The 144,179-nt window shown below is 45.5% G+C and overlaps 3 long non-coding RNA genes, 1 other non-coding gene and 1 gene segment (V, D, J or C); 2 read left to right on the top strand and 3 right to left on the bottom strand.

Moving 5' to 3' along the window:
• Window positions 1-13,184: 13,184 nt before the first annotated feature.
• Window positions 13,185-33,916, bottom strand: LOC148134981 (Ig heavy chain C region-like). The segment is given in 7 exon segments: window positions 13,185-13,611; window positions 14,065-14,373; window positions 15,700-16,011; window positions 19,091-19,396; window positions 32,067-32,107; window positions 33,337-33,637; window positions 33,766-33,916. Coding segments are annotated over 7 exon segments (1,710 nt in total).
• Window positions 33,917-40,865: 6,949 nt separating this feature from the next.
• On the bottom strand, window positions 40,866-71,214 carry LOC148134980 (uncharacterized). The gene is made up of 3 exons (XR_015755446.1): window positions 70,552-71,214; window positions 61,500-61,731; window positions 40,866-41,891 (listed from the first exon to the last, which is right to left on the bottom strand). It is a non-coding gene; the product is annotated as an uncharacterized LOC148134980 (long non-coding RNA).
• A 1,484-nt stretch (window positions 71,215-72,698) lies between these two features.
• LOC148134979 (uncharacterized) lies at window positions 72,699-108,195 on the top strand. Its single transcript, XR_015755461.1, has 3 exons — window positions 72,699-73,078; window positions 106,251-106,337; window positions 108,022-108,195. It is a non-coding gene; the product is annotated as an uncharacterized LOC148134979 (long non-coding RNA).
• Window positions 108,196-113,139: 4,944 nt separating this feature from the next.
• LOC148134978 (uncharacterized) lies at window positions 113,140-113,683 on the top strand. The gene is made up of 2 exons (XR_015755462.1): window positions 113,140-113,272; window positions 113,544-113,683. It is a non-coding gene; the product is annotated as an uncharacterized LOC148134978 (long non-coding RNA).
• Window positions 113,684-122,706: 9,023 nt separating this feature from the next.
• On the bottom strand, window positions 122,707-122,897 carry LOC148134977 (U2 spliceosomal RNA). Its single transcript, XR_015755583.1, has one exon. It is a non-coding gene; the product is annotated as a U2 spliceosomal RNA (small nuclear RNA).
• Window positions 122,898-144,179: the final 21,282 nt, after the last annotated feature.

The following is a 144,179-nucleotide window of genomic DNA, read 5'->3' as shown; positions in this document are numbered from 1 at the left end:
CAGAGCATTGTGTGCTGCTCAGGTGCCACTGAGTATAATGCTGATCTTTGAGTCGGAGGATTCAAGATCTACCCTCGGAGTTAGAGTACACTAATTGATACTGCCACGGCAGTGCAGTCCTGAAATAATCCTGCACATCAGACATGTATAAGGTATTAAACCAAAGCCACACTGCCCTCTAAAGGGACCCTTATCACTTTGAATTAAAGTGAGATTATATCTGGAGTCCCGGCCAATATTTATCGCTCAATCCCGATGAGCAGATGATCTGGTCATCATCTCCTTCCTGCTTTTCTCGCGGTACACAAATTAGATATCACATTTCTGACATGTGACTACATGATCAAAACTACTTCGGTTGTTGTGTAGAGCATCTCTGATTGCAAATTGGCTTTGTCAGAACCTGCATGTATTATTACTCAACTTGGCCGTTCATTTTTCACTCTCTTGACCCTCTGTTGTAAGAAAGCACTCCTTTCCAACTTCCACCAAAGGAGAATGAGACAAAGCTCAGTGCTGTAATATTTCACTTTATACTAACATCTGGATCAAACTGAAATACCATTCAATGCAAATATAAAACGAACTGAACCAGTTTTAAAGGATTAAAACAAATTATATTTTTCACCAAAGGAGTGTATTGAAATATTTCAATAGTTCTCATTGTGTCAAGTACAAGCAAACAGTGGAGTCTGTTGCAATCTATTTTATCTTGTCTAAAGAATAGGCTGAGGAAAAGCATTGCAGGCTCTTTAAATTCGAGAATGAGGAAAGGAGTATAGTGTGGAACAGTGACTAACAGCAGGAAAATTATTCTTCAGATTAGAATAGATGTGTAGTGGAATATACTAAAATGATAGAATGAGTGAAGCTAAAGTGGGATATTGTCAGTGGAATGTTTTATAAGCTTGTTAATATCGGGTCAGTCAGGATCTTATTGAATGGTGGAACAGGGTCGAAGGGCCAAGTGACATATTCTCATTTACTGTTCATACCTCGAAAACATTTTGCTAGTTACTCGAGCGGAGGTATTAAACACATTTTAAACTGTTACTTGGGCACATGCTGATATTTCCGTCTATGATTTCCTGGGTTTGATAGTATGTAGTTGACAGTGGCCCCAGGGGTTCTGCACTTGTTTCAGAGATCTGGAAAGAGATGTTTAGGATACTCTGAGGTGGCATTAAGATGTTATATAAATGGGCAACTTTTCTACTTTGCTAGGGTAGAGAGGATTTTGTTCTCTATCAAACGTGTGCATCATTTGACTTCAATCTGCTTTTCTTTGTTGCATTATTGTATGGCGTTTATTCTCTTAAGTCAATAGCCTGGGCTTTGCCCAAAGTTTAAGAGGTTTTTACTCACATTGGTGAGTTTCTGTATCCCATGAGGTAGATTCATTGCAGTCAGTAATGGGAAATATAGCAGATCAAATATAATGTTGTTAATTGTTATTACATCTTTTAACATGGATAACTATGTGCTGTTCTATGAACCTCAAGATTTAAAAGCCTTTTCAGTGGAGCCACTGCTGATTTAACCAATGCGCTATACTGGTGAACTCATTGATACTGAAACCTCTATATTCTGGGACAATGATGAAATAGAAACTGACTGGAACTGCAAGTTATCAAGAAAACTAGTGATCAGAGAGAGGTTGGGGCCGAAGCTCAGAATACAGAGGCACTGCAAACCCAAACACCCATTGACACAGCTTCTGGAGATGAATTATGATGTGGTTCTGCACTATTCGGTTCTGATCTCTGTGGTTTGTGGAAAAAAATGATGTCTGCTAGAAGACAACTACAAAGCTCTCTTGCGATAATGTGACACAGAATCAAGTGAAATTTGGAGTTCTCCTTATGGGGCTTCTTTCATCCTTTCAAGTGGCAGCTGAATTTGGTGATCAGGTATCGGTTACTATCAAATTGGATGAAATCTTGATAGTGATTCCTTTATTTACATTTCCCTGTCTCTGAGGTTTGCCCCATTTCTTTATTAAAGGGCCAATGTGTGTGCGATCTCTTTAGTGCTGTCCATAGGATAGCCGTGCTCCTGCCACTGTGCAACTTCATATTGATATCTGTCTTTAAAAACAATCTGAATCTATGGTCAAATACTGGTGTCGGAACTAACCGGGATTCATAATAGAATGACTAATTCTTCAACTGCTGCAAACCAATATGGGCTAGATTTTCAAACTGTCATTATCACAAAGGTGCTTTTGGTGCCACATTCAGTATTCAGAATGACAATGAGGTTTTCTGTTAGTGCAGAATTTCTCTCTATTACATTAAATAGAGCTGTGTGTATGTGTATGTGGTTTGTTTCTATTTATTTCTGTTCCTCAATGGCTTTGAAATTGTTGTTGTATAGGATCAAAGGCAAAGTAATGTCTCCACAAGGACATTGTTGCTGGTTTTCCTCTGAGACCAGTGCAGAACTTTACCAGTTCATTGTAGGCCTGATACATTATAGTTAAGTTTCACCTCTGCCAGCTGGTACAACATGGAAATTTGAGTATTGATGAAAATAAAGTTTTTTTATTTAAGTCTTTAATATTGTACTTGGCAGGACACTCTCAAAAATTCCACTGGAAAGGGAGAAAGCATTTAATCTGTCTGGGTAATGAGTGCTGATTGGTAAAGGCATGGAGAGTGGACCAGGTGATGGTTGACAGTTAACTGCCAATGCTTGTTGTGATTCGACTAAATTGGTGATGGCCATTCTCTGCCTCATTTGGCATGACAATACCTTGACCACTCAGGTAACCTGCCAATTGAAAGCAGAACAAAGTTCAATTGTCAACTGTCCATCACCATCTGACCAATCCATTTTTCCATTGGGAACATCTCGATCAATGATTGTGCACTTTCCAAAGCAACAGAACTCTTTTCTTGTTAGTACAAAATGTTGTTTCCCTTTATGTCAAAATATTTCTGTATTTGCAAACAATCATTTGAATTTGGGAACCTTTTGTTAATGGAGTATCCAACATCCAGCTGATATGATTAAAATGGAATCTAGTTTTCGAATTTGAAATGATTTAACCCCCTGACAAGCCCACTTTGTTCATGAAGATCCTCTTTGAATATTGTATCAGTCTGGCTGTTGAAAGACAGCTTTGGAAAGTTGTTTACTTTGGTCAATTTCTATTTAATGAATTGCTGAAACGGTGCAAAATGCATTCTATTGCATTTACAAAACTAAGATATCTTGTGAAATCAAGGGATGTGCACAGTGCAAATAAAAATCCCATTTACTGCTGGCCTGGACAAGACTGGTAAACTTAAACTTGTGCTTATAGAGAAAGGACTGAGATCTTAACAGGCTCATTATCATCTAATGTATTGAGTTTAAACTTATGTCTATCTCTAAATTCTTCAAAGCCTTGATCCACGCTGTCTCTTGTACCCCTTATATACACACTCTGTTCTTTGGTTCTCTGATTGCTTTATATCTTTTTGTCCATGAGTATGGCCAAGCCCCCTTAATTAGTTGTACTTTACTGATAAACTTCCTCAGATGCCCTCTGGTACTCATTCTCTCTTTGAAAGCTTGCTTAAAAACCGCTTTCATGTTTTTGGTACTGGGCTGAACTCTTCTGATACATGCCAATAAACTTCTCCTGTTTGGCATTTGGTGCATCCTTTTCTAGTTTGGAAGGTCGGACTCGAATAAATATAGGGTTAAAGACAGGATTCTTGGCAGTGTGGAGGAACAGAGGGATCTGGGTGTGCAGTACATAGATCCCTCAAAGTTACCACCCAAATGGATAGGGTTGTTAAGAAAGCAGTTGGTGTTTTGGCTTTCATTAACAGGGGGATCGAGTTTGAGAGCCGCGAGGTTTTGCGACAGCTCTACAAGTCCCTGGTGACACCACACTTGGAATATTGTGTCCAGTTCTGGTCGCCCTACTGTAAGAAAGATGTAGAGGCTTTGGAGAGCATTCAAAGAAGGTTTACCAGGATTCTGCCTGGACTGGAGGGCTTGCCTTATGAAGATAGGTTGAATAAGCTCAGACGTTTCTCTCTGGAGAGAAGGAGGAAAAGAGGAGACCTGATTGAGGTATACAAGATAATGAGAGAAATAGATAAAGTCAATAGCTAGACACTTTTCCCCAGGGCAGGATTGACTGGTACAAGGGGTCATATTTTTAAGATATTAGTAGAAAGGTATAGAGGAGACGTCAGAGGTAGGTTCTTTACGTGGAGAGTTGTGAATGCATGGAATGCATCGCCAGTGGTGGTGGTGGAAGCAGAGTCATTAGGGACTTATAAGTGACTGCTGGACATGCACATGTTTAGCAGTGAGTTGAGGGGTGTGTAGGTTGTTATTATATTTTACATTAGGATTAAACCTCGGCACACCATCGTGGGCCAAAGGGCCTGTTCTGTGCTGTACTTTTCTATGTTCTATGTTAAAGCATCTCATAGATGTGAGTATTTAATGTCCACTTTGGCAGATTTAATTGATTCTAATTGGAATGTATCTGCCAAAGCTTTAGCAAAACTGAATCAGCAAACAGCTTCAAACTGTGCACACATCCATCATATAACATTGCTGCTCCACATTAACTTTTCAAATGCACTGCTCCATTCCAAATAGCGGACCACCCGTTCCCATTCATAGAAATTTGTTTCTGATGGATGGAAGTGGTTGTTTCGGTACTTCTGCCATTTTTATTGAACTCATCTCAAGTTACACTTTAGAATTTAACACTCAGGACAAGACTGTTTGTGTTAAGCTTTATCAGTTTTGACCAGTCTGCCAGCTCTTCATGTTCTTGAATATTGGAATGGGACTGGGTTCTGTCAGCCCTCTAGGGACAGGCTGCAGGTCATTAGGTGGATAATAATAAGGGAAGGAAGGAGTTTCAGTGGATCTCATATTTCCACCTCCGTAGTATTTTATTGATCCCAAATTAGGGAAAGGATGGCCATTCAGGTGGTCAATGTAGAGTCTGTTCCCGCCAATGCTGGCAGTTTGTTAGCAGTAGGTGGGCCCTCCATTGTGTGGGAGACCTCCTCCTGCATCCTAGAGACACGCCTACAGGATGTCCCTCCTAATGAAGTACCTTATGGCTCATAACAGGGCATCCCATCTGCATACTGGAACAGTCTCCTGTCCATGGTGGCGATCATTACGGGAACTGGAAATCAGAGTAAGTGAGTGAAAGAAGCCGTGAGGGCTGGAGTGTTCACAACATTCCCAGGACCAGGTTGGCAGGTCCTACTGAGACCATTAATAAGTCATTAAGACACCCCAATTGGTGCATGGACACTGGGTTACTCCTACTCCTAGTAAGAGTACTGTGATTACTGCTGTTTCAGTGCTAGCAAGCAAATAGTGAAGTGTGGCCATGTGATAAAATCATTTACATTCAGTGCTGAATACTTGAGACTTTTTTGTGAGAAATTTTATAATTCTTCTCGATGTTCTTAATACACTATTTGTTTCATACAATGGCGATTTTCTACATAGGATTACAGAGGAAAAACAGACCATTTGGCACAATCAGTTCATGCCAGCGCTTATGTTCCACTCAAGATGTTTCACATCTTTCCTCATCTAAATGGCCCATTGTAATTCTCTATTCCCATCCCTTCCAAGTGCTCGCCTTGAAATACATCTAAACAATTGATTTCTACTATTCCGACTGGTCACATATTCCCCGTTCTCATCATTCTTTCAGTGAAGAGGTTTCTTCTGAATTCCCTTTTGGATTTCTTGAGGTACTGTCTTATATTGACAGTCTCTAGTTACGTTCTACCCCGGAGTGAAATGTTTTCTCTGTACCTTCTCTTTTCAAAACCTTTCATAATTTTAGAAGTGTCAGCCTTCTTTTCAAGAGAGAAGTGAACAGCGCAACAATTCTTCCTTGATATACACAGCCAGAAACTTGTGTAGCATTCTTATAAATCTTCTCTTCACTCTCTCTCATACATTCTATAATATGTCAACTCGAACTGCAGGCAATGCTCTTAATTATAGTCAACCAAATTTCTATAGTGACCCTACTTTCAAATCTATCCCTTTAGAGATAAAGCTTAGAGCCGTGTTTGCATTTTTATGGCCTTTGGAACCTGTGGTGAAATTGTTAGTGACTGATGTCATTGTCTGAGATCCCTTTGTTTCTCTCCCTCACTTAGACGTGCATCTTTGAATAAATGACCTGCACATTATTCCTACCAAGATGTAACACCTTACGTTTATCTGTGTGGATCTTCATTTGCTAATTATTTGAACATGCCGTAAATTAATTAATGATCTCTTGCAACTTCTTGTAGTCCTCCGAATTGGCTGCATTTCAACATTCCTTTCCAATTTGGTGTCATTGAATTGCTACTTTTTTTCTCGTAATTAGATACAATATTAATTTGCAGTTTTACTTTATTTTGTTTTGAATTTTTAGAGAGGTGCAGTAATCCACACGGTAACTATAACAACTAAATGTCGAATGACAGATAGATGAAAATTATTACACACACAGGACTAATTAATAGACTCTATTAACTTCAAGGTCAAAACAGGGAATTATTTTTTACACGAATGACATGGTGAGATTATCCGTAGTGCAATCACTTTTTGTCCATTTCTTTTTGTTGCAGTTTATTCCCCAGGTCTTTCTGTGCTACTGGTATGAAATTGAAAAGGCACCCAACCTCCATTTTAAACTAAATGATAATAAAAAAAACAGCGTTTATATAAAATGTAACATGATTTATGAAACCATCCCTCTAGGCTTATACATATTCACAGCCATGTAGAGTTATATAGGGAGAGGCTGAATGATCTGGGGCTGATTTCCCTGGAGCGTTGGAGGCTGAGGGGTGACTTTATAAAGGTTTATAAAATCATCAGAGGCATTGATACAGTGAATAGACAAGGTCTTTTTCCCTGGGATGGGTGGAGTCTCACTAAACCTCGTGAGTATAGGTTTAGAGTGAGAGGGGAAAAAGTTGAAAGTACCTAAGGAGTAACTTTTTCATGCAGGGGATGGTGTGTATGGAATGAACTGCCACAGGAAGCAGTGGAGGCTGGTGCAATTTCAACATTTAAAAGGCATCTGAGTGTGCAGACGAATAGGAGGGTTTCGAGGGATATGGGCCAAGTACTGGCAAATGAGACTAGATTGGTTTAGGATATCTGGTCAGCATGGGCAAGTGAGACTGAAAGATCTCTTTCCAAGTTGTACATCTCTATGACACTATGATCTACCCCTTTGCTCTTAATGTACTAGTCGAATCTCTTTGGATTATCTTTAACATTATCTCCCAAGGTTATCTCATTTTCCTTTCTTGCCCTCCTCATTTCCCTCTTTACAATGTCCCTGCACCTCTTGTACTCTTCGGGATTCACTTGATCTCATTTCTCTATATCTAATATACGATTCATTCTTAATCTGAACCAGAGCCTCAATATCTTTATTCCTCCAGTGTTCCCTCCTCTTCCCAGCCTTATCTTCACAGTAACAGGAACATCACGCCGCCGAACTCTCGTTATCTCACTTCTGAAAGCCTCACTCTTGCCGGCCGTCCCATGAGCTGCAAACTGTCTACTCCAATCAACCCTTGAAAGTTTTTGTCTCATACTATCAAAATTTCCCTTCGTCCAATTAAGAACTTTAACTTATATATAATGCCAATCCTTTCCATGAATATTTTACAACTAATCGAATTATGACCCCGGCCCCAAAAAGCTCCCCTACTAATAATTCAGTCACTTGCCCTGCCTTTATCACAAGAGTAGGTCAGGTTTGCTCCTTCTGTGATAGTTACATTTGGATATTAATGAAGAAAATTGACTTTAGCACTTACCAAATTCCTCACCATCCAAGCTCTTAAGACCATGGCTGTCCCACTTTATGTTTGGAAGGTTAAAATTTGCTATTATTCCAATCCTATTATTCTCACGTATAAATAAGATCTTTCTACATATTTTCTACACAATTTCACTCTGACTACTGGGGGGACTATTACAATCGCATCAAAATAATCATGCTTTTCTTATTTCTGAGTTCCATCCACATAGCTTCACTAGACCATCCCTCAGAAATCCCTTGTGTTAGAACAGTAGTAACGTTTCACCACAAGAAAAATTGACTCCAATCTCCTTCTAGCTCTTCCTACTTCTGCCGTACCTTTGATGATGGGAGGGACTTTGAACATAAATTATTCAATTTACTGGTGTTGGTTAGTAGCTGAAAATAAAGATACTATGGGTGACTTGGGTGATGGGAAATAAAAGGTTACATTGTATGGAAGGAAAATTCTGGATAGAAACAAGAATTTTAAAAAACGAACTCCATTCAGTGTTTGGAGTCCTTGTTGGTTCAACCTGTGCTTTGGTCTATAATACAAAATTACAGAAAAATATTAATAGCAATTTAAAATAAAATGTTAGGATATTGGAAGAACAGCTAAGAGCTTCAAAGCTTGACAGACGGCTTGTGGGAAAGGACATGGAAAGCAGCAGGGTTTCCAGAACTTCTCATCTCTGCCTTCTCTGATCGAAATCAATCTGTGATTTATAATTGTTGAGGATTGTTATTCATTAATATCGGTGTGTCAGATAGATCTCAGTCTCAGGGAGGTGTGACGTGCTTCTTTGTTTTGCGATGAACTCAGGGGAACATATAATAGTAAGGGGGTAAACCCAAAGGGGTGCAGGAGCAGAGGATCCCCCGTGTGTAAGTGCACAACTCAGGGAATGTACCATGACACGTGGACAGAACAGCAAATAAACCCTACTTCATCACCCTACGCTGTAGAGAACAAACACACAGCAATTATGTTAAACTGAAATAAAACAGTCTCTTGTCTCACCTGGAATGTTGCATCTAGTTCAGGTGCCACGTTTTTGAAAAAAATGCAAAGTTATGAGATTGGGTGCGTGACTGATTCACAACACTATTCCCGGGATGATACACCTCACCAACTCTGAGAAATTGGGACTGTTCTCCTCTGCTGATAGTTTCCAGACTCTGTGACCAGTTGCTGTGATTGGTTCCCAATTCCGTCTTGCGTCATATAGATCTTAATGGCTGAATATTTCAGGTACTCATGAGCTGTGCCTTGCCTGATCACAGCGACCTCTGATTTATTATTTTTGAGGGTTGATGTTCAGTAATATCCCTGTATCAGACAGATCTCAGTCTCATTCCCTGGGATTTGACAGGTGTGGTGTGTCAAGTAGATCCCAGGAATTGTGCTCCATGAGATTTATGTGTGAGAAAAACTCCAGTTCTGAGAATCCGCCCTTGGATTGTGCACGTGTTGTGTCTGAATACCTGACTGAACGTTGACATTTTTGGCTGATGAATGTTTCGTTGGGCGCTTTAGTTGTCGATTTCTGCATTACTAACCCAGGCTGCCCTGACATTGGGAGTACTTTTAGTTTAGACAGTGTAGAGTAAACTTTCAAACTCCGTTGTCTGCCTTTTTTCGGCTTCTGGTGGAGCCAATAAAATTATCATGAGGTGACCCGAGGCCGTGACCCTTGGTGCATAAGCGGAAATGTTCTCTAATCATTCTGCCTCTGGAGTGTTCCATCAGGCATATCGTGAGAAAGATGTATTTACATTAGTGGGCTGCATGGTAGCGCAGCATTAAACTAAATGACTGGATAAAATACAATCAAACAGAACAAGTGAAAGTATTTGGCTGGGAAAGGAGTAGGATGTGGGAAAGTGTATTATTACTGACTGGCCTTGAAGAAAGAATGAAGCAAACTCAAGATTAGTGCATATTCATTCGAGATTTATTAACCATTTCAGAACGCATTTTTATCCAAAAGGTTGATGTAAAAGCTAACAGAAGTGAATATAATGGCTGGATGCCACATTGAGACGAGAACACATGCGCTGTGAGCTGGGAATTTTCTGTACATCAGTAACAGTCACAAGAAAGGCAATACAAAGGCTCATCAGAAAGGGTAGGCAACCATTCTGAGTAAGGAACAAATAAAAACAAAACAAACGGGCTTCAAACAACTGGGAAGCTACAAATTCTTCCAACCACAACCATCTCAAAGATATCAAAGTAAGAAGGAAAATCCATCAATAATTGTCTCAGTTACACGCTGATAAACTGAAGTAATCTCACTGTTAGAGTCAGCAACAGGACAGATTGGAGGTTGGGAATTCAGAGACCTTGATAAGCAGATCAGGAAAATCAAAGCGGTCCACAACTCATTCACTTAACCTGGAAAAGAGAGAAAGCAATGACGCAGATATTTATGATCAGGGACTTTCAGATTTAATGTTTATTCAATGGCACACTTAGAGATTTCACAAAACATATTGGGCTGCTTGGCGTGAGAAAGATGTGATTATTCTCACCTTCACCAGAGTGACGGCAGCGCTGTAGAAAATACTCAGGAAGAACAAGGTGATGAACGTGGAAGCAGTTGTCCAGATGTTGCTGTTATCATCCTCATAGTCTTCAATCCAAGTGCGATCTATTGAATCTATGAATATAAAGCCGAGAGAACGCATTTAGATTGTTTATTGATCCAGATCGATCTATCTGCATCCAAGTCATGTAACTGGAGACCATTACATCTTCATAAAGCAGTCAGGTATTTCTCAAGTGTGACTCTTATCTGGTTCTATTAGTGCATTATTGACTCAGCAAGAAATTACAAATACTAACTGCACATGTTCTTTCTTCATTGTCCATGTCAGAACGTTTTAAATTATTGTTCTTTTCATCTATTATTTAAGGATATTATTATTTGAGGAATGCTTATTACGAATGATGATTTTAATTATATCATTATATTATAAATATAGGCTGTGACAGCACTTTAGTTGAAAATTGTAGCCATCTCTGAATAAAAGTTCAAATGTGATTCTCATCTTTTATATTGGTGACCAATTGCTTGGCAAATCATGAATATAAGTGACATCACAGTCAGGACATTGCTTCATATTTTAGTTTGTAGGATCTGTACATTTAGGAATAAGTTTTTGTACGTGTGTCCCTTAATTTATTTGATCTACTGCTTGGTGTGTTTGGTTTCCCTTTAATGTTTGTGTATGTGGTTATGGGAGTCTCTTACTTCACTCTTGCCCATGTTGGAGTCTGTGCATGAATAAACATATTCCTGTTCCTTTACTGCTGGTGTGCTCATGTGTTTGTGCACCTAAAGTTTGGTATTTTCCCAGTGTGTAAGCATCATCATGCTAATATGCCACTTCGTTGCTGCCTATGCTTATCTTGTAATGTCTTTGTGAGTGTTCACTTTTCATTAGTGCTATCTAAAACGTGTGCTTATGTGTCTGTTTCAGATCCTACCTACACTGGGTTATTTTCATGTTTATGCTTAATAAATGTTAGCATGCAATGTTATGTTTTGATGGATGTTTATATTTATATGATGATGTTTGCTTGTGTGGCAATCTTTCCCAAACCATCTCCTGATCAGCTTGTTTGTGCTATTGTTTGTGGATGCTTGCTGATCCTTGTGCCCATTATCCTTATTTAATAAACGCCCCTCTATTTGTTCATCTATGCACTTGTGTGCCTGCATGTGAGACTCTGAATTTGTGTGTGCGTGTGATATTGTATACATGCTGATCAATGTGGTTTAAAAATAACTAATTAAGCTGCCTCTGTCATCGTATGTTTGTGATTCTGAAAATGGGAAAATAATGATATTAATGTTTATCTCTGTGCACTTACGTGCCTGTGTGAGTTGACATGTGGGAGGACATTTTTCGGAATTTGTATCTGTGTGTTCATGTGTGTATGTCTGTACGCATTGTGCTGTATGAATGTATATGTATTCATGCCCATTTGTGTGTTACCGTGTGTCGATGTTTCTCATGGTTATGTGTGAGTACTCCTGTTCATTTGTGCAAATGATTTTCTTTCGGTGTATGTGAGTTTTTGTATGAGCTTAGCTGAGTGTTCAAGTACCACTTGCATGTGTGGCTCTGTGTGAGTATGCATGTGTGACATCTTATCTATATGCACATTTGAGTGTGCACATAAATATGTGTCTTTAGGTGAGAGCCCGTATATTTGTCATTACGTGTGTATTTGCGATCATCTCTCTGCATCTGTTCTTATACCAGACTGCAATTTTCATTATTCTAATTTATTGTTCTAATTTTAATGCATTCCCCATAATTAGATTTGACCTTGGTGTTACAGGAAACATTTCCCATCGTCGTGCAGAGATAAGCGTTTTATGAGCAACTCTTCTGTTGCAGTGATAGAACTTCTGTCTCTGAGAGAAAAGGCGTGAGTTCAAATCCCCACTGCCCCAGAGATAACATTTCTGAATATGTTTATTAGAAAATGTCTACTTGTGTTCCGTATGTGAAACAAAATGATATCAGGTATTCCAATACCAGAATTGATCCCATGTGCTCCAGAAAACTGAGACAAAACTATGGAATTCAAACTGGGACGATGCAAGCACCAGTTTTGGATTATGGGAATCAATGTTAATCATTTGTGAACAGAGCCAAGCGTGTCTAACATGCTTCAAAGATATTGTTTTGCATGGGAATGTTAAATCTTTGGACAGTAAGCAAGAAGCTGACTGTCCCTGTTAGCAACTGGGTTACATTACAGAGGACATCGACCATGAAAACTCTGCACAGGGAGCAAGAGGACAGACCATTCATCGTTCCCCTCCCCTCTGCTCCACAACAACTTATCTGTTGATTCTCTTTGGTGTGAAAGTGAAGATACATTCTGTCAACTCATGCGCTGGCGGAAGATCCCTGGCAGTTCCCCAGAAACAAAGGTTACATTCAAACTGTTCTGCACTCTTTACGATTGGTATGTTCCAATCAAATTTAATTTTAAAGTGTCTTAAATTTACATTTCCAATTGGTGCAATTTGGCAGTTTAAAACTGACATGAATTTTGTAAGAATGTCCAATTGGGGGAATCAAAAACACCAAGTTCAAAACTCGTGCCCTACGTGGACATTGTCAGATTTTGTCACAGAGAGATTTAGGATGAATGGTGGAATCCTGCAATGAGTGAGCTTTACTCTGTCTCTGACCCAGGGTGTATCTGAGCAGAGAACATTAACTGCACAAGACACTCATCCTAGACCTGCTAATAATCCAATTTAACGACACAGATGGAATGTAAGTCAGAGTGAGAAACAACTAATTCAGTATTTAACTCACAACTGGAGGAAAAGAAACACTTCATTACTTCTGTTGAATTATTAAATGCAACTTTGAGATTTTTTATTGACATGAATTAACAGTGTCCATCAGTGCAAGTGAAATGTTTACAAAACTCGGTTTACCGCTGGATTTATCGACTGTTCTGTTGATGATCGTCAATGGAATCGCTTCATGTCCCACCACACAGGAGTAAGAAGCACCGCTGGCCCACTCCTCCGCTGTAATGGATAACAGGCTGTAGATGAAGAAGGAAGTGTTGTCACTCTCCGCCATCACCTCGGTGTTCTTGTAGTTACTGGGATTCACTGGCTTGTCATTGTTTGTCCACTTGACGAAGATCTCTCGGGGGGAGAAACCTCTCACTAAACAGGTGAGGGAGAGAAACCTCTGAGCGGAGATTTCTTCTGTTGGTGGCAGGAGGACCGACACTGATGGCTCCAGCGGATTAATCACTGCAGAATATTTGAGACAAATATAAATCAACCAAAAAAATCCTGAACCAATATCACAATTTCACTAAATATTAAAATACGCCTGTTTAATTGGGATTTATTCACTTTCGATTTCTAACGGAGCAGAATGGTACGCATACAGTTCAGTAAAAAAAGGAAAGTTTAATGTGAAAGTTGTCTCCAAGTTTCCAGCCCACAACGAGGGCATTCTGTCCATTTGTCATTGCTGATGGTGACGTCACAACCCAGGCTTCTTCCCACCTTATCTGACTTAATCAGAATACAATATCCTTTGGTCCATCTTCTTCTGAATCAGCTACTTAGCTATCCTGCCTCCAGATGCATCATTAATGCCCCCAACGGTGTTGGTTCATTACCAATCAAAGCCTGTCATTGATGTAACTGGATCTGGATTACACATGGGATCCTTTGTGCTTTAATCTCACCGCTCACCTTTCTCCTTGTGGATGGAGTCTCTCAGCGGAGTCGGTAGATTCTGATGGTACACCACACATTCAAATGTAACACCACTCAGCCAGGCTTCAGTAGAAATGTCTAATTTGCTGATCACGCTGTCGGGATTCTGTCCAGGCTGCTCAGCAATCTCTGATTTCAGAGGCTTCTTTTCTTGTTTCCAGGTCACATTGACTCCAGAAGGAAGATTGGACACAACGCAGGTTAACGTCACCGTCGCCTCCAGTAAGACTTGTTCTACTGGCGGTGGGAGGATTTTAACGGTGTTAGGGTGGCACTCGGTATCTTCTATGAAACAAAAATCAAAGTCAATGAAAAATGCCCCTTTCTGATACAAACAGCCAATCTTCAGATTACTCCTTCACAGGGTGAAGACACCACCTTCAAAATGGCAACTCCAACTATTGCTGAAACGTTGCTTACTATTGTTGATGTGTTTTGATCTGTGAAACATTTGTGATTACCTATAACATACCCTGTGTAATTATTCCTAAAGAGCACTGGCTTTGTAACACGCGAAACATCATCACCCCAAACCAGGCTAAATCAGCCTGTCTCGAGTTCCTAGTTCATTCATCCCTATATCCCTATTATAGCATTCCCACCAGAATTTATTCTCCTGCCTCATCCACTAATTACAGAGAGCATCTTAAAGCAGCTCAGTGAGATCACATTTATCCCAGTTCATCAAATGTGATACCCACTTGGTCTGTGGTCTGATCCCATAAATGAAGTTAAAGAGCTCAGTACCAGATAAAAATCGATGTCGTACAATGTCCAACCAACAGGTCATTCCTGAGCAGGGAATGAAGCATTGAACGCATTTTGATTTATTTTCAAGTTAGGGTCTCTGCATATGTTAACCACGTCAATTTGATAGAGGATCAGAATAAGGCTGTTCGGCCAATCCAGAGTTTAGATCAGAATGATGCTGGAAAAGCACAGCAGGTCAGGCAGCATCCGACGAGCAGGAAAATCGACGTTTCGGGCTAAAGCCATTCTCCTGCCTCCTCCCCGTACTAAACAAGAGCCGATCTATCTCTGACTTGAATACACACAATGGCCTGGCCTCCACAGCCCTCTGCAGCAACATGTTCCACAGACTCATTACCCTCTGGCTGAAGAAATTCCTCCCCATCTCAGTTCTAAACGGTGCCCCTTTGACCCTGAGACTGTGCCCTTGGGTCCTAGTCTCGCCTAACAGTCAAAGCATCTATTCCACATTCACTCGACCTCAGTCTCTCAGTACATTCTATGTTTCAATCAGATATCTCTCCAATATCCCCCCTCCACCCCAAACCTATCTTTGAAGCGGCTACCAGGCAAGCATTCAGCACTCTGAATGCCTCTCCCAGCATGGTCAGGCAACAAACTATTTAACAAAGCTCACTGTCTCTCTATCTATCTTCAACAGAGAGGAAACCTGCTTTTCTGACTTGCCAAAAGGTTGAATTATGAGCAATGCTAATGTAACACTCAAACTGAAATGAGACACGTGGCATGTTGGGAAAGGAGAAGCTGTACCGTGCTGTTTACTACGCCTGATAAATTCGTGTGTTTGATTCACATCAGAGTTCAGAGAGATTTGTAGCTCTCTCAGTCTGTGTCTCTTACCCTGGAGTGCGGTGATGTTTTTACTTTGAGTGTTCTCTCCATGAGTGACCTGGCAGGTATAGACCGCACTGTTGTACCATTCACCATAAGGGACCATCAGCCGACTCGTCACCGAGAAGTTCCCGTTCGCCTCACACACGGGAGACGTGAAGAAGCCAGAATCCAAGCGTCGGCCATTTTTCAACCAACTCACGGAGATTGACTTCGGACGGAACTCGATGATTGAACAGACGACGGTTGCAAACTTGCTGCTTGCAATTTCTTCACTGGAGCTCACAGTTAGGAGAAGAGTTGGTGGGAGAGGACCTGTACCTTTAGGAAACACATCACATACATTATCCGATGAATTTCATAACAAATACAATCAGTTCTCATTTGTCAAGGTTTCTTGTGGTTAATGGACACAGGAATCATAATTGTGCAGAGTGCTGGAGAAGCTGGGATCCACACAGAAAGATCAGCAGGACAATGTGAAAGGCTAAACTTAGAGGACACAGCAAGGGAGTCAAGGAGGCAGAGAAACTATAGGCCGGTAACATCAGAAGGGAGATAGCAACGTTGGATGGTATTCGTTTTAATGACAGAGTCGGATGAACAAGGCAGACGAATTACTGGCATAAATGAAGATATGATGCCGTTGCTATCACGGAGACATATTGAGAGCCGGGCAGGAGTGGCTATTCAATATTCCAGGATTTAGTGCCTTCAGGCGAGACAGGGAAAGATAGAAAATGATGGGGGCAGGGGTGTGCGGTACAGAATGTTGCTTCTGTCGCAATTCTGACAAGAGTATTTTAGGCTGTAAAGAGAAATGAAATCATGGATACCTCCTTGAACAAAGGCAAATGGACAGTACTTCAAAACCAAAACACAGCAAACATAACTACTTGGAGAGCACGATAGACCTTACTATTGGTCCAAAAGACCAAGTGCAAATACATGGGCAAATTTCAGAGACATGTAAATTAAATAGGGGAATGAGAAAAGAGGTTTTTAACTTCCTCAGCATAGGCTTGGATATTCATTTTGTCAAAAATTTACAGGGAGCACAATTCTGAAAATTCCCCCGGGAGAATATTTGAACAAAGTATGTGTTTAATACAGAGAATTTTAATCCAGACCTTGCAAGAGAGGGGTGAACCTGAACTTAACTTTAGAGAATGAAGTGGACCCAGTGGGTAAAACACCAATGGTGGAGCACTTTGCAGACAGTGATCGTAAATCAGTTGGATTTCAGATTGTACTGCAAAGGAATAGAAATTGGCCCAAAGTTCTGAAAAGGGAAGGACAATTTTAGTAAGATCAGGTAATGACTTGACCAGAGTGGACTGGAAGCTGACACTTATTGGTAAATCTGAGTCAGAGCAGTGTGACACATTTAAGAAAGAGATAGGAAAATCACAGGGAGGACATTTCCCAGGAAGCCACTGCGTGGTACCAAGAATGCAGCGGGCTCTGGACACCAAAGGGCATGGAGGAGGAGATAAAGAGAAACAAGGGAGGCTTCCGGTCTATACTGAAATCTCAAAACAATAGAAACTAATATGGAGTACAGAACGTGCAAGGGGAAGTTTGAAAGACAAAGGAATTAGAAGAGCAAAAGGGACCATGAGAAAATAATAGCAGCCAAAATAAAGGAAAATATTTTTAAAAGTTACAGACTCATTCATAATAAAAGAATTATTCGGGAAACAGTAATGCCCATTAAGTGTTATTATTGGAGTGGAGCTGGAGGATTTGGTTATGGTCAAAACGAATGTGTTGTGTCAGTGTTCACTAGGAAGAGGGACAGTGTGGGGACAGAAATCATGGAGGGGTGTTGTGATGTACTTTCAGAAATTAGGACACATGACGTGATGTTCTGTGTTGTCTTGCTGAAAGAAAAGTGGTTATATTTCCAGGGCAGGTGAAAAGTATACCAAGCGGTTGAGCGATGCAAAGGATGAAATAGTTGGGTCGCTGACAATAATTTAGAATTCCTGTCTGGCCACAGTAGTTGTGCCGAGTGAGTGTAGATCAGCCTGCACTGTTATGCAGGACGAAGGAAGGGATAAATAATGAAAACACAGATCTGTCAAGCTAGTCTCAGTGGTAAGGAAACTATTGAGAAGTGAAATTAGTCTTCATTTGGAAGATAAATCAACAATTTTCAGCACGGTTTTATTGAGAGGAAGTCACGTGTAACAATTTGATAGTAGTTTTCATAGAGATAACTCGATGTCCAGATGATAGCAATAATCAGAGCCAATGGGATCCGAGTTAATTTGACAGATTGGATCTAGAACTGGCTGAGTGATGGGAGCAGGGGTTAATAGTCATCGGGTGTCTGCGTGACTGGAAATCTATGTCTCCTGGTGTTCTGTAGGGATTGGTGTTGATTTCCGTGCTATTTCTCTTACATACCAATGATTGAGACTCAAATTTAGGAGGATTAACCAGTGAATTCACAGATGAAATGAAAACTGTCATGTTGGTAAATCATGAGCATATTGGCTTTAGATTGCAGGAGGATATAAAAGGGTTGGTTGTATGTGAAGAGAAAAGTTGCAAATGGAAATTATTCTGAATAAATGTAAGGTGATGTAATTCGGCAGAAGAATCTGTGAGGTATGACGTTTTGAATGATGGAACCCTGGAAAGGCCTGAGGATCTTTGGTGCATGTACCCACCGATCCCCTATAGTACTGTGTCGTCTGGATAAAGAGGCTAAGAAAGTGGGAGGATATTTGCTTTTATTAGCCTAGACATTGACAATGAAGAGTGGTGAGATGATACTGGAACTTAATAAAACACTGGTTAGGCCATACTGAAGCGTTGTGTGCATGTTATGGAAGGAATGTGATTACACTGAAGGCAGTATTGATGAGATTTGCCAGGGTCTTGCCTGGGTTGGAGGGTTTTAGTTATGAAACTAGTTTAGATAGACAGGGGTTTTCCTTGGAGCAGAGGAGAATTAGGGAGAAGATTATCATGATGTCTAGAATTATTTTAGGCATAGACAGGGTAAACTGGATGAAACCTTTCCCCTTGATGGAGAGATCAATGCCTCAGGGGCACAGGGTGAAGGTTAGGCCAGGAGGTTCCAAGTGGATCTCAGGGGAAAACAAAATCAAACAGAGGGTGGTGTTAGCCTGGAGCTCAGCACCTATAAGTCATGTAGAGACTGAGCCCCTCATTATAAGTATGAAGTATCCTTGCAAGGGCAAGTCACACAAGGCTGGCACATGAGACTGGAATAGTTAGGTGGCTGTTATTGATAGGCGTGAATTGGGTGGATCAAAGGGCCTTTTTCCTGTGCTGTATAAGGTGAGTCTGTGAAAACGGTTATAAATAATGCCTTATTCATGTTAATCACAGATGATCTGTTTATCTCAGTTCCTACAACACGTACCTGGACATGGCATTTCTTTGCTCTTGTGTGTCCCGCTGTGTTGAACCTCACAGGAGATTTTGCTGGGGCAATCTACCGCTGACCCGGGCAGGGTTAACTGGCTGCTCAGGGTATAGGTTCCCTTCTTGTTTCTCACTGATGGGTAAGTCTTCAATCCAGTCGTGATTAGCTCCCCTCCTTTCTTCCAGGTTACCTTGGTGACGTCAGGGGAATAGTCCATCGCCAAACAACCAAAGATCACAGAACCGGTGTTGTGCTCCTGACAGGAGGAGACCAGGCCATAAAGCGTGGGGGGAAACGGTGTCTCTACAATAGAATGACCAATTGAGCATGTTAGTTTCTGTTAATTTGACCTTATCAGTTACTCAAATGTATCCTCAGCTGTTTGCCAGTATGCTCCCGCTGAAGTCGACAGCATAACTGGGGTTTATTTTTGTTTCCTATCAGTTGCTGATCATGATCATTGGTTCCCTCTTTAGAAACATGCCCTCGACCTTGACCATTGCCATATAATTTTGGAAGAAGAACATCCTGATCCCACCCCAGTAACTGTTTGAAGATCTCACCAACTGACACTTTCACTGGATTGCTGTGAAGAGCAGAGACGTTTCACAAAATACAAACCAAGGAAATGCAGATTCATCGAAATTCTACAGTGTGTGCAAACAGGCCATTTGGCCCAACAAGTCCACACCCACCCTCTGAAAAGTAACGCATCCAGACCCATTCCCCTACCCGATTATGCTACAGTTAACCCTGACTAATGCACCTAAACTCCTAATCACTGAATACAACATTTGCAATTCCCCCAGCTTGCACATCTTTGGAGTGTGGGAGGAAACGCACACAGACATGGGGAGAAAGTGCCAACTCCACACAGACAGTCACCCGAGGCTGGAATGGAACCCGAGTCCCTAGCACTGTGAGGCAGCAGCACTAACCACGGAACCAGCGTGCTGCCCCACGAGGTGCCGTGCTGCTGGAAATACCCAACAGCTGGCAGTACCCCCGGAGAGAAGTCAGAGTGAATCATAGAACATAGAACATTACAGCGCAGTACAGGCCCTTCGGCCCTCGATGTTGCGCTGCCCTGTCATACTAATCTGAAGCCCATCCCACCTACACTATCCCATGTACGTCCATATGTTAGCTCAATGACGACTTAAATGTATTTAAACTTGGCGAATCTACTACCGTTGCAGGCAAAGCATTCCATACCCTTATTACTCAATGAGTAAAGAAACTACCTCTGACATCTGTCTTATACCTATCTCCCCTCACTTTAAAGTTGTGTCCCCCCGTGTTTGCCATCCCCATACTTGGAAATCAGGTCCAGTGAGCCTTCCTCACTTATCAATGCAAGGTAGAATGTTCTCTCTGGGAGGAAGGTCACTGCAGCAGCAGCACAGGCAGGAGCTGAGCACTGGGACGGGGAGGATGGCTGTCACGGCTGAACTCTGGAAGTTGAAACATCTCATTTACAATTATCTGAATTCTGGAGGCCTCTGAAAAATGGAGGACTATTAAGGTTCAGAGACTTTGGAGTGTTACAGCTGAGTATTTACGTAAATATGATTTGAGAAATGAACAAGTAATCTGTAACTTTAATAACTATCAAACTGACACGCAGTTCACCACCAAACCTCATGTCTCAGACTAACTACTGCACTTACTCTGTCTAGACCTAAATTCCCACTCACATTGACAAACCCTACCCTGCTATACACCCATTCATGCCCGGAACACACAACCCCTATCACACGAAACACATCCAAGGCAATCCATATTGGTAGTGTAGCTGAGCAGAGAGATCTCGGTGTCCATGTACATAGATCCCTAAAAGTTGCCAGCCAGTTTGATAGAGTTGTTAAGAAGGCATACTTTGTGTTGGCTTTCATCGATAGAGGGAATGAGTTTCAGAACCACGAGGTTAGGCTGCGGCTGTACAAAACTCTGGTGTGGCTGCACTTGGGAGTATTGTGTACTGTTCTGGTCACCACATTATAGGGAGAATGTTGAAGCTTTGGAAGAGTTCAGAGGAGGTTTACCAGGATGTTGCTTGGTACGGTGGGAAGGTTTAATTCGGAAAGGATGAAGGTATTTGAGAGAAGAAGGTTGAGAGGTTACTTAATTGAGACATAAAAGATAAACAGAGGGTGGACAGTGAAAGTCTTTTTCCTTGAATAGTGATGGCTAGCAGGAGAGGACATAGATGACAGATGTCAGAGGTTGTTTCTTTACTCAGAGAGTAGTAGGGCCATGGAACGCACTGCCTGCAACAATAGTACACTCGCCAACTTTAAGGGCATTTAAAAGGTCATTGGATAAACATATGGATGTAAATGGAATCGTGTAGGATAGATAGGCTTCAGATTGGTTCCACAGGTCAGCGCAACATTGAGGGCTGAAGGGCCTGTACTGCACTGTAATGTTCTATATTCCAGATGGACATATGATCTCAATTCCTTTCACTCCTTTACACTCCAGCCGCCCTGCACCTGGCCCATGGTGAATCTGGCCCTGACTGGACCTAGCACCATCATTTTCACAACCTCTGACAAAAGCCCACTACCCAAGACGTGACCTCAGTCCTTGATCACTGACCTCTCACCTTACCCAAGTCAACCTGTGCACATTGCATCCCAGCTCCTTTCGCATCTGTCCTTTACCACCCACCATTTTGCCAGACTCCGAGCTTTGCATTTTGACAACACGTCCCCCTGTCACTTCATTACAGTGACCTTCCACCCCCGAAACATCCTGGCACTCTGCCCATCTCTGCACTAACCAGCCTGGCACTCTGCCCATCTCTGCACTAACCTGCCTGGCACTCTGCCCACCTCTACACTAACCAGCCTGGCACTCTGCCCACCTCTACACTAACCAGCCTGGCACACTGCCCACCTCTACACTAACCAGCCTGACACTCTGCCCATCTCTACACTAACCAACCTGGCATCCTGCCCATCTCTGCACTAACCAGCCTGGCACACTGCCCACCTCTACACTAACCAGCCTGGCACACTGCCCACCTCTACACTAACCAGCCTGGCACTCTGCCCACCTCTGCACTAACCAGCCTGGCACACTGCCCACCTCTACACTAACCAGCCTGGCACACTGCCCATCTCTGCACTAACCAGCCTGGCACACTGCCCACCTCTACACTAACCTGCCTGGCACTCTGCCCACCTCTACACTAACCAGCCTGGCACACTGCCCATCTCTGCACTAACCAGCCTGGCACACTGCCCACCTCTACACTAACCAGCCTGACACTCTGCCCATCTCTACACTAACCAACCTGGCATCCTGCCCATCTCTGCACTAACCAGCCTGGCACACTGCCCACCTCTACACTAACCAGCCTGGCACACTGCCCACCTCTACACTAACCAGCCTGGCACTCTGCCCACCTCTGCACTAACCAGCCTGGCACACTGCCCACCTCTACACTAACCAGCCTAGCACACTGCCCACCTCTGCACTAACCAGCCTGGCACTCTGCCCACCTCTACACTAACCAGCCTGGCACACTGCCCACCTCTACACTAACCAGCCTGGCACACTGCCCACCTCTACACTAACCAGCCTGACACTCTGCCCACCTCTGCACTAACCAGCCTGGCACTCTGCCCACCTCTGCACTAACCAACCTGGCATCCTGCCCACCTCTGCACTAACCAGCCTGGCACTCTGCCCACCTCTACACTAACCAGCCTGGCACTCTGCCCACCTCTACACTAACCAGCCTGGCACTCTGCCCACCTCTGCACTAACCAGCCTGACACTCTGCCCACCTCTGCACTAACCAACCTGGCATCCTGCCCACCTCTGCACTAACCAGCCTGGCACTCTGCCCACCTCTGCACTAACCAGCCTGGCACACTGCCCACCTCTACACTAACCAGCCTGGCACTCTGCCCACCTCTGCACTAACCAGCCTGGCACACTGCCCACCTCTACACTAACCAGCCTAGCACACTGCCCACCTCTGCACTAACCAGCCTGGCACTCTGCCCACCTCTGCACTAACCAGCCTGGCACACTGCCCACCTCTACACTAACCAGCCTGGCACACTGCCCACCTCTACACTAACCAGCCTAGCACACTGCCCACCTCTGCACTAACCAGCCTGGCACTCTGCCCACCTCTACACTAACCAGCCTGGCACACTGCCCACCTCTACACTAACCAGCCTGGCACACTGCCCACCTCTACACTAACCAGCCTGACACTCTGCCCACCTCTGCACTAACCAGCCTGGCACTCTGCCCACCTCTGCACTAACCAACCTGGCATCCTGCCCACCTCTGCACTAACCAGCCTGGCACTCTGCCCACCTCTACACTAACCAGCCTGGCATCCTGCCCACCTCTGCACTAACCAGCCTGGCACTCTGCCCACCTCTGCACTAACCAGCCTGGCACTCTGCCCACCTCTGCACTAACCAGCCTGGCACTCTGCCCACCTCTACACTAACCAGCCTGGCACACTGCCCACCTCTACACTAACCAGCCTGGCACACTGCCCACCTCTACACTAACCAGCCTGACACTCTGCCCACCTCTGCACTAACCAGCCTGGCACTCTGCCCACCTCTGCACTAACCAACCTGGCATCCTGCCCACCTCTGCACTAACCAGCCTGGCACTCTGCCCACCTCTACACTAACCAGCCTGGCATCCTGCCCACCTCTGCACTAACCAGCCTGGCACTCTGCCCACCTCTGCACTAACCAGCCTGGCACTCTGCCCACCTCTACACTGACCAACCTGGCATCCTGCCCACCTCTGCACTAACCAGCCTGGCACTCTGCCCACCTCTGCACTAACCAGCCTGGCACACTGCCCACCTCTACACTAACCAGCCTGGCACTCTGCCCACCTCTGCACTAACCAGCCTGGCACACTGCCCACCTCTACACTAACCAGCCTAGCACACTGCCCACCTCTGCACTAACCAGCCTGGCACTCTGCCCACCTCTACACTAACCAGCCTGGCACACTGCCCACCTCTACACTAACCAGCCTGGCACACTGCCCACCTCTACACTAACCAGCCTGACACTCTGCCCACCTCTGCACTAACCAACCTGGCATCCTGCCCACCTCTGCACTAACCAGCCTGGCACACTGCCCACCTCTGCACTAACCAGCCTGGCACACTGCCCACCTCTGCACTAATCAGCCTGACACACTGCCCACCTCTGCACTAACCAACCTGGCACACTGCCCACCTCTACACTAACCAGCCTGGCATCCTGCCCACCTCTACACTAACCAGCCTGGCACACTGCCCACCTCTGCACTAACCAGCCTGGCATTCTGCTCACCTCTCCATAAACCAGCCTGGCAAAGACAGACCTCCTGCATTTCAGCTCAAACTACCCCTCACCTACCAAGCACAATTCGACCAAATTATCCTGTGACCATTACCATTTACCTTGATGCCACCTTGCCAGACAGAGTGCATGCAAGCTTACCCAGCAGCCAGCCAACACCTCACAGCCTACCAGCCCAAACTCTCCCACATGCCCAATCTAGCCCCTCACTTGCTCACCACCTTCCAACTTTGAGCCTACTCCACCATAAAGTCAGTGAGTCATAAAGTCATACAGCACAGAAACAGTTCCCTTGGTCCAGCTCATCCATGCTGACCAGAGTTCCCAAATTAAACTAATTCAACATGTCTGCCTTTGGCCCATATCCATCCAGACCTATCCAGTTCCTGGAGCTGTTCAAATGTCTTCTAAATGTTGGACCTATCTCTGCATTTACCACTTCCTCTGGCAGTTCATTCCAATGTTTTGGACAGTTACAACATGAAGCTCCAACTCCTGCACTCAGTGCTCTGACCAATGAAGGTACATGTGCCAAACGCCTTCAACACATTAGCTACTTGAGACAACGCTTTCAAGAATCTATGAGTCTGGACCCTCAGGGTCCTCAGTGTTCAACATCACTACCCAGTGCCTTACCATGAACTCTGTAAGACTCTATGAATCTGGACCCTCAGGGCCCTGTGTTCAACATCACTATCCAGTGCCCTACCATTAACTCTGTAAGTTGTGACCTGATTTGTCTTCTCAAAAAGCAACACGTCATATTCATTTAAATTACACTCAATCTGCCACTCCTCAGCCCATTGGCCCAGCTGATCAAGATCTCATTGTACGTTTAGATAACTTTCACTGCCAATTATACCACCAATGTTGGTGTTATGTGCAAACTTACAAACCATGTCCCAGTCAATGTTTTCATGGCTTCCAACCAATATTGTACCCTGTTTGCCTTTCTCCCACATAACCGGAGCATTTTTTTAAGGATTGAAGGAATCTATCTCCTTATTGAAATCATTTAATGTTTTGTCCTCAATCAATTTCTGTGGTGGAGAATTCCAAAGGTTCACCATTCTTTTGCTGGAGAGTAAACAATCAGGTTCAATGTTATCAGTGTGTTGGGAAGACTGGTGAGCAGCAAGATTAATGATGATCCCATGAATGGAATAGCCTTCTAGAGGGGCCGAGGGGCCTTCTTCAGCTTCCAGTTTGCATGCTGACATGTCCCTTCAGCAGCATGTTCCAAAGCTGTGATCCTTGAGGATAAGGGTGCACATGCATGTAAATGCTTCACCTGAAAGCTCTCCTCTCAACTATTTCTCTGCCGTTTCCTCTTCCTCAATCACAGCCATGGGACTCACTTCCTAACAGCGCTGTGAATGTGCTAATACCACACAAACTTCAGCAATTCAAATAGACTGATGATAACTGGTTTCTCAAGGCGATATAAAAAGTCTGACACTTCCACACCTGTCTAGAGATTCAAACAACCACTGGAAGAATTGAAAATTATTTGAGGCACTTGTGTGTCTCCACAAGATGACATGGTTTCCTTTTGTGTGATTTGACTGTGTTTTCACTGAATGAACAGAGCTATTTCTTAATTATATAATAGGAATGAAGCTTCCCTCATTTTTAGCAGGGCAATCACACATTATATTTCTTTATTCCAGGGAGGTACAGTGTTAAATTAATGAAATATGATGATTGGGATGTTTCAATTGGAAATTGTCAGAGATTTAAAGTTTACTTTCATGAGAAATTAATTCCAGCCTCATTGTGTCACAGTACTCACAGGAATGTCTTTCAGAAATGGTGTCTCCCTTTGTTACGGGCAGTCCAATCAGTAAATCTGGGATAGTTTTTGCTTGTTAATCAAAGGTGTTAAAGAGTTTTAGCCAAAGGGAGACCTGTGGATTTAGCTCACAGATGCTCCATGATCTAAGTAAGTGGTGGAACAGCTCGAGGGGCTGAGTGCCCTCCTCTTGCTCCGACCTTCCTATCATTGTGTCATTCATTAAGCTAGCACTGGCGGTGAACACTTTTTATTAAAATATTTCAACAAATTAATTGTTTCACACATGCTGTAAAAAAACCTTCTGTTGATTATTTGGAACGGGATCATTGACATTCTCTATTTGAGTGATCAAAATAACTTCCACCCAATTACAGCAGCCACTGCGCTCTGGAGTGTGTTGTTACTTCATAATAGTTTCTTGTGAAATTAGAGCTCGAGATCAGGGCGATCAAATTCAATGATTCTCTGATATTTAATATCTCTGAACATTCGCAATTTGTTCAAATGCATCTTTTCTCTGAAGAACGTATTTCATCGAACAGAACTTTTTTCAATGAAACAACAAACTTTAAATGCTAGAAAACCAAAATAAAGACAGAAATTTCTGAAGAAACTCAGCAGGTCTAGCAGCTCCTGGGGAGAGAAGGCAAGGTTAACCTTTCGCATCCAGAGACCCCCGCCCCCCTCTTCACCAAATTGTTTTCATGTTTTTGCCACAAGAGCTCACACCTGTTGAGATAAACAGTGATTACGTTGGCTTGACTCCTGTTGGAAAAAGAATTCTTAGCAGAGGTACTGGATGGTCTGAGATAGCAATTGAAGACCAACTGAAAAGCTATCACCATCTGCAGCAAGTGTTGGATTTAGCGCAACTCCCAGCGTACTGAACAATCAAATTCAGCTACAGCACTGGTTTAATATAAAGTAAACCAGCCTAAGCCTAATCTCATCAAATATGCTTCGAAAATGATTCATTCTGGATTAGTTATAAATGATATTGTTAGAACAGCAAATCAAAAGCTGGGATTTCTTTGAGCACTTACTCCATTAACCCCATCGAGCGATGCCCAAAAGCTTGTGAACAAATATTGATCTGGAAAAAGCTGCTAACCACCAAATTTCTGTTTAATATCTAAGAGACACAAGTCAGGACTGCGATTGAATAGATTTCATTGGCCTCTGTGAGTGGAATTCCAACAAACACCCAGACATGTCAATCTGCTTTCTTGCACTGAAGTAACCTGATAAGAGATTGTGTTACATACCTCTCTAACAGTTGTAAGTGAACACAGGCCACCTGGCACAGAATCAGGGATTCTATCACAACATCACAACAGACCTGAACACAATGAGCTTGACACTATCACGGAGAACACAGCCCACATGTTTTGACAATACATAAACCATGTTAGTTATTATCACCTTCCAACAACCAGGGATTGTTCCAGAATGTTTGTACAATGAAAGTAACATTTCAACATATATCCAAGAATGCTTTGACAGCAGCTCCAAATTGTTCAAACTCTATGGGAACTTCAGAGGAATAAATCTAGGAATTGCATTGCCATCAATTCACTGTCACTGGATTCCAACCTAGAACTCCCTTCCTCTTTCCCCTGTGAAAGTTGCTGCACCAGACGGTCGACTTAGTTTGGAAAAGATTAAAATGTTTTGAAGTGTAATATGACCGTTGCCAGTGACAATAAAAGCTGATAATAGGTTTTCAAATAATAAGATGCAAAAAAATTCTGATTCTACATTGTGCCACGGAATATGTCCTGCATAACTGAGGCACAAAGAAAATATGCAGCAAATATCTCTTGTTGCCAACAACCAATTTCAAAACTCTTGCTATCTGCCTTTTGTTCCTGAAACGTTCGTTCTGATTGGAACAACTTAGTCAGGGCTCTCAATTCTGGGGCACCTAATCGAATATTGTATTTCTGGCAGATAAAAGTGGTTTTGAAGCGCGAGATGAAATTGAACTGTCTGAGATTCAGGTATCCGAACTGGACAATTTACAAATGGTCAGGACCATTGACAAGTTAGTCAGACATAGCACTGAAACAAACTGCACAACAGACTTAATCCTAGAGGATACATTGCTCAACTCCTCACGTCAAATATATTCACTGTAATTGAACATTCATCAGAGGAACTAACCAGAGGATTAATGTGAATGAGAATGTGTTCACAATGAACATACATAACCACTGAGTTAATAAACTTAATAAGTCATTGTATTTAACAAAATTATTGAGGTGGGAAATATCGCCAATTAAAGCACAGATCCTGAGGAAATGGATTATTCTCTAAATTATTTTTACATATTCTTAAAACGTTCCTTGAACAGTGGAGATTTTGCATGCACTGCATAAAGTCAATACTGCATTCCAGTGTGGAAAGCATTTCTGTTGAAGGAATTAGGGCAAGGTCATTTTCTTGTTAACTGCTTTTAATGAACGAAAATGTTTAAAAAGGTATGAATTGAAAACATGCCTCTGTCTGGAGTTGCCCGCTTTAGCGGATGTCTAAGTAAATGTGGGCACTGCTGCCTCACAGATCCAGGTACCCAGGCTCGGTTCCAGCCTCGGGTGGCTGCCTATGTGGAGTTTACACAATCTCCCCTGTGTCTGTGTGGGTTTCCTCCCACAATCCAAAGATGTGCATGTCAGGTGAACTGGTCATGCTATATCGTCCATAGTGTTAGGTGCATTAGTCAAGAGTAAATATAGGGTAGGGGAATGGGTCTGGGTGGGTTACTCTTCAGAGGGTCGGTGTCGACTTGTTGGGCCAAAAAGCCCGATACATACTGCAGGAAATCTAATCTAAATGATTGTCACACTTAACTAATGTGAGCAGATTCCTTCCGATCGCTACATTGCAATAAATCGGTCAAGTATATTTATTAAAATAAATATTACTCTCTTTTCAGTGTCTGAATAAACAATGTGCTCTGTTATCCTCTAGTTCATGTCTTCTGCAAATTTGTGAACTCTGCATCCGTCTGAACACATCGATGTGAAATGTATTCTCTGCGTTTGCAGCAAGCACTCCCATGGTTTTAAAAGTAGGGTTCCTACAGTATAGAAACAGGCCATTTGGCCCAACAATTCCATACTGACCCTCTGAACAGTAAATAGCCCACCCAGACCCATTCCCCCTAATGTATATTTACCCCTGACTAATGCACCCGAACCTACACATCCCTGAACACTGTGTGCAATTTAGCAGAGCCAATCACCTGACCTGCACATCTTTTGGACTGTGGGAGGAAACCAGAGCGCCCGAAGGAAACCCACGCAGACACAGGGAGAATGTGCAAACTCCACACAGGCAGTCACCCGAGGGTGGGATCGAATTTGGGACCCTGGCACTGTGAGGCAGCAGTGCCAACCACTGAGACACCATGCTGCCCTGCGAGTTCATGAGTGGATTATTTTAATTAATTCGAAATTTGGCCTTGGTCACATAATTCACTATAGCAGTTGTTTCGAAATAATGACTCCTCAGTTGATATTTTGTTGGAAAATGTAACTATTTATTTAAAATGCACAGATTGGGAACACCTAAAGCACTGTGCAGATTAAATAATTCAGTTAATGTTTTATTTTATCCAGTAAATCCAGTTTAATCAGGGACATAACAATTAATTAACTCAAGTTACGTGTGAAACTGATCAAAGCAGTGAAACTGATCTGTTCTTCATAGAATTGAGCAGAATTTCCAAATGGTCTTTGCCAATGATCTTTTCCAACCAGTAAAATATGTATGTAGTGTACAGCGGAATTGAAAGGTGTTTCTTGATCAATTATAACACAGTCATGGCGTTTTTGCTCAAGAGCAAGAACTATTAGAATATTACACTTTTGAAATTCTATTTATATTTCTCTATGACTTGTAAACTGTTTAAAGACAGACCTTGTGATTGAACTAGATAGTGGGGTTCTGAATTTGGATTGTAAAGCATGGATTAGATTAATCCTTAATTATTACTTTTAAGTAAAAATGGCGCCCAAAGGTATCTGTTTTCCCTTCATTTCTAAAACCTTTGCGATTTGTCTTTCACTTAATAATAGGCTTTATGAAATTTCACCTCGCATGCTGATCGCATTGAATGAGGAACCTGGAGCGGTTCACTGTCACCAACCGTGTTAACATTGCAAAAACAATGTCGAAACCAGAAACGGTTTCCCAAATATAACATATTTAATGTTACCCAAGCACAGTCCCTCCTCAACAGATCAATGATCACCAGATCACAACACGGTGTGTTTGCAGCAGAACTAGCTCTGCAAACATTTTCAACAGAACCAAGAACATGATGTAACCTCACAAAAAAAAACAAATTGAAGTCTAACAAAGCTGCTCAGAATCCAGCAAACTAATGATTAAATTGAAGAGAAATAACAAGTCATAACAGCAGCCTTGTTTGTGAGGGGACTTAACACTTAAAGCTGTAACGTTTCTGGCAACAGTTCAATTTATTTCCAACCTGTACACCCTTCCTGATCATGACAATCTTGTGCAGCACACAGTAGAGCGGTTGAAGGCATATATTGATTAATCACTTCATGGTCAAAACAAAATTACTGAATGGACAAATATTACCACATTATAATTTTAAGTTAGTTTCAATTACATAATCTGACCAATTCTGCAGTTTCAGATTTTAGTCCCAAATTTTATTTTGAATGAGGCTACTCAAAATAAAATTCAGTTAGTTTACAATTAGAACTGAGTTTTTTTTTAAAGTCAATGCATTAAAAACTCGTTTTTTTTTTCATTTCTCACACTTCCGGGTTTCTGCCTTAAGTTGTTTTTCAGACCGTTACAAATGGATGTAATGTTTTCAATCAAGCAGAGAAAAATGTGTCATATTAGTTTAACAAATGCAGAAATGATTCATGAAAAACCAAAGAACTTCACAAATATTGGTAATGAAAAGTAATCCAGAGAGTCAATCTCCTCACCAGAAAGAAAACACCGATTACAGAAAGCATGAAAACGCTGATCAATTTCACAAACTGAATAAGAATCCAATCAACTCAATTCAACAGAATCAAGGAAAATAAAATCAGAATCCAATCAACTCAAAACAACAGATTTGAATGAAACATAATCAGAATCCAAACAATTCAATTCAACAGAATCAAGTAAAACAATTTCAAAAGCCAATCAACACAATTCAACAAAACCAAGTAAAAACAAAGTCAGAATCCAATCAACACAGTTCAAACCGAACCAACTAAAACAAAGCCAAAATCCAATCAACTCAATTCAACAGAATCAAGTAAAACAAACTCAGAATCTCATCAACAGAATGCAATATAGCACCGCAAGAAAATTTTATGACAGTTTCTAACCTGCTTGTCATCAACTAATTAACAAAATAAATGCGAAAATATAATCAGGGTAAGAACATACATTCGAGAAATTAATAATGATATTTTAGCATATTTTAATCATGTTTGGTAATGTCTCGAACATCTTTGAATTCTTAGCGTTTATTGTTGATAATAAAACTCACAGTCAGGGTGTCACTGACATTAAACATTACTTATAGTTGACTGATTAAGAGACATTAGATGTTTCAAGTAACCCAGCCACACAGAATACCCATCTGATCAAAAAAAGAGATACACCGAGCAACTGACTCCATCATCCCCATTGTAACTATTTGCTGAGCCTTAACTGAAGTCTGTAATCAGTCTGAACAAAAATCAATCCGAACCAAACCAAACTCAGCAAAGAATCTGAGTTTCATTTAATTCAGAAATTAGTCACATGAATAGAAAGTTATAAAAAAGTCACTAAGAAAGTTCAAAGTTCTTACCTGAAGTCACTGTCACCATGGTCCCTTGGCCCCAGTAGCCAAGATCGTCACAGTGTTACATCCTCTGGACTGGGTCACACAATAACTAACTCTGTATAAAACAAATCAAAAATCTACCATCAATTTAAATTTTCAGAACTACAGGCAAAATAAAGTCACGATAAATCTTCATCACATAACTGTGCTAGTGAATTCTGATCATTCTTGATAAATTTTAATACTGTTTTATACTTCACAGAGTAACACATGAGCTGATTCTCAAAATCCCCAACTGGTGTATCATTAATTACCCAACACTTTTACAAATTAAATAGTGATACTGGCATTAAACCGCACAGAACTAATACTGCAGTGCAAGTTAAGACGGTTTGTAGAAGTAATCACTGACTAGTTTCAAACAATGGAGGCTGAATAGGTTTTTGTATTGATCATAATTGCAGTGTCACTCCAGCTATATCACTGTGAGACACGTTGTGTCAAATACTATGACAGACTGTAAACTGTAAAATGCAGAGAATTTCTTCACTTCCTAGAAAGCAGTGATTCAGACTCCTCTAAAAATGATTCAGTGTGTTATTTCAGCTTTTACGATCCATTGTATTTTGAAAGCTTGGAATACTTTTCCAGGTTTGGTCTGTATTTAACTTGACAATCAACACGAAGAAGGTAGAAAAAATTATACATTTGTACAAACTAGCACTACTGGATTGCGTTTAAATTGCATCTCACATTATTTCTCGCTCCTGCCATGGTAGAAATCACCAATTTGAGATAAACACTTGTCAGTGGTTTTTGTATGAGGATGTCGCTGTGCACAACACTGTGACCCACTGTAGTATCACAATGATGTAGACCAGTACACTCATTCTCTGTTCTTTACTCGAGGTCTCAATTTTCATTTGAAAGAGCCATTTAGTACTGATCATGTTTAGAATTGATGCCATAGTTGACATAACAATGAGCAGTGATTTCCTGAGCTGTCAGATATATTAAAACGAACATTTTGTCCGAGCATTTAATTGATGGAAGTGTTAGCAGTACATATGACATGCCCAAAACATTGTCCCATTGTGTCACCAGTTTGCTAGTTTAAATGGTACATTTCCTCTTTGATAGTTTTGTAAGAGGCAGCCTGAGGTCTGCTTCAGATCGCAGTTGGTATAATTGTATTTAAAACTCGTACTGACCGTCAGTTTATGATGGAATTGACAAAATGTTCCCTCGAGCTGTTTTTGAACGGGTCCAGCCCTGGTTCCTCTCGCTGTGGTATCTTGCACAGTAATAGATGGCGGTGTCTTCGATCTTCAGGTTCCCCATGTCCAACGCGAAAATGTTGTTTGAAGTGTCTTTGGATGCAGTAAATCGACCCTTAATCGCTGGTGCATAGTTATTGCTGTTTGAATTATAGTAGTACAGCAGCCACTCCAGACCCTGTCCGGGAACCTGTCGGACCCAGTACATGGTGTAGCTGCTAAGATCGAACCCGCTGGTTTTACAGGTCAGTTTCAGGCTGCCTGCGGGACGGCCAGTCTCTGCCTCTGGCTGGGTCAAAACAACCTCCGACTGGACACCTTTAAAAAAGAAAACAAATAAACCATGAGCATTAATGTTGGTGAAATGATGACTGAGTCTTTTACATTCCTGCCGTAGACTAACATTGAGACAGTAACAAAGAGAGACTTGAACAACAAACACTCACATGATAAGAAAGTCAGTAACAAACTGAGAAAAAGTGTCGACACAATCATTCTGATAACTTGTGGGAAGCGGTTCTGCTAAGATCTTTCTAAACAGAGCCGACCCAGGAGTGTTGAATTACGGTCCAGTGCCCAGGATTTATATGGCCATCGGAAGGGGCAGGCTTACAGCTTCCGCGTGTTGGTTTCCTGCTGGAGGCTGAGACTGGATCCTGGTATCAGCTTGTACAGCCCGAACACATGGGGTCATGTCTTTACATGAGATTCTGCTTAAACATGGACACATACACATCTTGGCATATTTGTTTTGCTGAATAGCTTCTTTGGAAGTAAATTTGAGTGGCTTCAGGTCTGCTTCACTTGATAGTTGCCTGTATTTTGTTTTAAAAAAACCATTCAACTGGAAGTTAGCTCCCTTTATTTCTACATTCATTCACAAGCAGATAAAACTAAAATTAAAGTTCAAACATATAACTAGCTAATAAAACAGTTGAGATTTTCTTCCCTGGATACTGCAAGTCTCTGTCGCACTAAAAAATAACATGTAATTCATACTAAACATTTCAAAATTCAATTTAGGCAACTGAATACAGAGCGTGTCCAAAGTGATTATATTTAGAATATTCAATTAGAAGTTAACTCCCTTTAATCCTACGTTCCACCACAAGCAGATAAAGCTAAAAAGAACTTCAATAATATTATTAGCCAACAAAATGAATGACTTTATTTTTGCTGTCACTCAAAGTCTCTCTCACATTACAAACTAACATACCATTTCTAATGTGCGTTTCTAAATTCAGTTTCGGCAACCTAATATAGAGAAAGTCTAAAGTGATTATGTTCAGAATGTGAGTGTATGTCACTAAACAGTTTGGACCCGGAGATGAGAAGCGCCTCCTTACATTGCAGAATGTCTCTCCCTGCATTTCTTTTTCAAATTGCTCCGACACTAAAATGCCCAGTAAAGGAAAGCTGTGTGTCTGAGAAACAAAATGTGAGTCCGCAGTGATACATAACACCGAGGTACACTTTTGAAAGAGCATCTAATGAACTAGAACAAGACATTCCATAAGTTTTTTTTAAAATCCTCAACGTCTAAACCATTGCATGTCACAGTCTGGGTACATCAGGAATGTTTGGTTAAGTTAGAGAGTATTACAGGAATAATTACCACGAATGTAGGTTATAAACAGTACATTTCTCTGCTCACTGATAGCTCTGACAGGGCAGTTAACTCATAAAAATCAGCAAAAATTCGCTGTTACACTACACCAGTGTTAACCATGTATAAAGGGCCCACTCAGTTTTAATGAGATACATGAATCTGAGAATGGTGTAACAAGTGATGTGAGTTTGAACCAATTCAAATTTGTTAATTTACTTTGAGATGATAACAAATGTTACTTCAATGTGGGATTTTGGATCCATTAACTTCATTTTCAGGAGCTTTAAAGATACTCAATAAACAGACTGAACTAACCAGAACGTCATTGCATTCAATGTCCTGTTTTCTGATAGTCATACAGTGAATGCTGTATTCAGTGACTTTCCTTTTAAAGGGAGAAATGCCAAGTGAAATGTGTCCATTGTGAGTTAATGGGAAAATATAGTTTATTTGGTAGGATTTTACTTTAGTTGATTCATTTTCCCTTTAATCGGCCGGATCCAAGATTTGGCAGCAATTAAGCTGACGACAGAAAAGGTCCTTGAGTTCCCAGTTTCATTTACTGGAAGCAGGTGGAGTTTCTGCAGTGGATCAAAGATATTTTGTCTCACTGTTGACCAGTTGGTGGAAAGCCAACTGCAAACTATAACCACCGCCTCCGCAGAAACACATCTACTCAGCAACAATGCTGGAGAAAAGTTTATTTTCAGTTGTGTAACTTGGAGAACTAGTCACTCCTCTCATTGAAGGAAATATTCGCAGAGTCTCAGACACAACCTTAACATCAACAGTTCATTCAAGGATCACTACAGCACTGTTTAGTATTGAGAAAAACTGATCAATAGTCATAGAGTCATGTAGTGATACAGCATGGAAACAGACCCTTCGGTCCACCCAGTCCATGCCTGTCCTAATCCCAAACTAAACTAATCCCACCTGTGTGTACTTGGCCCATATCCATCCAAACATTTGATATTCATTTACTTATCCAAATATCTTCTAAAGGTTGTAAGTATCCACCGCCAGATCATCCCACACACAAACCATTCTCTGTGTCTCTGATAACCTTTTTAAAATTTTTCTCCTCTCATTGGAAAAACATGTTCCCTATTGTTGAAATCCCCCACCATAGGGAAAATACACCAATGTCTGGGTCAAAAATTGAAAACAATCCCAGCTCCAAACATTTGCAAAATATCACTATGGATCTTCCTCGAATCTAAAAAAGATTGTCACCTTTGATCAATGATTTATAAAATTTACTCGCGTATCTACTATGATAGACGTTTTCAAATAACTTCTTAGGTGCAAATTTTTTTCACATCAATCGGATTAAAGTAACATTTCGTGCGCTACCCCCACACACTAAAAAACAAGTTTGTTAACACGAATTGCTCTGAGGAAGTCTACGATGGATTCTTTTATCAAACAAAATCATTTCCAATGTTGTGAGAGCTCGTCTATCTTCTGTGCAATGGTCTGAATTTTAAGTTGTGTCTGACTGCAGATGAAATTGGCTGATCTGGGTAAAAGTACAGTTTGTGCCTTTCGCATTGTGAATGTATATTGCTGACTTTAGTTGAATAAAGAGATGTTGTTCCAGCATCGTCTGGCACCATTAATTAGACCATTAATTTCCACATCACTAACCGTAGGGTCAGGTGTAGTTTATTGATATGTGATATTTTTGAAACGAAAGCTTCGTACATTCCCAGTATGAATCGTGTCAATTAGAGCCATTCACCTTTCCACTCATGGCTTTATAAACTTATATGAGGTCACCCCCCCCCCCCCCCGAACTCTCACCCTCCAGTGACAAAAGTTACAGTCTATCTGGATTTCCAACATGATTCTGTTCCCTCACATTCTGCTGTGAAAGATCCTCCTGCCACCCCAGATCCACAGACAGTATCCCTTGTTACTAGTTCAAAGAAATGAAAGGAACTTCTCCCACCATATTGTTCAATTTTAGTTGGCTTCAAACACTATCACAAATAAATGTTCATGTCATTGCTGATTTTTGGGAGAATTCCGTGTACACAGTATCTGCTGAAATACCTGTAGTACCATCCTGAATCTGGTTCGCAGATTCATCTGTTGCTCACAAACGCATCCAGACATCAGGGAATAGTGAACATCGCCCACCCCCACCCCTCCACCCTTCCCCTCTGTACTTTGCACTTTGTGAAATCCGTGTTGTCAATAATCAGTTAAAAGAAAGTTTTGAAAAAACTTTCTTAATTCATGTTGCTGATCTTGGCTGAATAAAGGTATGTTGCTGTCAGCATTTCTGGGGAACATGTCTGCATTTTTTTCATGTCAGTTTACAATGATATTAAGTCAAGAATAGTCAAAATGTCCTGAGGAACAACGTTTAGAAATGGGCCTATTAGTTCCTCAGGGATGGACCAACTGTTTGAATATTGATACAGTTCTGCCCCTACGTTTTCCCCATAAGACAGGATTTACAGCATTGGAGATCATATCGATGTTGATAATGGATTAGACCCTACACAATGTTCCCGAATGTTTACAGTGCTATCACCTGCAGGGTTATGGACAACATGCTATAAATGGGGTGTTGGCTGGAAGGCTCTATCTTCACGTGATACAGGTGCGATGGGCGAAGTGATCTCTCTGTCGTGAAAACATCCTACTACTCGAAATTCATCTTTCCTACTTTGTCTCCAGGATGTTGCCTGGAATGGAGAATAGGTCGCACGAGGACAGGTTGAGATTGCGAGGCCATTTCTCATTGGAAAGGCGAAGGAAGAGGGGTGACTTGATAGAGGTTTATAAGATGATCAGGGGAATAGATAGAGTAGACAGTCAGAGAGTTTTTCCCCGAGTACAACAGAGTGTTACAAGGGGACATAAATTTAAGGTGAAGGGTGGAAGGTATAGGGGGGATGTTAGGGGTATGTTCTTTACCCAGAGAGTGGTGGGGGCATGGAATGTGCTGCCTGTGGGAGTGGCAGAGTCAGAATCATTGGTGACCTTTAAGTGGCAATTGGATAGGTACATGGATAGGTGCTTAAGCTAGGACAAATGTTCGGCACAACATCGTGGGCCAAAGGGCCTGTTCTGTGCTGTATTGTTCTATGTTCTATGTCTCGTTCAGAGGCTCCACTTCACATGATTCATACCGGAAATATTCCAAGCATTCGTTTCAATGAGATCAATACACCCCACCTGATAGTCTGGCTAGTGATGTGGAAATTAATGGTCTAATTAATGGTGCCAGACGATGCCTGAGACAACATCACGTTATTCAACTAAAGTCAGCAATATACATTAACAACGTGAAAGGCACAAACTGTACTTTTACCCAGATCAGCCAGTTTCATCTGCAGTCAGACACAAAATTCAGACCATTGCACAGAAGATAGACGAGCCCTCACAACATTGGAAATTATTTTGTTTGATAAAACAGTCCATCATAGACTTGCTGAGAGCAACTCGTGAATATTGCTTGATTTCTTTTTGTGTGGGGTAACACATGAAATCTTACTGTATTCCGACTGATGTGAACCATTTGCACTTCAAGTTATTTGAAAACGTCCTTCACAACAGATGTGTTAGTAAATTTTAGAAATCAATGATCAAAGGGACAATTTTTTTTGGATTCCAGGAAGATCCATAGTGATATTTTGTAAATGTTTGGAGCTGTGATTGCTTTAAATTTTGAACTAAGACATTGGCATACAGTGCACAACTTCACAATTTGCTGTAACATGAAACTCGCAACCACTGTGAATCTGGAAGGCGATGGTTCAGAATTTAACAAGGACCTCGCAAGGTTCGTGGAATGGACCAACAAATGATTCATGAAATTTAACAAAGGCATTTCTGAAATGATTAATTTAGCTAGGAAGAATGTCGAGACACAAATTCACATCTCTGTTTGCATTTCAATATACTATAAATTACTTTTCTATTATATCCTAAAATACTTGTGTCTTTGTTCATATTTAATACACTCTATCTTGTTCCGGAGCTAACACAGTTTCTTTATTTATTTCACTCAAGACTGTATGCTGTATTTTTGCCTCAGTATTGACCAAACTCGGTTTGGTGCCAGCTTATACCACTTGAGCTGCTTTTTCAGGAAGTGAATCTCTCCACCTGTTTTGTCAAAATAATCTGTTCATGCTTAGATCAAAATAAATCCTGTTAATATCATCCCAAATTCAGGCTCGGTTATTTTGTATTTATTCATTGGAAATGAACAGAATATGACCGGCCTGTTCTTAGTGCAGTGGGAGAGGGAGTTAAAGTGGTCAGCCACGGGGCCGTTGGGTTGGTTGGCACGGGTGTCCCAGAGATGTTCTCTGAAATGATCCGCAAGTTAGTGTCCTGTCTCCCTGATGTAGAGGAGACCACAGCAGGTGGAACAGACACAGTGGATGACATTTGTGGAAGTATAGACAAATTGCTCCGGGATGTGGTAGGATCATTTGGGGCCTTGTCGGAGGTGAGGGGGGAGGTGTGGGCTGGTGGAGGGGCATGGACCTGATGAGGGAGTCACGGAGGGAATGGTGTCTCCGGAATGCAGATAGGGGTAGGGAGGGAAATACACCCCGAGTGATGGGGTCTGTTTACAGGTGGTGGAAGCAGTGGAGGATGATATGATGCATGCAAGGTTGGTGCGATGGAAGATGAGGGCCAGGAGGGCTCCCTGTTGCGATTGGAGGGTTGGGGTTCAAGGGCATCGTCGACCACATGGGAGGGGAAATTGCAGTCTTTGAAAAAGGAGGTTATCCGGGATGTTTTATGGTGGAACTGGTCCTCCTGGGAGCGGGTGCAGTGGAGGCAGAGGTATTGACAATAAGGGATGGCATTTTTACAGGAGGTTGGGTGGGAGGAGTGTAGCCCAGGTAGCTGTGGGAGTCAGTGGGCTTGAAGTAAATGTTTAGTCGGTCACTGGAGATAGAGGTGGTGAGGTCTAGGAAAGGGAGGGAGGTGTCCAAGATGGTCCCTGTGAAGTTTAGGTCAGGGTGGAAGGCTTTAGTAAAGTTGATGAACTGTTCAATCTCCTTGTGCTAGCATGAGGTGGCGTTGATACAGTCATCAATGTAGCGGTGGTAAAGATGGGCAATGATACCGGTGTCGCTGTGGAAGATTAACTGTTCCACATATCTGACGAAGAGGCAGGCATAGCTGGGGTCCATACAGGTGTCCATGGCTACCCCTTTGGTTTGGAGGAAGTGGGAGGATTGAAAGGAAATGTAGTTGAGGTTGAGCATGTACTGCTTGGTTTGGCGTGACAGGAAGAAACGGAGGGCTTCGAGGCCGACATCATGGCGTTTGGATGTGTACGGGGCCTGGACATTCTGTTCTCTCTGGGGCTTATCAATAGCTTGCAGTTATTATGGAACTGAAAGTGCAATGGCTGGGAACTCGGAGAAACCAATGTTTAAGTCTTCTGCTTGAAGCACATTTTGACCAGAACATTTAAACACCACAAAGCTCACTGTAGGAAATGCCTGGGCTGCAACTTTTAATAATGTTTGAAACTTTGTTAAAAATAGGGATTTTTAGTCATAGTTTCTGAAATAATCAAGAAAAGAATTAACCGTTAGAACAAGCTCTTTCAAAGAGAGAGGATTTGCAAAGATTGAAACCATACAGTGCTGTGCTTTATTTGAATTCAATGTCGGTCAGAGTTCGATACAGCCCAGATGATCTCTCCATATATTGGTTCTGTTAATCTGACACACTAACATACCTGTCTGTACAAAACTGTATTATTTGTTTAGTTGATCAAAATTTAGGAAACAGATCAAACAGAATGTATTCGGCTGGGAAGGTGATGGATACAGAAGACAGAATCAAAAACTGGGAACATTAAATCTGAAAAGAGAGTAACAAATAGTACAAGATCAAAGACATGACAAGGTGCATGTCGATATGTCCCAGACAGTGAATCGAATGAGCTTGTTAGATGGTCGAGAGACTCGTCCAATGATGTCCTGGAATCAGACCGCGAAACAGAGATCAAAAGGTCAATTTGCAAATGTCACTTCAATGTAATCACTTCACACTCTGTGTCCTGATATAGGCCACATTGGCAGATGTTTCCGCTAGATTGCATCCCCCGGGTTTATTTTCTGATCAGAACGGAGATGTGTGGCTTACTGCTGGCACAGAGAAACAGGAAGTTGTGTGCCAGCTGAGAATGATACATCAGGCGCTACTTTCCGTATTATCAGCACAAAGTCTTCCTGCCTCTGAGGGGGAACACACACTGACAGTGTCAAGAACAAACGGATAGATTGCTGTTGGTTTCAACACTGTATTCAATTCCATTCCCATTTCCCAGAATGAAACAGAAGAGACACAAGATTATTTCAGCTAGAGTAAATTATCTGTCAGAGAGATAAGAAGAGTTGTCATCGGGTGAAAGGAGCTAAGTGACAATGTGTAGTTTCACTCATAAACCTATGTTTAAAAGTAGAAAGCTTGAGGGAAGTTAATTAGTAAATCTAAGAGACAGCATTCATTAAAAGTTGGAATTGTAAGGTTTAAGCAATAAAATTCAGCATGGCTTTGGTGGAAGTGATATCATATCGGAAGTGGTTGATTCTGTTTTCCGGAGAGGCAATGAGATGTAACATCGGGTGTAAAAAGTGGATGTAATGCTTCTAGACTTCAATCAGGTTTTTGACCAGATCTTGCATCTTTAATATGGTAAGGGTTCATGGGAGCTGGTGCAGTTTGGCAAATGATTCGAAGGTTTATTTGTTGGCAGAAGGTAATGGTCGAAGGTAGTCATTGTGAAGACATCTTGTGTCCAGTGGCTTACTACATGACTGGTTGCTGGATCCTTTGATGTTTGCAGCGTATATGAACGGTCTAGTCAAGAATGTAGCAATTTTCATCAGTAAGTTCAAAGATGAGGTGAAAAACGTTTGGTTTTGCAATTAGTGAGGAGGAAAGCCAGTGTGACATCGATGACCTTGTCTGTCGGAGAGAAGAATTGAAAACAGAACATTATATCCTAAAGTCTGTGAAGTAAAGCATTTTCGAGACTAACAATTTAAGCGAATATACGATGCATTGTTGGAATCTACACAATACAAAGGATAAGCAATCTTCTGTTGTGAATATCCACATTATGGAGTGGGGGTTGGAATTATAGTCTGGAGATATTGTGCCTAGACCATTCTTTCAGGAAACAGGGGTCGGAGCCCACAGTGCTGCCACATCAAGACATGAATTAAAGTTGATAATTAAACAACTCATTGAAGGAATAAGCTCCACAGATATTTCCTTACTCTGCTTTGGAGAGCACAACACATCAGCACAAAAGTTAAGGCTGAAGCATTCACAGCAATCTTCAGCCAGAAGTGCCAATTGTGTGATCCATCTCGGCATTTTTCATAGATCACCAATATCACAGCTACCTGTCAGCAGGGAATTCGCCTCTCTCCATGTGAAATCAAGACACTGTGGCTGGGTGGGGGGGGGGGGGGGGGGGGGGGGGGGGAGGCAGGGGTTACTGCAAATGCTATGGAGCCTGACAAAATTCTGGCAATAATACTGATGACTTGTGCAAGCCAAGCAATCCCGGTACAGCTTAAACACTGGCATGGACAATGTGGAAAATAGCCCAGGCATGTCCTGTGCACAGAAAATAGGTCAAACCACCCTGGCGAATTACTGCCCCATCAGTCCATGCTCAATCATGAGTTAGGTGTAGGGAGGTGCTATCAAGCAGCACTAGCTCAGCAATAACCTGCGTAAATGTGGGTTACGCAAGGCCTACTCAGCTCATGTCTGAATTACAGACTTGATTTAAACATGGACAAAGAACTGAATTCCAGAAATGAGGGGAGAGTGACAGCCCTTCACATTAAGGTCACATTCGACAGAGGGTGATATTATGGAGCCTAGCAAAACTGGGTTCAATGGGTATCAGGTGACAACCTCCTTGCTGCCTGCAGTCATACCTCACACATTGAAAGATGGCTTTGCTTGTTAGAGGGCAGTCGTCTCAGCCAAAGCAAATCCCTGTTGGAGTTCCTGAAGAAAGTGTCCTTGGCACAATCATGTTCAGCTGCTTCAGCAATGACCTTCCCTCCATCAGAAGGTCAGAAGTGAAATCTGCATTAATCTCGCACTTTTTAGTGACTCCTCAGTCCACATTCAAACACAACAAAATTTGGACAATTTCCAGACTTGAGCTGACAAGTGGCACATAGCATTCACACCACAAAGCTGCGAGACAATGACCATTGACAATAAGAGACAACCTAACCAAAACCCCTTGACATTCAATAGTGTTACCATCACTGAATCCCTCACCATCGACACCCTGGGTTTTATTGTTCATTAGAAATTGAGCTGGACACTCCATATAAATACAATGGTTGTACGAGCAGGCCGGAGGCTAGGAATACTGCAGCGAGTAACTCACCCTCCTGACTCGCAAAGCCAATTGACTGTCTAAGAGACAGAGGTCAGGAGGCTAATAGCACAGCTCGCCCCTTGACTGGATAGGAGCAGCTTCAACTGCACTCAAGAAGCTTGGCATTGTCCAGGACAAAGCATCCCACGTGATCAGTAGCACATCCACAAGCGTCCATTGCCTCCAAATCTGATTCTTAGTACCTGCCATATGCACTATCTAAAATCCTACACTGCAGAAACTTAGCCACTTCCTTAGACAGTACCTTCCCACTACCACTTGCATCTCGAAGGACAGGAGCAGCAGATACATGGGAACAGCACCACTGTGAGCTTCTCTCTAAAACACTCGGCATCCTGACATGGAAATATGTCACCGATCCTTTACTGTAATTGGGTCAAAATCTGGAATTCCCTTCCTCAGGCCATTTTGGAACATGTTATTTCAGAAAGGCAGCTTACTGCCATCTGCTGAAGGACAACTACGGACAACTAAAAGCAACCACCATGTTTCAGGAGTCAATAAAAACATCATTGAAGCTAACATGACAGTTTGATAAAGTGGTTGAGGAGGCATTATGAGTATGTAATAAGCAATCAAAAGGTTTGAAGTAAAGTTCCAGAATCAGTCCCTACCATGGTAGCTTCAATTAATAAAAGAGTATGAAATGAAAATGCTGGAATAATGAACGATAATCACAGACCTACCAAAGGTTTGAAGCATGTTACATGGTTCAGTATTGTCCTTCAGAGGAGGTCGTCTGACCTTCCTACCTGGCCTGCACTACCCGTTCAACAATAAGGTGATGGTCCTTTCCTGTGCCGAACCTGACTAAGAAACCCATCAGGAGAAAGTGAGGACTGCAGGTGCTGGAGATCAGAGTTGAGAGTGTCGTGCTGGAAAAGCACAGCAGATCAGGCAGCATCCGAGGAGCAGGAAAATCAACGTTCCAGGCATAACCCCTTCATCAGGTATCCTAATGAAGGCCTCATGCCCGAAACGTCGATTCTCTTGCTCCTCGGACGCTGCCTGACCTGCTGTACTTTTCCAGCACTACAGTCTCGACTGAGAAGCCATTTGGCTGTAATAAAGCTTCTTAAGAAAGATCAACCATAATTAGCCGAGTAAGATGGCAGGCCTTCAAAAAGGTAGCTGATGAGCACCTTCTTGGGATATGTGACTAACTTTTTCATAAGTCAGTGAAGAATTCAAAAAATGCAAATTATGGTGAGTCAGGCTCTTCAGACAGAGTCCGGTACACAGTTTAGATTGATGATTGGATACAAAGTCTCCTGTGATGTTGCTGTGAACAGCAGGAGAGTTCTTGCCAGTATTGCACTCCAATATTTGTTCATGATGTAAAGTGTCAGATTGATTGCATTTCTGTTTGTGACTGCTTTCTGTGCATTCCCAATATTAGGATCACAGCGGTGACACCATGACACCAATATTCCCAAACTCCAGTTTGATGCTGAATGGACGGGGTGTGGAATACCATCGTTTGCCCAGGGTGAAATTTGAATTCAAAGAAAGCCTGGAATCGGAAAGAAAGCCAAATGGTGACCATGTCACCCGAGTCAATGGGAAAATACAAAAACAGCTGGTTCACGAACGACAAGGCATCTGTCACCTTTCCATGGTCTGGCCGACATGAGATTCCAGACCCACTGTGTTCTGAAGTGGCTTTAGCAAGGTATTCAATGGGCAGTTGGGGATAGGGACTCATTGCTGACCCTTACCAGAAAGTGATACGTGTAACAAAACCTCACAACAACTATATCAATTAAATGTAATTGTTGCGCAGTTCCTGATGTCATTTCAAGTATTTCATGTGAATATTCTAAAATGCACTTTGAGTGATGTTGCACCGTCTAAACGGACTACAATATAAATTAGTGGGACATTCAGAGTAGGAGAAAGTGAGGACTGCAGATGCTGGAGATCAGAGCTGAAAATGTGTTGCTGGAAAAGTGCAGCAGGTCAGGCAGCATCCAAGGAGCAGGAGAATCGACATTTCAGGCATAAGCAACACATTTTCAGCAGCGACATTCAGAGTAGATCCAGTTCAACATTGAAGTTTAATTGCAGAATTTTCAGCACTGAATATTTAACCTAAATAAAAGTTTTAAATTGTGTTTATCATTCAGAAATAAATAAAATCTGTTGCAATTCGTCTTCATAAATTGGTATTCACTTCTGAAAATGGTCACCATTCTTAAAATAAACTTGTTTCGATTTGAATCTTACCAACAAATCACTTCTTTCATCTGGCTTTGCTGTCCCCATCACTTCATTGAAACCAATTAAGCATTTATGTAAATAAACACAGAAATAGAATTCTCAGAATAAATTACAGAACAACAAAACCGCAATTTATATTTCCCCACAAGCACAGCACACGAATTGTGGAAAAAATGCAAATAACTCAATGGATTCCAATACTAATTGATGTTAGGACTTTTTAATACATAATTTGTATAATTGTTGAATGACAGAGGTATCAATTGTCATGTTTAGTCAAAAAAAACTATAATTAAGTGATACATTGGCACAGCTAATATTTCTGTCTCTCTTTTTCTCTCTTCCCCTCCTGCCTCCCCCCATTTTCCTTTATATCTGATGCATTGTTTTGCCTCTCCACAATCGGACAACGTTTTCCTTAATAACATGAAGCCAACACCTCACCAACATATGCTCTCAGCCAAATTCATCCATTTCTTTCGAGAGATTTGAGTCAGTACAACCAGATTTTCTCAAAAATCTGTCTGAGTATTGAGTGATCTGGAAATGCTTGATCGGAAAGACTTTACTGTGATAGTGTTTTCATTGTAACTCAGCAGTATTATTCTTGGCTGAGGAATGTTTAATGGTTCAGTGCAATGCATATTTAGTCTACAATTAACTTTTACTGCACATCTCATGGAATGTTTAATATTGTAGAGGATGATTTATTCTGTGTAGACTCTGTGTTGTACCTGCTCTGGGAGGGTTTTCTTTAGGGAATCCTGGATGCGGATCTATACTGTGTCTAAACCAAAATGTATTTGACATGTTTGCATTGGACAGCACAATATAGAGGGAGATTTACCCAGCACATTACATGAGCTGTACAATCACAGAAAACATTTGATGTAGCCGTGTAAAGGGGCTTGAACTCCGACGCACTGTCATTCTGATTTTGAAATGCTTGATACCAGAATAAAAAGGGAACAACACGATGCATCGAAACTTTGTTATACAAGCAGATTATCATCTACAGGCACAGACATACATACACACATAAGCAAATCTTCTATGAACAACCCTTGCAGTGTTAATGGATAAGTGCAGAGAGACCTTTAATATGCAATGTGTGTATTCCATGCAATGCATACCGACAATGCGTTTGATATGGTAGTTTAAATGTAGTTTTGATCTGTCTTTAACCTTTTCTGTGACAGCTGTGGTTGTGTTTGACAAATATTCAACAGAACTGGAGGACTATAAATGCAGTCACTGCATTAGAGGCAGAATGCAATGCCATCAAACAGGGAGAAAGGCGATCCCTGTCTTTTTTCATGATGAGGAGGCATTGAAGCAGCCGGGCTGCAAACATGAAATGGAGGTTAATTTAAATGAGGCCGAGATAATTCTGAAAAGACTAACTTAGAGCAAAGGACAATGATAGAGAACCAGAAGCAGCCTGTTCAGCCAATGGGGTTTGGTCTTCCAAACAATGACATCATGGCTGAACTGATAACCCTCACCTCCACTTTCCAGCGTTTTAACTGTCAGCATTGATTCAATTACCAATCAAAATCTGTCCATTTCCGCCTTCAAAATACTGAATGACCCAACCTCGACAGTCTTCTGTGGTAAAGAATTCGACAAATTCTCTACATTCTGGGAGACAAACTCTTCTGCTCGAAAGTTGTGACCTCTAATTCAGAGATTCTACTCCCTGGTCCGAAACTCTCCCACAAGGGGAAACAACATTTCTGCATTTACACCATCAAGTTTCCTGAAAATAATAGATGTTTCAGAATGTCAGTACTGAATCTTCTATGTTCTAATGAGTATAGGCCCAAACGACTCAATCTCTACTCTCAAGACAGTCTCTCCATCTTTAGGATCAGTCGACTGAACCTCATGTGGATTGTTTCTCTGTCCAGTGTACCTTTTCTTTGTGATATCAGTCCCAAGAACAGGTCACAGTATTCCAGGTGTGGTAAGAATACAGCTTCTTTTCAGTTTTAACAAACATTATAGTCATACAGATATCCATCACAGAAACAGACCCTTCGGTCCAACTGCACTGACCAGATATCCCAATCTGACTGAGTACCATTTGCCAAACATTTGGCCAATCTTCCTCTAAATGTTACCTGTTCATACACCCATCCAGGTGCCTTTTAAATGCAGTAATTGAACCCGCCTCCACCACTACCACTGGCAGCTTTTTCCACACATACACATGAAAAGGTTACCCCACAGGTTCTTTTCAAACGTATCTCCTCTCACGTTAAACCGCTGTCCTCTAGTTTTGGACTCTCCCGCTCGAGGAAAAAGGCCTTGGCTATTCACCATATCAATGCCCCGCATGATTTTATAAGTCTTGTTCAGGCTACTCCTTAGCCTCCTTTTCTCTCACTGCAGGGAAAAGAGAAGCCCCAGCCTATTCAGCCTCAGCTTATACCTTAAACACTCCAGTTCCAGCATCATTCTTGGAAATCTTTTCTACACCCTCTTAAGTTTCACAAAATTCTTCATAGAAACGGTCAGCCAGATTTGTCTATAATAATTCTAAATGTGGCCTCACAAATGTTCTGTACAGCTGAGACATGACATCTCAACTCCTACACTTAACATTTTGACCAATGAATGAAAGCGTGCCAAACACCTTCCCCATCCTGTCTCCCTGCAACTCCACTTTCAAGGAATGATGCATCTGCACCCTTTGGTTTCTTTTCTCAGCAACACTCCCCAAGGCCCAGCCATTAATTGTATAAGTCCTGCCCTGGTTTGCCTTACAAAAATGCAACACCTACATTTATTTAATGAATCATGGGTTCATGAAAGGCAAGTCATCTTTAACTGATTTATTGGAATTCTTTGAGGTTGTAATGAGCATGGTAGACAATGGGGAACTGGTGAACGTGGTGTATATGGATTTCCAAAAGGCATTCAGCAAGGTGCTGCACAAAAGGCTGCTGCATAAGATAAAGATGCACAGTATTACGGGCAATGTATTAGCATGGACAAAAGAATGGTTAACTAACAGAACCCAAAAATTGGGGATAAATGGGTGTTTTTCTGGTTGACACTCAGTGGCTAGTGATGTGTCTCAGGGATCAGTGTTGAGAATGCAACTGTTTACAATTGTTGGGACTGCAGTTGTTTACAATTCAGGGAGATTGCTTCGAGTTAGAGACCAAGTGTAGTGTGTTGTAGTTCGCAGAAGCCACTTAAATGAGTGATGGAGCAAAGTGTGCAGGAGGATATAGACAGGTTAAGGGAGTGGGCAAGGGTCTGGCAGATGGAGTACAATGTTAGTAAACATGAGGTCATCCATTTTGGTAGGAATAATAACAAAGTGGTCTACTTTAAAATGGTGAAAAATCACAGAATGCTGCTGTGCAGGGGGACCTGGGTGTTCCTGTGCATGAAACACAAAAGTCTGGTTTGCAAGTCCAGTAGCTAATTAGGAAGGCAAATGGAATAATGTCCTTCATTGCCAGTGGATAGAGGTTAAAATTAGGACTTTCTGCTGGAGCTGTATTGGGCGCTGGTGTGGCCACGCCTGGAGTACTCTGTACACTTTTCATCGCCTTACATGAGATGGCACTGGGGTGGGGTTTGCTGAGGAGTTTGACGACGTTGATTCTGGAAATGAGGGGGTTGGCTTATGAGCAGACTGGGATTATACTCATTGGAATTCAAAAGAATGAGGGAGGGGATTGTAAAATTATAAATGCGATAGATAAGACAGAAGCAGGGAGGCTCAAAGTTTGTGAGAAGATTTGTAGCTCGGGTGCACGTTGTTGTGGTTCTGTTCGCCGAGCTGGGAATTTGTGTTGCAGACGTTTCGTCCCCTGTCTCGGTGACATCCTCAGTGCTTGGGAGATCCTGTGAAGCGCTTCTGCGATGTTTCCTCTGGCATTTATAGTGGTTTGTATCTGCCGCTTCCGGTTGTCAGTTCCAGCTGTCCGCTGCAGTGGCCGGTATATTGGGTCCAGGTCGATGTGCTTATTGATTGAATCTGTGGATGAGTGCCATGCCTCTAGGAATTCCCTGGTTGTTCTCTGTTTGGCTTGTCCCAATAGCAGTTTGTCCCAGTCAAACTCATGTTGCTTGTCATCTGCGTGTGTGGCTACTAAGGATAGCTGGTCAAGCCAACGTCTTCATCCAAAGAGTTGTGAATCTCTGGAATCCCCTGCCTAGTGAAGCAGCTGAGGCTAACCTGTTGAATGTTTTAAAGGTGAAGATAGATTTGTGAACAGTAAAGGAATGAAGGGTTATCGTGAGCAGTGGGTAAGTGGAGTCTCAGTCCATTGAAAGATGATCCATGATGTTATTGAAAGGCAGAGCTGACTCATGGAGTCAGATGGCCTACTCCTGATTGTATTTCTTATGTTCGGATGTTGTTATGTTCTAACAGGCCTCCAATTCAAAACGTAATGCTCTCTAACTACTAAATAAAAACTGAAAGAGCTGTGGATGCTGTGTATCAGAAACAAAAGCAGAAACTGCTGGAAATGCTCAGAAGGTCTGGCAGCATCTCTGGTGTGAAAGGCTCACCAGTTTATGGTTCCTTTGTTTTTCCATACAACTTTCTTCAATAATGCTGCCACATTAGTCACTCTCCAGTCTTCTGGCATCTCATCTATGATTATCAACGATACAAATATCTCAGCAAGGGGTCCAGGAATCTCTTCCCTAGCTTCCCACAAAGTTCTGGGAAATATCTAATCAGGTCTCCAGGATTTATTTCCATTTTTCTACTTTAAGACTTCCAACACCTCCTTTTCTGTAAAATGAACTCATTTTAAAGAACTCATTATTTATTTCCCAAGTTTCTTAGCTTCCATGCTCCTGTCTACTGTAAATATTGATGCAAAATATTTCCTTAGTGTCTCTGCCATCTCCTGTGGTGACATGCAGGAAAGCCATGTTGATCTTTAAGGCCTGTATTCTCTACTTAGTTATTCTTTTAAACTTAAAATAATTTTAGAATCTTTTCGGATTCTCCTTAATTCTATTTGCCAAAGCAATTTGATGTCCCATTTTTTCCCTCATGATTTCCTGTTTAAGTATACTCCTACTGCCCTTATACCCTTCTCAGGATCACTCAATCCCAGCTGTCTATATCTGATGAATGCTCCCTTCTTTTTCTGGACAGGAGTTGCAATTTCCCTCATCATTGAGCTTTTCCCATGCCTTGCTCTTCACACAAACAGAAACATACCATCACTGAACTCTCATTGTCTCATTCTTAAAGGCCTCCCACTTGTCAGCTGTCCCTTTACCTGTGAATAACCTCCCTCAACCAACTTCTCAAAGTCTAATACCATCGAAACTGGCCACACTCTAATTTGAAACTTTCATTTTTAAATCAATGTTATCCTTTCTCATCATTATTATTAAACCAATAGAATTATGATCACTTTCCTTGAAGCGTGCCCCTGTGGACACCTCAGTCACTTGCCCTGCCTTGGTTCCCAACAGAAGGTCAAGTGTTGCGAACTGTCTCGTAGGTGCATCCACTATTGAATAACGTTTTCTTGTACACACTTAACCAATTTCTCCACATTCCAAGATCTTAACACTATCCCAAACTCTGTTTGGAAAGTTAAAATTCCCTACCATTATCCTTTTTTCTTACAGATAGCATAATCGCTTGTAAATTTCCCACTGACTATTAGGAGGCCCATTTTACAATCCCAGCAAGGTCATCACCTCTTTCTTATTTTTAAGTTTCATCCATATAACTTCACTGGGCAGTCTCCAAGAAATATCCTCTCTACATCCAGCTGTAATGTTCTTTCTAACCAAAAACACCATTCCTTCTCCTGTCTTGCTCCTCTGTCTATACATTCTACAGCATCTATATCCTGGAACATTAAGCTGCCAGTCCTGTTCATCCCTGAGCCACATTTCTGTAATGGTAATGATATCCTTGTCCCACATTCCCATCTATGCCCCATGTCCATCTGTCTCACATGTCAGGCCTCTTACATCAAAGTAAATGCAGTTTCGCAGTCTTACCTCGCTCTTGCCAAACTGTTGTCTGCCTCGACCCCTAGAATTGCTCACCACATCTCACCTCAAACATTTCTCTTTTCTCACTATCTTGTTGGTTCCCACCATCCCCCTTACTAGCTTAAAACCTTCAGCATACTGCTAGCAAACTTCCCCACAAGAATATCGGTCCCCTTCCAATTCAGCTCCCTCTTATACAGGTCATTTCTATCCCTGAAGAGATCCCAGCGATTGAAAAATAGGAATCCTAACCCCTGCAGCATCTCCTCAGCCACACTTTAGCTGCTCTATCTGACTGTTCCTCATCTCAATATTGCATTAGTTTTTAAACAAACCCCAACATGACATTTGCCATCCTTATTGACAGTTGAAATTAAAAGCTAACTTTTTGTGGTTCGGAGATGCTGATTCCCTGTAGATTTCTGAATTCAATCTCGATCTTGCCCGTTAAAATGCATGACATCACTGTTTATGTCTGTTCTCATTTATTTAATCCACATTCCATTATTATGCAAAGCTCCTTGTTCACTCTCTTGTCCTATCTGTATCTCTCCACAAACTTCTTTTTGTGTCATACTCACCACTTGTCTCTGCTCCAATTTTTGAGTCATTCGCAAACTCACCTACAATATACTCACTTTCCTCATCTAAGTCATCAAAATACTTTGTAATTTTTTTTGTCCCCAGAACAGATATATGTGGTACTCCACAGATTGACATTCTGTACAATAAAACTCTTAATCAAACTTTTCTGATTGGGATTTCAAAGATCCTCTCTCCATGTTAATCCAGTACCTCCAAAGCCAAGGCTCCTATCTTATTCAGTAATCTTATGCATGGGTGCTATCAAACACCTTCAGAAAATCAAAACATATTACAATCACGGTTTCCTCCATTTTCTCCAAGAATTCCGATACTTTTATCAGGCAAGATTTCCATTTTATAAAGCCATTCTCAGTTTTCTGCTGTAACATCCTTTTTTAAACACTCGACCATTTTTTTCAATAAATGATGTTAAACTAAGTAGCCTCATTCAATCTTTTGTGTGCCTTAACTTTTGTGAGTGAAGGTGTTGGGTGACGGGTCTACTATCAGCCCTCACTTCCAACTGCTAGAGAAGCACTGTCATCTACTGTGAACATCTCAACAAAATGTATCTATGTTCATTTACTGAGAAAACAATTCCACAAATGTTCTAGCTCACCGCCTTCTGCTGGCGGTCCCAGATTTTACGAAGCAATTCACTGAAAGTTGACAAGGCTAATTAGCATCAAACCAAGATCAATATTTGAGCAGAAATATCTCAATTCCTGGTCACGTATTTTTGCTCATCTCTTTTTAGGACATTAGCTTCGACAATGTGGAGTCTGTGTGGGTGGAGCTATGAAATACCAAAGGACAAAAACATTAGTGGGTGTCATACAGAGATGCCCAGACTGCAGTGGTCATGTTGGAATAGTATTAAACAGGAAATTCGACGATGCCCTCCACCGCATCTCCTCCACTTCCCGCTCCTCCGCCCTTGAGCCCCGCCCCTCCAATCGCCACCAGGACAGAACCCCACTGGCCCTCACCTACCACTCCACCAATCTCCATATACATCGTATCATCCGTCGTCATTTCCGCCACCTCCAAACGGACCCCACCCCACCACCAGGGATATATTTCCCTCCCCTCCCCTATCAGCGTTCCGAAAAGACCACTCCCTCTGAGACTCCCTCGTCAGGTCCACACCCCCCACCAACTCAACCTCCACTCCTGGAACCTTCCCCTGCAACCGCAAGAAATGCAAAACTTGAGCCCACACCTCCCCCCTCACTTCCCTCCAAGGCCCCAAGGGATCCTTCCACAAATTCACCTGCACCTCCACACACACCATTTACTGCATCCGCTGCACCCGATGTGGCCTCCTCTATATTGGGGAGACAGTCCGCCTACTTGCGGGACGTTTCAGAGAACACCTTTGGGACACCCGGACCAACCAACCCAACCACCCCGTGGCTCAACACTTCAACTCCCCCTCCCACTCCACCAAGGACATGCAGGTCCTTGGACTCCTCCATTAGCAGACCATAGCAACACGACGGCTGGAGGAAGAGCGTCTCATCTTCCGCCTAGGAACCCTCAAACCACAAGGGATGAACTCAGATTTCTCCAGTTTCCGCATTTCCCTTCCCCCCACCTTTTCTCAGTCCCAACCCTCAAAATCAGCACCGCCTTCCTAACCTGCAATCTTCTTCCTCACCTCTCCACCCCCACCCCCACTCCGGCCTATCACCCTCACCTTGACCTCCTTCCAGCTATCGCATTTCCAACGACCCTCCCCAAGTCCCTCCTCCCTACCTTTTAACTTAGCCTGCTGGACACACTTTCCGCATTCCTGAAGAAGGGCTCACGCCCGAAACATCGATTCTCCTGCTCCTTGGATGCTGCCTGACCTACTGCGCTTTTCCAGCAACACATTTTCAACTCTGATCTCCAGCATCTGCTGTCCTCACTTTCTCCTTAAACAGGAAATTAGCCAAGCTAATGATATGGAGACATCTGTGATCATGGGTAATTTTAATCTGCATCCAGATTGGACAAATCAGATTAGCCACAATGTCTACTTGGGGGAATTCCTGGCCTACATATGGGATGGTTTTCTTAACCAACATGTGGATGAACCAACTCGAGGGCAGGCCATCTGAGACTGGGTACTGTGTAATGAGAAGGGAATCATTGCCAATCTAGCTGCGTGTGACTCCTTGGGGATGAGTGACCATGACATGATACAGCTTTTTTATCAGGATGGAGAGTGAGCCAGCTGATTTGGAGACTAGTGTGCTGAATTTTAATAAAGGAAACTATGAAGGTATATAAGGCATGAGTTGGCGTTGATAGATTAGTGGAAGTTGCTTAAAGGTGGGACAGTAGATAGGCATTGGCAAATATTCAATGAAATCATGGGGGAACTGCAACAACTATTTATTCCTGTCTGGTACAAAAGCAAAATGGGTAACAGGGCCAATCCATGGCTTATAAAGGAAATTAGATAGTATCCAATTGAAGGAAGAAGCATAGAGATTGGCCAAGAAGAATAATAGGTCTGATGTTTGAAAGCAGTTTCGAATTCAGCAAAGAAGGACCAAGGGATTGATTAAGATGGGGAAAACACAGTAAAAAGGAAGTAAGCTGCAGGGAACATGAAGACTGACACTACAAGGTTCTACAGTACGTGAAGAGAAAGAGATTGGTGAAGACAAATGTAGGTCCCTACAGATAGAAATGGGGAAATGTATAACAAAGGACAAAGGAACAGCTGAGCAACTGAATACATACTTTAGTTTTGTCTTCACAAAAAAGGACAGTTGTACAGGAGGTTGGTCAGGCTGCAGTTGGAGCATGTGTTCAGTATTGGTCACCTTGCTCAAGGAAGGATGTTATTAAACTGGAAAGAGTGCAGAAGAAATTTATAAGGATGTTGCTCGCACTCAGTGGTCTGAGTTATAAGGAGAGGCTGAACAAGCGAGAACTTCTTTTCTTGGCAGTCTAGGAGACTGAGAGGGGACCTTACAGAACTGTACAAAATTATGAGAGGCATACACTCAGTCTTTTTTGCCAGGGTTGGGGAATCGAGGATTAGATGGCATTAGTTTAAGGTTAGCGGGGAAAAGTACAAAAGGAAACCTGAGGGGCAATTTGTTTACACAGAGGTTGGCACGTGTATGCAATGAGCTGCCAGCGGAAGTAGTTGAGGTGGGTACGTTAACAACATTTAAAGGCATTTTGACAAATACATGGATAGGATGTGGACCAAATGCAGGGAAATGGGGTTAGCATGGGTGGACAATTTGGTCAGTATGGACCACTTTGGGCCAAACGACATGTCTCTGTGCTTTAGGACTCTCTGACTCGAAGATACAAATCAAGTACCAGAAATCCTGGAGAACGCAAGATTTAGTGAGAGGGAAGAACTGAGGGAGGTCAATATTAGTAGAGAAATGGTGCTGGGAAATTGAGGGGATTGAACCTGATAAATCCTCAGGGCCTGATAAATCTGCATCCCAGAGCACTTAAGGAAGTGGTTCCAGAAATAGTGGATGCTTTGGTTGTCAGGATTCTTTAGATTTTGGTACAGTCCCTGTAGATTGGAGGGCAGTTTCTGCCACTCCAACACTTAGAAAGAGAGATACAGAGAAAGGGAATTCGAGACCAGTAAGCTGCAGATCAGTAGTGGGGAAAATTCTCAAATCCTTTACCCTTTATGACAGAGCATTGAGAAAGCCGTGGCAAAATCAAACAGAGTCAGCATGGAGTTATGGAGGGGAAATCATGCTTGACAAATCTATTGGAATTCTGTGAAGATGTAACTATCAGAGTTGACAAAGGGGAACTGGTCAATATGGTATATTTGTACTTGCAGAAAGCATTTGACAATGCCCCATTTAAGAGGTCACTGTACAGGATTAAAGCACATGGGATTGGGCTAAGTGTTCTGAGATAAATAGAAAACTGGTTGGCAGAGAAGGAACAGGGGAGGGCTGAAGAGGCCCGTGTCAAACAGGCAGACAGTAACTAGTGGGGTGCCACAGGGACTCCAGCTATTAACAATATATATTAATGATTTGGATGAAGGAATAAAATGTAACATCTCAAGGTTTGCAGATGATACCAAGTTGGGTGGGAGGGTGATCTGTGACGAGGATGCAGAGACCCTATGGCATGGTCTGGACAGATTGGGTGAGCGGGCAAATCAATGGCAGATGCAGTTTATTTTAGATAAATGTCAGGTTATTCACTTTGGAAACAAAAGGAAGGTGGTGGATTACTACCTGACTGGCTGTAAATTGGGAGAGGGGAGTGTGCTGCAGGGCCCACATGTCCTTGTGCACAGGCGCTGAAGGTACGCATGCAGGTGCAGCAGGCAGTAAAGAAGGCAAATGCTATATTGACCTTCATTGAGAGATGTTTCGAGTACAGGAGCAGGGATACGTTGTTATAGTTATACAGGGCCTTGGTGAGGCCACACCTCAAACACTGTGTGCAGTTTTGGTCTCCTTTTCTGAGGAAGGATGCTCTTGCTCTGGAGGGATTACAGTGAAGGTTTACCTGACTGATTCAGAGGATGGTGGAACGAACATATGAGGACAGGTTGTCAAGCTTAGGATTGTTTTCGCTGGAGTTTAAACGAATGGGAGGGGATCTCATTCTAACAGGACGAGACAGGTTAGATACAGGGAGGATACCCCTGATGGTGAGTGTGTCCAGAATCAGGGGACACAGACTGAGGATTCGGGGTGGATCATGTAGGATGGAGATGAGGAGACATTTCTTCACCTAAAGAGTGATGAGCCTGTGGAATTCATTACCACAGGAACTTGTTAATGCCAAAGCATTGAATGTATTGAAGACGCAGCTCCATGTATCATTGAGAGCAAATAGGACCAAAGGTAATGGGGAGTAAACAGGACGAGGCTATTGAGCTGGATGATGATGAATGGCAGAGCAGGCTCAAAGGGCTGAGTGGCCTTCTCCTGCTCCTATCTTCAATGTTCATGAGGATATTGCCCTGAGAAAACCGTGAACATTAGTGATTTCCCATTTACCTCAAGATATCACTCATCACCCCACCCGAAAAATAATGTGGGGACGTAACCTCTCAAATTTCAATGACACAGCTCCTCCCAAGAGTCAAGGTGTGATGGTTGAGGTGCAGCTTTGTTCATTCTTAACACAAGATGTCATTTTGTTCTGTGAGTGCTTGTGTGTGTCTGTATTTGTGTGTCTGTATTTGTGTGTGTGTGTGCATGTGTATTTGTGCGTGTGTCTGTGTGTGTGCGCGTGTGTGTGTATGTCTGTGCATATCCATGGCGATGTGTCTGTCTCTGTGTGTGTGTGTGTGAGTGTGAATGTGAGTATGAGTGTGTGTCGCGCACGCGCGCGGATGTACATTTCTGTGTCCGTGGCATTTTGAAGCACATCATATTTCCTTGAAACGACTTTCTTTGTCAGAGGCCACCAGCATGCTCCAGTTGCTGGAAGGTGCTCTGATGTATTTCAGATTGCGTGCCTCCATGCAATGTAACTTTGCTGCTTGACGAAGATACTAATTCATAACAGACAACTTTTATCACCAATATCTCATTAACACTTACAGAGTGTCAATTTATGCCTTTAGTTTTAGCGTCTAAGGTGATGTCTGGTCACCCTGATAGCTCATGGCAAACCAATGGAAATCTTCCCATGTTGACATGTCCAAGACACATTGGTTGGATGATTTAGGAACTCTCCATTTGAGAGGACACAGAATTCAAGAATTTGTCATGTCACTTCCAAATCTCAGCATTCCAACTTGGATACCCTCACCCACATCTCAATTAAACCCAACAACCCCTGCAGGTCTCCATACAACAGCCTTTTCACTCCTCCTTCTGCATGTCCCAGGACCACAAAACTCCTTGCAAGTGCATCTGTACCTCGCAGCTTACTTCAGACCAGACCAGACATCCGAGGGAAAAGGATAAGGTGAGTACTGCAGATCAGAGTCAAAACGTGTGGTGCTGGAAAAGCACAGCAGGTCAGGCAGTATATCCAAGGAGTAGGAGAGTCAACGTTTCGGGCATAAGACTTTCATTGAGTTTCCTGCCCAAAACACCGACTTCTCGGTCAGGAGTGAAGACTATTGTTGGGACAAGGTCTGCTGTTGGAATTGGGCAGTGAAAATCAATAACTTCGTCATCATTCTAATAGAGGGCAATAATTCAATAAGCTAGTGGATGTATTATCTCATGTTCAAAATAAAATACAATGAACATCATTGCTATGTGAATCATGAAAGAATTGGAAAACATTAACGGAGAGGTAGCAAGGTCATAAAGTCACCAATTGAAACAGCAGAAGAAATCAAAGAGTACAGAAAAGCAAGTTGAAGCAGAATGATCAGAGCCCACCTTTGATTGAACGGCTGAGACAAAACAAGAACAGATGGAGAACTAATGGATATTTTTAGTTCAGAGAAATGAACTCAGCTACAACAGAAAGATGAAAAACTGAAGCAATTGCATTGAAAAGCAAACACAGAAGAAGAATCTGAGTGCATTCCCAAATGTTACTAACTTAAACATGATGTCTTGATGAGACATTCAGGCAGATGGGAAAGTGGGAGAAATTCATTACCGGGGACTTATAGAAAGGAGGTGTGGCAGGTAGCACATCAGTCACCTGTGGGTCATTGTGGGAGTGAGAAGAACTCCCGGCAAAATACAAAAACATTTTTACTGGCCTGGACTTCATTTAGGTGGAGATGAAAATTGCCAGAAATGTCACACATGTCATGTAACCGGAAAACTTCAGGCAATAATAAAACTGGCAACTTTAATGCCCATCCCTGCATTTGAGGAATCTTTTACAAGGGTCTTACTTGATTGAGTAGGACCCCTACACAAAACAACAAGTGGTTATCAGTATTTGTTAACAATGATAGATGCGTCCATTTGATATCCACAGGCCATTCTATTTGTGCAATCCCACTGCTAGAAAGGTTGTAGAAGAGGTACACCAATGTTTAACTCGATACAGACCACCCACAGAGATACAATCAGGTCAAGGGTCAAATTTTACATCAAATGTATGCATGGAAGGTATGGGTAGCTTATCGGAGGAGAAAGTGAGGACTGCAGATGCTGGAGATCAGAGCTGAAAACGTGTGGCTGGAAAAGCGCAGCAGGTCAGGCAGCATCCAAGGAACAGGGGAATCGAGGTTTCGGGCATAAGCCCTTCTTCAGGAAGAAGGAAGATTCCTGAAGAAGGGCTTATGCCTGAACCGTCGATTCTCCTGTTCCTTGGATGCTGCCTAACCTACTGCGCTTTTCCAGCACCACATTTTCAACATGAGTAGCTTATCACCTGCTTACCAACAAGCATGGTAAGGGAGTGTTCGAAAGGTGGCGTTAAACTTTAAAGACCATTAGTGAGCTTAGAGAAGACCATACCGAGGGCTTATTGTCAAGACAATCCAAACGACTGGATAAAGGAATTCCATTTGTACATCAATGAGTTTTGGGGCATGAGCTGAGAGGACCACTGAAAATAAATAAGGAGAAATTAGTGAGTCAGAGTTCAACGACCACATATTTGAACTGTGAATGATTAAATTGAGAGGGAGAGTTGGCTCCAATTATGCAATATCCTTACACACTTACGCCAAAGAAAGTTAGCATATGTTCAAAGACAGACTGAACGGATGTTCCAAAAACAACAGCATCAAAGTGAGTTGCAGCAACTGGAGCTCAGCCATAGTAATGGTGCCAAAGCCAGATGGTACCCACGGTTGTGTGCAGACTGTTGCAAAGTTAATGCAGTTGCAGAGTCTGATTCATATCCGATTCCACATTGGGAAGGCTGTATTGGAAAAGGTAGGACAAGCAACTTAGATTTGTAATTTATACTTGCTCAGAGGATACTGGCAGGTACCTTTATCCGAAGGAGTGAAGACTATTTCGGCTTTTGTAACACTGAACGGAATTTACTAACTTAAAGTCATGCCAGTTGGTATGGAAAATGTGCCAGCCACATTTCAAAGGGTAACCAATCAAGTCATTCCTGGGCTATCCAATTGTATGATGTACATCGACAAACTTGTGCTCTTTTCGTCACACAGGGAAGGAACATTTGCAGCCTTTATTGGAACTATTTAATTGACTTTGGGAGGCAGGCTGGTGATAAACGTGGCTAAGCGTGAATTCACCAAAGTCCGAGTCATGTGTCTGGGCCCTGTTATCAGGCATGGACATATGGTCCCAACCATAACATTGACAAAGACAGCAGGACTATGATTCCTGGCAGTGAACAAGTTTACCAGAAGTTTGTACAAAATTGTAGTAGTGTGGTTGCTCCACTGACTGACTAATTGAAGAAGTACTGGATATTTTAGCGGACAGTAGAATGTCAGAAGGCATTTGCCAGCCTGAAAGCTGTGTTAACCACTGCCCCAGTGTTAGCTACACCTAACTACACAAAGCTACTCGAGATCGCTATTGATGTGGGTGATGTGGGTGTTGGTGCTGTATTCTTACAAGACGGCGATGAGAAGATAGGAAGCCCCATTGGTTATTTCATCAGGAAACTGAATATTTATCAGGAATATTCCATGATTGAGGAGACCTTGAGCTTGGTGTTCCAACATTTATATTGTCAGTAATGGGTCTTGTACAATTGTCTGTACTGATCATAACCCACTAAAGCTTTTGGAGAAATGTAAGGGCTGCACTTCCAGATGGTTTACATGGAGCTTATTACTGCAGCCATTCAATTTGAAACTGATACACGTGGCAGGATGAGAAAATGTAATTGCTGATGTGTTGTCACAACTTGGATGATGTAAGATGGAGGGAGTTGGTTGCAGGAGTAAATGGACAGAAACAGAATGCAGTAATGCATGGTTACAGTTGATGCAATTTGCGTGTATTGTCGCGTAATAATAGATTAAGACCAAGGGTTTTAAAATGAAATAATCTTTGTCTCTTATTAATGTTGCAGTAAAATTACAACATGGGTACGTAACCAACAATGCTGACACTTGCCCAGGGATGTCCTGTACACACAAAGAAAACAGGACAAATTCCACCCAGCCAATTAACGCCCCATCAGTCTATTCTCGATCATTAGTAAAGTGATGGCAAGTATCATGAACAGTGCTATAAAGCAGCACTTTCTCAGCAATAAGCTGCTCAGTGAGGCCCAGTTTGGGTTCTGCCAGGGCCAGTCAGCTCCTGACCTCATTACAGCCTTGATCCAAATATGGACAAAACAGCTGGGTGCTTGAGGGAAGGTGAGAGTGACAGTCCTTGACATCAAGGCTGCTCTCGATTGAATGTGGCTTCAAGGAACCATCGGAAATCGGGAATCAATGGGTGCAAACTCTCTGATGGTTGGAGTCATACCTGACACATAGGAAGATGGTCGTGGTTGTTGGAGGTCATTCACCTCAGGGCCAGGACGTCTCTGCAGGAGTCCCTCAGGGGAGTGTCCTCGGCCTGACCATCTTCAGCTGCTTCATCAATGACCTTCCCCTCCATCACAAGGTCAGAAGTGGGGATGTTCGCCGATGATTGTACTATGTTCACCATTCACGACTCCTCAGATTCGGGTGTCCATGTTCAAATGCTACAAGATCTGGACAATATCAAGGCATGGGCTGACAAGTGGCAAGTAACATTTCCATCAAAATAAAAGACAATCCAACCACTGCCCCTTGGCTTTCAATGATGTTACCATCACTGAATCCCATAATGTCAACATCCTGTGGGTTATCATTGACCAGAAACTCAACTGCTGAAAATGTGTTGCTGGAAAAGCGCAGCAGGTCAGGCAGCATCCAGGGAACAGGAGAATCGACGTTTCGGGCATAAGCCCTTCTTCAAGGCTGTAATGAGGTCAGGAGCTGACTGGCCCTGGCAGAACCCAAACTGGGCCTCACTGAGCAGCTTATTGCTGAGCAAGTGCTGCTTTATAGCACTGTTCATGATACTTGTCATCACTTTACTCATGATGGAAATGTGTTGCTGGAAAAGCGCAGCAGGTCAGGCAGCATCTAGGGAACAGGTGAATCGACGTTTCGGGCATTAGCCCTTCTTCAGGAAGGCTAATGCCCGAAACGTCGATTCTCCTGTTCCCTAGATGCTGCCTGACCTGCTGCGCTTTTCCAGCAACACATTTCCATCTCTGATCTCCAGCATCTGCAGACCTCACTTTCTCATCACATTACTAATGATCGAGAATAGACTGATGGGGCGTTAATTGGCTGGGTGGAATTTGTCCTGTTTTCTTTGTGTGTACAGGACATCCCTGGGCAAGTTTCAGCATTGTTGGTTACGTACCCGTGTTGTAATTTTACTGCAACATTAATAAGAGACAAAGATTATTCCTGGTGAAGGGCTTATGCCCGAAACGTCGATTCTCCTGTTCCCTGGATGCTGCCTGACCTGCTGCGCTTTTCCAGCAACACATTTTCAGCTCTGATCTCCAGCATCTGCAGACCTCACTTTCTCCTCAGAAACTCAACTGCACTTACCACAAACACAGTAGCTACAACAGCAGGTCAGAAGCTAGGAATACTGCTGCAAGGAATACTGCAGCCTGTCCACCATCTACAATGTACAAGTTGGAAGTGTGATGGAATACTCCCAACTTGCCTGGATGGGTGCAACCCCAGCAACACTCAAGAAGTTTGACACCATCCAGGAAAAGCAGCCCAAATCCACAAGTGTATATTCCCTCCACCACACATGCTCAGTACACACTGCTGCTACTATCTACATGATGCACTGCATAAATTCATCGAGGATCCTCAGACAGCACCTTCCAAACACACAACCACTTCCATCTAGAAGAACTAGGGCAGCGGATGTGTGAGAACTGCACGACCTTCAAGTTCCCCTCCAAGTCATGCACCATCCTGACTTGAAAATATAATGCCGTTCCATCACTGTCACTGGGTCGAAGTCCTGGAATTCCCTCCCTAATGGCATTGGGGGTTAACCCACCGCAGGTGGACCACAGTAGTTCAAGGCGGAAGCTCACCTCCACCTTCTCAAGGACAACTAGGGAGAGGCATAAAATGCTGGCCAGCCAGCGACACCCACAACCCATAAAATGAAAAAAAGATAACAGTTCATTGTGTGTGAGAGAGAGATCGAGAGAGAGAGAGAGAGACAGAGACAGAGAGAAAGACCATATATCTCTGTGTGTGTGTGAGAGAGAGAAGCACTATGCCTAAGAGTGTGTGTGAGAGTGTGAGTGAGTGAGTGAGAAAGAGAGAGAGAGAAACACATGACTGCGTGTGTGCGAGTGCGTGTGTGAGAGAGAAATCATGCCTGTGTGTGAGACAGAAAGAGAGACAGACAGACACACAAACAAAGACCATGTCTGTGCATGACAGAGGGAAAGACCACGTGTGTGTGTGTATGTGAGTGTGAGAGAGAGAGAGAGACTCTGTGTGTGTGTGTTTGTGTGTGTGAGTGTGTGACTGGGGGCAGGGTGAGTGGGGAGTGTGGTGGTGTGAGGATGCTGTCACTTTAAAAAGGTTACTTTGGCCTGTGTTTTTTTGAAGAGGGATTGTAAAGGCAGAGGTGCCAAAGAGTCTCGAGTGCCTGTGGGTTTTTCTTAAAAGCAGTTTAACAATGGAAAAGGAGTGGCCAGTTCAGGTTCTTCTAGTTTTGGTCTAGCTGCAGCAATTCCAAGATGTTTTGAGTGTCAGAAGGTTGCAAGCTTCAGTAAATGATTCCTAACTGAGCACTCGGACATTTCTCTGGATGTTGTTCCCTCCGCCTGTAAGAATACGAGTTTGAATTTACCTTTTTGCCAAGGGGTGTGTTTATGAGATGTTACAACATTGGATCAGGAAATGAGTAAGTTACTGTATCAAGTAGTCGGTTATGTTTTCCAATTGTTTACTTATTCTTAATGCCACTTTCTTTTGTTTGTGTTTCAACCGTAGTGTTTAAATAAATTCTGTTTGGATTAATGCAGAGTGGTTTAACCAACTGAATCACACCTGGAACATCATTGTCACATTTGCTTCAAACAAAGAAAACCTTATTTACCCGAACTATGCCCCTCATGATTTTACAAACCTCTATAAGGTCACCCCTCAGCCACCAATGCTCCAGGAAAAACAGCTACAGCTTCTTTAGCCTTTCCTTGTCGCTCAAACCCTCCAACCCTGGCAACATCTTTGTATATCTTTTCTGAACCCTTTCACAGCTTCCTTCCTTTAGGAGGGAAGCCAGAATTGCACGCAATATTCTAACAGTGGCCTAACCATTGCCCTGTATAGCTGCAACATGACCTCCCAAATCCTATACTCAATGCTCTGACCAACAAAGGGAAGCATACTCAATGCCTTCTTCACTAAGCTGTCTTCCTGGGACTACACTTCCACGGAACTATAAACTCCAAGGTTTCTTTGATCAACAACACTCCCCAGGACATGACCATGAAGTGTATAAGCCCAGCCCTGATTTGCCTTTCCAAAATGCAGCACCTTGCATTTATCTAAATTAAACTCCATCTACCAACCTTTGGCCCATTGGCCCATCTGATCAAGATCCCGTTATACTCTGAGGTCACCTTCTTCGCTGTCCATTACACCGACAATGTTGGTGTCATCTGCAAACTTACTCCATATACCTCTATGCTCACACCCAAATCTTATAGTAGTGGATCCAGCACTGATCCTTGTGGCACATCACTGGTCACAGGCCTCCAGTCCGATAATCAAACATCCACCACCACCCTCTGTCTTCTACCTTCAAGCCAGTTCTGTATCCAAGTGGCTCGTTCTTCCTTTATTCCATGAGATCTAACCTTGCTAACCAGTCTCCCATGAGGAACTTTGTCGAATGCCTTACTGAGGTTCATATAAATCACGTCCATCGCTCTGCCTCACTAATTCTCTTTGTTACTTATTCAAGAAACTCAATCAAGTTTGTAAGACATGATTTCCCACGCACAAAGCCATGTTGACTATCCCGAATCAGTCCTTGCCTTTCCAAATACATGTACATCCTGTCCCTCAGGATTCCCTCCAACAACTTGCCCACCGCCGAGGTCAGGCTCACTGGTCTGTTGTTCCCTGGCTTGTCCTTACAACCCTTCTTAAACAGTGGCACCACGTTTGCCAACCTCCAGTCGTCCAGCACCACACCTGTGACTATCGATGATACAAGTATCTCAGCAAGAGGATTTACCCACCTTTATGTATTTTAAGACATCCAGCACCTCCTGCTCTGTAATCTGGACATTTTTCAAGATGTCTCTATCTATTTCCCCACATTCTATATCTTCCATGTCCTTCTCCACAGTAAACATTGATGCAAATACTTCTTTTGTTTCTCCCCCATCTCTTGCGGTTCGACACATAGGCTGCCTTGCTGATCCTTGAAGGGCCCTATTGTCTCCCTAGTTACCCCTTTATCATTAATGTATTTGTAGAATCATTTTGGATTCTCCTTAACCCCATTTGCCAAAGGTATCTCATGCCCCCTTTTTGCCCTCATGATTTCCCTCTTAAGTATACTTCTACTGCCTTTATACTCTAATGATTCACTCGATCTATTCTGTCTATACCTAACATATGCTTCCTTCTTTTTCTTGACCAAACCCTCAATTTTTATAGTCACCCAGCATTCCCCACACCTACCAGCCTTGCCTTTCACCCCAACAGGAACACTCTGTCTCATTATCTCATTTTTGAAATCTTCATCATTTTCCAGCCATTCCTTTACCTGCAAAACTCCGCACCCAATCAACTTTTCAAAGTTCTTACCTAATACTGCCAAAATTGTCCTTTATCCAATTTAGAATTTTAACAGTTAGATTCTGTCTATCCTTTTCCATCACTATTTTGAAACTAATAGAATTCTGGTCGCTGGCCCCAAAGTGCTCCCCCCCTGACACCTCACTCACCTGCCCTGCCTTATTTCCCAAGAGTAGGTCAAGGTTTGCACCTTCTCTTGTAGGTTCATCCACATACTGAATCAGAAAATCTTCTTGTACACACTTAACAAATTCCTCTCTATCTAAAGAAGAAGGGTTTATGCCCAAAACGTCGATTCTCCTGTTCCCTGGATGCTGCCTGACCTGCTGCGCTTTTCCAGCAACACATTTTCAGCTCTGATCTCCAGCATCTGCAGACCTCACTTTCTCCTCTCTATCTAAACCCTTAACACTACAGCAGTCCCAGTCTACAGTTAGAAAGTTAAAATCCCCTACCATAACCACCCTATTATTCTTACAGATAACCGAGATCTCCTTACAAATTTGTTTCTCAATTTCCCGCTGACTTTGTGGAGCTCCATAGTACAGTCCCGCAAAGGTAATAATCTCTTTCTTATTTCTCACTTCCACCCAAATGACTTCCCGGATGTATTCCCAGAAATATCTTCCTCAGTACAGCTGTAATGCAATCCCTTATGAAAAAAGCCTCTCTCCCCCCCCCCCCCCTCCTGTCTTGCCTCCTTTTCTATCCTTCCTGTAGCATTTGTATCCTCGAACATTAAGCTGCCAGTCCTGTCCATCCCTGAGCCATGTTTCTGTAAATGCTCTCATATCCCAGTCCCATGTTCCTAACCATGCCCTGAGTTCATCTGCCTTCCGTGTTAGGCCCCTTGCATTAATGTAAATGCAGTTTGATTTATCGGTCCTACCTTGTTCTCTGCTTTGTCCCTGCCTGCCCTGACTGTTTGACTTGCTTTTCTTCCCAACTGTACCAGTCTCAGATTGATCTCTTTCCTCACTATCTCCCAGGGTCCCACACCCCCACCTTATTACTTTAAATCTCGCCAAGCAACTGCAGCAATCTCCCTCTAATTCCCTCCCAATTCAGGTGCAACCCATCCTTCTTGTATAGGTCACTCCTACCCGAGAAGAGCTTCTAGTGATCTAAAATGTGATCCCTTCTCCCATACACCAGCTCCACAGCTATACATTCATTTGGACACTGCCCTCCCTCCCCTTCCTGGGGCTCTCCATCTCCATCAACAGTGACCGACTCAACACAGACATCTTCTACAAACCCACCGGCTCCCACAGCTAAACAAGGACAGAATCCCCCTGATCTTCACCTTCCATCTCACCAACCTCCGGATACATTTCACCATCCTCTGCCATTTCCACCACCTACAAATGGACCCCAGCACCAGAGATATATTTCCCTCCACACCCTTATTTGCTTTCTGTAAAAACCATTCCCTCCGCAACTCCCTTGTCAGGTCCACACCCCATACCCCACCAACCCACCCTCCCCTCCTGGCACCTTCCTCTGTCACCACAGGAATTGCAAAACCTGTGCCCCGAACTCCCTCTCACTTCCCAAATGCCCCAAAGGAGCCTTCCACATACATCAGAGCTTTCGCTGCACTTCCACACGTCATTTACTGTATCCGTTGCTCCCGATGCAGTCTCCTTTACATCGGGGATATAGGTCGCCTACTTGTTGAGCTCTTCAGAGAAAATCTCCGGGACACCCGCACCAACCAACCCCACCACCCTGTGGCTGAAAACCTCTCAACTCCCCCTCCCACTCTGCCGAGGACATGCAGGTCCTGGGCCTCTATCACTAAACCCTAACCACCCGACACCTGGAGAAAGAATGCCTCACATTCTGCCTTGGGACATTGCAACCACACACTATCAATGTGGGTTTCACCAGTTTCCTCATTTCTCCTCCCCCTCAACACCCCCCCCCCCAATCCCAGCCCCAACCTTCCAATTGGCACCGCCCTCATGACCTGTCCTACCTGTCAATCTTCCTTCCCACCGATCCACTCCCCCCTCCCCTCCGCTCCGACCTTTCACCTTTACCCCCAACTCCATCCAGCTAATGAACTTTCAGCTACCTTACCCCAGGCCCACCCCCTTCCATTTATCTCTCCACCTCCTTGGCTCACAGCCTCATTCCTGATGAAGGACTTTTTCCTAAAATGTCGATTCTCCTGCTGCTCAAATGCTGCCTGACCTGTTGTGTTTTTCCAGCACCACGTTCTCGACTCTGATCTCCAACATCTGCAGTCTTCACTTTTTCCTAGACGTTCATCTGCTCGATCCTCCTATTCCTAGCCTCACTAACTCTCAGCATCGGGAGTAATCCAGATATTACTACCCTCGAGGACCTCCTTTTAAAATTCCTGCCTAACTTTCTATCTCCTCTCTTCAACATCTCATCCTTTTTCCTTCCTGTGTCATTGGTTCCAGTGTGCACAGTGACCTGCTGCTGGTCCCACTGCCCTTTGAGAATATTCTGCCTTGATCCTGGAAACAGGGAGGCAACACACCATTCTGATTTATCGCTGTCGGCCGCAGAAACATCTGCCTGTGCCTCTGACTAGAGAATCCCCTCTCACAATCGATCGCTTGGTACCTGACATACCCCTCGTTACATTACAGCCTGGCTCGGTCCCAGAAACTTGGCTGTTCATGCTGCGTTCTCCTGAAAGGCAATCACCCCCTACATTTTCCAAAACAACATACTTGTTTGAGATGGGGTTAGCCGCAGGAAACTCCGACACTACCTGCCTCCCTCTACTACTTTTCCTGGTTTTTCTCCCTTCCTTAAAACTACCATCCGTCAGATGCCCCTAGCTCCTGTAAATTCCTCATTGCCTCAAACTGCCGCTCCAACTGATCGATGTGATCTGATAGGATTCAGAACCAAACACACTTACTGCTGACATCATCATCAGTATCAAGGAAACTCTCCCTAATCTCCAACAGCTGACAGGAAGAGCACATCACTCCACTCAAGGCCATCTTTGTACCTTAACAACCTCCAGAAAATAGCATAGTCTTATGCACTAAAAAAAAACACTAATCCAGTCTAACTTAATATCAATGTTTCATATTTTTAAATTTTAATCAAAGGACAGATCTAAAAAAAACGAAAAATAACCAACTCCATTCACTATTAAAAATGACAGCAATATTATACTTAAAAACCATGCACTTATCTGCTCCTGTGCTGTGTGCTCTCCAACATAGTTTCTTCGGATGACAGCTGTGAATTTTGCTGTTTGTCAATTTTTCTTCAACGCACCCCAATGTCCGGAAACACTTGAACTCAAACAGCAAAGGCAGTAACTGTGCAGATTCACTGCTGTGTCAGTCAGCAGTGTGTGTTTTTTTCTCTCTGTCTCTGTCTCTCTCTCTCTCTCCCTCCCTCTCTGTCTCTCTCCCTGACCATGGGGTCACTACCTTTGTTCACCTCCTTCTTTTTATAGTGTCATTATTTTGATTTTTTTTTCTCCCAAACTTCCAAAACAATGCAACGGCTTAAGAACAGTAATTACTGCATGTGGAATTCGAGAAACTCACTTCCAACACCTAATATACCCTAAAAGCGAGCAGTTCTTACAGCCAAAGCATTTCCCATCCTCCATCGTGCATTACCCAAATCCTGGTAGCTTTTGCTCCATCTCCATGGCAATCCCTATCACTCATCAATTGGTTCTCCCTGTTTCAGTTTGCTTACTTGTCTTCTAATCCTGACCAGTGTAGGGCAGAAATGTTCAATTTTGTTTTTCTTTTAGCAACATTTTGGTTTTGTTCAGTTCTATAACAATAGTTCACAATCTTTTTTTAAAGGCCTTTCCACTTCTCTAATGGCTACATTTAATGCCTTCAGTTGTGAAGAATATTTGTCTGTATTCTTGAAGAAACTGAGCCCATCTCGTACCAACCTGGTTGAATGTCAGACAGATCAGGGAGTCAGGTATCATTCACCCTAGATGTACACTGACAAGGAAAGCCCAGACTTGAGTCAAGTTTTCTCTTGTTTCTCACCAGCTATTCCTTAAGATACTGAAACTTGACTGTCCTCCAGTCCATTTCGGGAGTTCTTAATCCATGAACCTTCAACCTTCAGTAGGGCCAATGGTGAAATGCCACAGTGGGGGTGATCCCTTCAAAAAGGAACTACCTTGCATCAGAGATGCTAAAATGGCTCAATATATCTCATGCAAAACTAATTTATTTGACTTTTATCCAAAATATTAAACCTGTCATCACAGGTTAATTAACCTGAGCATAAACAGACTCGGTGAACATGGCTTGGGCCTGGATGTGGTTAACAGCACAATCTCATTGCTGTAGTTCGTTATGAACACGTCGGAGTCTCAGCAGGTAGAATGAGTGAGCAAACCCTTCTTACACACGGAGCAGGTGAATGGCCTCTCCCTGGTGTGAACTCACTGATGTTTGATGTCAGATGATTGACTGAACCTGGTCCTGCAGTGAGGGCCCCAGAAAGGTTTCTCATCACTGTGAACATGTTGGTGGAACATCAGTTCCCTGGAACCTTTACAGCACTTCCCACAGTCTGGACATTTAAAAGGCCTGGTCTCAGTGTGAACTCACTGGCCTCCCAGTAGGGCAGAAGAGTGAGTAAATGCCTCCCTAAACACAGCGTAACGAAATAGTCTCACCCTTGTGTGAACTCACCGGTGTTTTTGCACATCGGATATGGTATAGAATGCCTTCTCATTCGGCTCAAGGGAACAGTCTGGGTTTGCCGATATATCTGCAGCTGGATGACTGAATGAACGCCTTGCCGCAGTCAGAGCAGGTTCTCAGCCTCTACCCAGTGCGATCTCGCTGGTGTGTAGTGAGTTGAAATGATTGCCTGAACTGAATGCCGCAGTGAGAACTCCTGAATGGTCTCTCCTCTGTTCGAATACATCAACGGCACTTCAGTTGTCCAGAATTTCCATGGCATTTTCCACAGTCTTGTCATTTTAAAGGGTCTTTGATCTGGGTGAACTCTATGGTCTGCCTGCAGTTGAGAAGACTGAGTGAATCCCTTCCCACACTTGGAGCAGATGAATGGCCTTTCCTCAGTGTGAGTGCATTGATGAATTTCCAGTTGAGGTGGGGATTTGAATCCTCCTTCACCGTCCTCATATTCCCATCCTTTCTCCCAGCGTGACTGTGATTATGTCTTGACAGTTCAGATGATTTCATCCACACACAGGACAGGTGCACAGTTTCTCCTCACTTGGTGTTTGCTCCTTCCAAGTTCAGAATTGAACAATATTCCAAACATAAAATAAAAATCAATCTTTCCAATTCTAATATGATACCTGGTTCTGTTTCCTGACCACAGACTGTCCCCTCCACATAATCTGTGAAGCTAATTGAAGAGAAGGAGAGTGAGTGAGAGAAGCCCACAGTCTGACTGAATGGTCCTCCCTGAGACCTGGCTGCAGGGTGAAGTTCTAGGACACTCCTGAAGAGGGCGCGCGATATGTCTATCCCAAAGGACGCCAGTGCGCAGGCGCCGATTGAGCACGTTGGAGCATGCGCACATTGACTGAAGGCCCCTTTTTCATTCTCCAGGTAATGGCGGGGAGGGGGTGGTTACAAAGGAATAATAGAGCCAGCGGTGGGAGAGGTGGTGCGATCCGTCTTGGCAATGCCCAGGAAAGGTCCCGCGAACCGAATAAGAATTAGCGGGTCCCGCGGTTTCAGCCCTGAGTTTAATTCCCGGGACCTGGGCCGTGGTCACCATTTTGTTTGGGACGAGGCGCATGCGCAGTTATTCTGGTGACGCACCGCGCTTGGGCGGGGCCTGCGGTCCCAGTGACGGAGACAATGGGGACAATGGAGATGGGGCGGGGCCTATGGGGCGGGGCCTATGGGACTGACCCAGGGAGGGGGGGACAGGCATTCCCAGCTCTGGGGGGTGGGGGGGACAGGCATTCCCAGCTCTGGGGGGTGGGGGGGACAGGCATTCCCAGCTCTGGGGGGTGGGGGGGACAAGCATTCACAGCTCTGGGGGGTGGGGGGGACAAGCATTCACAGGTCTGGGGGGTACAGTGATTCACAGCTCCGGGGGAGGGGGGACAGGCATTCACAGCTCTGGGGGAGGGGGGACAGGCATTCACAGCTCTGGGGGGTGGGGGGGACAGGCATTCACAGCTCTGGGGGGTGGGGGGGACAGGCATTCACAGCTCTGGGGGGTGGGGGGGACAGGCATTCACAGCACTGGGGGTGGGGGGGACAAGCATTCACAGGTCTGGGGGGTACAGTGATTCACAGCTCCGGGGGAGGGGGGACAGGCATTCACAGCTCTGGGGGAGGGGGGACAGGCATTCACAGCTCTGGGGGGTGGGGGGGACAGGCATTCACAGCTCTGGGGGGTGGGGGGGACAGGCATTCACAGCTCTGGGGGGTGGGGGGGACAGGCATTCACAGCACTGGGGGTGGGGGGGGACAAGCATTCACAGGTCTGGGGGGTACAGTGATTCACAGCTCCGGGGGAGGGGGGACAGGCATTCACAGCTCCGGGGGAGGGGGGACAGGCATTCACAGCTCTGGGGGGTGGGGGGGACAGGCATTCACAGCTCTAGGGGGTGGGGGGGACAGGCATTCACAGCTCTGGGGGGTGGGGGGGACAGGCATTCACAGCTCCGGGGGTGGGGGGGACAAGCATTCACTGGTCTGGGGGGTACAGTGATTCACAGCTCTGGGGGAGGGGGGACAGGCATTCACAGCTCTGGAGGAGGGGAGATAGGCATTCACAGGTCTGGGGGGTACAGTGATTCACAGCTCCGGGGGAGGGGGGGACAGGCATTCACAGCTCTGGGGGAGGGGGGAACATGACGGGGACAAATAATTCACCAATACTGGAAATGGTCTGAACTTCTCTCCTGTCCTGACAGTGATCAGTTTATAAACTTCTTTTACAAGGGATCAGGAGAGGGCCAGAGAAAGGAAACTCAAACCAAACCAAAAACAGTCAAAATCTGATCCAACACAATGAATCAGGAACTGAATGCTATCGGTGTTTGAACTTGGAAGCAGGAGTGTTCCAACCAGATGCACAGCCTTGGAAAAGCTTTGCACCATCCACAGCAGACAGGACCTGGACAGCATGGAGTTACAGAGATCTACAGCACAGAAAAAAGATCCGAGAGCCCTTCTGCAATTTAAACGAAACGCAGAAAAACTCACCTTGCCTCGTAATCTGGTAAGGGGACAGAGGACTCCCAAATGCCACTGTTTTTTTTAAAAATATCAATTTTATTCTTTAACCCTAAAAGTGAGCATTAAACATTTTAAAAAGTGAATGTTTTAACTGGGGAAAATGAAATTATGACGCGATCAGACAGGAGTTGGGACGTACAGACTGGGAGCAATTGTGCCATAGAAAGGGCACAGCAGCCATGTGGGGCAGTTGTTGCGAGTGATGCACAAATATGTCCCTCTGAGACGGGTAAGAAGGGGTAACGAGAACAGAGGAGCTTCTCCTCAAAAGGAAGAAGGCAGCTTACGTAAGGTGGAGGAGGCAAGGATCCAACACAGCTTTCGAGGATTACAGGCTTGCTAGAAAGGAGCTCAGTAATGGACGGAGGAGAGCCAGGAGGGGGCATGAAAAGAGCTTGGCAAGAAGGATCAGGGAGAATCCAAAGGCATTTTACACATACCTGAGGAATAGAGAATGATCAGGGAGAAGGTAGGGCCAATCAGTGATACCGTAGGGAACTTGTGCGTGGAGTCTGAGCAGATAGGGGAAGCCCTAAATGAGGTTTTTTGCTTTGGTTTTCACTAAGGGGAGGGACCTTGTTGTGAATGAGAACTTTGAGGAGCTGGGATACAGGCTGGAACAGATCAGGATTGATGAAGTTGATGAGCTGGAAATTTTGGCAAACATTAAGATTGATAAGTCCCCATGACCAGACCGGATTTATCCCAGGCTACTCCGGGAAGCAAGAAAGGAGGTTGCTAAGCCGCTGGTGAAGATCTTTGCATCCTCACTCTCCACGGGAGTCGTACAGGAGGATTGCTAGGAGACGAGTGTTGTTCCTCTTTTCAAGAAGGGAAATAGGGAAATCCCTGGCAATTACAGACCAGTCAGTCTTCCGTCTGTGGTCAGCAAGGTTTTGGACAGAAATCTGAGGGATAGAATTTATGACTATTTGGAAAAACATAGCATGATTAAAGGCAGTCAGCATGGCTTTGTGAGGGGCAGGTCATCCCTCATAAATCTTATTGAGTTCTATGAGGAAGTGACAGGACAGATCGATGAAGGTCGAGCTGGTGGATGTGATGTATAAGGACTTCAGCAAGGCATTCGATAAGGTTCCCCATGGTAGGCTCATCCATAAAGTCAGGAGGTATGGGTTTTGGAAGATTTGGCTATTTAGATTCAGAATTGGCTAGCTGACAGAAGGCAGAGAGTGGTTGTAGATGGCAAGTTCTGCCTGGAGGTCAGTCTTGAGTGGGGTCCCACCGGGTTCTGTTCTTGGGTCTCTGCTCTTTGTAGTTTTTATAAATGACTTGGATGAGGAGATTGAGGGGTGGGTTAGTAAATTTGCAGATGGCACATAGGTTGGAGGTTCTGTTGATAGTATCGAGGGCTGCAGCACAACATAGACAGGATGCAGAGCTGGGCTGAAAAATGGCAGATGGAATTAAACCTGGATAAATGCAAAATGATGCAATTTGAAAGGTCGAAATAGAATACTGAATACAGGATTAAAGACCTGATCTTGGCAGTGTGGAGGAACAGAGGGATCTTGGTGTTCAAGTACATAGTTCCCGCAAATATGCCACCCAAGTGGATAGGGTTGTTAAGAAAGTATATGGTGTTTTGGCTTTCATTAACAGGGGAATCAAGTTTAAGAGCCGAGAGGTTTCGCTGCAGCTCTACAATCCCCTGGTGAGACCACACTTGGAATATTGTGTCCGGTTCTGGATGCCCGACTATAGGAAAGATACAGAGGCTTTGGAGAGGGTGCAAAGAATGTTTACCAGGGCTGCCTGGACTGGAGGGCTTGCCTTATGAAGAGAGATTGACGAAACTCAGACTTTTCTCTCTGAAGAGAAGGAGGAAGAGAGGAGACCTGATCGAGGTATACAAGGTAATGAGAGTAATAGATAGAGTCAATAGCCAGAGACTTTACCCCAGGGCAGGATTGACTGGCACGAGGAGTCATAGTTTTAAGTTATTAGGAGAAAAGTTAAACGGGTTGTCAGAGGTAGTTTCTTTACGCAGAGAGTTGTGAACGCATGGAATGCTGTTGCCAGCGGTGGTGGTGGAAGCAGAGTCATTGGGGACAATTAAGCGACTACTGGACATGCACATGGATAGCAGTGAAGTGAGGGGTGTGTAAGTTAAGTTATTTTATTTTACATTAGGATTAATCCTTGGCACAACATCGTGGGCCAAAGGGCCTGTTCTGTACTGTACATTTCTATGTTCTATGTAAACAATAACTATTTACAACTCTGAACCACTTTTCTCTTAAAGATCTGTTTTCTATGTCCAACTCTATAACAATATACTGATCCAATAATCCCCAATTAAAATGTGCAACATATTAATTTTCAAATCCGGTGTCGATCTTCCTGTTTGTAGATCTCCCTGGGTCGTCTTTAAACTTCTGCTGCAAGGTTAAAAAAAAACTACCTTTGATCGAGTGTTTTGGATGGCAGTCTCTCTCTCTCTCTCTCTCTCTCTCTCTCTCTCTCTCTCTCTGTCTCTCTCTCTCTCTCTCTGTCTCTCTCTCTCTCTCTCTCTCTCTCTCTGTCTCTCCCTTTCTCTCTCTCTAGCTAACTCTCAAAATGCTGACCTTTGATACCCCAAATATCAGATCATCTCACTGGTTCTAAGTTGTCAAAACGGTAAAATTCACATTCCATTGGGTTTTAGTATACTGGGGCATAATTTAAATGGATTGGTTGAATTCAAATGGTGGTCAAACTACTGAGGTATCTAGTTTACAACCAAATGTTACATATTTTCAAGTCATAGTCAAGTCACACGACAGTTGCTCTCACTGCCAAAACATCCTTCACTCTCCCTTAAAGGTACAGTATACATCTTCAACTTCATAACAACATTTTCAACATTTGGAGAGTTTCTCCTTCTGAACCCCTTACAGACAGTGAGTTCCCATTTCCCACCACCGTGGGGGTGTGCTTGTGTGTGGGCAAGGCTTGAACTTATCACCAAACCTGGAGACAAGCAACAACACCAGTACCACAAGGAAACCATGTAAACATGGGGATTGTGGAAAGGCATTCAAATACTCATTCCTGTTGGAAATTCATCCACACAGTCACACTGGTAGAAGCCATTCTCCTGCACTCAGTGTGGGAAAGGATTCACTCAGTCAACAACTCTGCTGACACACCAGCTATTTCACGCAAGTGAGAGACCATTCACCTGTTGTCTCTGTGAGGAAGGATTCACTCAGAGTGACTGGTAGATCAGGTTCATACTGGGGAGAAGCTATTCATTCCCCTGCTCCATTTGTGAGAGGGATTTTCTCAACTGTCACAGCTACTGATCCATCAGCATGTTCAAACTGCGGAAAGAATATTCATCTGCCGTGTGGGAGAAAGGGTTCCCTCATACATCTAATCTTCTGACCCATCAGTGAGTTCACACTGTGTCGTGGTCATTCGCCTGCCCTGTGTGAGAGGAAGGATTCACAACTTCATCCAACTTCTGACACATCAGCAGATTCACACCTGGGAGTGACCTGTTCAACCAGTGCAAGTGGATGTAGTCAGCTCCCACACCAACAAGTCTACAAGTGACTGCAGAGGTTGGAATATTCCATTACTCCTGTTGCTCTGACATCCAGCACTGAATCAAGTTCGTCCTGACAGTTAGGGCTTGCTTCTGCTGAAGTTACTTCCTCATCACTAGAGTAGAGTTGAAGATTCTTGTCATCATAGCTGACAGCTTTCTTCAGGGTATAGCGACCCTTTAAAACCAGCTCACTATGATCATTCTGTCAAATTCAGAAAAATTTCACAGGCAATTAGTGTGCAAATAATATTGAATTTCTGCTTCAAATGGAACTTGCTCCCTGGGAAAAGAACTGAAATTTGATATCTGAAAGGTTCCCCGGCATTAAAATCTCCAAAAAGAAAGTTGATGAATCCTTGCTGACAATTCTTATTGACTTGAACGTTGCACACATGGCCCTACTTTCCTCCCAGGAAGAATGGGAATCAAAGTTTATGTCAGACAGGGGGAGATTGGTGTCAGTGACTGTGGGGCTGATTTACCATAGACTGTGACGCTGGTTTATATCAGTCTAGGGGGAATTTGTGAAAGATTTTGTGGAAATGGTTTAAATTGGACTAGGGGAGTTTCGTATCACTCTCTGGGGGACTGGTTTATATCAGGAGAGATTGGTGTCAGTGAATGAGGGGCTCCTTTATATCAGACATGGGGAGATTGGCGTCAGTCACTGTGGGGCTGGTTTATATCAGACTGGGGGACATTGGCGTCAGTGACTGTGGGGCTGGTTTATATCAGACAGGGGGAGATTGGCGTCAGTGACGGTGGGGCTGGATTTTATCAGACAAGGGGAGATTGGTGTCAGGGACTGTGGGGCTGATTTATATCAGACAGGTGGAGATTGGCGTCAGTGACTGTGGGGCTGGTTTATATCAGACAGAGGGAGATTGGTGTCAGTGTCTATGGGGCTGGTGTATATCAGACAGGGGGAGATTGGCGTCATTGACTGTGGGGCTGGTTTATATCAGACAGGGGGAGACTGGTGTCAGAGACTGTGGGTCTGGTTTAAATCAGACAAGGGGAGATTGGTGTCAGTGACTGTGGGTCTGGATTATATCAGATGGGGGAGAGTAGTGTCAGGGACTGAGGGGCTGTATTATATCAAACAAGGGGAGATTGGTGTCAGTGACTTTGTGGCTGGTTTAAATCAGACAAGGGGATTTTGGTGTCAGTGACTGGGTTGGTTTATATCAGACAGGGGGAGATTGGTGTCAGTGACTGTGGGTTGGTTTATATCAGACAGGGGGAGATTGGTGTCAGTGTCTGTGGGGCTGGTTTATATCAGGGGAGATTGGCGTCATTGACTGTGGGGTTGGTTTATATCAGACAGGGGGAGACTGGTGTCAGAGACTGTGAGGCTGATTTATATCAGACATGCAGAGATTGGTGTCAGTGACTATGGGACTGGTTTATATTAGACAGCGGGAGATTGGTGTCCGTGACTGTGGGACTGGTTTATATCAGACAGGGGCTGATTGGTGTCTGTGACTGTAGGGCTGGTTTATATCAGACAGAGGGATATTGGTGTCAGTGTCTGTGGGGCTGGTTTATATCAGACAAGGGGAGACTGGCGTCAGTGACTGTGGGGCTGGAATATATCAGACAGGGGGAGATATGTGTCAATGACTGTGGGTATGTTTACATCAGACAGGGAGAGATTGGTGTCAGTGATTGTGAGGCTGGTTTATATCAGGCAGGGGGAGATTGCTGTCAATGACTGTGGGTATGTTTATATCAGACAGAGGGTGATTGGTGTCAGTGTCTGTGCGGTTGTTTTATAGCAGACAGGGGAAGCTTGATGTCAGTGACTATGGGGCTGGTTTTGTGTCAGACTAGGGGAGATTGGTGTCAGTGACTGTGGGGCTGGTTTATGTTAGACTGGGGGACATTGGCGTCAGTGACTGTGGGGCTGGAATATATCTGACATGGGAGATTGGTGTCAGTGACTGTGGGGCTGGTTTATATCAGACAGGGAGAGATTGGCGTCATTGACTGTGGGGCTGGTTTATATCAGACAGGGGGAGACTGGTGTCAGAGACTGTGGGTCTGGTTTAAATCAGACAAGGGGAGATTGGTGTCAGTGATTCTGGGTTGGTTTATATCAGACAGGGGGAGATTGGTGTCAGTGTCAGTGGGGCTGTTTTATATCAGACAGGGGGAGACTGTTGTCAGAGACTGTGGGTCTGGTTTAAATCAGACAAGGGGAGATTGGTGTCAGTGTCTGTGGGGCTGGTTCATATCAGACGGGGGAGATTGGCGTCATTGACTCCTGGTTGGTTTATATCAGAAAGGGGGAGATTGGTGTCAGTGACTGTGGGTTGGTTTATATCAGACAAGGGGCGATTGGTGTCAGTGACTGAGGGGCTGGTTTATATCAGACAAGGGGAGATTGGTGTCAGTGACTGTGGGGCAGGTCGATATCAGACAGGGGGAGATTGGTGTCAGTGACTGAGGGGCTGGTTTATATCAGACAAGGGAGATTGGTGTCAGTGACTGTGGGGCAGGTCTATATCAGACAGGGGGAGATTTTTGTCAGTGACTTTGGGGCTGGTTTATATCGGACAGGGGGAGATTGACGTCAGTGACTGTGGGGCTGGTTTATATCAGACAAGGGGAGATTGGCGACAGTGACTGTGGCGCTGGTTTATGTCAGACAAGGGGAGATTGGTGACATTGACTGTGGGCCTGGTTTATATCAGACAGGGGTAGATTGGTGTCCGTGACGGTGGGTTGGTTTATATCAGACAGGGGGAGATTGGTGTCAGTGACTGTGGGTTGGTTTATATCAGACAAGGGGCGATTGGTGTCAGTGACTGAGGGGCTGGTTTATATCAGACAAGGGGAGATTGGTGTCAGTGACTGTGGGGCAGGTCGATATCAGACAGGGGGAGATTGGTGTCAGTGACTGAGGGGCTGGTTTATATCAGACAAGGGAGATTGGTGTCAGTGACTGTGGGGCAGGTCTATATCAGACAGGGGGAGATTTGTGTCAGTGACTTTGGGGCTGGTTTATATCGGACAGGGGGAGATTGACGTCAGTGACTGTGGGGCTGGTTTATATCAGACAAGGTGAGACTGGCGTCAGTGACTGTGGGGCTGGAATATATCAGACAGGGGGACATTGGTGTCAATGACTGTGGGTATGTTTATATCAGACAGGGGGAGATTGGTGTCAGTGATTGTGAGGCTGATTTATATCAGACAGGGGGAGATTGGTGTCAGTGACTGTGGGGCTGGTTTATATCAGACAGCGGGCGGTTGGTGTCTTTGTCTGTGGGGCTGATGTATATCAGGCAGGGGGAGATTGGTGTGAGTGACTGTGGGGCTGGTTTATGTTAGACTGGGGGACATTGGCGTCAGTGAATGTGGGGCTGGAATATATCTGACATGGGAGATTGGTGTCAGTGACTGTGGGGCTGGTTTATATCAGACAGGGGGAGATTGGTGTCAGTGTCTGTGGGGCTGGTGCATATCAGACGGGGGGAGATTGGTGTCAGTGACTGTGGGGCTGGTTTATATCAGACAGAGGGAGATTGGTGTCAGTGTCAATGGGGCTGGTGTATATCAGACAGGGGGAGATTGGCGTCATTGACTGCGGGGCTGGTTTATATCAGACAGGGGGAGACTGGTGTCAGAGACTGTGGGTCTGGTTTAAATCAGACAAGGGGAGATTGGTGTCAGTGACTGTGGGTCTGGTTTATATCAGACAGGGAGAGATTGGCGTCATTGACTGTGGGTCTGGTTTAAATCAGACAAGGGGAGATTGGTGTCAGTGATTCTGGGTTGGTTTATATCAGACAGGGGGAGATTGGTGTCAGTGTCAGTGGGGCTGTTTTATATCAGACAGGGGGAGACTGTTGTCAGACTAGGGGAGATTGGTGTCAGTGACTGTGGGGCTGGTTTATGTTAGACTGGGGGACATTGGCGTCAGTGACTGTGGGGCTGGTTTATGTTAGACTGGGGGACATTGGCGTCAGTGACTGTGGGGCTGGAATATATCTGACATGGGAGATTGGTGTCAGTGACTGTGGGGCTGGTTTACATCAGACAGGGGGAGATTGGCGTCAGTGACGGTGGGGCTGGATTTTATCAGACAAGGGGAGATTGGTGTCAGGGACTGTGGGGCTGATTTATATCAGACAGGTGGAGATTGGCGTCAGTGACGGTGGGGCTGGTTTATATCAGACAGCGGGAGATTGGTGTCAGTGTCTGTGGGGCTGGTGTATATCAGACTGGGGTAGATTGGTGTCAGTGACTGTTCGGCTGGTTTATATCAGACAGAGGGAGATTGATGTCAGTGTCTATGGGGCTGGTGTATATCAGACAGGGGGAGATTGGCGTCATTGACTGTGGGGCTGGTTTATATCAGACAACGGGAGACTGGTGTCAGAGACTGTGGGTCTGGTTTAAATCAGACAAGGGGAGATTGGTGTCAGTGACCGTGGGTCTGGTTTATATCAGACAGGGAGAGATTGGGGTCATTGACTGTGGGGCTGGTTTATATCAGACAGGGGGAGACTGGTGTCAGAGACTGTGGGTCTGGTTTAAATCAGACAAGGGGAGATTGGTGTCAGTGATTCTGGGTTGGTTTATATCAGACAGGGGGAGATTGGTGTCAGTGTCAGTGGGGCTGTTTTATATCAGACGGGGGAGACTGTTGTCAGAGACTGTGGGTCTGGTTTAAATCAGACAAGGGGAGATTGGTGTCAGTGTCTGTGCGGCTGGATCATATCAGACGGGGGAGATTGGCGTCATTGACTGCTGGTTGGTTTACATCAGAAAGGTGGAGATTGGTGTCAGTGACTGTGGGTTGGTTAATATCAGACAAGGGGCGATTGGTGTCAGTGACTGAGGGGCTGGTTTATATCAGACAAGGGGAGATTGGTGTCAGTGACTGTTGGGCAGGTCGATATCAGACAGGGGGAGATTGGTGTCATTGACTGTGGGGTTGGTTTATATCAGACAAGGGGAGACTGGTGTCAGAGACTGTGAGGCTGATTTATATCAGACATGCAGAGATTGGTGTCCGTGACTGTGGGACTGGTTTGTATCAGACAGGGGGTGATTGGTGTCAGTGACTGTAGGGCTGGTTTGTATCAGACAGGGGGAGATTGGCGTCAGTGACTGTGGGGCTGGTTTATATTTGACAAGGGGAGATGGGTTTCAGTGATTATCGGGCTGGTTTTGTGTCAGACAGGGAGAAATTGGTGTCAGTGACTATGAGGTTGGAATATATCAGACAGGGGGAGATTTGTGTCAGTGATTGTGGGGCTGGCTTACATCATACAGAGGGCGATTGGTGTCAGTGACTGTGGGGCTGGTTTATATCAGACAGGGGGAGATTGGTGTCAGTGTCTGTGGGGCTGGTTTATATCAGACAGGGGGAGATTGGTGTCAGTGACTATGGGGAGAAAGTGAGGTCTGCAGATGCTGGAGATCAAAGTTGAAACTTTATTGCTGGAACAGCACAGCAGGTCAGGCAGCAACCAGTGAACAGGAGATTCGACGTTTCGGGCACAGGCCCTCCTTCATTCCTGAAGAAGGGCCTGTGCCCGAAACGTCGAATCTCCTATTCCCTGGATGCTGCCTGACCTGCAGTGCTGTTCCAGCAATAAAGTTTCAACGTCAGTGACTATGGGGCTTGTTTATATCAGAAAAGGGGAGTTTGGCGTCAGTGACTTTGGGGCTGGTTTATATCAGACAAGGGGAGGTTGGCGTCAGTGACTGTGGGCTGGTTTTATATCAGACAAGGACTGATTGGTGTCAGTGTCTGTGGTGCTGGATTATATCAGACAAGCGGAGATTGGTGTCAGTGACTTTGGGGCTGGTTTATATCAGACAAGGGGAGACTGGCATCAGTGACTGGGGGGCTGTTTTATATCAGACAAGGGGAGATTGGCGACAGTGACTGTGGCGCTGGTTTATGTCAGACAAGGGGAGATTGGTGACATTGACTGTGGGCCTGGTTTATATCAGACAGGGGTAGATTGGTGTCAGTGACGGTGGGTTGGTTTATATCAGACAGGGGGAGATTGGTGTCAGTGACTGTGGGGCTGGTTTATATCAGACAGAGGGAGATTGGTGTCAGTGACTGTGGGGCTGGTTTTGTGTCAGACAGCGGGAAATTCGTGTCAGTGACTGTGGGGCTGGTTTATATCAGACGGGGGAGATTTGTGTCAGTGACTGTGGGGCTGGTTTATATCAGACAGGGGAAGCTTGATGTCAGTGACTATGGGGCTGGTTTTGTGTCAGACTAGGGAAGATTGGTGTCAGTGACTGTGGGGCTGGTTTATGTTAGACTGGGGGACATTGGCGTCAGTGACTGTGGGGCTGGAATATATCAGACAGGGGGAGATTGGTGTCAGTGACAGTGGGGCTGGTTTATATCAGACAGGGGGAGATTGGCGTCAGTGACTGTGGGGCTGGTTTATATCAGACAGGGGGAGATTGGCGTCAGTGACGGTGGGGCTGGATTTTATAAGACAAGGGGAGATTGGTGTCAGGGACTGTGGGGCTGATTTATATCAGACAGGTGGAGATTGGCGTCAGTGACTGTGGGGCTGGTTTATATCAGACAGCGGGAGATTGGTGTCAGTGTCTGTGGGGCTGGTGTATATCAGACGGGGGGAGATTGGTGTCAGTGACTGTGGGGCTGGTTTATATCAGACATAGGGAGATTGGTGTCAGTGTCTATGGGGCTGGTGTATATCAGACAGGGGGAGATTGGCGTCATTGACTGTGGGGCTGGTTTATATCAGACAGGGGGAGACTGGTGTCAGAGACTGTGGGTCTGGTTTAAATCAGACAAGGGGAGATTGGTGTCAGTGACTGTGGGTCTGGTTTATATCAGACAGGGAGTGATTGGCGTCATTGACTGTGGGGCTGGTTTATATCAGACAGGGGGAGACTGGTGTCAGAGACTGTGGGTCTGGTTTAAATCAGACAAGGGGAGATTGGTGTCAGTGATTCTGGGTTGGTTTATATCAGACAGGGGGAGATTGGTGTCAGTGTCAGTGGGGCTGTTTTATATCAGACAGGGGGAGACTGTTGTCAGAGACTGTGGGTCTGGTTTAAATCAGACAAGGGGAGATTGGTGTCAGTGTCTGTGCGGCTGGTTCATATCAGACGGGGGAGATTGGCGTCATTGACTGCTGGTTGGTTTATATCAGAAAGGGGGAGATTGGTGTCAGTGACTGTGGGTTGGTTTATATCAGACTAGGGGCGATTGGTGTCAGTGACTGCGGGGCAGGTCGATATCAGACAGGGGGAGATTGGTGTCATTGACTGTGGGGTTGGTTTATATCAGACAAGGGGCGATTGGTGTCAGTGACTGAGGGGCTGGTTTATATCAGACAAGGGGAGATTGGTGTCAGTGACTGTGGGGCAGGTCTATATCAGACAGGGGGAGATTGGTGTCATTGACTGTGGGGTTGGTTTATATCAGACAAGGGGAGACTGGTGTCAGAGACTGTGAGGCTGATTTATATCAGACATGCAAAGATTGGTGTCCGTGACTATGGGACTGGTTTATATTAGACAGCGGGAGATTGGTGTCCGTGACTGTGGGACTGGTTTATATCAGACAGGGGGAGATTTGTGTCAGTGATTGTGGGGCTGGTTTATATCAGACAGAGGGCGATTGATGTCAGTGACTGTGGGGCTGGTTTATAGCAGACAGGGGGAGATTGGCGTCAGTGACTGTGGGGCTGGTTTATTTCAGACAGGGGGAGACTGGCGTCAGTGACTGTGGGGCTGGTTTATGTCAGACTGGGAGATATTGGTGTCAGTGTCTGTGGGGCTGGTTTATATCAGACGGGGAGATTGGTGTCAGTGACTATGGGGCTTGTTTATATCAGACAAGGGGAGGTTGGCGTCAGTGACTGTGGGCTGGTTTTATATCAGACAAGGAATGATTGGTGTCAGTGTCTGTGGTGCTGGATTATATCAGACAAGCGGAGATTGGTGTCAGTGACTTTGGGGCTGGTTTATATCAGACAAGGGGAGACTGGCATCAGTGACTGGGGGGCTGTTTTATATCAGACAAGGGGAGATTGGCGACAGTGTCTGTGGGGCTGGTTTATATCAGACAAGGGGAGATTGGCGACAGTGACTGTGAGTCTGGTTTATATCAGACTGGGAGAGATTGGCGTCATTGACTGTGGCGCTGGTTTATATCAGACAGGGGGAGACTGGTGTCAGTGTCTTTGGGTCTGGTTTAAATCAGACAAGGGGAGATTGGTGTCAGTGATTCTGGGTTGGTTTATATCAGACAGGGGGGGATTGGCGTCAGTGTCTTTGGGGCTGGTGTATATCAGGGGAGATTGGCGTCATTGACTGTGGGGCTGTTTCATATCAGACAGGGGGAGACTGGTGTCAGAGACTGTGAGGCTGATTTATATCAGACATGCAGAGATTGGTGTCCGTGACTGTGGGACTGGTTTGTATCAGACAGGGGGTGATTGGTGTCAGTGACTGTAGGGCTGGTTTGTATCAGACAGGGGGAGATTGGCGTCAGTGACTGTGGGGCTGGTTTATATTTGACAAGGGGAGATGGGTTTCAGTGATTATCGGGCTGGTTTTGTGTCAGACAGGGAGAAATTGGTGTCAGTGACTATGAGGTTGGAATATATCAGACATGGGGAGATTTGTGTCAGTGATTGTGGGGCTGGTTTATATCAGACAGAGGGCGATTGGTGTCAGTGACTGTGGGGCTGGTTTGTGGCAGACAGGGGGAGATTGGCGTCAGTGACTGTGGGGCTGGTTTATTTCAGACAGGGGGAGACTGGCGTCAGTGACTGTGGGGCTGGTTTATGTCAGACTGGGAGAGATTGGTGTCAGTGTCTGTGGGGCTGGTTTATATCAGACGGGGAGATTGGTGTCAGTGACTATGGGGCTTGTTTATATCAGAAAAGGGGAGTTTGGCGTCAGTGACTTTGGGGCTGGTTTATATCAGACAAGGGGAGGTTGGCGTCAGTGACTGTGGGCTGGTTTTATATCAGACAAGGACTGATTGGTGTCAGTGTCTGTGGTGCTGGATTATATCAGACAAGCGGAGATTGGTGTCAGTGACTTTGGGGCTGGTTTTTCTCAGACAAGGGGAGACTGGCATCAGTGACTGGGGGGCTGTTTTATATCAGACAAGGGGAGATTGGCGACAGTGACTGTGGGGCTGGTTTATATCAGACAAGGGGAGATTGGCGACAGTGACTGTGGGTCTGGTTTATATCAGACTGGGAGAGATTGGCGTCATTGACTGTGGCGCTGGTTTATATCAGACAGGGGGAGACTGGTGTCAGTGTCTTTGGGTCTGGTTTAAATCAGACAAGGGGAGATTGGTGTCAGTGATTCTGGGTTGGTTTATATCAGACAGGGGGGGATTGGCGTCAGTGTCTTTGGGGCTGGTGTATATCAGGGGAGATTGGCGTCATTGACTGTGGGGCTGTTTCAAATCAGACAGGGGGAGACTGGTGTCAGAGACTGTGGGGCAGGAATATATCAGACAGGGGGGAATTGGTGAAAGATTTTGTGGAAATGGTTTAAATTGGACTTGGGAGTTTGGTATCACTCTCTGGGGGACTGGTTTATATCAGGGGAGATTGGTGTCAGTGAATGAGGGGCTCGTTTATATCAGACAGGGGGAGATTGGCATCAGTGACTGTGGGGCTGGTTTATATCAGACAGCGGGCGGTTGGTGTCTTTGTCTGTGGGGCTGGTGTATATCAGACAGGGGGAGATTGGTGTCTGTGACTGTGGGGCTGGTTTATATCAGACAGAGGGAGATTGGTGTCAGTGACTGTGTGTCTGGTTTATATCAGACAGGGAGAGATTGGCGTCATTGACTGTGGCGCTGGTTTATATCAGACAGGGGGAGATTGGTGTCAGTGACTGTGGGGCTGGTTTATATTTGACAATGGGAGATTGGTGTCAGTGTCTGTGGGGCTGGTTTATGTCAGACAGGGGGAGATTGGTGTCAGTGACTATGGGGCTGGAATACATCAGACAGGGGGAGATTTGTGTCAGTGACTTTGGGGCTGGTTTATATCGGACAGGGGGAGATTGACGTCAGTGACTGTGGGGCTGGTTTATATCAGACAAGGTGAGACTGAGGTCAGTGACTGTGGGGCTGGAATATATCAGACAGGGGGACATTGGTGTCAATGACTGTGGGTATGTTTATATCAGACAGGGGGAGATTGGTGTCAGTGATTGTGAGGCTGATTTATATCAGATAGGGGTGATTGGCGTCAGTGACTGTGGGGCTGGTTTATATCAGACAGCGGGCAGTTGGTGTCTTTGTCTGTGGGGCTGGTGTATATCAGACAGGGGGAGATTGGTGTCAGTGACTGTGGGGCTGGTTTATATCAGACAGAGGGAGATTGGTGACAGTGACTATGGGGCTGGTTTATATCAGAAAAGGAGTGTTTGGCGTCAGTGACTTTGGGGCTGGTTTATATGAGACAAGGGGAGGTTGGCGTCAGTGACTGTGGGGCTGGATTTCTATCAGACCACGGCTGATTGGCGTCAGTGTCTGTGGGGCTGGATTATATCAGATAGGGGGAGAGTAGTGTCAAGGACTGAGGGGCTGGATTATATCAAACAAGGGGAGATTGGTGTCAGTGACTTTGTGGCTGGTTTATATCAGACAAGGGGATTTTGGTGTCAGTGACTGGGTTGGTTTATATCAGACAGGGGGAGATTGGTGTCAGTGACTGTGGGTTGGTTTATATCAGACAGGGGGAGATTGCTGTCAGTGTCTGTGGGGCTGGTTTATATCAGGGGAGATTGGCGTCATTGACTGTGGGGTTGGTTTATATCAGACAGGGGGAGACTGGTGTCAGAGACTGTGAGGCTGATTTATATCAGACATGCAGAGATTGGTGTCAGTGACTATGGGACTGGTTTATATTAGACAGCGGGAGATTGGTGTCCGTGACTGTGGGACTGGTTTATATCAGACAGGGGGTGATTGGTGTCTGTGACTGTAGGGCTGGTTTATATCAGACAGGGGGAGATTGGTGTCAGTGTCTGTGGGGCTGGTTTATATCTGACAAGGGGAGACTGGCGTCAGTGACTGTGGGGCTGGAATATATCAGACAGGGGGAGATATGTGTCAATGACTGTGGGTATGTTTACATCAGACAGAGGGTGATTGGTGTCAGTGTCTGTGCGGTTGTTTTATAGCAGACAGGTGAAGCTTGATGTCAGTGACTATGGTGCTGGCTTTGTGTCAGACTAGGGGAGATTGGTGTCAGTGACTGTGGGGCTGATTTATGTTAGATTGGGGGATATTGGTGTCAGTGACTGTGGGGCTGGAATATATCTGACAAGGGGAGATTGGTGTCAGTGACTGTGGGGCTAGTTTATATCACACAATTGGAGACTGGTGTCAGTGACTGTGGGGCTGGTTGATATCAGACAAGGGGAGACTGGCGTCAGTGACTGTGGGGCTGGTTTATATCAGACAAGGGGAGAGTCGCGTCAGTGACTGTGGGGCTGGTTTATATGAGACAGGGGGAGATTGGTGACAGTGACTATGGGGCTGGTTTATATCAGAAAAGGGGTGTTTGGCGTCAGTGACTTTGGGGCTGGTTTATATGAGACAAGGGGAGGTTGGCGTCAGTGACTGTGGGGCTGGTTTTCTATCAGACCAGGGCTGATTGGCGTCAGTGTCTGTGGGGCTGGATTATATCAGATAGGGGGAGAGTAGTGTCAGGGACTGAGTGGCTGGATTATATCAGACAAGGGGAGATTGGTGTCAGTGACTTTGTGGCTGGTTTATATTAGACAGCGGGAGATTGGTGTCCGTGACTGTGGGACTGGTTTATATCAGACAGGGGGTGATTGGTGTCTGTGACTGTAGGGCTGGTTTATATCAGACAGGGGGAGATTGGTGTCAGTGTCTGTGGGGCTGGTTTATATCAGACAAGGGGAGACTGGCGTCAGTGACTGTGGGGCTGGAACATATCAGACAGGGGGAGATTGGTGTCAATGACTGTGGGTATGTTTACATCAGACAGGGGGAGATTGGTGTCAGTGATTGTGAGGCCGGTTTATATCAGACAGGGGGAGATTGCTGTCAATGACTGTGGATATGTTTACATCAGACAGAGGGTGATTGGTGTCAGTGTCTGTGCGGTTGTTTTATAGCAGACAGGGGAAGCTTGATGTCAGTGACTATGGGGCTGGTTTTGTGTCAGACTAGGGGAGATTGGTGTCAGTGACTGTGGGACTGGTTTATGTTAGACTGGGGGACATTGGCGTCAGTGACTGTGGGGCTGGAATATATCTGACATGGGAGATTGGTGTCAGTGACTGTGGGGCTGGTTTATATCAGACAAGGGGAGATTTGTGTCAGTGACTGTGGGACTGGTTTATATCAGACAGGGGGTGATTGGTGTCTGTGACTGTAGGGCTGGTTTATATCAGACAGGGGGAGATTGGTGTCAGTGTCTGTGGGGCTAGTTTATATCAGACAAGGGGAGACTGGCGTCAGTGACTGTGGGGCTGGAATATATCAGACAGGGGGAGATTGGTGTCAATGACTGTGGGTATGTTTACATCAGACAAGGGGAGATTGGTGTCAGTGACGGTGGGGCTGGTTTATATCAGACAGGGAGAGATTGGTGTCAGTGACTATGGGGCTGGTTTATATCAGAAAAGGGGTGTTTGGCGTCAGTGACTTTGGGGCTGGTTTATATCAGACAAGGGGAGGTTGGCGTCAGTGACTGTGGGGCTGGTTTTATATCAGACAAGGGCTGATTGACGTCCGTGTCTGTGGGGCTGGATTATATCAGACGGGGGAGAGTAGTGTCAGGGACTGAGGGGCTGGATTCTATCAGACAAGGGGAGATTGGTGTCAGTGACTGTGGGTTCGTTTGTATCAGACAGGGGGAGATTGGTGTCAGTGACTGTGGGTTGGTTTATATCAAACAGGGGGACATTCGTGTCAGTGACTGTGGGGCGGGTCTATATCAGACAGGGGGAGATTGGTGTCAATGACTGTGGGGCTGGTTTATATCAGAAAAGGGGAGAATGGTTTCAGTGACTGTGAGTCTGATTTTAATCAGACATGCATCGATTGGTGTCCGTGACTGTGGGACTGGTTTATATCAGACAGGGGGTGATTGGTGTCTGTGACTAAAGGGCTGGTTTGTATCAGACAGGGGGAGATTGGCGTCAGTGACTGTGGGTCTGGTTTATATTTGACAATGGGAGATTGGTTTCAGTGTCGTTGGGGCTGGTTTATGTCAGACAGGGGGAGATTGGTGTCTGTGACTATGGGGCTGGAATATATCAGACAGGGGGAGATTTGTGTCAGTGACTGTGTGGCTGGTTTATATCAGACAGGGGGAGATTTGTGTCAGTGACTGTGGGGCTGGTTTATATCAGACAGGGGGAGATTGGTGTCAGTGACTGTGGGGCTGGTTTATATCAGACAAGGGGAGACTGGCGTCAGTGACTGTGGGGCTGGAATATATCAGACAGGGGGAGATTGGTGTCAATGACTGTGGGGCTGGAATATGTCAGACAGGGGGAGATTGGTGTCAATGACTGTGGGTATGTTTACATCAGACAGGGGGAGATTGGCGTTAGTGACTGTGGGGCTGGAATTTATCAGACAGGGGGAGATTGGTGTCAATGACTGGGGGTGTGTTTATATCAGACAGAGGTTGATTGGTGTCACTGTTGTTTTATAGCAGACAGGGGAAGCTTGATGTCAGTGACTATGGGGCTGGTTTTGTGTCAGACGAGGGGAGATTGGTGTCAGTGACTGTGGGGCTGGTTTATGTTAGACTGGGGTCATTGGCGTCAGTGACTGTGGGGCTGGTTTATATCTGACAAGGGGAGATTGGTGTCATTGGCTGTGGGGCAGGTTTATATCAGACAGGGGGAGATTGGTGTCAGTGACTGTGGGGCTGCTTTATATCAGACAGGGGGAGATTGACGTCAGTGACTGTGGGTCTGGTTTATATCAGATTGGCAGAGATTGGTGTCAGTGAATGTGGGGCTGGTTTATATCAGACAAGGGGAGACTGGCGTCAGTGACTGTGGGGCTGGTTTATGTCAGACAAGGGGAGATTGGCGACCAGTGACTGTGGGGCTGGTTTATATCAGACAGGGGGAGATTGGTGTCAGTGACTATGGGGTTGTTTTATATCAGAAAAGGGGTGTTTGGCGTCAGTGGCTTTGGGGCTGGTTGATATCAGACAAGGGGAGGTTGGCGTCAGTGACTGTGGGGCTGGTTTATACCAGACAGGGGGAGAGTAGCGTCAGTGACTGAGGGGCTGGATTATATCAGACATGCAGAGATTGGTGTCAGTGACTATGGGACTGGTTTATATCAGACAAGGGGAGACTGGCGTCAGTGACTTTGGGGCTGGTTTATATCAGACAAGGGGAGGTTGGCGTCAGTGACTGTGGGGCTGGTTTTATATCAGACAAGGGCTGATTGGCGTCAGTGTCTGTGGGGCTGGATTATATCAGACGGGGGAGAGTAGTGTCAGGGACTGAGGGGCTGGATTCTAACAGACAAGGGGAGATTGGTGTCAGTGACTGTGGGTTGGTTTGTATCAGACAGGGGGAGATTGGTGTCAGTGACAGTGGGTTGGTTTATATCAGACAGGGGGACATTGGTGTCAGTGACTGTGGGGCGGGTCTATATCAGACAGGGGGAGATTGGTGTCAGTGACTGTGGGGCTGGTCTATATCAGAGAGGGGGAGATTGGTGTCAGTGTCTGTGGGGCTAGTTTATATCAGACAAGGGGAGACTGGCGTCAGTGACTGTGGGGCTGGAATATATCAGACAGGGGGAGATTGGTGTCAATGACTGTGGGTATGTTTACATCAGACAGGGGGAGATTGGTGTCAGTGTCAGTGACTATGGGGCTGGTTTTGTGTCAGACTAGGGGAGATTGGTGTCAGTGACTGTGGGGCTGGTTTATGTTAGACTGGGGGACATTGGCGTCAGTGACTGTGGGGCTGGAATATATCTGACATGGGAGATTGGTGTCTGTGACTGTGGGGCTGGTTTATATCAGACAGGGGGAGATTTGTGTCAGTGACTGTGGGGCTGGTTTATATCAGACAGGGGGAGATTGACGTCAGTGACTGTGGGTCTGGTTTATATCAGACAGGCAGAGATTGGTGTCAGTGACTGTGGGGCTGGTTTATATCAGACAAGGGGAGACTGGCGTCAGTGACTTTGGGGCTGGTTTATATCAGACAAGGGGAGATTGGCGTCAGTGACTGTGGGGCTGGTTTTATATCAGACAAGGGCTGATTGGCGTCAGTGTCTGTGGGGCTGGATTATATCAGACGGGGGAGAGTAGTGTCAGGGACTGAGGGGCTGGATTCTATCAGACAAGGGGAGATTGGTGTCAGTGACTGTGGGTTGGTTTGTATCAGACAGGGGGAGATTGGTGTCAGTGACTGTGGGTTGGTTTATATCAAACAGGGGGACATTCATGTCAGTGACTGTGGGGCGGGTCTATATCAGACAGGGGGAGATTGGTGTCAGTGTCTGTGGGGCTAGTTTATATCAGACAAGGGGAGATTGACGTCAGTGACTGTGGGTCTGGTTTATATCAGATTGGCAGAGATTGGTGTCAGTGACTGTGGGGCTGGTTTATATCAGACAAGGGGAGACTGGCATCATTGACTGTGGGGCTGGTTTATGTCAGACAAGGGGAGATTGGCGACCAGTGACTGTGGGGCTGGTTTATATCAGACAGGGGGAGATTGGTGTCAGTGACTATGGGGTTGTTTTATATCAGAAAAGGGGTGTTTGGCGTCAGTGGCTTTGGGGCTGGTTGATATCAGACAAGGGGAGGTTGGCGTCAGTGACTGTGGGGCTGGTTTATACCAGACAGGGGGAGAGTAGCGTCAGTGACTGAGGGGCTGGATTATATCAGACATGCAGAGATTGGTGTCAGTGACTATGGGACTGGTTTATATCAAACAAGGGGAGACTGGCGTCAGTGACTTTGGGGCTGGTTTATATCAGACAAGGGGAGGTTGGCGTCAGTGACTGTGGGGCTGGATAATATCAGACGGGGGAGAGTAGTGTCAGGGACTGAGGGGCTGGATTCTATCAGACAAGGGGAGATTGGTGTCAGTGACTGTGGGTTGGTTTGTATCAGACAGGGGGAGATTGGTGTCAGTGACAGTGAGTTGGTTTATATCAGACAGGGGGACATTGGTGTCAGTGACTGTGGGGCGGGTCTATATCAGACAGGGGGAGATTGGTGTCAGTGTCTGTGGGGCTAGTTTATATCAGACAAGGGGAGACTGGCGTCAGTGACTGTGGGGCTGGAATATATCAGACAGGGGGAGATTGGTGTCAATGACTGTGGGTATGTTTACATCAGACAGGGGGAGATTGGTGTCAGTGATTGTGAGGCCGGTTTATATCAGACAGGGGGAGATTGCTGTCAATGACTGTGGGTATGTTTATATCACTGTCAGGATTTTAGTTCTGTGGGATGACCACACTGTCAGGAATTTCGTATTGAGGGAGGACCACACCGTCAGGAGTATAATACTAAGGGAGGGCCACGCTGTTAGCAGTTTAGTTCTGAGGGAGGGCCGCACTGTCAGGAGTTTAGTTCTGAGGCAGTGCCCCACTGTCAGGAGTTCAGTTCTGAGGGAGGGCCGCACCGTCAGGAGTTTCGTATTGAGGGAGGACCGCATTGTTAGGAGTGTAGTACTGAGGGAGTGCCACACTGTTTGCAGTTTAGTTCTGAGGGAGGGCCGCACTGTCAGGATTTTAGTACTAAGGGTTGGCCGCACAGTCAGGAGTTTAGTTCTGAGGGAGGGCCGCACTGACAGGAGTTTAGTTCTGAGGGAGGGCCGCACTGTCAGGAGTTTAGTTCTGAGGGAGGGCCGCACTGTCAGGTGTTTAGTACTGAGGGAGGGCTGCACTTCAGGAGTTTAGTTCTGAGGCAGGGCCGCATCAGGTTTTTAGTACTGAGGGAGGGCCTCAATGTCAGGATTTTAGTTCTGAGGGTTGACCACACTGTCAGGAGTTTCGTATTGAGGGAGGACCGCACCGTTAGGAGTGCAGTATTGAGCAGGGCCACACTGTTAGCAGTTTAGTTCTGAGGGAGGGCCGCAATGTAAGTATTTTATTTCTGAGGGAGCACCGTACTGTCAGGAGTTTCGTACTGAGGGTGGGCAGCTCTGTCAGGAGTTTAGTTCTGAGGGAGATCCGCACTGTCAGGAGTATAGTTCTGAGGGAGGGCCGCACTGTCAGGTGTTTAGTTCTGAGTGAGGGCCGGACTGACAGGAGTTTACTACTGAGGGAGGGCCGCACTGTCAGGTGTTTAGTTCTGAGCGAGGGCCGCACCGTCAGGAGTTTAGTTCTGAGGGAGGGCCGCACTGTCAGGTCTTTAGTTCTGATGGAGGGCCGCGCCGTCAGGTCTTTAGTTCTGATGGAGGGCCGCACTGTCAGGTGTTTAGTACTGAGGGAGGGCCGCACTGACAGGAGTTTAGTTCTGAGCGAGGGCCGCACTGTCAGGATTTTTAGTTCTGAGGGAGGACCACACTGTCAGGAGTTTAGTACTGAGGGAGGGCCGCACCGTCAGGAGTTTCGTATTGAGGGAGTACCGCACCGTCAGGAGTGTAGTACTGAGGGAGTGCCACACTGTTAGCAGTTTAGTTCTGAGTGAGGTTCCGCACTGTCAGGAGTTTAGTTCTGAAGGAGGGCCGCTCTGTCAGGAGTTTAGTTCTGAGGGAGGACCGCACTGTCAGGAGTTTAGTTCTGAGGGAGGACCGCACTGTCAGGAGTTTAGTTCTGAGGGAGGACCGCACTGTCAGGAGTTTAGTTCTGAGGCAGGGCTGCACTGTCAGGTTTTTAGAACTGAGTGAGGGCCGCACTGTCAGGACTTTTGTTCTGAGGGATGACCACACTGTCAGGACTTTCGTATTGAGGGAGTACCGCACGGTCAGGAGTGTCGTACTGAGGGAGGGCCACACCTTTAGCAGTTTATTTCTGAGGGAGGGCTGCATTTTCAGGTGTTTAGTTCTGAGGGAGTGCCGCATTGTCAGAGGTTTAGTACTGAGGGAGGGCCACAATGTAAATATTTTATATCTGAGGGAGGACCGTACTGTCAGGAGTGTAGTACTGAGGGATCGCCACACTGTTAGCAGTTTATTTCTGAGGCAGGGCCGCATTGTCAGCAGTTTAGTACTGAGGGAGGTTCCGTACTGTCAGGAGTTTAGTTCTGAGGGAGAGCCACACTGGCATGGGTTTAGTTCTGAGTGAGGGCCGCACTGTCAGGAGTTTAGTTCTGAGGGAGGGCCGCACTGTCAGGAGTTTAGTTCTGAGGGAGGGCCGCACTGTCAGGTGTTTAGTTCTGAGGGAGTGCCGCACTGTCAGGAATTTAGTTCTGAGGGAGGGCCGCTGTGTCAGGATTTTAGTTCTGAGGGATGACCACACTGTCAGGAGTTTCGTATTGAGGGAGGACCGCACCGTCAGGAGTGCTGTACTGAGCAGGGCCACACTTAGCAGTTTAGTTCTGATGGAGGGCCGCACCGTCAGGAGTTTCGCATTGAGGGAGCACCGCACCGTCAGGAGTGTAGTACTGAGGGAGGGCCACACTGTTAGCAGTTTATTTCTGAGGGAGGGCCGCATTTTCAGGAATTTAGTTCTGAGGGTGGGCCGCTCTGTCAGGAGTTTAGTTCTGAGGGAGGACCACTCTGTCAAGAGTTTAGTTCTGAGGGAGAGCCGCACTGTCAGGAGTTTAGTTCTGAGGGAGCACCGCTGTGTCAGGAGTTTAGTTCTGAGGGAGGGCCGCACTGTCAGGTGTTTAATTCTGAGGGAGGGCCGCACTGTCAGGTGTTTAGTTCTGAGGGAGGGACGCACAGTCAGGAGTATAATACTGAGGTAGGGCCACACTGTCAGGTGTTTAGTTCTGAGGGAGGGCCGCACTGTCAGGCGTTTAATTTTGAGGGAGGGCCGCACTGTCAGGTGTTTAGTTCTGAGGGAGGGTCGCTCTGTCAGGAGTTTAGTTCTGAGGGAGGACCGCACTGTCCGGAATTTAGTTCTGAGGGAGAGCTGCACTGTCAGGAGTTTAGGTCTGAGGGAGGGCCGCACTGTCAGCTGTTTAGTACTGAGGGAGGGCTGCACTGTCAGGAGTTTAATTCTGAGGCAGGGCCGCATCAGGTTTTTACTACTGAGGGAGGGCCACAATGTCAGGATTTTAGTTCTGAGGGATGACCACACTGTCAGGAGTTTCTTATTGAGGGAGGACCGCACCGTCAGGAGTGTAGTACTGAGGGAGGGCCACACTGTTAGCAGTTTAGTTCTGAGGGAGGGCCGCACTGTCAGGAGTTTAGTACTGATGGAGGGCCGCACTGTCAGGATTTTAGTTCTGAGGGATGACCACACTGTCAGGAGTTTCGTATTGAGGGAGGACCGCACCGTCAGGAGTGCAGTACTGAGCAGGACCACACTTAGCAGTTTAGTTCTGATGGAGGGCCGCACCGTCAGGAGTTTCGCATTGGGGGAGCACCGCACCGTCAGGAGTGTAGTAATGAGGGAGGGCCACACTGTTAGCAGTTTATTTCTGAGGGAGGGCCGCATTTTCAGGAGTTTAGTTCTGAAGGAGGGCCGCTCTGTCAGGAGTTTAGTTCTGAGGGAGGACCGCACTGTCAGGAGTTTAGTTCTGAGGGAGGGCCGCACTGTCAGGTCTTTAGTTCTGAGGGAGGGCCGCACTGTCAGGTCTTTAGTTCTGATGGAGGGCCGCTCTGTCAGGAGTTTAGTTCTGAGGGAGGACCGCACTGTCAGGAGTTTAGTTCTGAGGGAAAGCCGCACTGTCGGGTGTTTAGTACTGAAGGAGGGCCGCACTGTCAGGAGTTTAGTTCTGAGGGAGGGCCGCACTGTCAGGTCTTTAGTTCTGAGGGAGGGCCGCACTGTCAGGTCTTTAGTTCTGATGGAGGGCCGCTCTGTCAGGAGTTTAGTTCTGAGGGAGGACCGCACTGTCAGGAGTTTAGTTCTGAGGGAAAGCCGCACTGTCGGGTGTTTAGTACTGAAGGAGGGCCGCACTGTCAGGAGTTTAGTTCTGAGGCAGGGCCACACTGTCAGGTTTTTAGTACTGAGGGAGGGCCGCACTGTCAGGACTTTTGTTCTGAGGGATGACCACACTGTTAGGACTTTCGTATTGAGGGACTACCGCACCGTCAGGAGTGTCGTACTGAGGGAGGGCCACACCTTTAGCAGTTTATTTCTGTGGGAGGGCTGCATTTTTAGGTGTTTAGTTCTGAGGGAGAGCCGCATTGTCAGGAGTTTAGTACTGAGGGAGGGCCGCAATGTAAATATTTTATTTCTGAGGAGGACCGTACTGTCAGGAGTGTAGTACTGAGGGATCGCCACACTGTTAGCAGTTTATTTCTGAGGCAGGGCCGCATTGTCAGCGGTTTAGTACTGAGGGAGGTTCCGCACTGTCAGGAGTTTAGTTCTGAGGGAGGGCCGCAATGTAAGTATTTTATTTCTGAGGGAGGACCGTACTGTCAGGAGTTTCGTACTGAGGGTGGGCAGCTCTGTCAGGAGTTTAGTTCTGAGGGAGAGCCACACTGGCATGGGTTTAGTTCTGAGTGAGGGCCGCACTGTCAGGAGTTTAGTTCTGAGTGAGGGCCGCACTGTCAGGAGTTTAGTTCTGAGGGAGGGCCGCACTGTCAGGTGTTTAGTTCTGAGAGAGGGACGCAATGTCAGGATTTTAGTTCTGAGGGAGGGACGCAATGTCAGGAGTGTAGTACTGAGGGAGGGCCACACTGTTAGCAGTTTAGTTCTGAGGGAGGACCACACTGTCAGGAGTTTAGTATTGAGAGAGAGCCGCTGTGTCAGGAGTTTCGTATTGAGGGAGGACCGCATCATCAGGAGTGTTGTACTGAGGGAGGGCCACAGTGTTAGCAGTTTATTTCTGAGGGAGGGCCGCATTGTCAGGAATTTACTACTGAGGGAGGTTCCGCACTGTCAGGAGTTTAGTTCTGAGGGAGGGCCGCAATGTAAGTATTTTATTTCTGAGGGAGGACCGTACTGTCAGGAGTTTCGTACTGAGGGTGGGCAGCTCTGTCAGGAGTTTAGTTCTGAGGGAGAGCCGAACTGGCATGGGTTTAGTTCTGAGGGAGGGCCGCACTGTCAGGAGTTTAGTTCTGAGGGTGGACCACACTGTCAGGAGTTTAGTTCTGAGGGAGGGCCGCACTGTCAGGAATTTAGTTCTGAGGGAGGGACGCAATGTCAGGAGTTTTGTTCTGAGGGAGTGCCGCACTGTCAGCAGTTTAGTTCTGAGCGAGGGCCGCTCCGTCAGGAGTTTAGTTCTGAGGGAGAGCCGCACTGTCAGGAGTTTTGTTCTGAGGGAGGGCCGCACTGTCAGGAATTTAGTTCTGAGGGAGGGCCGCACTGTCAGCAGTTTAGTTCTGAGGGAGAGCCGCACTGTCAGGAGTTTTGTTCTGAGGGAGGGCCGCACTGTCAGGAATTTAGTTCTGAGGGAGGGCCGCACTGTCAGCAGTTTAGTTCTGAGGGAGGGCCGCACTGTCAGGTGTTTAGTTCTGAGCGTGGGCCGCTCCGTCTGGAGTTTAGTTCTGAGGGAGTGCCGCACTGTCAGGAGTTTAGTTCTGAGGGAGGGCCGCACTTTCAGGAGTTTAGTTCTGAGGGAGGGCCGCTATGTCAGGAGTTTAATTCTGAGGCAGTGCCGCACTGTCAGGTGTTTCATATTGACGGAGGACTGCACTGTCAGGAGTGTAGTACTGAGGGAGGGCCCCTCTGTTTGCAGTTTAGTTCTGAGTAATGGCAACACTTTCAGGAGTTTAATACTGAGGGAGGGCCGCAATGTCAGGAGTTTAGTTCTGAGGGAGGGCCGCAATGTCAGGAGTTTAGTTATGCGGGAGAGCCGCACAGTCAGGTGTTTAGTACTGTGGGAGGGCCGCACTGACAGGAGTTTTGTTCTGAGGGATGGCCGCTCTGTCAGGAGTTTAGTACTGAGGAAGGGGAACACTGTTTGCAGTTTAGTTCTGAGTGAGGGCCACACTGTCAGGAGTTTAGTTCTGAGGGAGAGCCGCACAGTCAGGAGTTTAGTTCTGAGGGATGGCCGCTCTGTCTGGAGTTTAGTTCTGAGGGAGAGCCGCACTGTCAGGTGTTTAGTTCTGAGGGAGAGCCGCACTGTCAGATGTTTAGTACTGAAGGAGGGCCGCACTGTAGGAGTTTAGTTCTGAGGCAGGCCTGCACTTTCAGGTTTTTAGTACTGAGGGAGGGCCGCACTGTCAGGATTTTAGTTCTGAGGGAGGACCGCACCGTCAGGAGTTTCGTAATGAGGGAGGACCGCACCGTCAGGAGTGTAGTACTGAGGGAGGGCCACACTGTTAGCAGTTTTGTTCAGAAGGAGTGCCACACTGTCAAGAGTTTAGTTCTGAGGGAGGACCACACTGTCAGGAGTTTAGTACTGAGGGAGGGCCGCACCGTCAGGAGTTTCGTATTGAGGGAGTACCGCACCGTCAGGAGTGTAGTACTGAGGGAGGGCCACACTGTTAGCAGTTTATTTCTGAGGGAGGGCCGCATTGTCAGGAGTTTAGTTCTGAGTGAGGGCCGCACTGTCAGGAGTTTAGTACTGAGGGAGGGCCGCACTGTCAGGAGTTTAGTTCTGAGGGATAGCTGCACTGTCAGGAGTTTAGTTCTGATGGAGGGCCGCTTTGTCAGGAGTTTAGTTCTGTGGGAGAGTTGCACTGTCAGGTGTTTAGTTCTAAGGGAGGACCACACTGTCAGGAGTGTAGTACTGAGGGAGAGCCGCACAGTCAGCAGTTTAGTTCTGAGGGAGGGACGCACTGTCAGGATTTTAGTTCTGAGGGAGGGCCGCTGTGTCAGGAATTTAATTCTGAGGGAGGGCCGCACTGTCAGGATTTTAGTTCTGAGGGAGTACCGCACTGTCAGGATTTTAGTTCTGAGGGTGGGCCGTTCTGTCTGGAGTTTAGTTCTGAGGGAGAGCCGCACTGTCAGGGCTTTAGTTCTGAGGGAGGGCCGCATCGTCAGGAGTTTAGTTCTGAGGGAGGGCCACACTGTCAGGAGTTTAGTTCTGAGGGAGGGCTGCACTGTCAGGAGTTTTGTTATGAGGGAGGGTCACACTGTCAGAGGATGAATGTTGTCGGAGCTCCGCACTGTCAGAGGGTCAGTACTGAGGGAGTGCTGCACTGTCAGAGGGTCAGTACTGAGGGAATGCTGCACTGTAAGTGGGTCAGTATTTAGGGAGTGCCGCATTGTCAGAGGCGCAGTAATGAGGGATTGCCTCACTGTTGGAGAGTCAGTACTGAGGGAGCGCTGCACTGTCAGAGGGTCTGGACTGAATGTGCACTCCATTTTCAGAGGATCAGTACTGAATGAGTGTTGCACTGTCAGTGGGTCAGTACTGAATGAGCACTACTGTTTGAATTAGTCAGTACTGAGAGAGTGTCAGTAATGAGGGAGTGCCTCACTGTTGGAGAGTCAGTCCTGCTGGAGCGCTGCACTGTCAGAGGTTACGACTGACAGAATGCACCAATGCCAGAGGGTCAGCAGCAATGTCAGACAGTCAGTACTGAGGGAGTGCTGTGGTCTAAGAGGATTATCTAGAATTACAGAACATAGAATAGTACAGAACAGAACAGGCCCTTCAGCTTATGACGTTGTGCCAAGGATTAGAACATAGAACATTACAGCGCAGTATAGGCCCTTCGGCCCTTGATGTTGTGCCGACCTGTCATACCAATCTGAAGCCCATCTAACATACACTATTCCATGTATGTCCATATGCTTGTCCAATGATGACTTAAATGTTCTCAAAGTTGGCGAATCTACTATCGTTGCAGACAAAGCATTCCATACCCTTACTACTCAATGAGTAAAGAAACTACCTCTGACATCTGTCCTATATCTATCACCCCTCAACTTAAAGCTATGCCCCCTCGTGCTTGCCGTCACCATACTTGGAAAAAGGCTCTCTAATCGTCTGATTATCTTATATGTCTTTATTAAGTCACCGCTCAACCTTCTTCTTTCTAACAAAAACAGCCTCAAGTCCCTCAGACTTTGCTCGTAAGACCTTCCCTCCATACCAGGCAACATCCTAGTAAATCTCCTCTGCACCCTTTCTAAAGCTTCCACATCCTTCTTATAATTCGGTGACCAGAACTGTACACAATACTCCAAATGTGGCCGCACCAGAGTTTTGTACAGCTGTAGCATAACCTCATGGTTCCAGAACTTGATCCCTCTATTAATAAAAGCTAAAACACTGTATGACTTCTTCACAACCCTGTCAACCTGGGTGGCAACTTTTAAGGATCTGTGTACCTGGACACCGAGATCTCTCTGCTCTCTGCTACACGACCAAGAATCTGACCATTAACCTAGTACTTTGCATTCCGGTTCCCCTAACCAAAGTGAATCACCTCACACTTGTCCGCATTAAACTCCATTTGCCAGCTCTCAGCCCAGCTCTGCAGCTTATCTATGTCTCTCTGTAACCTACAACATCCTTCGTCACTATCCACAACTCCACCGACCTTGGTGTTGTCTGCAAATTTACTAACCACTCTTCTACACCCTCATCCAGGCCATTTATAAAAATGATGAACACCAGTGGACACAACACCGACCCTTGCGGTACACTATTGGTAACTGGACTCCAGGATGAACATTTCCCATCAACCACCACTCTCTGTCTTCTTTCAGCAAGCCAATTACTGATCCAAACTGCTATATCTCCTCCGCATTTTGTACAATAGCCTACTGTGGGAACCTTATCGTACCCCTTGCTGAAATCCATATACACCACATCAACTGGTTTACTCTCATCTACCTGTTTGGTCACCTTCTCAAAGAACTCAATAAGGTTTGTGAGGCACGACCTACCCTTCACAAAACCGTGCTGACTATCCCTAATCAAATTATTCTTTTCTAGATGATTATAAATCCTATCTCTTTTAACCTTTTCCAACACTTTACCAACAACTGAAGTAAGCCTCACTGGTCTACAATTACCAGGATTGTCTCTACTCACCTTCTTGAACAGGGAACCACATTTCCCATCCTGCACTCTTCGGGCACTATTCCTGTAGACAATGATGGTGTAAAGATCAAGCCAAACGCTCGGCAATCTCCTCCCTGGCTTCCCAGAGAATCCTAGGATAAATCCCATCCGGCCCAGGGGACTTTCCTATTTTCACACTCTGCAGGATTTCTAATACCTCCTCCTTGTGAACCTCAATCCCACCTAGTCTTGTAGCTTGTATCTTAGTAATCTCCTCAACAACGTTATCGTTTTCTAGAGTGAATACTGATGAAAAATATTCATTTTGTGCTTCCCCTATCTCCTCTGACTCCACACACAATTTCCCACTACTGTCCTTGATTGTCCCTAATCTTACTCTCATCATTCTTTTATTCCTTAAATACCTATAGAAAACCTTTGGGTTTACCCTGATCCTATCCACCAACAACTTCTCATGTCTCCTCCTGGCTCTTCTGAGCTCTCTCTTTAGGTCTTTCCTGGCTACCTTGTCACCCTCAAGTGCCCTAACTGAGCCTTCACATCTCATCCTAACATAATTTGGAGATGCTGGTGTTGGACTGGGGTGTACAAAGTTAAAAATCACACAACACCAGGTTATAGTCCAACAGGTTTAATTGGAAGCACACTAGCTTTCGGAGCGACGCTCCTTCATCAGGTGATAGTGGAGGGCTCAATCCTAACACACAATTTACAGCAGAAATTTACAGTGTGATTTAACTGAAATTATAAATTAAAAAATTAATTGTCTGTTAAGCCTTTCATCTGTTAGAATACCATGATAGTTTCACTTCTTTCACGTGTAAATCACAAAACTTTTTTTAAAAGTTACATTCTCAGGTTAGCTGTTAATAATGGTGATAGCTAGACAATATGTTGAAGGTGTTAGCCCCCTGTGTTCTCTGTCTATGCCATGATGTTTAGATTGATTCTAATCTAAAAAGTGAGATAACAGAGTTTTATATAAATTCATGCAGTTTTTGAGCTCAGAGTTCTACATGAATGTATGCATGAAAAAAAAGGGTTTTGTGATTTACACATGAAAGAAGTGAAACTATCACTGTATTCAAACCTGTTGGACTATAACCTGGTGTTGTGTGATTTTTAACTTTGTACAGCCCAGTCCAACACCGGCATCTCCGAATCATGACTGTTTGGCTAATTTTGTATCCAGTTGGCAAGTTCTCCCTGAATCCCACGTGATCCAACTTTACAAATTAGTCTCCCATGCAGAACCTTGCCAAAGGCATTACTAAAGTCCAAATAAGCAATGTCTAACGCTCTGCCCTTATCGATCTTCTTGGTGACTACCTTAAAGAAATAATCATTTTGATGAGACACCCTCTCATAAAGTTATGCTGACTATCCCTAATCATCCCCTTCCTGATGAAGGGCTTATACCAGAAACATCGATTCTCCTGCTCCTCGAATGCTGCCTGTCCAGCTGCGCTTTTCCCGCACCTCACTCTTCAATTCGGACCTCCATAATCTGTAGTCCTCACCTTCTCCCAGTTGATTATCCCTAATCATTCTTTAACTCTTAAACCGCATATAAATCCTATCCTTCAGAAGCACCTCCAACAACTTACCCAGCACTGAGGTCAGGCTCCCAGGTTTACAGTTCCCAGGCTTCTCCGTAATAAAGGTACAACATTAGCCACTCTCCAGTCATCAGGCACCTCACCTGTGATTCTCAATTAAGCAAATATTTCTACAAGTGGCCCGCAATTTCCTCCCAGACAAAGCGTGCCCCTACTTTCACTTCAGTCACTTCTCCTGTTTTGTTACCCGAGAAAAGGTCATCTTCTGCTCCTTTTCTGACAGGAACATTTACACAATGATAAAGGAAATGTTCTAGAACTAATTTAACAAATTCTCCAGCCACCAAGCCTTTCACACTGTGGTAATCCTCATCAATGTTTGGAAAATTAAATTGCTTACTATTACAACCTCTTTATTCTGACATATATCTGAGATCTCTCTGTACATTTGTCCCTCTGATTATTGCAGCGTCTATCGTGCCATCCGACCAAGCTGATCCTTTTTATTTAAGTTTGAAAACACAATTACGTTCAAAAAAGCGCTCCTCCATGATTTAAAATAAATCTTTTTGTTTATTCATTTAGAACATGCATTGCCCAGAGTCAACCACATTGCTGTGGGTCTGGAGTCACATGTAGGCCAGACCAGGTCAGGATGGCAGATTCCTTCTCGAAAGGACATTAGTGAACCAGATGGTGTTTTTTCCCCCGAACATTCCACAATGAATTCATGGTCATCATTAGATTCTTCATTCCAGATTTTATTGAATACCAATGCCACCATCAGCCATGCTGGGATTCGAACCCTCATCCTCCCAACATTACACAGGTCTCCATATTACTCGGCTTAGCAAAAATACCATTAGAACATCACCTCACTATTTGGCAACAATTTTTTTTTAAAATAGTCCGTCCTTCTCTGTGAACAAATTGAGATAAATTACTGAGCCCGTCCATGTGTCGGCCTCTCCAAATAGTCAGTTAACAGAAATCTTGGGTTTGTATTTTCCATTTTTGTGATAAAAGAGCTAAAAATGAATCAAAAAAAATCTTACACCACAGACTTGTAATTTCTGAAGCTGGAGGGGGGTTAAAGAGATAAGGAGGGTTGTGAGGCTGGAGGAGGAATTACAGAGACAGGGAGGGAGCATTGTGGGAGAAAAGAGAAACTAACGGTGACATTTCACAGCTGCCCTCGGAGAGAGCTCACTCTCAGAACTACTACAGCTGGGGATCAGCTCTTATTACATAAATCATAGTCTGTTTAATTTTCATAAATCTACAATAGTGAATAAGGTGAGGGTTTCTTTTTAATGTGTCTTACAGTCTCTTGATTAAATTTTAAAATATAAAGCGTAGGTATTAAGTTATTCTGGAGTAGTGTTTTGTAGAGCAGTAAGACTGTGCCTTTTCCTGGGTCTGTAAAATTTTAAGGTGCAGAGATGGACATTCATAGATTGATGTGCTTTTCCTGTCAGATGTGGGCGAGTTTCAATGAACCTGATGATTATGTCTGCAGGAAGTGAGGTTGCAAATCCCATTGGATCGGTTGGAGCGGGGCAGTTAAAGGCGGTTAGGAATTGACTGGGGGGGGGGGGTGGTCAGTGAGCATGATAGGTGGCAGTCTCAGGATGGTAGGATACTGTAGATACAGTCACGTGGATGGGTTACCTCTACGAAAGGTAGGAGGGGTAGGCAGGTAATGCAGCAGTCTCCCGTGGCTGTCTCCATCTCAAACAAGTATACTGGTTTGGAAAAGTTAGGGGGTGATAGACTCTCAAGTGACTGACGCACTGACAGCCAGGTTCCTGGTACTGAGACTGGCGCCAATGTAATGAGAGGTATATCAGGTTCCAGATGATCAATAATGATAGATGATTCTCTGGTATAGGGCACAGACTGCCGTTTGTGCAGCTGACAGTGGGACATCAGAATGGGGTGGGGCCTCCCTGGTGCCAGGGTCAAGGATGTCTCCGAGAGGGAGTAGAATCTTCTCAAAAAGGGAGAAAAACCAGTGGGATGTGGTTGTACGTTGGTACCAATGACATAGGAAGAGAAAGGATGAGGTCCTGATGAGAATAAGGCAGATTAGCCTGGAGGTTTAAAAGGTAGGTCCTCAAGGATAGTAATATCTGGATTAGTCCTGGTGCCTCATGCTAATGCAAGTAGGAATAGCAGGATGGAGCAGGTGAATGAGTGGCTGTGGACCTGGTGGAGCTGAGAAGGATTCACATTTTTGAATGATTGGAATCTCTTGTGGGGTAGAATCGACCTGCATAAGGAGGATGGATTGTACCTGCATTGGAAGGGAAGATTTTCTAGTACTACTTAGGAGGAATTGAACCAGTGAGGGAGTGGGAGTAAACCCAAAGAGATAGTGAGGAAAGAGGTAAGTCTGAGGCTGATACTGTTCAGAGGTCAGACTGTCAAGGCAGGCAAGGGCACGTCACAGAATGAGGTCACACTGCATTTATGTCAATGCAAGTGGCCTGACCGGGAAGGCAGATGAGCGCAGGGTATGGGTTTGAACGTGGGACTGGGATATTACAGCAGTTACAGGGGCATGAATAAGGGATGGATAAGACCAGTACCTCACTGTTCCTGGGTATAGATGCTATAGCAAGGACAGAACAGGGGAAGTGGCATCTTTGATGAGGGATAACATTACAGCTGGGCTTGAGGAGGACATTCCTGGTCCTACATCCAGGCAAGTTATTTGGGTGGGACTGAGAAAGAAGAAAGGGATGATCACCTCATTGGGATTGTATTATAGACCCCCACCCAGTAGTCAGCAGGGAATTGAGAAGTAAGTTTACCAGGAGATCTGTATCTGTTATCTGTAAGAATAAAATGGTTGCAATTAGAAGGGGTTTAACTTTACCAACATCACCTCTTAGTGCTGTAGTGTTAAGGGCTTGGATGGAAAGCTATTTGTTCAGTGTGTACGAGAACAATTCAGATTCAGTTTCTAGGATGTACCTACTAGAGCAAGAACAAAACTTGACCTTTTTCTTTATTCATCCACAGGATGAGGGTGTCACTGGCTGGGCCCAGAGGGCAGTTAACAGTCAACCACTTTGCGATGGGTCTGGAGTCCTATGTAGGCCAGACCAGGTAAGGATGGCAGATTCCTTCCCTAAAGGTTATTAGTGAACCAGATGGTGCTTTTTAACCAACAATCAACAATGGATTCATTGTCATCATTAAATTCTTAATTTCTGATTTTTTGTGAAATTCCAATTCCCCCACCTGCCGTGTTGGGATTCAAACCCAGGTCCCCAGATCGTTTCTGGGTCTCGGTATTAACTGTCTATTGATAATATCACGAGGCCATCACTGCCTCCTCTCTTGGGAAATAAGGCAGGGTGAGTGACTGAGGTATCAGTGGGGTAGCACGTCAGCACCAAAGATCCCACAGTATTGTGGCTCAGTGGTTAGTGCTGGTTTGATTCCAGCCATGGGTGACTCTCTGTATGGAGTTTGCACATTCTCCCCATGTCTGACGGAGTTTCCTTTCGGTGCTCTGGTTTCCTCCCATAGTCCAAAGATGTGAGTTTGGTGATTTAGCCATGGTACATTGTCCAGGGTGTCCAGACGCAGTAGATGAGGTGTTTAGATTTGCATGAAAATTTCTGCCTGGTTTTGAATAGATCTTTTGGGGCCTTGGACAGAGGTGATGGGTGATGTGTGGGCACAGGACTTACATCTCCTGTGGTGGCAAGGGAGGGCGCTGGTATGGAGGGTGGGTTTAAGGGATGGTTTGGACCTAACAAGGGAGTCGAAGAGGGAATGGTCTATGTGGAATACAGGTATGGGTGGGGAGGGAAATATATCCCTGATGCTGGGGTCTGACTGTAGGTAGGGAAATGGCAGTGGTTAATGCACTGTATCTGGAGATTAGTATGGAGGATATGCATTGGAGAGCATTGTTGATCACGTGGGAAGGAAATTGAATGGGAAGCCTTTCTGAGATGTTCTGGAGTGGAATTACTCCTCCTCAGTGCAGATCTGGAAAAAGTGGAGGAATTGGGTACAGGGCTATACTCGAGAGTAATCAGGAGAGCAAAAATAACATCCAGAAAATGGTTTAAGGTGAATCCAAAGAGATTCTGCAAATACATCACAGATAAAAGAATAACCAGGCAGATCAACAAGGCGGTCTATGGAACCACAGAAGCTGGGAGAGATATGATGCGAGTATTTCACATTTTGTTTTACTGGAGAATGAAATGGAAGCTAGAGAGTTTGGATAAATAAATAGTGATAACTTGATAAACGTCCATATTACAGAGAAGGTAGTACTGGATGTCTTAAATCGTATCAAGGTGGATAACTGAATGGGACCTGATCAGATGTATCTCAGACCTTTGTGGAAAGCTAGTGAGGAATGCTGGACCCCTCCTGAGATGTTTGTATCATCGATAGTCACAGGTGAAGTACTGGAAGATGGCTGCAATGATTTTAAAAAGGTGGTGAGGAAAGGTCGTGGAACAAGAGATCAGTGAGCCTTTTCATAGAGTTTCCTAGAGAACCGTTCCTAGAGTTATTTCATGTCCCCTTTTGCTCTCCTGATTTCCCTCGAGTATAGTCCTGTACTGAATTCCTCCACTTCTTCCATATCTGCACTCAGGACGAGCAATTCCACTCCAGAACATCCCAGTGGCAGGCAAGTTGTTGGAAGGGACTCTGAGGAATAGGATTTACATGTGTTTGGAAAGGCAAGGCATGATTAGGGACAATCAACACGGCTTTGTGCGTGGGAAATAGTGTCTCACTAACTTGATTGAATCTTTTGCAGAATGACAAAGATGATTGAAGGGAGACTGTGGACATTGTCAATATGGACTTCAGAAAGACATTCAACAAGGTTCCGCAAAGCAGACTGGTTACCAAGGTTAGATAACATGGAATGCACGGAGAAGTAGCCATTTGGATACAAAATTGGCTTGAAGGTAGGGGACAGAGGGCGGTGATGGAGGGTTGCTTTGTGGACTGGAAGCCTGTGAACAGCAGTGTGCTGCAAGGATCGATACTGGTCTTTTTACATAAATGATTTGGATGTGAATGAGGTATGGTCAGTGGGTTTACAGAAGACACCAAAATTGGAGGTGTAGTGGACAGCAAAGACGTTTACTGCAGTGTGGAAGGGGATCTTGATCAGATGGGGCAATGGGCTGAGGAATGGCAGACAGTATAATTTAGATACATGTGAGGTGCTGCAGTTTGGAAAGGCAAATCAGGGCAGGACGTATACACTGAATGGGAAGGTCCTGGAGAGCTTTGCTGGACAAAGAAACCTTGGAGTGCAGGTTCACAGTTCCCTGGAAGTAGAGTCCCAGCTAGGCAGAGTAGTGAAGGCAGCGTTTGGCACACTTTCCACTATTGGACAATGCATGAATACAGAAGTTGCGATGTCCTATTGTGATTGTATAGGACACTGATTTAAGGCTCTTCAGAATTCTGTTTTCCGTTCCAGTCTCCCTCTTCTAGGAATGATATTGTGAAACTGGAAACGTTCAGAAAAGGGCTTTGCCAGGTTTGGACGGTTTGAGCTACTGTGAAAGCCTAAACAGGCTGGGAATATTTTCCCTGGAGTGTTGGAGACTGAGAGGGGATCTTGTCAAGATTTATAAAACCATGATGGGCCTGAATAAGGTGAACAGTCAGGGTCATTTTCCCATGTGTGATGGGTTCAATACTAGAGGGCACAGCATAAGGTGTGAGGGAAAAGATTAAAAGGGGTCTTAGGGGCAACTTCTTCATGTCAAGGGTGGTGCTTGTATGGAATGAGCAGCCAGAGGAAGGGGAGGAGGCTTGTACAATTACAACATTTAAAAGGCATCTGATTGGATACATGAACAGGAAGGATTTCGAGGGATATGGGCCAGCTCCTGGCAAATGGGAATCCAGGATTCCTGGTTGGCATGAATGGGTTGGAGCATAGGGATGGTTTCTGTGTTGTACATCTCTATGACACGAATAAATTAAACCTAAAAGATTTCTCTTTTTTGGAGATGCAACATAATTTCATATAATTCTCCTTGAAGCTGAGAAGGTTAAGCAGTGATTTTGACCAGGAGCAGATAGTTTTCAGGGATATTTAATTTACAGAGAGAAATTATAAACTTTTGTGACCATTTGTAGTAACTATTTTCGTTGGCAAATAATGCAGGGTGATAATGTGAAGGTTGTTTTACTCAGTGAGTGTGAAGGGAGAGGGAGAGACAGCAGAGACTGGGAGAGAAATGGAGTTAGTGTGCACTGGGAGGGTTTATAACCACATAATTTAGGCTGCGAGACCTGAATTAGAAATTCCCGGTGAAATAAAATCGAAAGAACTGCGGGCGATATAAATCAGAAACAAGAACCAGAAGGTGCTGGACACATTCAGCAGGTCTGGCAACATCTGTGAAGAGATTTCAGAGTTAACGTTTCTGAGCCGGTGACCCTTCCTCAGAGCTGATCGTCGGCAAATATTGGTTTATATGCTGAAGGGTATGGGGAGGAGGTAAGGTGTAAAGGATTGGTGGGATAGAGGGAAAAGAAGAGTTGGATAAAGGAGTGGATAACAACGTTATTGGGAGGGTGAATCACTGTGAAAGGAGACTTGGTGACTAACCAGAGATAGTGTGTAATGGCAGGCTATGTGATAACAAAACCTGGTGTGTGGGGTAGAGGGCTAGGACATGGGGGAAGTTCAGGCTTTAAACTATTGAACTTGGTATTGAGTCCAGAGAGCTGCACGGTTTCCAAATGGAAAACGAGGTGTTGTTCTTCCAATTTACGCTGATCTTTGCTGGAACACTGCAGAAAGTGTGAGACAGATATTGACCAGTGAACAGGGTAGTGTGTTAAAGTGGCAGTTAACTAGAAGCTCGAGGTCTCTGGTTAAATGCAGAATATAGATTATCAGCCGGGATTTCTGCCAAATCCAAGATGCCACCATCAGACACGTTCCCCTCCCCTCCCGTGTCCACCTACTGCAGGGACTGTTCCTTCTCGGTCACCATGGCCCACTCCTCCATCGTTCTCACTATCTCCCTCACCACCCCAGCCCTTTCCCTCTCAACACCCCCCTCCCCATCCCAGCACCTTGCATCTCAACAACCCCCTCCCCACCTCAGCACCGTCCCTCCAAACAACCCTTCCCCACACCAGTACCTTCCCCCTCAACATCCCCCTCCTCACCTGAGCACCTTCCCCCTCCCTACCAAACCACCTTCCCTCAACATTCCCCTCCCTAATCCCAGCACCTTCCCCATCATCATCCCCCTCCCCACCACAACACCTTTCCTTGTACAGGTTCTGTGCGGGATCAGTCGGTCGATTCGCCTGTTCCTTGGATGCTGCCTGACCTGCTGCGCTTTTCCAGCAACACATTTTCAGCTCACAACACCTTTCCTCCCAACATTCCCCTCCCCACCTGAGCACCATCCCTCTCAACATCCCCCTCCCCACCTGAGTACCATCCTTCTCAACATCCCCCTCCCCACCCCAGCACCATCCCTCTCAACATCCCCCTCCCTCAACCCAGCACCTTCCTCTCAACATCCCCCTCCCCCACCCCAGCACTATCCCTCCCAAAATCTCCCCTCCCCCACCCCAGCACCTTCCCTCCCACAATTCCCCGTACCCCACCCCAGCACCTTCCCTCTCGGCATCCCCCTCCCCCACCCCAGCACCTTCCTTCTCAACAACCCCCTCCCCACCCCAGCACCTTCCTTCTCAATATCCCCCTCCCCCACCCCAGCACCTTCCTTCTCAACAATCCCCTCCCCACCCCAGCACCTTCCTTCTCAACAACCCTCTCCCCACCCCAGCACCTTTCCTCTCAATATACCCCTCCCCCACCCCAGCACATTACCTCTCAACAACCCCCTCCCCATCCCAGCACCTTCCCTCTCAACAACCCCCCTCCCCCACCCCAGCATCTTCTTTCACAACATCCCCCTCCCCCACCCCTGAACCTTCTCTCTCAATATCCCCCTCCCCACCCCAGCACATTCCCTCTCAACAACACCCTCCCCACCCCAGCACATTCCCTTAACATCCCCCTCCCCACCCCAGCACCTTCCCTCTCAGCATCCCCCTCCCCCACCCCAGCACCTTCCATCTCAATATCCCCTTCCCACACCCCAGAACCTTCTCTCACAACATCCCCCTTCCCCACTCCAGCGCCTTCCCCCTCAACAACTCCCTCCCCACCCCAGCACATTCTCTCTCAATATCCCTTTCCCCACCCCAGCACCTTCCCTCTCAACAACCCCCTCCCACCCCAGCACCTTTCCTCTCAATATCCCCCTCCCCACCCCAGCACCTTTTCTCTCAACATCCCCCTCCCCACCCCAGCACATTCCCTCTCAACAACCCCCTCCCCACCCCAGCACCTTCCCTCTCAACAACTCCCTCCCCACCCCTGAACCTTCTCTCTCAGCATCCCCCTCCCCACCTCATTACCTTTCCAGTTATTACCGTAAGAAGATAAGCACTGGGCACAGGAGAGGTAATGCAGCCCTTCGAACCAGCTCCACCATTCAATACCATGATGACTGAGCTCACCTCGGTCTCAGCTGGATTTTCCCGCCAGCTCTCTCTCACCCTTCAACTCATTGCAAATTCAACATCTGTATCTCTTCATTAAATTGACTCATTGACCTGGCATCCACAGCATTTTGAATAAGGAATTCCACAGAATCACGACACACTGAGATAGGTACATTCTTCTTCATGAGAATAGAATAGAGTCCCCATAGTGCAGAAACACCCATCGATTCCACACCAACACTATGGTGAGCATCCCATTCAGACACACCTACTCCCTGTAACCCTGCATTTCCCATGGTTAATTGTCTAACCGGCACATGCATGAACACTATGGGCAATTTAGCATGGGCAATCCACCTAAACTGCACATCTTTGGACTGACTGAGGAAACTGGAGCACTCAGATGAAACCCACGCAGACATGGGGAGAACGTGTAAACACCACACGGTCACCTAAGTCTGGAAACAAACCTGGGTCCCTGACTCTGTGAGGCAGCACTTCTAACCATTGAGACACCTCTGCTTAAAATCTGCTACCCGTTATTAACCTCCTTAGCCCCCAATTGGCTGAATCTCTTTTCCTTACATTAGAAGTCAGTTTGTATAAGCGGATGTCTCAGTAAAACCCAGTGCCATCCCACATGTCCTGTGTGTCTGAATGAGGACCAAAAACACAACTCCCTCCACCCACAAATGTCATTCACTTTCTAGAGACAGGTCTCCAGGGGTTGCATGGGGACTACAACTCCCACAATCCCTGAGGCAGAGAACATGCGTGTGTGGGGAATCCCGGCACTGTACATGTACAGAATGGGGGCAGGTGTTGGAGCATGTGCTTTGGGGTAATTAGCGGAAAGCATTTCACACTGTGATTGGCTGGAGAAGGGACTGATCTGCTTATAGGATTGATCTGTTGGGGGGGGGGGGTCAAAGTGTAACCACACCCACACGGGACCACTTTCCATCCCCAACTCATCAAAACACTGGAATCGACCAACGAGAAACAAAGAAGGAGCTGACCCATTCTCCCAGACTGAAGGTTCCCCTTCTGTCCAGGATCTGCCACCTCTCTGTCTGTTTCCCTTTGTCTCATTCTGCTGTTACATTACTGACTTGCAGCAACTGAAGGGAAAGGAAGTGAACCCAGAAAGGGTGCAGAGTCTAACCAGGGGCGGGAAGGGGTGGCATGGATCTGTTTATCAACAACTCCATGAGAATGGGGAGGGTGTACATTAGGGGGTGGCAGAGTCAGAATGATGGGAGAGAGTAAGTGGGCTGGAGGGTTACAGCTTTGGGGGAAGAAAGGGGAAAAAGATATTCCAGAGAAACTAGAATCTGAATTTCTAATCTGTACATATTCCTTTACACACGGTGCTAGATGGTGAAGATTTGTAGACTGAAATCTCAAAGTCACGTGCAGATTGTGATGAAGTTAACCAGCATTTGAAGAACCAAAGGTGAAGACTCACTAGCACACTAGCTTTCGGAGCGACGCTCCTTCATCAGGTGATTGTGGAGGGCTCGATCGTAACACAGAATTTATCGCAAGAATTTGCAGTGAGATTTAACTGAAATTATACATTGAAAAATTGTTTGTCTGTTAAACCTTTCATCTGTGAGAATACAGAGATAGTTTCACTTCTTTCATGTGTAAATCACAAAACCCTTTTTTTAAAAGTTACATTCTCGGGTTAGCTGTTAACAATGGTGTTCATGTAGAACTCTGAGCTCAGAAACTGCATGAATTTATGTAAAACTCCGTTATCTCACTTTTTAGATTAGAATTAATCTAAACATCAGGCCATAGACAGAGAACACAGGAGGCCAACACCTTCAACATATTGTCTAGCTATCACCTGATGAAGGAGCGATGCTCCGAAAGCTAGTGTGCTTCCAATTAAACCTGTTGGACTATAACCTGGTGTTGTGTGATTTCTAACTTTGCACACCCCAGTCCAACACCGGCATCTCCAAATAATGTTTATTCAGAGCTCCTTACTAGTGCATGATGGGAGAGGTTCCTCTCTGGAATTCTGTGGCTCCTCCAGACAAGTCCAGCATTTTGATGTGTTTCCTCCATACGTTCCAGTAATATATTCCCCCTGACCCGATCTCCTAGGTTCGGGATGTCAGCTGGGAAGTTTCTGTACTCCGTTTCTCAGTTCCTGATTCTCTATCCTTCTGCAACTTCCCCTCTCAGCTTTGCCATTTCTTTCACAAATTGGTTAACCCTATCCTTGCCATTGCACATCTCCAGCCTTCCCACTACCACACCCTCTGCAGTTGCATAGTCCATCCAGTCACTGATTCAAAGGGACAGCCCCGTCCCCTTTGCTGGGGTTGACCTCAGGTTCATTCGGATGGTGGGGATTACGCCAACCCGTCCCTGCCTGTCTCTGTCACAGCCTTAGTCAGACTAGTTTTCAGTGTCTGCTTCATTCCTTCAACTGTCCCTGAGCTCTGGGGGTGGTATGGGGAATGGGATTTCTGTTCAGTACCAAACAGGGCACATAGCTGTTTAACTACGTTCCATGGAACATATCTCCCTTTGTCAGAATTTTCAGGGGATTGCTTCCACTCACTGAGTAAACCTGTTTATTAAGACCCAGCAGGATTTCCTTCCCTGGGATTGGGATGGGGGTGTGTGTAAAATCCATCCTTAATTCTTCCCATGGGCCCCTGATCCTCTGCTGCTGCCTACATTTTATCCTGATTGCATTGCCTGGCTCACATTGTGTACAGACTACACACCTTCAACAAAACCTTGCTGTATCTCTCCCTGTTCCAGGCCACCCCTGTAGTGAGTCATCTGATATTGCATTGTATCCTGCCCAATATGGGCTGACCCATGATATATTTTTAATAGTGTTTGCCTTATACAGTGTAGTGGCACTGCTGGATCACCCAGACTCTGTCGTGTCCTATTACTGCCCACCCTTTTCCAATTCCTGTCTCTCCTGCTGTGGGGCTGCATCTGGGAAGGTCTTTAAACTTTCCTTTCTCGCTTCTGCAGCTACTGCCACTGTCACTTCCCCAAATGTCTGCACTGTTTCAGTCAGTATTTTACCTGCCTTACCCACATACACACTGCCCCTTTGGTGTGGGTTTCGACTTTCCTGTGAGCTCCAATCTTCCTTATTGCTGCTTCACTGGGAAAGTTAGCTGCTTCCACTAACTCTCTGACCTGTCGGTCATGCTCTATGTGGCCCCCACACAGGGTGATGTACCTTCACCAAGCCCAGTCATGAACAATACCAAAGGCATGCTGACGGTCTGTGTACATTTTTGCCTCCCTGACCCCTGGCTAATGTCTGTGCTTCAGTCAGGGCTCGTGATGGTTCTGTATTTCTGGATAATTCCCCACAAAATTCCACAATAATTAAACAATCCTAAAGTTTGCCTGACGCCTTTACGTTGTGCGGATGGATAATTTTATAATCATAGTTTTTGTTCCCACTGGGACCGTCTCCGCTCCCTTCCTGATTTGATCTCCCCAATATGATGTCCCAGTTCCATCTCTCCCTACCTTCCCAGTTGCACTCTCTGTGCGTTAATATTAAGCCTGGCCTGGCTAACCTGACCCAATAGTCTGTTTAATATCTGGATATGTTCTTTCTCACTGACTGTGGTGATGAGGTGTTGGTAAGATCAATGTGACTAAATGCATCAGACACACATCGGTGGGATATACTGGAATATTGCGGGATCCCTGGGGTAATAGTATCCTGGTGGCCTGTTCTCCTCGGTCAGTAAACACCACTTTCTTCTGCCATTCAATGTCCACAGGTATGGACCCAGACTATTTCCAGCTTCTGTCAATCTGTCACTCTCACAATTACTGCCTCCTCAGCCCCAGCTTTGATGAGATCCTGTTTGTGTGGGGAGTGAGAGGGCCCTCGATCTCTACAGGGTCGATAGATAACAACCCACTTTCCTGTTTGAGTTACGCACACCGCTGAGTGGGTCCGAGCTATAACCCACCAGATTCTCTGACTGTCCCAGTCTCCCTGCAATGTAGCTACTCCGGAGAGGTGGCCTCTCCTTTTCTTTCTGTCCCAGTCCTGGCCGGAGCATCTCTATGTTTAAATTCGGTTGTTGATGTCAATAGTTTTAGAATAATTAGGAGCAACTCCCAGAATGGTCCCGTCTTGAGTTTCACACTTCCATATCTGAATACATTTGGTCATACTCCCGATCGACATCGGGACAGGTTTGCTTCATCCAGCTTCCTAGGTTCCCTCTCTGACTGCTCTCATTTTAGTAATTGAAGGGGTGAGGGGTCAATCCTTATCAGTAACTGACAAAGATGCTCCGGTATCAGCATCATTGGCCCCTGAACAGCGTGTCAATAAATATTCATGGGCTATGCATATACCTACGTGAACACAGGCCGCACACAATGTGAACACCTATCTCCCTCTTTCTGCCAACGTTCCTTGTCTATGTGCCCTTTCCTGCTTCCCTTGTAACATTGTGGGTCTGATTACCCTCCCTGTACTGCAGCTATTCCCCTGTGTTTCTGAGTTTGCCTGAGCTCTCATGGCCCAATTCAGAATGTGGTTAGACTCCCACTGGGAGTCCCATGTTTATAATTACAGTTAAATGTGGTCCCATTTTAAATACATCAAACCGATTTCATCATCACAGGTTGGGGTTTGGTAATCCCCCGTGGTCCTTACACACCTCAGGCTTCCTCTCTGTATGATCCTCGATATTACACTTGGGTCCCTGAGCCACCAAGGTTATTTTAGCCCATTCAGTCTTTCCCCTCCCCAGTGTGTCCCTGTAATATCTGTAAATGCCTGGAGCCACTGAGCGGCTGTGCACTGGGGGGAACCGGCTGGCACCTCCATCCTCTCATTGCAGGGACAGGTTCTGCTGTACACGTTAGGGCATCTTGGCCTGAGGGAGGATATGTACATCAACTTCAGTGAGACTGCGTACCTCAACTCATTCATCCATATTCACCCAATAAGGCCCATTATTACCATTGCTCTGTCAGGCTGGGTGTTAATTCACCAACATCTGCCGTTCAGCGGGTGAACGGTTCAGGTTTAGTTTCTGTCAGTTCCCTTTGTTGCTCCATACTCTCTGTCCAAGTTGAGCTTTCATGCCGAGCAGTGCCATAGACACGGCCTTCTGGGCCTGACAGGGCGGTGGGTCATCCCACCCATTGCCGTCCCTCTGTCCATACGTGGGCGCTTCACCATCTAACCCGTTCCAGTCACTGTCACCATCCTCACTGCTTCCTGAGGAGAGCGGGGCACTAGGTACCTCCCCCACTGTCACTACCACCTGGCCCTTTGGCTGTAAGGCCTCACGTCAGAGAGGCACCACCTTCACTTGTTCCTGTTTCCCATAATAGTGTCACACATCCCGTTTTCCTGGATTCAAACAGAACAGAATGTGAATTTGGTTTTACTTGAAATAAGAATAATTTAACATTCACTTCACATAACTATAGAGGTGAAAATTCTACCGTGATTATTTCAGTGAATTTAACTTGATCATACACTGAAAATAACTCTGGAAATCAATGACAATGAATGAACTGAATGATATGTGATTATTTGTAGCATTTCTTGCATTGAAGATTCAACTTTATTTTAATGCTTGTCACCTATTGCACCAGGGGCATTGTTATTGGGGAAGAAAGTAATGGAAAGATCTGAAACAAAAACTAGTTTTCCTGCAATAATGAATGAAAGCAAGGTCTGGACAGATGGGTGAACTGGACAGATGGGTGATATATAGTGTCATCATTGATAAGAAACATGTTTTAGTTTGCAAGATGTTCTGCACTGAGAATAGTTTGAAGTGAACTGTGATTATGAATTGACCATTTAAAGTATATTTTCAAGAGAATAATCAGATACTTTTTTGGAGGAAATTAGGAAAGGAAATTAATATGTATATATTGGTATTAATAGCTTAACAATGTTTAGCAGTTGACCGAATTATTTGAATGAGAGAGTCTGCACGATTATTAAGACTAATTCACCTTTTTCATTGCACTTTTTTAATTTCAAAAATATACTTTATTCATAAAATAATTTGATGGTCTGTACATACAGAGATCAGAATTTATCATTTTTATGCATGTACATTTTTCCATCATATGCCCATATCATTAGCTGAGGCGTCAGCAGAGCCCAAATGACTGCATGGGCCCCCTGTTCTTCGTTAGGCAGGCAGACTTTACACAGTGGTCTTTCCCCACTGCGCCTTGGCGGCAGCTGCCACAAGCTTCAGCGCATCCCTCAACACGTAGTCCTGGATCTTGGAATGTGCCAGTCTGCAACACTCAGTCGGGGTCAACTCCTTCAGCTGGAAGATCAGCAGGTTTCGGACCACCCAGAGAGCGTCCTTCACCAAGTTGATGATCCTCTAGGCACAGTTGATGTTCGTCTCGGTGTGCGTCCCGGGGAACAGGCCGTAGAGCACGGAGTCCCGCGTCACGGCGCTGCTCGGGACGAACCTCGACAAACACCACTGCATTCCTCTCCAGACTTCCTCTGCGTAGGCACATTCCAGAAGGAGGTGTGTGACAGTCTCGTCCCCCCCGCAGCCGCTTCGAGGGCAGCGTGCGGTGCGGCTGAGAGTCCGGGCGTGCATAAAGGATCTCACAGGCAGAGCCCTTCTCACCACCAGCCAAACCATGTCTTGGTGCTTGTTGGAAAGTTCTGGCGATGAGGCATTCTGCCAAATGGCTTTGACAGTCTGCTCAGGGAACTGCTCAATAGGATCCGCCCTCTCCTTTTCCCGAAGGGTCTCAAGGACACTACGTGCTGACCACTTCCTAATGGACTTGTGGTCAAAGGTGTTTTTCTTCATAAATTTCTCCACGAAGGACAGGTGATACGGAACGGTCCAACTACTCGGAGCGTTCCGCGGCAGCGAGGCCAGGCCCATCCTTCGCAACACCGGGGACAGGTAGAACCTCAGTACGTAGTGACACTTGGTGTTTGCGTACCGGGGATCCACGCACAGCTTGATGCAGCCACACACAAAGGTGGCCATCAGGGTGAGGGTGGCATTGGGTGTATTTTTTCCCCCGTTGCCCAGATCTTTGTACAGCGGGTCCCTTCGGACCCGGTCCATCTTTGACCTCCATATAAACTGGAAGATGGCCCGGGTGACTGCAGCAGCACAGGTTCTGGGAATAGGCCAGACCTGTGCCACGTATAATAGCAATGACAGTGCCTCACACCTGATGACCAGGTTTTTTCCCGCGATGGAGAGCGACCGTAGCATCCATCTGCCCAGTTTCTGCCTCACTTTGCTGATACGCTCCTCCCAAGACTTGGCGCATGCCCCAGACCCCCCGAACCAAATACCCAGCACCTTCAGGTGGTCGGTCCTGACGGTGAAGGGGATCGAGGATTGGTCGGCCCAGTTCCCGAAGAGCATGGCCTCGTTCTTGCCTCGGTTTACCTTGGCCCCCGAGGCCCGTTCGAACTGGTCACAAATGCACATGAGTCTGCGCACGGACAGCGGATCTGAGCAGAAAACGGCGACGTCATCCATGTACAGGGAGGCCTTAACCTGCAGGCCCCCGCTGCCAGGAATAGTCACCCCTCTCAGGCTCGCATCCTTCCTGATGGACTCGGCAAATGGCTCTATGCAGCACACAAACAAGGCAGGAGAGAGGGGGCAGCCCTGCCTGACTCCAGATCCGACTGGGAAGCTATCTGATTCCCACCCGTTGATTGAGACTGCATTGACAATGTTGGTGTAGAGCAGTCTGATCGAATTGCAGATTCCCTCCCCAAAGCCCATTTTGGAGAGAACATCTCTCATATACGTGTGTGATATCCTGTCAAAGGCTTTCTCCTGGTCCAGGCTGATCAGGCAGGTGTCCAACCCTCTGTCCTGCACGTAGGCGATCGTATCCCTGAGGAGTGCGAGACTCTCAGCGATCTTCCTGTCCGGCACAGCACAGGTTTGGTCAGGGTGAATCACCGACCCCAGAGCAGACCTGACCCGGTTGGCGATTACCTTTGACAGAATTTTGTAATCTCCATTCAACAGTGAGATCGGTCTCCAATTTTTGAGTTCCTCCCTCTCCCACTTCCGCTTGTAGATGAGGATGATGATGCCTTTCCTCATGGATTCACTCATGGTACCTGCCTGAAGCATACTGACATACACCTCCAGCAGGTCCTGGCCAATCAAGTCCCACAGAGCGGAATAGAGCTCGACCGGTAAGCCGTCGCTTCCAGGAGTTTTATTCTTTTTGAAGGACTCGAGGGCCTTGGTCAGCTTGTCCAGAGATAGCGGCTGGTCCAGCCTCTCCCGTGTTCTGTCGTCTAAGACCTCCGTGATAGAGGACAGGAACGACTGGGAGGCCGTGCTGTCAGTCGGCTTCGCGTCATACAGACTGGCATAGAAGGATTTACTGATCCTCATGACATCAGCCTGAGATGACGTTAGCGAGCCATCTTCTTCCTTCAGGCTGCTGAGCACAGAGCTCTCTTTGTGCACCTTCTGGAAGAAGAAACGTGAGCACGTCTCGTCCTGCTCCACCGAGCGGACCCTGGACCGGAAGATTATCTTGGAGGCCTCTGAAGCAAAGAGCGAGGCTTGCTGGCCCTTCACCTCCTTGAGGTCCTCCGTGACATCCACCCCCATCGTCTGCAGCAGGAGCAGGTTCTGGATACTTTCCTGGAGCTGGGACAGTTTTCCCTGTCTCTCTCTTGCCTCCTGAACACCTTTGAGGATGAAGAACCTCTTGATGTTCCCTTTTACTGTTTCCCACCAATCTGCTGGAGACTCAAAGAGGGGCTTCCCGGTTCTCCAACCTGCGTAGTCCCTCTTGAGCTCCTCAATGTTTCCCAGGGTCAACAGCTTGGTGCTGAAAATGTGTTGCTGGAAAAGCGCAGCAGGTCAGGCAGCATCCAGGGAACAGGAGAATCGACGTTTCGGGCATAAGCCCTTCTTCTTATGCCCGAAATGTCGATTCTCCTGTTCCCTGGATGCTGCCTGACCTGCTGCACTTTTCCAGCAACACATTTTCAACTCTGATCGTCAGCATCTGCAGTCCTCACTTTCTCCTCAACAGCTTGGTGTTCAGCTTCCACGTTCCCTTACCAGCCCGCTGCTCACGATGTAGGTGACAGTCGGCCAGCAGGAGGCAGTGGTCGGAGAAGAACACCGGCTTGACGTCGGTGGATCTGACCGAGACCGGGACACAAACAGGTAATCTATCCTTGAGCGGATAAACTCGTCTGCCCGTGACCAGGTGTATCTACGCTGCGCTCCGTCTGCAGGGGTGCTGAAGACGTCGTGCAGCTTGGCATCTTTTACCGTGTCCATCAGGGCTCTGGACGTGGTGTCCAGTTTACTGTCCCCCCCGCCGGATCGTCCGTCTGCATCAATGATACAGTTGAAGTCTCCGGCCAGAATGACCGGCCTGGACGTAGCCAGCAACAGTGGAAGCTGCTGCAGGACGGCCAACCATTCACTCTTACCCACTGGGGCGTACACATTAATCAGTCTCAGGGGAGCATTCCCATACATACGTCGGCAACGAGGAGGCGCCCGCCCACCACCTCCTTAACCTCGGAGATGGTGAAGTTGCCTCCTCTCAACAGGATACCCAGGCCAGAGGTGCGGCTATCATTGTATGTCAGGTAACCTCCAATAACTTGTCCACAACTGACGTCAGGCTCACCGGTCTATAGTTCCGGAAAACAGCAGGATATAGGATAGAGAACAGCAGTCCCTGTGAAAATATAGAGAACAGCAGACACGTTGTACAATGCAGAGAACATGAGTCCCTGTCTATAATATAGAGAACAGCAATCCCTCTGTCTATTAGCAGCGCATGTGTATGACATAGAGAACAACAGTACCTGTGTATAAGAAACAGAACAGCAGTTCCTGTGTCTTATCTGGAGAACAGCAGTACCTGTGTATAATACAGGGAACAGTAGTCCCTGTGTGTAATATGAACAAGAGCTGACCCTGTGTCTCATATACACAGGTGCTGCTGTTCTCTATATTATACACAGCGACTGCTACTCTCTATAAGGTAGAGAACAGCAGTCCCTGTGTATAATATAGACAATAGCTGTCCCTGTGTATCATATAGAGTGTAGCAGTCACTCTGTACAATGTAGAGATCAGCAGTTCTTTTCCCTGGAGTCGGGGAGTCCAGAACTAGAGGCCATAGGTTTAGCATGAAAGGGGAAAACATTCAACGGGATGTAAGGGGCAACTTTTTCATGCAGAGGGTGGTGCGTGTATGGAATGAGATGCCAGAGGAAGTGGTGGAGGCATTTAAATTAAACTAAATTACAGCATTTAAAAGGCATCTGGATGGATATATGAACAGGAAGAATTTAGAAGGATATGGGCCAATGCTGGCAAATGGGACTAGATTAGGATATCTGGTTAGCATAGACAAGTTGGACTGAAGGATCTGTTTCTGTGCTGCACATCTCTCTGATTCTGTGCTTTAAATACATCAGATCTTTGTCGGCTTCACATTGTTCTCAAAATCTCTCATTTAATACATCAAAGCGATTCTCATCATCATCAAAATCCGAATGGTTGATTACTTCAATAGCTTCATGTTCTCCATTTTGTTTTCTGAAATGCCGTTTGCCATTAGGTAGAGCTGGTGGGCAACTTTGTTTGACTTTTAAGGTAAAAACAATGACTGCAGATGCTGGAAACCAGATTCTGGATTAGTGGTGCTGGAAGAGCACAGCAGTTCAGGCAGCATCCAAGGAGCAGCGAAATCGACGTTTCGGGCAAAAGCCCTTCATCAGGAATAAATCAGAAAGACACAGACAAATCGGATTGTAGAACAAGTTGATTTGCACGAAGGCAAGTCTGACTTGACTAACGAAAACTGTCCGTACTCGGAACATAAGGAATAAAGCAAAAGCATCACAAAAAGAGGACAAACAAAGCTGTTTTTCAGATCCTTTAATGAGGGGCACACCATTCCCAGAAACACTGCAATACTGGGACGATGCGTGGAGTTAGTGGAGCAAGCTCCTAACACAACTCCTTCCTGCAAAAATCAGATTAATATTCAGTCCCTTAGTCAGGGACATATCAGATATTAAAACTGACAAGAACAGAACTACACATGATCTTAGCCAAAAGGCCGAGAAGCGATACTTGCCGCATCCGTGACTACCTTCGGACCCAGCCGCTTCCTACATTACTACCAGCCTGACTGTGACCAAAGACCTATAGCTCACGGCTGACAGTTTCATTGCTGCCTAGTTATTTCCAGATCTTCTAACCAGAGTAAACGATCCATTTATCCAGGTGATTTCATCTCATCTTTTCTATGAACCTGTTTGATAGTGAATGTAGATGAGCAGTAATGTACCAATCAGCTGCGCTGGGGCTGAGTGTAGGTCACTCACAAGCCGGTCGTGTGTCTCTGACAGAGTATCAATGAGATTGCAGCAACCCACTGGGACAGAGCTGTGCACAGAGAATGGTGCAGCACAGAGGGAGGTACTGCAGCCCCTCATTGTCTGCATCAGCTGTCACTCTGTATGGGCTCCTTCCCTAGTCCCACTCGCCATGCTTTTCCCCATGCAGGCCCTGCAAATCTCTCTGCAGATAATCTTTTAACTCTCTCCTGAAAGCCATGATTGAATCTGGCTCCAATGGCCCCTCAGGCAGTGCACAGCCAATAGTAAACACTTAGTGAAGATGGTAGGGATTACCTACTGTTAGAAACGAAAATCGCTTCTCAATAATCGCTCTAGACAAATTCAGGAAAACAAAGTTTTATTAGCAAATCTGCAGAGTTGGGCACCCTTCTGAGAAAAAGGCTCCCCGAGGCTAACAATGTTTCTGATTAAATACAGGACAAGTCCCTCCCCTCTATAGCTCTAAAGAGTCACGAGGTTCACATTCTAAACAGTCAGTATTTTTCCATCCCTTATCACAAAGTCTGCAGCAGACGTTTCCCGAGTTGTTTTTCTACCCTGTAGTCTTATCAGTCAAGGACTTGTTTTTCTACTCTGTCTATGTGAGTGGTCTTATCAACCCGTAGCAGCAGATGTCTCGTCTTTTATTACAGAGAAGCATGTTTTACCCTACCCCTATGGCTCTATTCCCCTTAGACTTTGGGGTCATGCACATCTCAGTTGTTTGTACCGAAATCGTCTCTCACAATTCCACCCTTTTTTTTTTTAAGATGTGCATGACAAAGATAAGCCTCTTCCCATCAAGGGCCTGGGAAATCCTTGGTCTTTCGCAGCAACAGCACCTTAAGTTCCTGCGTTCCATGTTGGGGTATCGCCACTGCCTGGAGTTGGGAAATATTTTTCTGGATTAAAGATTGAACACAGGGCGTCAGGCAGGGTAAGATGAGTAGAAGCATTACGCCCCCCCCCCAGCCACCAGTAACGCCGTGCGCCGCCAACTACCACCTAGGAGACCATCCCACCATCCGATGCCACCAAGAGGACGCCAGGATTGTACCGGCACATGGGCCAATTTCCAAATTTTATCGGAAATCTTCACAACCGCTTTACCATTATCGTCAATTTTCAGACAGCAGTTAGTCAGGTTAAACTTCCCGCACACGCCCCCTTCCGAGGCCAACAGATAATCCAAGGCAAGCCGGTTTTGGTATATAGCAGTCCTCATCTGATTCTGCTGCTTAGCCAGCAACTCCAGGGCCAGGGCGGTCTGATTAGTAATGACCTCTACGACTGCTTGGAGCCTGATAATTCGATTTAACATATAGATAGGAGTACGGTATCCCCATGATCCGTCCTGTGCCCATGTAGCAGGTCCGTAGTATTCAATAATACGGGCCGGTGGCCACTCATCCCCCCAATCACCGACTTGGATATCCCTTGGCGACCTACGCAGGGAGTCAAAGAGTTTAACTCCCAAATCATCGCCTTCCTCCCGGGGTAATAGGAAGAATTCAGGTCGTATTAGACCCAGGAAGCATACTCCAGCCCATCCCATGGGCAGTTTGGAATATGCCTGATTTCCGCATATCCAAAATAGGCCATCTGGAGCAGGACCTCCCAGCCTCACAACGTCATCCCACAGCTCCTTTACCCAGGGACGCCCTCATAAGGACCAGGACCACTGCAATTCCAGTATTCGGATTCTTGGCCCCGTGGCAGAGTCTGGACAGGATTATCCCAGCATTGATTCCCCTGACAACCACCGCTCCACACTCTTTTCATGCCATCGGAAGGGTCAGCACTTAGCTCGTAAGAGGAGGAATCAGTACGTAACCGAACGCAATTATGATGATCTCGGTTTGCAATGTACCAAGCAATATTCTCAGGCCACCATACTTGTGTGGTGGCATTCAATACACTCTGACAGGGACTAATTCCTACCTCCACGGTCCCCTTGCCTTCAACACATAACTGGCCCTCAGGGCTATTTGTCAGTCTCCACCCCTGGCTTTTCCTTTCGTTGACATGTGTCCAATTGTATTGAAGCAATTCCCATATGTCTAAGCTTTGCCCAGTCCACGGCCATTGTTCTGACATATGTGGCCCCCCACAAACCCAGCAATTGCTAACATTTAAAACAGTGGCAATCCTAGAGGTGAGATCTATAAACAGGTTTTGTGTTACATCAGGGAGCTCAATCCGCTCTTCTACCTCTTTGTATATAGATGGCACTTTAGAGACAACGACCGTTCTCTGACGGTCGTGCTCTTTCTCTAACTCCCGTTCAGTGTTCTGAACTCTGGTCTCCTTGACTCTGTCAACCTGCTCTCTGAGCAACACGGAGGGTAGGCCCCACTGCCCATCTTTGTTAACACACACCCAGCGGTCATTTTTTGGGCACCCACGGACTTTGCCACCGTACCCTTTATTATACACTTGATAATAGGGTTTTCCACCCTCCCAACATTCTTGCCGTGCATTCACATCGTAACACCGATAGTTCACATGGGAGTGAGACACAAATGATCCCGAGTAGATCTGACTCCCAAGTCTCACCGTAGTCCGACATTTGTCACATCTCCCCTCGCCCTCCCCCACATACAGGAGTAAACCGATCAATATCCCCACCAATACAGTCCAGGTAGAGTTCATTGTCGCTGTCTTTTCAGCTTTACCACCAATGGCTTGTCCCCTGGCCCGCATGTCCAAGTGCTCTCTCCTTCTGGCGGAACAGGCCCCTTTATCCTCGATGCGTGGACCCACCCTTTTTCTTTCGTCCGAACAGCGGCTTCAGTTGTTAACAGGACCAGGAACGGTCCTTCCCACTGCGGCTGGAGCTTTTCGGCCCTCCAGGTCTTTACAAGTACCCAATCTCCGGGCTCCACCATATGCAAGAGGAAGTCAAGTGGCGGAGTATGAGCCAGGAGACCCTTCCTCCGGAGTTCTGCAAAAGAACGGGATAAGGCCAGTAAATAGTCTCTGACAAATACATCTCCCCCTTGTAGAGTGGGACACCCATCAACCTTACTCCAATATGGTAATCCGAACAGCATCTCATAGGGGGAGACCCCGATATCCCGGCGAGGTGCTGTACGTATCCTCAATAGGGCAATGGGAAGGCACTTTGGCCAGGGTAACTTAGTTTCTAACATCAGCTGAGTCAATTGGGTCTTGAGCATGCCATTCATTCTCTCAACTCGACCCGAGCTTTGGGGATGCCAGGGTGCATGGAATTTCCATTGGATACCCAGGGCAGTACAGATCAAATGGTGTAGCCTAGAAACAAAATGTGTCCCGCAGTCTGAGTCTATAGATTCCATCATGCCATATCTCGGGATTATGTTCTCTAACAATAGACGGGCCACTGTTGGTGCATCGGCTTTGGCGGTTGGGAAAGCCTCTACCCAGTGGGTGAAATGGTCTACTATTACTAGCAGATACTTCCATCTCTGTACTGGGGGTAATTCTGGAAAGTCTATTTGGATCCTCTGGAATGGCCTAATTGCGAGAGGCTGACCACCAGCTGGCATAGAACGCATGGCTTTCTTGTTAATTCGCTGGCAAGTGGGTCATCCGACTATTTCTTGTTGGGCTAACGTGTATATCCCCCTACATACATAGTCTCTCAGGATCGTGTCACACATGGCTTGCACCCCCCCAGTGGGTCTGATGGTGTAATCGGTGCAGAATACTCCGGATGATCTGTTTGTTCAGTACTTGTCTCCCATCAGGACCCGTCCACTTCCCGTTAGTTTCTAGCCGGGCACCCAATTGATCCATTTTATCAATCTCCCCCTGGGTGAAGACGGGTTGTTTAGCGAGCCCTTCCCTCAACGGTATTAATGTTAATAATTGGATGGGTTTTTCGACCGCTGCCCGCTTGGCTTCCTCATCTGCCAGCCGGTTTCCCACCGCTTCCAGTGTCGACCCCTTCTGGTGACCGGGTACATGGACTACTGCGAGTTCTGTAGGCAACGCCAGGGCTTCCAACGTTAGGCTGATCATTTGTTCGTGAGCTAATTCTTTTCCCCGGGAAGTTATCAATCCTCGCTCTTTCCAGATTTTCCCGAAAGTATGAACGATTCCGTATGCATACTTTGAGTCAGTATATATAGTCCCCACTTTCCCCTCCAACAACTTCAGGGCCCTCTGGAGGGCGTACAACTCACAGGATTGGGCTGACCACTTCCCGGGCAGTCGTCCGGACTCGATCGTCTGTTTCGTTGTGCCATCTACGACCGCATAGCCACTGTACCGTACCCGACTGATGCACCGGGAGGACCCGTCGATGTACAGTTCCTGTCCTTCACCCAGAGGGGCCTCTTGCAGGTCCTCTCGGCTTTTGGTCTGTAAGTCTACAAATTCCACACAATCATGCTCCTGTTCCCCATCTGCAGGACGTCCGTATAGAAACTGGGCAGTGTTGCAACTGAGATCTTTTGCAAAATTGAGATCGTCTCCGGTCATCAAAATCGTCTCATACTTCAGGATGCGAGAGTCTGTTAACCAGTGGTGAGCCTTTTGAGCCAGTATGTTACTAACCGAATGTGGGGAGTATACTGTGATTCTTCCTCCAAAGGTAAGTTTCCGGGCCTCTTCTACTAATATTGCCGTAGCTGCCACTGCGTGGATACAGGTCGGCCATCCACGTGACACAGGGTCTAACATTTTTGACAAAAATGCAACCGGCTGACGTTTCCCTGCCCTCAGCTGGGTAAGCACACCTTGGGCAATTCCGCCGGCGCTATTAACATATAACTGGAACGGTTCCTTCAGGGTGGGTAAAGCCAATACCGGAGCTCGGATCAGTTTACTTTTAATAATATTAAATCGCTGCCCCTCCTCATCTGACCAGTTCAGTTTTTGTTCTTCTTGTCCCAGTGTGTCGTACAAAAACTTTACTAGAGTGGTGTAACTTTCAATCCATATCCGGCAATACCCTACTAGCCCCAGGAATTGTCTGATTTCCTTCTTCGTCCTGGGTATTGGCATACCCGTAATCCCCGATATTCGTTCTGGCGTGATATGGCGATGCCCCTTACTGACCTGATGGCCCAGATATCTTACTTCTTGCTCCACAAACTGGAGTTTTGTCCTGGAGACGCGTAGGCCGTGTTTCCCCAGGAAGTTCAGCAGGGCAACGGTGTCTGCTCGTACCTCCTCTTCTCTCGGTCCTGAGAGTAAGAGATCATCGACATATTGGAGCAATTGATTCTCCGCATTACATCGAAATCCTCCTAAGATCTGCTCCAGTATTTGTCCAAACAAGTTGGGTGACTCCGTGAATCCCTGCGGCAAGACTGTCCATCTTAACTGTCGCTTTCGTCCTGTGAAGGGATTCTCTCATTCAAATGCAAAAAGGTTCCGACTTTCTTCGTCAAGGGGGCAACTCCAGAAGGCATCCTTCAGATCTATTACGCTGAACCATTCATGTTCGGGGGGAATTTTACTCATTAACGTGTAGGGATTAGGTACCACCGGGTATCTAGCCTGGACTACTTCATTCAACCCCCGCAAGTCTTGCACCAGCCTATACGTCCCATCCGGCTTTCTCACAGGGAGTATTGGAGTATTGAAAGGGGACATGCATTCCTCCAGTAGTCCATCTGTGATTAATCTTTCTATCACAGGTTGCAACCCTTCCCGTCCTTCCATAGCAATCGGGTACTGTTTCCTTCTTACCGGGCCTTTTTCCTGGTAACATGGTGATTTGGAGAGGTTTGATGTTTAGACCCCTTCTGTTCCCCTCTCGGTACCATACTCCCGGGTCTATTTGTTGATCATCTTCTTCGGTGAGGGCGAACAACCTTACCACTATTTCCCCGTTACTTGGTACCGTTCCGATCCCTAGTTTGACCTGCAAGTCTCTTCCTAACAAATTAAACCCCGCTGATGGCAGTAGAAGGAGGTCTCGTCTAGTAGTTCTGTTTTCATACCCAATTTCCACGTCCTCCACGACTGGGACTTGCAATGTCTTTCCTCCAATACCAGATACCCCCATAACTGTTCTTCCTGCTCGGGCGCTGGGGGGTATTTGGATTATACTTGATCTTTCGACTCCCGAGTCCACCATAAATGTGATCTCCGACCCTTGGGGCCCTACTTTCAAGTTTACCAGGGGTTCCTGTCGATAGTCCTTTTGCCCCAAGGGTAGGAACCCCCGACCTCCCTAATCTTCCTCCATCAGGGCGTACGACCGCACTTCCCGCTTGTAACGGGGGCACTCTCGCTTAAAATGTCCCTCTTCATTACAGTCGTAACATCTGAGTATCCTCCTCGTTTCCCTGTCACGGCCTCGAGTTCCTCCACCCTTCCTTTGTTCCGGCCACTGTCCTCTTTTCCTCTGCTCTTGCCACGACTCTCCCCTTTCCTGTTCCTGCCACGGCTCTCCCTTTTCCCTCCTTCCAACTGTCACTTGTTGCACCGTCTGCATCATTATCTTTGTCGCCTTCTTTTGCTTCTCATCGTCCCTTCTCACAAACACCTTTTGCGCCTCCCGAAGTAGTTCACTTAGAGGTTTACTATCCCAATCATCCATTTTCTCTAACTTCTTTCGTATGTCCGGCCAGGCTTTTGATACAAACTCTACCCGTATGAGTTGTTGCCCCACTTCCGTCTCAGGGTCCACCCCAGCGAACTGCTGCAAGTTCTTCCTAATCCTGTCTAGGAAGTCTGTAGGGGTTTCCTCCGGGTTTTGATGATTCCCAAAGGCCTTGGTAAAATTGTGCCCCTTCGGGGCTGCCTGCCTTATTCCTTTTATCCAATATCCCCGCATGTGCCTCATGTTGCGCCGTCCTTCTTCCGTTTGCTTATCCCACCCGGGGTCGGAAAGGGGAAATTTCTGCTCCCCTCCTGCTCCTCTCTCTCTCTCCCAGACCAACAGCGCAGCTTGTCGTATCATCTGTCGCTCCTGGCTAGAGAACAATGTTCCCATGATGGAATACATCTCATCCCACGGGTAAGTATTCGGCCCCAGGAACTGATCTAATTGTTCAGCCAGGCCCATGGGGTCCTCCAGTAGGCCCTTCATCTCCCTCTTGTAATTCCGTACTTCAGTACTCGTTAAGGGGACGTTCACATATCCCGTCCCTCCTTCCGCGCCTCCCATGGGCACTTCCCGGAGTGGATTCATCCTTGCAATCGGGACAGAGTTTTGTCTGTGACTCTTCTCAGCTTGAGATCTAGTCTGTACTCCTGAGGCTCCTGGTGGTTCCTCCCCGTTTTCTTCCCCTTCCCCTGAATCGTCGCCACCCGAAGGATTATTTTGTGGGGCAGACGGGGTCACGTAGGGCGGCGGTAAGTGATCTAAAGGTTCCTATTCTTTCTGCCCTTTCGAGTCTTCATTAGTTACCCTCATTTTGCAAGATATTGCGACCGGTAGCCAACAAAGGGCGTAATCACTTTCCTCCCGAGTAACATTAGGTTTTGAATTGACATATAAAATTAGAGCTTGCCGAACCCAGTCTTCGTCAGTGCCGAATTTAGGCCACCACACTGAGTCTCCCTGAATAGGTTTCTGGGACCACGTCTGACAGTATTTCACCATCTTTTTTCTAGATTTTCCTTTTCTCCAACCCTGATCCCAATTATTTAACATGTTTCCTAACGGACTATCGTCAGGTACCCCGGGGTATTTTTCATTGTCTACGTTCAAGCCTACCTTTCCCTTATTCGCCTTGGATCCCTTATTTCCCATTGCCGAGGACTGTTTTCCGTATTATCCCGTGATAATCTATCACTATTTAACCAATTCCCGGACCATCAGTCCCGTGATCGCCCAGGTCCCTTTGCAGGCACCCCCGGTCTTTGGATTCCTGTGTCCTACGTCTCTGTGAAACAGATCACAGGCACCCCGTAGGTCCACGTTCCTCCGCAAACACGGTCTCTGCAAAATCTCTCACAGACGAGCCCCGGTCTCTAGATTCCTGAGTCCCACGTCTCTGTAGAAAAATCTACAGGCACTCCGCAGGTCCCCAGTCCTCCGGAAAGACGGTTCCCGCAAGTCTGTTCTTACCTGGGTTCGGTGCACCGAAATTACTCGATCGTTAACCGTCCCCACTGCCTCGGCCACACCCCTCCTTTGTTTTCCTGAGCCTTCCGGATATCACTCGCTCAAGCCGCGCGGGGCGACAAGCAAGGAATCATGGACTGCCGAACTCGGCAGGGTGCACCTTCTCCGATGTCCTTCCTCAGCCCCCCCCGCGGCCGGAGTGTTGATCGGACGAGCCCCCAAGTTTGTTAGAAACGAAAATCGCTTCTCAATCATCGCTCTGGACAAATTTAGGAAAACAAAGTTCTATTAGCAAGTCTGCAGAGTTGGGTACCCTTCTCAGAAAAAGGCGCCCCGAGGCTAACAACGTTTCTCATTATATACAGCACAAGTCCCTCCCCTCTTTGGCGCTAAAGAGTCACGAGGTTCACATTCTAAACCGTCAGTATTTTTTTATTCTGCACCCTTATCACAAAGTCTGCAGCAGATGTCTCCCGAGTTGTTTTTCTACCCTGTAGTCTTATCAGTCAAGGACTTATTCTTCTCTGTCAGAGTTAGTGGTCTTATCAATCAAGGACTTGTTTTTCTACTCTGTCAACGTGAGTGGTCTTATCAATCTGTAGCAAATGTCTTATCCTTTATTATAGAGAAGCCTGTTTTACCCCACCCCTATGGCTCTATTCCCCTTAGACTTTAGGGTCATGCACATCTCAATTGTTTATGAAAATCGCCTTCCACAGTATGTATCCGAGGATTCTCTGCGAATCGTGGGAGGAGATTGCAGAATGTTTGACTATAAGCTTTATTTCGTCAGTGTTTATGTCATTAGTGCTAGAAGACCCGAGTTTAGCAAATATTGTCCCCTTCTTCGGGAAGGGGAGTAGAGACAATGCTGGTAATTATAGAACAGTGATCCTTAGCTTTCTTGCAGCTAACTTTTTGGAACAGATTATGAGAGATAGGATTTATGATCATCGAAAAAGGAAGAAGTTGATTCGGGATAGTGAGTACGATTTTATGAATAGCAGGTTGTGCCTCACAAACCTTATTGAGGTCTTTGAGAAGGTGAGCAAACAGGTGGATGAGAGTAAAGTGGTTGATGTGGTGGATATGGTTTTCAGTAAGGCACTGTCGGCTGTTGCATGAAATACAGAGTCATGGGATTGAGGATGGTTTAGCGGTTTGGATCAGAAATTGGCTCGCTGAAAGAAGACAGAGTGTGGCAGTTCATGGGAAATGATGATCCTGGAGTTCAGTAACTGATGGTGTACTACAGGGTTCATTTTTGTGTCTGCTGTTGTTTGTCATTTTTATAAATGACCTGGATTAGGGCATGGAATGATGGATTCGTAAATTTGCAGATGACATTAAGATCGACGATGCTGTCAATAGTGCCAATATCTGCTGACGGTTACAGAGGGGCATGGATAATCTGCAGAGCTGACCTCAGAAGTGGCAAATGGATTTTAATGTGGAAAAGTGTGAGATAATTTACTTTGGAAGGAGCAACAGGAATAAAGAGTTTTTGGCTAATTGTAATATTCTTGGAAGTGTAGATGTGCAGAGCAATCTCGGTGCCCATGTATATAAAACTCGGAAAGTTATCACCCACGTTGACAGGTTTGTTTGCAAGGAGCACGGTGTGTTAGTTTTTTCTTGGGAGATTGATTCAGTTTCAGAGCGAAATTATCACTTTGCAGCTCCAGAAATTAACTGGTGTGGCCGCACTCGTAGAGTTGCGTGCATTTCTGGTCGCCACATTATACGATGGATGTGAAAGCATTGGAAAGGGTGCAGAGGGCATTTTCTAGGATGTTGCCTTCTATGGAGAGATGGTCTTACGAGGAAAGGTTGAGGGACTTGAGGCGGTTTTTGATAGCGACAAGAAGTTTGAGGGCTGAATTTAGAGAGACATAGAAGATGATCAGAGGTTGCCATAAGGTGGACAGTGAAGGCATTTTTCTTCAAATGGTAATTTTGGCACAAGAGCACATCGATGTAAATTGAGGGTGATAGATACCGAGGTAGGTTCCTTTATCAGTGAGTAGAAAGGGTGCTGAATGCCTTGTCTTCAACACTCGTAGACTCAACAACTTTCAGGGCAATTAAATGGTCATTGTATAAACTTGCGGATTATGATGGTAAAATACTAGTCAGATTGGTATCACAGGTCGGTGCAGCGTTAGGGCCAAAGTGAACTTTATTGCGGTGTAATATTCGGTCTTTGAAATGTTCTTCAGCTTGTAGTTGCAATCATCTCTGGTCACTATCAGTGAAACCAACACCTGGCGAGAACCGAATGTGCAACTTTGGCACCTTACGCACTTCCAGTCTGTCGTGCAATTACATCAAACTGACGAATTGCACCACTGGAGCTGCCGTGTACTGATGACCAATGTCTACTGGTCTTACCACTGGGCCCCTCAAAACAATTACTCCTTTTTTGCTGAAGATCTGAAATGAAACACAGCGAAGAGAAAGTTATATTGATGATGGATTTTCGATTATGGAGCATCAGGTTCAGGAAAATGACATAGTAAAATGTGGTGAAAATAGGCATTATTGAATTCTGTGTTCGTTTACCATGGCTTCCTGCGTTGATCACAGGCAATGTCATGTCGCTACTGTACTGGGATTTTCCTTCTATCGGTATCAATTCGTCAGAGAATTCGATTCACTGGTACTTCACCAGTAACCTTTGGAATGTTCATACGGCACAATGACCCACACTGTACACAACGTCAACAATCTTCTGCATTACTACATCCAAGGACACGTCGCATGGTTTTTTTTTATAAATAGTGAAAAATTAATCATGTTATACACGGGCAAATTGAATTTTAGTTTAATCAGTAAAGTCGCAAGAATCCAGAGTAAGTTCCAAAATGTCAGAAATTCACGTTCATTACCTTGGCCAGAATTCTAGCCCAGCAAGAGGGAAATCTGTCCCTCAATCCCCAGCATCCATGTAATCGCTTGCTCCATGTGTCCACTTGGAAACCTATGTGAAGGGATGTTCAGCCTGACAGAGAACTTGTGAGAATCCTCCACTGTCTGACCTAAAGCTGAAACAGGAGCTATCTATTCCAGCTTGGAGGGTAGCGAAGTGGAGGTGAGACAGAAAATATTAATTGGTGTAGATTCACATTGTTCTAATTGTGATTGTTTAAAAACCTGGGCCAGAAAAGACTCAAGCAGAATGGAGCAAAAGTAGGCCATTCTTAACACCGCTCCTGCCCGGCCACGCCATTCTGTACCATCACAGCTCACACAGCACTTTTATGTCTTTTTCCATCGTATCCATATCATCGTGTTGCCAAGTGGCTAACACATATTTATCGATCTCTACCATAAATACACATCGAGGTTATTCATCGCTGAGAGGAAAATGTTGCATTTGGAGCCAGTTGGGTTTCTTCATGAATGTCATAGGTTTTGCAGATGAGCAGCCGAGTCTGGTCTGAACACCTTTCAAACCATAAACTAAAACTCGACTCTGATGAGATTTGCATCCACAACTTTTGAATGGCAGTCTTAAGAAAGGCGTAGAAATTCAACGCGCTTGCCATTGCACCACAGAGTCGCGGCCTCACCCAGTTTTCAGCACAAAAGTTTGTCTTAGAACGATTTCTCTCAGGACACCTATCTCACGTCTGTCTGACCTCGTCGCACTTTCCAGTATCTGTTCCTTATCCACGTGTGCTCTGGATCTTCAAGTGTTCGGCTATATACTGCTGAAATGTCCTCATAACACTTAGCATTACCACATGTTCAAATAAGAAATTCCAGATTAACAACACTCTATGGTTGAAAGTGTTCTTCCTAAATCTCCACTAAACCGCTTTTCTCCTGCTTTTCAACTATGTCACTGGTTATTCTTCGTTCCCGAAAAGCCTCATCCTTGTCATAAATATCTATCCTCTTCATAATATGTGAATCTTAATCAGTTTCTCACTCAGTCTTCTCTGTGCTTAGGTACATAGCCCCAGCTGAGCTCATCTACCTTCACAATGGGAATGGCCCAGCCCTTGGCATTATTTTCATCTCCTGTGAACTTCTCCTCCTGCAATCAGACGGTTCCTGCAGTCTTGCAATTACAACTGAAAAAGAAATGTTCTTTTAAGAAATGCCAAAATGTCTGAACAAAATCAGCAGCTCTTGTCCATCTATGATGAGAAAGGACAGTTAACGCTTCGAGTCCAAAGATTCGTGTTCGGAACTGATGCGATGTGTGGCTGGGTGAAAAATGTGGAAGAGGGCGGACAGGATCCAAAATGATTGAACTCGATGTTGGGTCCTGAAATCTGCATGGTCTTTCAGTAGAAAATGAGTTGCCAATCTTCCAGCTTGCACTGTGCCTTGAAGAACTGCAGCAGACCTGAGACTGGTATGATGGCTTGGGCACACAATGCAATGTTAAAGTGACAGGACACTGGAAGACCGGGGTAATTTTTGTTGTTTCTGGACAGAACTTAAGTGATCTCAGCTTTGTCACCGACTCTGTTTTCCTCTCTCCATTGTAGAGAGATCACATTCTCAGCAGGAACTACAGTTTTCTGGATTCAATGAAGTGCAGACACATCACTGGAAGATGTGTCTGGAAGTTTCCACAGTGAGGAGAGACATCGAAAACTAGCAGGAAATGTATCTTACAACATAGAACGTTACAGTGCAGTACAGGCACTTCGGCCCTCAATGTTGCACCAACCTGTGAAAATCATGTAATGTCTATTGCAATGGAAAATTAACATTTCTTTTGAAAGCAATAAAAGCACAGGGAAACAAAAAAGTAAGGGCCTGACTTTGCAGAGGGCAAGTGTTGCAGACAGAAAGAAAATCTATGTTAATTTAAACCGAACTAATGGCAGACTTACAAGGCCAGCAAACTACCATATCAACAGCCAAGGAATTAGAAATAAAAACAACTCCATATCTGGAAAGGAACGCGAATCTTTCAGGCCACTGACATTGAAGTGTTGATAAGAAGAAGCGAATTGTACTTTAAAGGGAATATGTGAAAGCTATCAGGCGCCCATTATATGAGGCGTCTTGCCAATGTATTACCTGGGACATGGGAAACCTGAATTTGATAGAACGCGCTACATGCTGAAAACTTTCTGGCCCAAGAGAAGGAGAAACGGACATTAAAGATGGAACAACAAACAAATAAAGCTCAGCTTACTATGATGCAAATGGTCGCCCAGCCGTTGGAAGGAGGTGCTGCGTGAAAAGAAGTGCTGGCAGAGGTAAATCTGGCGGATGCTTTGTTTGCAGAGCAATGGACCACTGAGTGAGGCATTGCACGCCCAGACAGCCTCAATCGGCCCTGGAGGCTGTGCAGCAGGGTGACGAATGGAGGAAGGCTGAGGTGGAGGTGGGCAGCCCCAAAGTTACAGGTAAGCCTCTTTGCTTTATGCTTGGCAACGAAAACTCGCTTATGCTCATCTCTACTACTAACCTTATGGGCACTGAAACACGTCCCACGTCTATACTGAGCACTGAGTTTGCAAAGCGTGAACTATATTTTCAGTACAACGATGATGCATATAAGTCAATGCTTACATCTATGTTATATGTGGAAGGTCCACCTCTTACTTTATTGGAAGATACAAGGGCAACATATTCAGTTCATAAATCAAGGCAGTTCAGAGAGTCGATGCAAATAAAGATGAACGGAAGCTTCCTCAACTCAATGGGTACATCAGGAGTCGTGACACGAGAGATATTGACCGCACCCCTATTGTGAGAAACTAGTAATGGGAAAACATTCCAATTCTCATTTCTGTTATCGGAATCCTGTTCTGTTAATCTGATGTCTCGGGATCTCATAGTGAGACTGGGGTCAGATTTTCGCAGTACCCTGACGGGTTTGCAGGTAATACAAAAAGAATATTTAACAGTGCAGGCTGGAAAATATTAATCACGACCACTGATGCATGTCAGAGAGCGATAGGTTACGTGAGCGGTTCACTCACCCAGGAAGCAAGTAGCCATGGTAATCCCATTAACACCGATTTTCTTGCTGGAAATATGCTGCACTGCACAGCACACACACACACACACACTGCGATGGTCCTGACAAATCATAAGAGAAGGATTGGTACAGGAGATTGATTAAACCAGATCAGTTGTTATTGTGCGAATTTTATTGGAATGATCACCGATGTGCTGTCACTTTAAACTTTTTCAAGTATCTATGACGGTACGTAGACCCTGTGTGTTTGATGTGGAAGGCTCTTTTCCTCACGGATCATTGGCGAAGGCATCCAGCGACAGGTGTCAGAATTTTGGACCATGGGTACGACAGGCCCAAAAAACGAAAGATTGTATCTTCAGGGTCGATGTGGGTATCTGCCTAAATGCAGTTATAAAGACGTAAAGGAAGAAACTAAATTGGCTAACTCAGGCAGACAGGACAGTCCAGGTAATCACCGCCAGGAGTATCATCTGGCGTTTACCTATGGTAGATTTTTCGGACCCAAGATTAAGAAGGGTTCCAACTGTTTTCAGGGCAAAAGGCAAACACGATGTGGGGCTCATACGAACCCTTAAGAATAACCCCTAAGTCTGAGTATCGTCCTTGCAAAGCAAAAGAGCCGTTAAAACCCGAGGCTGTGCAAGGAATTACCCCAGTCTTTGAATCTCTCTTATAGGCTGAAATGATAATACCCCGTGAATAATCACTGGTGAGAACACCCATTTTTTTCGTTCAAAAAGGCAAACATTCCAGGTGAATCGGGGGAATGGAGGTTTGTTCATGACCTGCAGGTTATAAAGAACGCTGTTGATCCACACACTCCAAATGTTCCCAACCCCTATATTATATTGGCTCAAATTGCACCGGATGTAAATGGCTCTCTATTGTGGATTTAGCAAATGCATTGTTTTGTGTACTGTTACACGCTGACAGTCAATTCTGCTTCACATTTCCATTCAAAGGCAAATAGTATACTTTCACGTGACATTTTCAAGATTACTGTGAGTTCCCACCATAATTCAAGAGGCTCGACACAGGAGTCTGGAGACTCTTGTTTTAACCGGGGGGGGGGGGGGGGGGGGGGTCAGCGCTTCGGCAGTATGGAAGCGAATGCTTAATCGCAGCATCAACAGAGAAACAATGTGAGAAAGGTAGGCTTGCGATGCTCTGCCATCTAGTCTCGCAAAACTACAACTTGTGGAACAACAGTTGAAGTTCTTAGGTTGGAAGCCCGAGACCAGACGTGTAGGATTCACCAATTTAGAATCTGGATACGACGTTTTATTGTGGATAGGTCAGCATTCAGAAGCAAAGAGATTGGCCAATGTCTGGTATGTTGTAGCAACTACCCACGAGGTAGTCAAAGCGGGATCACTTCCTTCTCATCTGTCAGCGCAAGCAGCAGAGCTGATTGCCTTGATTGAGGCATGTAAATTGACCGAAGGCAGAACAGTGAATATTTACATCGACAGCAGATATGCATTCGGGGTTGTACATAATTTTGGATCCTTGTGGAAATACAAGGGCTTCTTGACCTCCACTGGAAAGTCAATCACATAACATGGCCAGATCTCTGACCTCCTGAAAGCAGTCCGATTGCCTAAATCAATCACTGTGTGTCCATGTGAAGCCCACAGGAAGAATTATGATTCAATTTCTCAAGGCAATGAAAATGTAGACTCCGCGGCAAGGACGGCAGCCAATCAGCCGCCAAGTGATCAGTTTGGCATGTGTATGTCAAATATTTGTAATCCAAAGCAGACTGATGGGAGTTACAGTCGCAGGCCACATCGAAGGAGAAGCGTGAATGGACAAGGGCAGGGTGCAGAATGAGGGAATGGGTGTAGTGTGGCCCCAATGGTAATCCCTGTCTGCCACGATCTTTATTCCCTTTCTATGCCAAAGTAACACACGGTAAGGACCATGTGTCAAAAGTGGGGATGTTCGACAATATTTCAGCACGCTGGTACAGAAAGGGATTTACTCATTACTCATTTTAAAAAAGTGAATAATGTGTTTTCTGTGCCACTAATAATGTGGGGAGGGGAATACAAATGAATCAGGCAGAACACCCCCAATCCCAATGACCCTTTGAACATTTACAGATGGATTTTATTGAACTAACACCCAGCGAGGGGAAAAGGCATTGTCTGGTAATAGTTGATGTTTTCCCAAGGGGTAGAAGTGCTCCCACGTCTAAACAGGATGCCAATGCAGTAGCCAAGGCTTTGCTAACTGAAATAATTCCGAGATGGTGCATCCCTGAAAGGCTAAGCAGCGACAATGGAAAGCCATTTATAAATATTGCCCTACATCAGATCAGTGATTACTTGGAAATAAAGGTGAGGCAACATTGTGCCTATCACCCAGCGAGCGGTGGGGTAGTGGAAAGAGAGAACTCTACCCTGAAAAATAAATTGGCAAAATGTTGTGAGGAACTAGAGGTGACATGGACAAAGGCATTTCCAATTGTGCTCATGTATATGAAGGAGAGGAAGAGTAAATCTTAGGACGTTTGAGATTTTGTTTGGAAGGTGGCCCAATACAGCAATTGGCCAAGACCGATTGTAAGACAGATAACAGACCACTGTGAGGACGAGATGTTATGTTACGGTATAAAACTCTCCACACTTCTGTCTCAAATACAAAATCAAAAGAAGGGCAGCACTACCCCAACCAGCAGAAGGGAAGATGCACAATCTAGAACCTGAAGACTGGGTAGTGGTGAAAGACTTCAGGAGCAAAAGCAGGAAGGCGAAGAGCTGGCTGGGACCGTTCCAAGTGCTCCCGACAACACAGACAGCTGTTAAGATCGCCGAAAGAGCCACGTTGATACGCGCCAGCCATTGCAAACGTGTAGCTGACCTTGAGGAGACATTGGACAACACCGGATCCAAATAATTGTAAGTAGTGATTAGAAGACTCATAGAAATATGGGCCTGCATGGCAGGACGAGTCGTGAAGGCAGGGGTGTCTGGGATACAACCGCAGACGTAATCTTAACCAAGGATGTTAAGTTGACCTTTACATGCCACCCATGCCCGTTTGGTTCCCAGGACGACTATAAATAAGGCAATAAATGTTTACGCAGAGATCCTTGTGTACCCAGTTACTGGCACTGAGTAGTATCCACCATGGCTGCAGGTACACCTGACACGGGATATCGGTTTCCTGTTATCAAAGAAGGAGGTGCCATGGGCAAGGGTAATAATAACCAAGATTCAGAAGAGTGATGAGGAAGCCTCGTGGTGTGGAATAGATAGACCCTTCTCCGATATCTATAGACAGGTGAATATAGTGGTACAGCCTCGCACCCACCCCACCCGAGATGCAGTGCAAGAAATAGTGGCCCCTTGAATATAAAAGATGAATGTCCAATGACCCGCACTGCAGATGGGCGGAAAGGCCTTTTACAAGCTGACAGAAATGGAAGAAAAAAAGTAACTGATGTGCAGCGAAAATGATCACAAATGAAAAAAAGTAAAAGTGGATTCATTGAGAAAACTTACAGCGCCATATTTCACTTTCCGTGGAAGTCTACTGTTAAGGACTCAGTGCTCTCACTGCTGTAGCAATGGGGGATTTCCTCTGACCGTTTATGTTGTTGACAACCTTCCCAAAGCAGGGAATGTTGTGTGGAGCTGGCAATTAATCGAGTATTGTCACAAACAGGATTCAGACTAGCATAAAACAAAGAAGTGCGAATCCAGGAAATCTGAATCAACAACAGGAATTGACAGAGAAACTCTGCAGGCCTGACAGCATCTGTGGAGACAAAGAGATTTAATGTTTCATATCACAGATTCAGGCTACTTATGCTTTTTATTGTTTTATTGCCGGGGTAATTGTCAATTTCACTTCGCGATACAGCATATTTACCAGAATCTCTCATTAGCTGACAGACGTCATCTGTAAAAATGCAAAATTCCTTTATCGGCTGTAATGCTGTTGCTGTTGCCCTGAGTTGGTGAAAGGCTGGCCTTCATTATCTTGTTCTTCTCCTTTATGTCGATGAGCCACCATGGTGAATGGAGAATTTCTGTTTGTCTCACTTTGTCTCTCTGTACCACCTCACTCTCTTCTACATTCTCCCACTCTCTGTCTGTCAATATCCCTCATTTTTCATTTCTACTCTTGGAAAAGTGTTAAGATCGCAGGCTGTTCCGTGGCTTTCTCCGCCCCCTCGGCCAGAATGTGTAGAACTGGGCTCACAGTCTCCAAGTAATGTCTGTGTTACTTGGGTCTGAGATCAGGTAACATTTGTTCACTCAAAACGTTATGAGCTTTTACAATTCTAAATAGTATTCATAATAGACCAGAAAAAAAGCAGTTTCACTACAATTGTAGGATTTCTATGATGCCATTGCTGTTTGCCTAAAATCAATGAATGGTGACAGCAGACAATGAGAGCCATTATCTCATTGGATGCGTTATTACTACAACATTGTCCTGCAAGTCTGCAGTGTCTCCTGCGTCTCTTTATTATTCCCAAAAAACTTGAAAAGACGGACGGAGAATAATAGTAGAAGAGATAGACAAATCCTTGTCGAACAGAGTAAAAAGAACTCTGCGTTGAATTAGCAGGATAGAACAAAGATTAATGGGTCCACATCAGACGGTAGGGCTTGGTAGCACGAAATAACAACGGTCTGAGCTCAAACACAAGAAGCATGCTGAGCCGTCACTTTCGCGATGTTGGATAAACAATACGGCTTTTACTAGAAGTTTAAACAATGAACTTTCAATGTACAGAACATTTGACAGCATTTGACACCATTAACGCCTAGTTATTACCAAATGCTTTAACTGACGAAACCACAGACATTGTTCTTCAAATCAATAATGGCATTTAATGAAGTATTTGATCACAGTTATTCGGACCACCTTTCTGTAATAAAGCTGCTCGATGAGAATTTATATCAACGTCCGCTTGTGCAGGAAAGAAGTTCACAGCTGGTGACTCTCCAATGAAAATGTACAGGAAGAGGCAATCTCTTCTTGCTTTGATTTCAAACTGATGCCTTCACCTCTTTAACCTGACAGGATAAACAGAATGCTTTCATCATCCCTGGGCCGATTTACCGCGTGAATATGCACAGAGGGAAACTCATACCAAGAGACCAGGGTAATTGTGGTGAATTTACCAGCAGTGGTGTGTAAGTCGGTGTTAACAGTGGGCAGTAAGGGCTAAACCATTAGCACTGACATTCATCCTTGTGCCAACAGCTCCTCACTCACTTTCTGCCTCATTCATCCCAGTCATAATTGACTTTCAGGTTATCCTACTTTCCCTTCGAAACTTTACATTTGTTCCGGATCACTTTTGGGTTTCCAGTTGGAAACTGCAGCTTTTTCAAACGAAATTCTGAAGAATGCACGTCACTCTTTGGGATAGGCTTCACTGCCCAACCATAATTACTCAAGAGATTGAGATGGTAAGTTACTTTACTTCGTCCTCGAAGTGCTCAACACAGTGATACAGCCATGATGTCGATAGGGAGGGAGTTCCAAGAATTAGACATAGCGACATTGAATGAACAGCGAGATAGTTTCAGCTCAGAAAGGCGAGATCCTTAGAGTGGATTTGCAGTGACAATTTATTCGTGTATGTGTTGCCATGGCTGCCAGAGGATGTAATGGAGGCTCGTACAATTGCAACATTTAAGAGGCATTTTAAATGGTATATGAGTAGGAAGGGTTTGGAGGGATATGGGCCGTATGCTGGAAAGACGGACCAAATTGGATTGGGATTTCCGGTCAGCATGGACAGGTTTGAACGAAGGGTCTGTTTCCCTGCAGTCCATCTCTATGACTCTATGATTCCAGTTGGATACAATCAATCACTGGATTCCTTCTGGCAGAACCGGGTCTGTGCTCTCTGTGGAAGCAGAACATGGTTTTCATTCAGATTAGCCACAAGAAGAGAAACAAATCTTCATAGAATAGAAACAGAGTTAATCGTGCATTTCAAAGTCCTCCTCTCATAACTCGGCGAGGTGAGAGATGAAACAGTTCTGCTATTAAATTTGGAGACTGGGAGAATGTTTGGAGACGGAGTAATAAAAGAGAAACTGAGTATAAAGTTGGGAGTCAGGACATATTCAATAAAAAGGTAGACGGAGATGGACATGGAGAAATAAATGTCACTGGTCTTGAAGACTTAACTCGATTTTCCATTCCAAGATTCTACCAGACTTGCTGAGATTTTCCCGCAATTTCTTTTGTTGGTACTGAAACAGAAGGGAGTAGTGTGAACCTGGACCAATCAGCTATGTCTGCTCTGTGGACGTTTGAATTCCCTGTTCGAACAAATCACTTCTGACTCACACAGAACCCTCACTATCCTGCATCACCCCCACCCGTGTTACTGACAATAAGCTGTTCATGATGTAAACCCATATCGGTACACAACAGCATCATTTACCGAGTGAATTAGGAAAATTTCAGGAAGACTTCCATTCGGTTTCCATCAGAGCATTCTCATTCAGTTAATTCTATTGCAGCACCATTTGACACGCAGCTGTCACTCTCATGTGGCCATTCGCATTCGACGTCTCTGGACACTTTGGTTGGGGCACGTTTGGAATGGTACTTCACGTTTTGGAAGGGACATCGTTTATAGTATATTCGGCTGAACTGATAACCTTGTCTCTTGCACCTGCAGTACAGTGGAGACAGTTTTCACTCAGAAACCAAGAGATGATCAAAAACGGAGGAAAAATGTGTCAACAAAACCTGCCTCAGTGAGCGAATTCGCTCTTGTAACATTAATGGAGAGCGGCAAACATATTAACAAACAACAGCGCCCTGCGTGGGTCTCGATCCCACGCCATTGAGATTAAAGGTCTCTAGCTCTACCGACTGAGCGAGCCAGGACAGGATTGGTGTTGGTTAATTTATCATTTCATACTGAGTTTAATTCAGCTGACACGGCAATTTTCAAAAATCTCGTTCATTCCTCCCCATTGCAACTAACATTATTCAAGTCTTTTCAATTCTCAGATTTATTCCTTCAGACCATTGCAATCCATTTAGGCCTTGCCC

Source organism: Chiloscyllium plagiosum, unplaced genomic scaffold (genome assembly GCF_037043375.1).
Source record: "Chiloscyllium plagiosum isolate Xiang-an unplaced genomic scaffold, Cpla_swu_hap1 HiC_scaffold_51, whole genome shotgun sequence".
Lineage (NCBI taxonomy): Eukaryota > Metazoa > Chordata > Chondrichthyes > Orectolobiformes > Hemiscylliidae > Chiloscyllium > Chiloscyllium plagiosum.
Note: the sequence above shows the minus strand (reverse complement) of the source record. Positions and strands in the feature narration are given on the sequence as shown.